The sequence below is a fragment of the Vidua macroura genome, chromosome 15 (genome assembly GCF_024509145.1).
Source record: "Vidua macroura isolate BioBank_ID:100142 chromosome 15, ASM2450914v1, whole genome shotgun sequence".
NCBI lineage: Eukaryota > Metazoa > Chordata > Aves > Passeriformes > Viduidae > Vidua > Vidua macroura.
The window spans coordinates 16,972,236-17,092,778 of NC_071585.1; the positions used below are offsets into that span (position 1 = coordinate 16,972,236).

The 120,543-nt window shown below is 52.4% G+C and overlaps 2 protein-coding genes across 3 annotated transcripts; one reads left to right on the forward strand and one right to left on the reverse strand.

The window, feature by feature from the left end:
• The first annotated feature begins 18,649 nt into the window (after positions 1-18,649).
• On the forward strand, positions 18,650-53,974 carry NEURL1B (neuralized E3 ubiquitin protein ligase 1B). Its single transcript, XM_053991499.1, has 6 exons — positions 18,650-19,034; positions 21,459-21,571; positions 44,171-44,798; positions 47,510-48,217; positions 49,416-49,541; positions 50,342-53,974. The coding sequence occupies exons 1-6, from the start codon at positions 18,650-18,652 to the stop codon at positions 50,584-50,586; spliced, it is 2,205 nt and encodes a 734-aa protein (XP_053847474.1). The 3' UTR covers positions 50,587-53,974.
• A 958-nt stretch (positions 53,975-54,932) lies between these two features.
• On the reverse strand, positions 54,933-119,816 carry SH3PXD2B (SH3 and PX domains 2B). Of its 2 annotated transcripts, XM_053991326.1 has the most exons (14): positions 119,687-119,816; positions 109,320-109,400; positions 93,913-93,988; positions 86,786-86,862; positions 80,915-81,006; positions 73,391-73,416; positions 66,910-67,044; positions 65,456-65,560; positions 64,732-64,815; positions 63,484-63,601; positions 62,179-62,405; positions 61,081-61,130; positions 60,794-60,919; positions 54,933-59,439 (listed from the first exon to the last, which is right to left on the reverse strand). In XM_053991326.1, the coding sequence occupies exons 1-14, from the start codon at positions 119,756-119,758 to the stop codon at positions 57,955-57,957; spliced, it is 2,754 nt and encodes a 917-aa protein (XP_053847301.1). In that variant the 5' UTR covers positions 119,759-119,816; the 3' UTR covers positions 54,933-57,954. The 2 variants fall into 2 exon arrangements, with proteins under 2 accessions (XP_053847301.1, XP_053847302.1); XM_053991327.1 differs by lacking the exon at positions 64,732-64,815.
• Positions 119,817-120,543: the final 727 nt, after the last annotated feature.

Sequence of the window (120,543 nt, forward strand, 5' to 3'; positions counted from 1 at the left end):
CCGGGCTCTGCTCCGTGCTGGGCACGAGTGGCCTGTCCTCCCTGGCCAGGCTGCTCACGGGGCCTGCTCCCCCTGCTTCACTGCAGCCCCGCGGCCAGAGGCGTCTTTAAAAGGAAACATTTCAGAAAGAGACGAAATATGTTTCATATATTTATTTTAATATATATTTTAATATATATTTTAATATATATTTTAATATATATTTTAATATATCTATTTTATCTTTTTCTATTTTATCTTTTTCTATTTTATATTTATATGAAACATATATTTACATTTATTCATATAAATATATGTTATATACATTTATATATTTATATAAACATATTTTATATTATATGCATTTATATATTCATATAAATATATATGTTCTATACATTTATAGATTTATAGAAACATATTATAAGCATTTATATATTCATATGAATATATATGTTCTATACATTTATATATTTATATAAACATATTTTATATTATATGCATTTATTTATTCATATAAATATATGTTATATGCATTTATATATTTATATAAACATATTCTATATTATACTCATTTATATATTCATATAAATATATGTTATATACATTTATATATTTATATAAACATATTCTATATTATACGCATTTATATATTTATATTATATTTTATATACATATATATGTACATAAACATATTCTATATTATATACATTTATAGATTTATTTACATAAATATATTTTACATTATATTTTTATATATATTTATATATTTCCTTTATATCTAGATGAAATACATTTTCTATATTTCGTAGATATATATGAAACCGATATTTTTATATATATGTGAAATATATATGAAATATATATATTTTCAAATATATATATATATGAAAAATAGATGAACTATTTGAAAAATATTTGGGAAAAAAAATTTGAAAAATAGGTGGAATATATTTTATCTATTTAATCTATAGATGAAATATATATTTATATATTTATATATATATGAAAAAATAGATGAAATATTTGAAAAATATTTGGAAAAAATATTTGAAAAATAGGTGGAATATATTTTATCTATTTTGTCTATATATGAAATATATATATATATATAAATAGATGAAATATTTGAAAAATATTAGGAAAAATATTTGAATAATAGATGGAACATATTGTATCTATTTCATATATATATATATGAAATATTTATATAAAGATATAAAATATATATAAATAATGCAATATATATGAATATATGTAAATATATTTATATTTATATATAAATATATAAATATATAAATATATTTATATATAAATATATAAATATATAAATATATAGATATTTATTATAAATATCTATCTATCTATCTATCTATCTATCTATATATATATATGAAAAAATAGATGAAATATCTGAAAACTATTTGGAAAAAAAGAGAAATATTTGAAAAATGACATCAGGCCAGGATAAATCTGACCAGCACGTGAATGCTGTGGATAGAGAACTAGGACATCCTAAGGGTGGGATTGCAAAGGCTCTCTCAGCCCAGAGTTCTGTGTATAAAATGACAGCTGTGTGTGATTTTTTTTTTGTTTTGTTTATAATTTTAAGAGTGGTTTTGGTTCGCCCCCCTATTAGCATTTCTTTAATAGGGATTCTTTCTTCCAGCCCTTTTAAAGATGAAAATGAGGCAGCGTTGGGCTGGGGCAGCTGCAGGCTGTGTCCTGCTCCCGTGTTTGTCACTGGCCACCCGGGGACAGGGAGTAGCCACGGCCTGGCCACACATTGCCCGCTCAGAGGCGCTGCTGTCCCTTCAGGGCATCACTTCGTGTCTACTGGGCACATTCGTCCTGTTTGGAGAAAAAGAAAGACTGGGTGATTTTAAAAGTTGTTATTTATTTCAGCCCACGCCGGAGCGTGCAGGGGGTGACCCCAGAGCAGCGTGGGGACAGCAGTGGCTTTTCACCCGTGGCCAGAGCTGGGGGGATGGCAGGGCAAAAAAGTGCAAAAAAGCCTCAAAGCTGCCCAGGTTCCCAGCGTGCACCCGCTGGAAATTCTTGGTTGGCCTTGCTTGGTTCTCATTAATTTAATTAACTCCGCTCCGAGTCAACTGAAACATGAACGCGTTGCCCATCACCAAAGCAGAGGTGATTTCACAACAGTGGAGTTGCTATCAGAGCACGTAAAACGCTGAGGAAAAGCCTTTTTTTTAACCCAACATTTCCGAGTTTTTCACCAAAATCTTGGTTATTTTTGTGGAGTGAATTTTTTCCTTGGCGTTGAAGGTTTGGAGAGAAAATCCACCTCATTCTCATGAATTTTTTGGCAGCGCTGGAGCAGAGAGCACGACCAGCTCCAGCAGAACCACAAAGTGCAGGCAGCAAGTGGCTCTTTGCTTTAGGGCTTTAGCAAATTCTCTCGAAGCCTGGGCTGTTTATATAGGAATATATATATTAATATAATATATATTTATATTTATTTATATATTATATTTATTTAATATATATTTATATATATTCAGATGCAATATATTTTATATATTTCCTAGGTATATATTAAATATACCTTTTAATATATTAAATATATATATATATATGAAAAACTAGATGAAATCTTCTGCTCAGACTCTGGCTCCAGCACGGGTGTGAGGAGCTCTCTGCACCCTGCTGCCGTTCAGGTCGGGCCACATTCCTGGCAGCAGCTCTGGCCCTCTGCAGCTCCTGCCTCAGCTGCGCTGGGCTGTGCTGCTTCCCCAGCACAAACCTTTCCTGCGGTGAGCTGGGTCTGAAAGTGAGACAGCAACGGGGCTGCGACAAGAGGAAAGCAGAGACACAGCCCTGGGTGCTGCACTCAGTGCCCTGCGCTGGGGACAAGGTGGGGGTCAGGCACAGCTGGCTCCTGGAGGGCTTTTCCAAATGATTCTCTGGCTCCTGGAGGGCTTTCCCAAATGATTCTGTGGCTCTCTGGCTCCTGGAGGGTTTTCCCAAATGATTCTGTGGCTCTCAGTGCCCTGGAGGGCTTTTCCAAATGATTCTCTGGGTCCTGGAGGGCTTTTCCAAATGATTCTGTGGATCTCTGGGTCCTAAAGGGTTTTCCAAAATGATTCTGTGGCTCTCAGTGCCCTGGAGGGCTTTTCCAAATGATTCTGTGGATCTCTGGGTCCTAAAGGGTTTTCCCAAATGATTCTGTGGCTCTCTGGTGGTGCCTCACTCCCCACCAAGGAGGTTTGAGACACCTCTGCTCTTCCTAGGCGAGGGGAAAATGTGTGGGTAAAACAAGAAGGATTTCATTGGTCCTTGTGGGGGTTTAAAATGCTTTCTCTGTGAAAAAAGAGACCCTGGAGTTTAGATTTGCAGCAACCTGAGCAGTTATCCAGCTGTGTTTAACATCTGCATCTCCCAAGGAACCTCTGGGTTCCTTACCCAAAGCCTGCTGTCTTTTCTGACAGTCTCAGGTGTGTTTGGGTGGTTTATTTCCTCCTTTTGATTTAGGTGACTCTGGTTTTTAAACCAGCACATCCCAGCTGGGACAGAATTCCCTCAGATTTCTGGATAAGCAGCATGTGCTGCTCTCTGTTCTGAAAGGAGAGCAGGGTCAGTGGGCCAATCCCTCATTTCCAGAATATCCACATTTAGCTGGTTTTGCCTCTGGAGAGCTGTCAAAGTCTGTTTCACACCTGAGGGTGCAGGTGCAGCTGAGCAAAACTGCAGAGGGGAGTTGGTGCTGGAGAGGAGCAGGGTGAGGCTGTGCCCAGCTCCCACGCCCTGAGGGAGGCTGTGCTCTGCTCTGAGCCCCTGCAAGGTGCTGCCTGGGCTGTGTTTACCCTCCCAGACCCTCCTGGTGGCTTTGGAGCTGTGCTGTCGCTCCCTGCAGCAGCTCTGTGAGGTCTGAGCTCCTCACTCTCCTACTCTGGTGCTGTGAGCAGCCACGCTGTCGGAGTCCAGCACATCCCTCTGGCTGCCCTGGCTGGCTCCAGACCCTGGCAGGGGGCTCAGAGACCTTGGCAAGGACTCAAAAACACCTGTGGCTTTGATTTTAGCCTGTGGGAAAAGCTGCCAAGTCTGTGTGAGGAATTACAAGCCAAAAGGGTTTGAGAAGTGTAATAGGTGAATTGACACAGGGTGGAAAAGTGGAATTTTGGGGTTTTTAGAATGGGGTTCAGGGGTACAAGATGGAGGAATTTGGGCGTATCCTGGCCTTCTTCCCCTTCGTCTTGTCCCCCATGTCTCGGTGTGATGGTGACACTTTTCTGTTGGTTTCAGGTAGACACACACTGTCTGACACAGGGGATGGGAACTGGCACATTACTGTAAATATAACACACGTAATTTCTGATATAAAATGTGAGCACCGCCCGGCAGGACAGGCAGACTGCCATGGCTTCTGTCCTGGATGGACCTCAGCAGGTCAGAGAGAGAATGTTACAGATAAGGGAAAATAAACAACCTTGAAACCTCGATCTTACACATTCCAGCCCTCTTCTTCAGCTGCTGGGCTGGGAACAGGGACTTCTACAATCTCGGGGTCATTCCAAGCAAGGCAGACCCCAACACCACTCCCCAGCCCCTCTTAACTCTCCTACTCATAGAAAAGGAGGAAGATGGAGCCAAGGGCATCTTTCTGCCCCGTGACACCACAGCAGGGCTGCAGTGCTTGACCCGAGTCCCCTGCAGCCCAGGAGGGACCAATTCCCCCCAGGGGACAAGTCCTGTCCTTCCATTTGAAACCCATTTGTAAAAGGAGGGCTCTTTTCCATTTTTTACCCCCTTTCTTCTTTTGATGCCAGTCTCTATTGTTTGAGGAATCTCGTGCTAGGAAACTGGGGCTGGGGAAAAGGAAGCTCAGAGACACAGCAGCCAAACCCTTTGCAGGAATCTGCTCTCCTCTGAAGTTTAAAGCTTGCCATTTTTCTGATGTACTGGAAATGATTGGTGTTTCCTTTGTACTCCTTCGTGGTGGCTGCTCTGATAAGCCCTGAGGGATGCTTTCCTTGGACAGATCTGGAACCTTTACAGCAAAAAAAAAAAAAAAAAAAAAAAAACCCCAAAAAAATCCAAAACAAAAACAAACCCAAAAAAAGAAAAGGAAAGTAAATCCATGTCCTGTTTTCCCCTATTCCATTTCTTGTAAATCAGGGATTTTCCTTGTTTCAGTGAAGGACTCAGGACTCTGTGTCTGTAATTTTTGGGGATGTTAAAAGGCTGCAGACCCTGCAGCACCGTCCACCCCAGGCTGCTGTGAGGGGAGAGTTCTGAATGCACTGTGTGGTCTGACCTTTGCTGTTTGGAGAGAGGCTTCTGGGACTGACACAGCTCAGAGATGGAGAGGGTTTGGAGGCTGATGTGAAGTTTGCTGGGAGCCCAGAGCCCTTTCCAGACAGAGTTCAACCCTGAGACCTTTCCAGGGCCAGGGCAGGAGAGCTGCAGCTCCAGGCTGAGCAGGACTGTGTGTGGCCCAGAAATACAGAGATGCTGCAGGTCAAACCCCACTAAAAAGGAATAAATCCCTCTGATTTTAGGAATAAACATCTTCTCCCAGGCTGGGTGAGGATGGTGAGTGGAGAAGGGACTTGGCCAAGCATGATGCAGAACTTGTGCCATGTGAAGTGATGCTGTTGTCACTCAGTCCTGTTCTTTCCTAAGGTTGGCTCCTCTCACACCCTGGGAGCTGCTCAAGGGCTGCCACTCCCTGGTTGTGCAACAGCAAACCCTGATTGTCTGTGCCAGGGGCTCCCTTGTGCCAGGGTCTCACCTGTGCCAGGGGCTCACCTGTGCCATGGTCTGACCTGTGCCAGGGTCTTCCCTGTGCCAGGATCTCACCTGTTCCATGGTCTGACCTGTGCCAGGGTCTCACCTGTGCCAGGGGCTCCCCTGTGCCAGGATCTGACCTGTGCCATGGTCTCACCTGTGCCATGGTCTGACCTGTGCCAGAGTCTCACCTGTGCCAGGGGCTCCCCTGTGCCAGGATCTCACCTGTGCCAGGGGTTCCCCTGAACCCCTGAACATTCCCTCTGAACCAGCAAGAGATTTTCCCAGTGCCTTCAGTGGGCTGCAGTCACCTCTGTGCCACCCTGTGCCACCTCTGTGCCACCTCTGTGCCACCCTGTGCCACCTCTGTGCCACCTCTGTGCCACCCTGTGCCACCTCTGTGCCACCCTGTGCCTTGGTTTCCCCTGCAGCCCAGCACCCCCCACCTCCCCGCAGTGCTCTGGGGCTGTTGGGATTTTCTGGAGCACTGAGGTGTGTGGGAATGTCATGTCAGGAACGTCCCTGCTGGGAAGGCAGAGCCTGGGCTCTCGTGGCTGTCCCTGGAGGGTGGTGGCAACTGCTGTGGGCAGCTCTGCTGGGGGAGAGGAAGAAGGGAAGGACCCTCTCTTGCTGTTTGGGGAGAGCTTAGACCAAAATATGGATTGTCCAGTCCTCCTCCACCCCTCCCCACGACTTTGAGGCCTCTTCCTGGCCGTGGTGAGGGTTTTTTGTGCTCTGCTGTGGCTGTGAGGCAGCAGCTGGGCTTGGTACCCCCCTCGTGCCTTCTCCCTCCACCGGCCGAGCTGCAGGGTGATGGCAGTGCCACCAAACCCCTCCAGGTGACCCAGAAAGCTGCCCTAGTTGGGTTAGTTTGGGTTTTTTTTCCAGCTGCCAGCAATGTGGTGGGAGCAGCTGGAGGGAGACACGGCAGCAACTGTTCATAAAAGTCCAGCTGAAGGATGGAAACACCAGCTGGCGCCTGGATAAACGTTTGCTGTGGGACGCTAGAAATGCCACCCCGCGGTGCCCGTGGCTGCTCACACGCATCATTTCCTCATCATTGCCAGGTAAAAAGGCAGGTGATGGATGGGCTGGTGTAAGCCAGCAGCACAGGGGAGGCAGCAGGCTCAGCCCTTGCCAGGCAGTGGAGAGGATGTCTTGCAAAGCGTCCTTAAATACCGAGAGGTATCGCAAGAATCGATGTCTCCTCCTTTTTACTGCACACAGATCTCTAAAAGATGCTGCTTCCTCTTTTCTTTCAATAAAACACTCCAGTGTGCACTGCGAGGATGGGGCCTCGCCTCCAGGATAGAAGGGGGTGGGATGGGGCTGTTCAAAGGGAAAGGCTGAATGCCATCCCAAAATTTCAGTTCTCTGGCACCACAGAAGAAAGGCTGCAAAGTCCTCCTGAGTTTTGGAACATCCTCATCATCTGAGAGGTCTTGGAGCCCAAACCAGCCTGGGGGTGTAATGAATTCAGCTGTCTAATGGACAGCTCTGATGTCTGTGGCTCTGTAAACATCCCCAAATCCTCGTGCTGCTGGAGTAGCTGTCTTTCAGCTGCCTCTCTCAAAGTGCCTCTCAAAGGAGGAGACAAATCCTCTATCCCTCTCCAAGTCACAGAGGAAAAACACTGAGATTCAGACCTCAACCTTATATTTGGGGAAGAAAATGGCCAATGCAGGTGTAGGAAGATTTTGTAGCTGCAGAAATTTCCCTGTCCATGACAGTGGGGTTGGAACAAAATGATCTTTTAGGTTCCTTCCAACCCAAGCCATTCCATGATTTATTGGAGTCTCTTTAAAACCATGTTGCGTCACTCAAGGGTTGTTATCTCCAGTCTGAACTGTTGAGTCTCAAGGGTGTGCTTTGGTTTTTTTAAATAAAAATATCCTGTCTTTATTTAATAGCTGAGATAGAAGGTTCAAGCCAGTATCTCTTGGGAAGACTCTAAAATTGGCAGCTAAAAAAGGAATCCCAGTAGAATTGAAGAATTACTGATGCTTTATAGGAGAATTACTGATATTTCTAGAACATGGATGTACATTTAATTTGGAGACAATCGTGCAGATGTAGCACATCTTGGCAATTGCTTTATTTTGCTGATAAGGGTGCACAGGGACGGGAGTGTCATTCACTAGGACTTGAGCTTTGCTCCTTGTGCCTCTTCCCTGTGTGGTGTCCTCGCTCAGATCCGCACCTGCCTGTTCCTGCAGTGCCCCTGTGCTCACTCAGGGCTCCACACCACTCCTGCAGGGCTTGGGATTGCTGCTTACACTGCTTTAAGGTCCCTCGTACAGGGATCCCTGCTTAGGATTCCTGCATACAGTGGTTAAGGATCCCAGGTTACACTGGTTTAACGTCCCTGCTTACACTGGTTTAATGTCCCTGATTACAGTGGTTTAGGATCCCTGCTTACACTGGTTTAGGATCCCAGGTTACACTGGTTTAACGTCCCTGCTTACACTGGTTTAATATCCCTGATTACAGTGGTTTAAGATCACAGGTTACACTGGTTTAGGATCCCTGCTTACACTGGTTTAAGGTCCCTTCCTACAGTGGTTTAGGATCCCTGATTACAGTGGTTTAGGATCCCCATTTACAGTGTTTTAGGATCCCTGCTTACAGCGGTTTAGGATCCCAGGTTACACTGGTATAATGTCCCTGCTTACACTGGTTTAACGTCCCTGATTACAGTGGTTTAAGATCCCTGGTTACACTGGTTTAGGATCCCTGCTTACAGTGGTTTAGGATCCCTGCTTACACTGGTTTAGGATCCCTGGTTACAGTGGTTTAGGGTCCCTGCTTACACTGGTTTAGGATCCCTGGTTACAGTGGAACCACCCTTGTGCTTTCTGGCATCTCCACCCCAGCCCCAGCCCCTTTCCCCTGGTGGGGACGCAGAGGACAGGCCTGGCTGCAGTTCCTGGGTGCCATTGCAGGACAGGCCTGGCTGCAGTTCCTGGGTGCCATTGCAGGACAGGCCTGGCTGCAGTTCCTGGGTGCCATCGCAGGACAGGCCTGGCTGCAGTTCCTGGGTGCCATCACAGGACAGGCCTGGCTGCAGTTCCTGGGTGCCATTGCAGGACAGGCCTGGCTGCAGTTCCTGGGTGCCAGTGGAGGACAGGCCTGGCTGCAGTTCCTGGGTGCTACCACAGGACAGGCCTGGCTGCAGTTCCTGGGTGCCATTGCAGGACAGGCCTGGCTGCAGTTCCTGGGTGCCATTGCAGGACAGGCCTGGCTGCAGTTCCTGGGTGCCATTGCAGGACAGGCCTGGCTGCAGTTCCTGGGTGCCATTGCAGGACAGGCCTGGCTGCAGTTCCTGGGTGCCATTGCAGGACAGGCCTGGCTGCAGTTCCTGGGTGCCATCACAGGACAGGCCTGGCTGCAGTTCCTGGGTGCCATTGCAGGACAGGCCTGGCTGCAGTTCCTGGGTGCCATCCGAGGGCAGGGGCAGCCTGAGAACTGCCCTGTCTCTGCCCTCCTGCCAGCCCTGCTGGGCAATAATGACCAAAGCCCCCCTTGGACTCAGCTGTGTGCGCAGCTCTGCTCCCAGGGAGCTCTTACAGCCCTTTAATCTGCTTTTACAGCCCTTCTGAGGCCTGAACCCGTGGTTCCTCCAAAGGGTTTTTATTTTTTCCGTGGTTCTTGGTGAGCACACAGCCCCAGAGTGGGAAAATCCCTGCTGAGTTTGGAGCTGGGCTGCAGACAGGCCCTGCCCCAGAGAGCTGCCTGCCCTTTAGGTGGCTGGCAAGGGATAATTTGCTTTTCGTTACACACAAGCACTTCTACAAATTCCTGAACCCAGACTTTTGGTCAAAAGGTCTGACCCAAAGCCCCTTGCAGAATTTTTTCTTTTTAATCAAAGCAGCTACTCTGATCTTTTTTTTTTTTTTTTTTTTTTTTTTCATGTCAGAAAAGCCAGCAAATCTCTAGGCTACCTGCTAGAGAAGAAAAACCAGGCACCATATGCAATGTAGCTCTTGCTCTAGCTCAAAAATGCCGAACTCTGGGAGAGAATTCGTCCCACCAAACGCCCACTAAGCACATTTTTTAAATCTGGTTTCTCAGCCTTTCGGGAAAGGAGAAGCAAAATCTTCTTGCCTGCTGGAACTGGGCCCCGTTTCATGAAATTAAATGGCTAAGGAGGAAAAAAAAAATATATCCAAGGCAAAGATGCTATTCTCAACAAAGGAAACAGTATATGCAACAGCTTCTGCAGCATTCCTGCAACATGATGTCTTTCCCTGCAGAGTCTCAGTCAGGAATTGATTGTCTAAGCAGAGAATTGCTCGATTCAGAAAGGCTTAAGGCACACTTCATGAACTGTTTGCTGAAAGGATGAATAGATGGGCATGTGTGTATATAAATCTAGAAATCATGGCTTGTTCTGCCCCGAAGAGGACAGCTGAGTTTGGGTTTTTGTCACTTGGTTTGGAGTTCTCGGGGCTGGGGATAAAGGCAGCAGTGTCCACACACGGGGTCAGGGTTGGATGCCACAGCTCCAGAAGGACAACCTGTGGCAAGGAGGAGGTGGCATTGATGGGAGAGCTGCAGCTCCCAAAGGGGTAACAGCTCTCCTGCTGCTCTGCTGGGCTCTCACTTAAGGGGAAATCTGGTGAGTGCCTCTCATTTGGGTTCTCTTTTATCCCAATTTTTTTCCGAAGTGCTGTGTGGGTTGTGGTTTGGTGGCACCACTGCTGTGAGTTGTCACTGCCACCCCAGCCCTTGCTGCCCTCCTGCTCAGGGATGCTCTGCTGTTTGGGCTGATTTGGCTGGAATTTGGGTGAATTTTGCCCCACTCTGGGGGGTTCTGGAAGAGGGGTGGGAGCTGGCACCAACCTCAGAGCTGAGAGGTGCTGCAAGGAGCTGTGCTGTGACCAGGGGATCCTCTGGGAGGTGCTGAGCAGGGAGGGGAGGGTTCAGGAGCAGGTGACCTGGGGAACTGCCACATGTGTCCCCCAGAGAGCCCTCCTGCTCCCCAGCCAGTGGCCTTTGGGCAGTAGTGGGGTGCCAGCAGCTCTGTGTGTCCCCCTCCTTGGGGCAAGCCAGAGGAGCCACAGCAGGGCCAAAGCTGAACCCCTCAGCCAAAACCTGTTTTCTGTCAGCTGAGGCTGTGCCAGGAGGGAAATCTCTTCTAGGAAAACCCCCAGAGAAAAGCTGTGAGACCACACAGGAATCCCTGCAGTGCCCAAATGTGAACCCACAGCCAAGGCTGAGGGACATCCTGAGCATCTCCTGCCAGTTTGGGCTCTCTCCATAAATCCTGTGGGTGTCCAGGCAAATATCCCGGTGGCTCTGTGTCCCTGGCTCACCCCATGGGCGTTTTTCCTCGGAGGTGACACTCTGGGGACAGTCCCTGTGTGGCCCTGGCACGGCAGGTCCAGCTGAGCAGAGCTGCAGGGTCTTGGTGGGCTCTGCTCTGCCCCTGGCCCTTCCAAAGCTGTCCCACAGCCCACCAGGCAATGGCTTTGTGCCTGGTAGCTGGCACAGGAGCAGGGGCATCGCCTGGGCACAGAGCTTCTTGCTTATAAATTAACTACAAGTCGCCAAGGGTCAGCTCCTTTTTGCTCTATTATGCATGAAAAGTTCAGGAAGGTCGAGCAAGGAGTGAAAGATGTTTTTTTCCTGGATAGTTTTCTGCCTATCCAGTAGCCCTGCGCCCTCTCTTAGGGCTTCATTTTGAGAGAATAACTCCTAAATAGAGACTTAAAAAGTTGGTCTCATTTTTAGAAGGCGACAGAGGCAGTAAATGCAGGATTCGTCTTGGTTTGGTTTTCCCATGAGCACCTAAAATGTAAAATATTATCAACTGCTGCATTTAGAAGTGGCCTTTCAGTCATTGCCCTGCCTGGGGAAATCAGTAACAGGTGAAAGAGCTCGAAGCAGGGGCAGATGAGCTCCTCTGTTTGTGTTTCTCACTTGTCATCTGCTCCCCAAAGAGCTCCCAGAGGTCAAACAATTCTGTCTGCCCGCTTTGTCTGCCACGGAGAGCTGTCCTGCTTTCCTGGGAAAAGCTGGGCTTTAGGCAGCCCCAGCCCTGCTTTTCTCCCCCAGATGCCTCCCAATTCTGACAGATTTGCCTTGGCTGCTTTTCACAGAGCTCAGGAGAAACCCTCCTGCCAGCAAATGTGGGGTTTTTGGTTTTTTTTCTTTTCATTCTTCCGCAGAGTTTTCTTCTTCCTTCTGGGGAGGATTTCTCAGTCTCCCAAAATTCGTCATGTGATGTTTGTGTCTCATGAAATGCATCCTCCTGGCTCGTGGGAATGCTGCTCCCTCTAATCCCAGAGCAGGGGCTGTGGGAATGGTGCAAGGCAGATGTCAGGAATTCAGGGATGGATTTGGGAATGGTGCAAGGCAAATCAGGAATTCAGGGATGGATTTGGGAATGGTGCAGAGGCAGATCAGGGATTCAGGGATGGATTTGGGAATGGTGCAAGGCAGATGTCAGGAATTCAGGGATGGATTTGGGAATGGTGCAGAGGCAGATCAGGGATTCAGGGATGGATTTGGGAATGGTGCAAGGCAGATCATGGATTCAAGGATTCAGGGATGGTTTTGGGAATGGTGCAGAGGCAGATATCAGGGATTCAGGGATTCAGGGATTCAGGGATGGATTTGGGAATGGGCACCAGCTCTCCTGCCTGCCCAGTGCCCCTTGGCTAAATATGGGTCAGTTTGTGTTTCCCAGAAGCACAGGGAATGCAAAGCCTGGGGGGGTCAGGGCTAGCCCTGGCAGATGCTGCACTCTGGGTTTGTTTGTTTGGATCTCCAGAGCATGCTCTGATCCCAAACTTTTCCGCTCTGGGTAAGCTGATTCCGGAATTTTAGTCCAGCCTGAAGTGGACCAGTGTCCCCTGCTCCTGCTTCACACGCACTTCCACTTCCCCTGTGGTGGCTGCTCATCACCACGTGCACACTGGGAGCCTCCCCAGGGAGAAGGGGAAGGGGAGAGGAGTTTCCCCAAGCGTTTATTTATTTATTTATTTTATCAATATTTGTCAGAAACAGTGCTCGTTTTCCAAAGAGTCCCAGTTTGCAAATCTCCAGGTTTCCTGTTAGGAATTCCTATTCCTATTTCCATCTGAAAATCCTTGTCCCCAGTTAGCTTGGGATTGGCATCCAACAGCCAGAGGCTGGATCCAGCCCTTCCCAAGATCGGCCTGTTGCACTGGAAAGTCCTTCTGCTTTCCTTCCCTTACTGAAGTAATAATTTGCTTTTACATAATGTTCTTAAAACCTCCTGGGTGAGCATTAGCTGACCCTGCTGAAGACACAGGCGTGCTCCTGCTCTGCAGACGAAGGAAGGAGGGCAGGAGGAGGGTCCCAAATTTGTGAAGGTCACACAGCAAAGCAGGAGCAGAGCTCGGACTGCAATTCCCTCCTGCTCCTTCCCTCCCGCTCCAGGCACTGGCACACAGCACTAAGAGTCCAAATTAAGAGATTATAATGCATAATCCACACTGGTGTGCCAAGAATTCTCTAAATCATATTACAGTGTCACATAAAATGATGACTCATTCGGTAACACAGCCCACAACCAGTTCCTTTATGTTAAAATTACGTGGACAAGACTGGATTTAAAAAGAAGAAGGAGAGCTTGTTGTGTGTGTAGTGAATGCTGAGTTATAGACGCTTTCATGGATGTTATTTTGGCTGATGCTGAAGGAGCATTTGTGAGCCTGTTTGTTGACAGTGGTGCTGGGGACCAGAGATGCTGACATCCCACTAACAATAATAGGAACTGCCTCTGTTTGTTTCTAAATTGGAATTTCTTCCTTCCATGGGCCCAGCCCACCCTCCGCCCCCACAGGAGGAAAGGGCACTCGTCTGGGGCTGGCAAGGGAGCATCTCCCAGCAGGGCTGGAGCTTCTGGGCCCTTGGTCCATCGTGGCCAGGAGCCCCTCTCCTCCCCACACCCATGGGAGGGTGGAGAGAAAGCACCTTCGTTTATCTCAAGCATGAATAGTGTGCAATTAGCCCAGTTACCCTTTTCCCAGGAAAAGATGCTGTCACCAAGTCTCTCCCTTGCTGCCTCTGCTCTCCTCGCTCCTTCCTGCGTCATCATCCTCGCTGCCACCCCAGCTGCTGCCCTTCCTGGCAGCCTCTGCTGCTGTTTGGGGACTGTCATTGTCCTTCCCAAAGCCACTTGGGACGTGGCTGCTGCGAGTGACACTGAGCTGTGTTTTGCTGCGCTGTGGTTTCACCATTTCCTTTTCCTCTCTCTGCCTGGGCTTTAATTCATGCAGCTGAGGAATCCGTGGCAAAATCCCTTTCTGCCAGGAATGCCCACATGCTCCTCAGCTCAGAGCTGCTCTGGCGTCTTGTCAGAGGTGGCTTCTCCATCCCCTGCGTGGCTGGCACACGTCACAGCCTGCACCCTGAACAGAGAACCCTGTCAGGGCAGGTGCTCACTGCTCCTTTGGATGTTTGACCACAAAATCCACCCATCCCTGCAGGCTTCCCTTCCCTGTCTGCACCACATCCTGTGGGTCAGCTCTGGCCCAGCAGCACTCTGCCCTATATTCCAGAAAGTGTGGTTTAATGTCCCAGTTTTGGGTAAATAAGCCAAATCTCCAGCAGGCTCTGAGGGCAAGGATCAGGAAACAGCTTCAGCCACTGCGTAGTCAAGGCCATTTCAAGAAGCTCTTTGCAAGATTTTCCTACTGTTGTGCTGGAAGCTGCTGCTTCCCTTCATTTCTTAGAGGGGAAAAAAAAAGTCAGAACCAGTTTGAGTGTGACCTGTGGAGACCCTGAGCATCCTGTGCTGGTGCTGGGAGCAGGGGAGGGAAGGAATTGCTTTCAGCAGTCGGGAGGCGTGGGTGGCAGCAGGGCTTTGTGTGGTGCTGGAGGATGCTCTGTACATGCATCCCTCCTAAACAAATTCCTCTTTAAATGTGTGTGATGGGAATTCAGGGAACAGCTTTTTTTTTCTTTTTTTTTTTCTTTTTTTTTCCACTTGTCTCCAAGTAGGAGAGAGGCTTATTAGTACTCTCCTTCCATAGGCAAGATGCGGAGGCTGGGAAGTTGTGAGACGAGTTACATTTGCTTTTATCAGGCAAATCTGCTCTCTCCTGGACAGTCCCTTCAGCCAGGAGGAGGAGGAAAGAAAGCACAAGGTGTTGGCTGGAGCTCTAGGGGGAAGCTCCTAAAACCAGGCAGCACAGCCAGGGAAATGAACTCATGTCAGGAGGAAGGAATTGTTTCCGTGGAAAGCTGCTGCTTCCATGCTGGATAAGCACCTGTTGAAGAAAATGTGTTGAACGTCACTGATGTGCATTCAGAGGAACTGCACTCTCTTGGACATGGTGCTGTTTGCAAGTTGGAAGGGCATTTTAGGCTGGGACAATCCCCTCCCATCTTTTTCCAGGGCATTTTCCATCTGCAGCCTCTGAGAATTCCCAGGGAGCTCCTGCTAAGCAGGGGAGGGAAGGGGAGGTTTCGAGGTGAGGTGTGATGGAAGGGAAGGCGATTTGGGCAGCCTCAGAGCTCCAGGCAGATGGAGCTGGAAGAGAAATGGATGCTCTGAGCATCTCCTGAGATTTAGTCACAGAAAAAGGAAAAAATCCAGAGCTGAGGGTGCAGGGTGTGAAACGGGAATGAGAGCTGGCAGCACACGGGCTGTGGAGCAGGGTTGGGCACAGCTCTGCAAGCAGGAATCCAGTCCTTGGGAACGACAGATAACTCTGGGAGCTCCCCAGGATTTCAGTGGAGCTGTGAATGAGACCGAACCGGGCGGTGTGAGAGTGAAACAGCAGAACTGCTCTTTGCTGGGAGGCAGCCGGGAGCAGGCGCTCTGCCGGCCAGGGAAGGTGATCCCACCCTGACCTGGGGTCTGCGGTGGGAGGAGACTCCCCTCGAGGGCAGGAGGGCTCCCTGCCCCACAGACAGACGGATTTCTCCGGGTTTTATCTCGCTGTTGCTGGAAGAGCCGAGTGTGTCATTATTTACTGCCATCTGTTAGAGACACGAATGGCAGCTGCTCCCAGTGATACCTTACAGCTCACAGGGCTTTCAGCCCCCAAAACTCGAGCCCCCGGGGGATTTACAAAGACAATGCAACCCATCTGATGCTGTAAGAAGAGTTCCTCATCAGGCTGGTAATAATCAGTGGAAATTTAGTTATTCCTTGTAAGCTGTTTGCATCTCTGGGAACATTACATTTATACAAATGTGTTTATATGACTGCTAATATTTCCCTCTCTGAGAGGCCTGGCCTGTGTGGGTGCTTAGAGGAGGGTTTGTGTCAGATCCCTGTCTGCAGCAAACCTCAAGTGGAATTCATCACATTTTTGATTCAGGAAGAAATTTGTCTCTCTTTTCCTTTTTTTTTTTTTGGTCCGTTTTGAAAGGCCTGGGTACACACCCCTGCACAGTGAGATTTAGAAGTGATTACAGTGAGCTGGGAAGCAGCTGTCTGACATCAGTGGGATACAGAAAGCCTCTCAAAGACTTTTTCCTTTGCATAATATTATCCTGATCATACTCCACTGATCCCACCAAGATGAATTTGTTATGGGGAGCACTAGAAAATGCAGAGGGAGAAGCAGAGTGCAGCTGAAAGTGTCCAGTCCTGCAAGCTGGATCCAGCTGGGTTTTGTGGCTGCTCCAGAGCTCTGCTCCCGAGTTTGCCCGTGGCCAGCCTGTGACCTTGTACAAATCTCCTGGGCTCTTTGTGCCTTGGTTTCATCCCTCGTGAAATGAGGATAATGTCACTCACCTTGTCTGCAAAACGGTTTGAGGTTTAGTGATGAAAATTGCTGGGAAGGAGCTTAGGTGAGGTTACTGGTTTGTATTTATGGGAGGGCAGATAGCAAAGCAAATGACAGCCCTGTGTGCAGGTCAGGCTGTGCCTGGCCAGCAAGGGGCAGACAGGGAAGGGGATTTCTTCAGAGGCATACAGAGGAAATTGCTGAAGTGTCTTTTGGTCAAGAGTTATCAAAACTCGCTGGAGCAGAAAGAATCTTAAAATGCTAATGAGCCTTCGACTGTGGAGCCTTGGTTGGGGCAGTTTCTGCTTTTCTCCAGGCTGACTTTGCAGTGCTGCTCAGTGTCCGGTCCTGGCTCTATTCTACTCTGTCTTTCTGGGGAGGGTGAAAATCCTCCTCGCTGAACCATTTCCCAGGAGTGTTGTTTCGCGTGGTGAGAAGAAGGTTATTTTAACAAACTCTCGATTTTTACAATGCCAAGAGCAGGAGCGTTGGTTGCATTCCTGCAGGCAGCCTCTTTGTCCCAAGGATGTGCATTTCCATTTTATTGTCCGCTATTTTTACCTCGTTCTGGGGGGGAGGAAGGGCTGGGACACCCTTGGGACGGGCAGTCTGTGGGCTGGTGTGGCCGGGGTGTGGCAGGAGGGACAGGGACAGGCCGGGAGGTGGCACCCAGCCCGCACATGGCACACACATGAGCAGCCCCCGGCTGTGCAGAACCGCCTGCTGCCGTCGGCTTTTGAAGGCGAATTTAAGCCCTAAAATAACAACTGCCACTCCCTGCTGAGGGAAAGCAGCCGCGATGAGGAAGCCTCCTATTCCCCGCTGCCTGGTGACACAAGGACTTTCCCCTCTGTGTCACTGCTGCCCTCCCCTTGTCCCCAAAGAGGAGCACTGGGCTCCTGCTGCCCTCTGACAGCTCCTGCACCAAAGGCAGCGGGAGACATGTGCTAACCTAAGGAGACAGCAGATGGGTGCAGGTGCTTTTAAGAACAGCTGCTGGTGTCTCACTCAATAATCCCATTTTTAACAAATCCGTATGATAGTGAAAAAATGCTGGAAATTAGGTTTTTCTGTCCTCTCTCATCTCCCAAGCCACACTTGACCTGTTCAACATGATCTAGGGATTAAAGGCTTGTTATTTTAGCTTCTCTATAATAGATCAGAGGCTGATCTCTGTCAGGCTATACTATTCCTTGGCTCTCCCCCTCTTCCCACTTTTCCTTTTGTATCCCAGGTTATGTGATAGTCCAGAGATGTGACTCCTGCTGAGGGACACTGTGGCTTTTCCCCAGCACTGTGCACCGTGTCATGACCCCAAGGTGCTGCTTGCAGAACATTTTGGAGCTCTGAGGCTCCCAATTCTAAAACTCTGGAAGCTGCCTCAGGGAGGGAAGGCTTGGCACCCTCACTTGTCAGCATCGTCACCCCTCGGGCAGCAAAATGCGGCCAGGAGGAGGGAGGGGAGGGAGCCTTGCTCTTCTCCGGTGGGGCTCCAAACGTGTTTTTCTGTCTGAGATCCGAAGGAGGGAAGCTGTGGAGCCGATATTGTCAGTGCTGAGCTGTCGGCTGTGGGCTGAGGTGTCCTTCGTCACCGCGGTACCGCCGTGCTTCAAACTAATCACGCCTTTGCCGACACAACACTCCTGCTAATTCCCTCAGTTCCCAGGTGGGGAAGCCGTGTCACCGAGATGCAAAGTGGCTTATCCAAGGTCACCCGCAAGGAAATGGCACGGAGAGGGAGGGAGCTCAGGTTTATCGGCTCCCAGTGCTGCCCAGGGCAGCTGGTGCCCTTCGGAAGGTGTTGCTGATGGACGGGTGTGGTTGTGCTACGGGAGAAAGAGGATTCTTTTCCTTTTCCCTAGGAGGGAGAGGCAAAAGGTCTGTCGGGGGCCTCTGGGGGCTCCGGGGAGAGTCGGGCCCGTGCTTGCCCAAAGCCCCGGCTGGCAGCTCCTCCGACAGGTGCCAGTGGGTGCTCCCCGGAGACCATCGGGACAGGGATGGGGGCAGAGCGGCACATCCCGGAGAGGCACCGGGACAGGGACAGGGACAGGGACAGGGACAGGGACAGGGACAGGGACAGGGATGGGGGCAGAGCGGCACATCCAGGAGAGGCACCGGGACAGGGATGGGGGCAGAGCAGCACATCCCGGACAGGCACCGGAGCAGGAGCAGGGACAGGGACAGGGACAGGGACAGGGACAGGGACAGGGATGGGGGCAGAGCGGCACATCCAGGAGAGGTACCGGGACAGGGACAGGGATAGGGATGGGGGCAGAGCGGCGCATCCCGGACAGGCACCGGGGCAGGAGCAGGGATGGGGGCAGAGCAGCGGCATCCGCGGCTCGGGCGGGGCGGCTCCGCGGGGCGGGGCGGGGGCGGGCGCGGAGCGGCGGCGGGAGGCGGGCGCTGTCCATGGCCCTGCGGAGCTCCGGGCGGCCCCGGGCTCCGCCGCGCCGCCGAGCGAGCGAGCGATGGGCAACACGGTGCACAAGACGCTGGCAGGTACCGGCGGGGGCGCGGGGCTGCGGGCGGGGGGCGCCTCCTGCCCCGGGGATGCTGCGGGCGAGCGGCGGCGGCTGTGCCGCCCCCGCCCCGGTCCGAGGCTCCCCGGGAGAAGCCGAGCGTGTCAGCAATCCCGGGAGAAGCCGAGCGTGTCAGCAATCCCCGGAGAAGCCGGGCGTTTCAGGAATTTTTCCGAGCCGCTCGCTGCCGGCGGTGCGCGGCGGGCGGGGATGCTGAGCGCGGGGCACGGCGGGGCGAAGCGGGGCTGATCCCGCAGCTGGAGCGGCGCTTCCCAGCCCTCGCACCGAGTCCTTGGAGGGGCTTTCTGGTTCATTTCCCCTCCTCGTTATGTTTTTTTTTTTTTTTAATACAACTTTTTTAATGAGGAGGGACTTTAGTTGTTCGGAGTGGCCGGACGAAAACTGCAGCGAGGTCTGAAATGTTCGGTGGGCTGCCCTGGCTCCAAAACTGCCTTTTTAGCCAATTCTGCACTTAGACAAGAGATGTACAGATTCTTTTCCTTTGCAAGTTCGTAACTGTGGGGTTTCCCCCCTCCCTCGGAGAATCTGTGCATAATAAAAGCAGTTGGTCTCTATAGAATCAACAGTGTTGAATTACTGAGCCCTTGCCAGGCTGTATCTTCAGCTACTTTGCTTTTCTTCTCTTTTCTGCTCTTGCAGAGCTCCTGCATTGCATCTTTTGTACTTCAGGCTCCCATAAATAAAAAGGGTATTATTAAACTTATTTAAAGAAGCAGGAGGACCTATTGAACACATACACGTCTGCCTGTAATCAGCCAGGGAGCTGAATATAGAAATAAAGAGAGGAATAGATTAGCATTTGGATGTGCCATATATTGTCTTTGCAAAGAGAGGGTGCCTGGGACCTTCAGGGCACAAAAGAAAGCTGCTAAGCTCGTGGTTTAGCTATGAAGCAGTGATTAGATTTCTAGTTGCATCTCCTCTCGTTCTCTATTACATTTAAATGGGACATTAACTCCTCTCACAATAAGGAAGTTTTTAATTTTTTTTCAATACTTCACCAAATGGCAAATAAAGGCATCGTGAGGAGAGCATGACCCTTGAGAAAATGTATTTTGCGGGTTGGCTTTTCAGCTGGGGGCACATGCAAAAGACCTGGGAAGGAAGAAAAAAAAAAAAAAAAAAAAAAAGGCAGGGAAACATCTTTGGGTCAGCAGAGGTTACCTCGGTCAGGCTGGAACTTCCCGAAGAAAAAATATCGGTAGCTGCTGGGCCGTGGGATCTGGCTAGAGAGCTCTGTTCCAGAAGGCTGGGAGTTGTACCAGCCCTTCTGCCTGGTGCTAGAACAGTCTCTCCTGAGCAGCCTCCACATGCTCAGCCTTCCACACGTGAATTTAAAAAAAGGGATGACATCAGCTGCACCGCAGCTCCGTGATTCAGGACTTCCTCGCGGTGCTTTCAAAAGGAGTTGTTAAAGAGGAAAAGTTTGATGGGGGGGAAAAAAAATGAAGGTTTGGTTTATGGAGACCTCCCAGCTCAAACGTTTGTTCTGGTGGCCCAGAAAATCTCAGTCGCGTCCCTCCAGGTGGAGGCTGTCTGGGAGGATTGCACCGCTGGGGATGGTCCATTTGCAAACATTTGTCAAATTGCGCAAGGCAAAGCTATGCAGGACACTCGAATGCCTTTGCTGAGGGCTGGATGATGCTGGAAATTTGTCTTTCCCCCAAATTCAGTTCGCTTTTTGCAAGAGTAATGACAGTCCAAAGGAGCTGTTAACCTGTGGCTGCAGAGGAGCTTTTGGATGTTTGCAATTTGGAAGTTTATGAACGTCTCTTGTCGGGTTGGACCCAATTCAGCAATTTTTCATATGAAATTGAATTTTGGATGGATTGTTTGTCTTTCATTATCCAAATGGCATTGCAGAGGGAAGCAGGTTTAGAACTGTTCTTGGAACAGTCCTTTTGAAAATTAGAAAGTTTTTCCGGGAGACTGAATGGTTGGATGAAGTCCTATTTATAAATGTGAGGGCTGTTTAGAATTACTCCAAGATAATCAGTCAGAATTAAGTCTTTCCTTTTCTTGGTCCAAAATGCACCTCTTTCTTCGCCCTGCCGACTGAGCAAGGCACTTTCACTCTCATTTTGACAAACAGAGGAATTGTTCTCTCTCCCATGGGCTGAAGAAACTTCTTAATAAAACCCAAACAATCGAACAGAACATCTTTAACCTGAAATTTGCTTACTCGTGTTAAATTGATTCACTGCAGAATCACTTTGGTGGTTTTGTTCACCATCAATAGCTTAAGGTAGGAAAAGCCTTTTCAATGCAATCAAATGTAGAGGGATTGTGGAAGGACCTGGCTCCCGGAAAAGCCAAACAAGCAACAATTCAGGTTTTCTACAGAAATGGCAATGCTTTTCTCAAACAGCGGAATTCAATTTTAAATCCTTTTGAAGACAGCTCATTTTTATACCTGACTTTGTCCCAAATGTGCTTGAACAAACCGTTCTTGTTGCACCTTTAAATCCTTGCCCAGCCTCATCCGTTTCTCTGCACATTTCCGTGGAACGATACAAGAGCACACGCTATCGGTGCCGGAGGGATTCGTGCAGGGAGCTTGGGAAACTCGTGTTTGCCAAGTATCCGATGGTTAGCACACAATGGGCCGAGGCTTTGTCAAATTAACAGCGAGGTTCCAAGCGGAGCGGCACCGAAATGAGTAATGAGGCTGTGGCTAATGAGAGGCAGCTCCCGGGGAGGCATTTGAAGGGAAGAGAGCTGGGATGTGTCAGATGCGCTTAACAACAGGCCTGAGGTGCTGCTGGAGGTCTCTCTTATCTGGGTGACAGCTAAATGACACCCGACACACGCGGATGCTGCCTCCGGGCTGCCCCGGAGCCCTCGGGATGCTCCGGGAGCAGCTCCCGCATCTCCTGGAGGAGCAGCTCCAGCACAGGCTGGGAATGGATGTGGCTGTTTCCCTGCTCCTCTCGAGCAGCTCCAGCACAGGCTGGGAATGGATGTGGCTGTTTCCCTGCTCCTCTCGAGCAGCTCCAGCACAGGCTGGGAATGGATGTGGCTGTCTCCCTGCTCCCCTCGAGCAGCTCCAGCACAGGCTGGGAATGGATGTGGCTGTTTCCCTGCTCCTCTCGAGCAGCTCCAGCACAGGCTGGGAATGGATGTGGCTGTTTCCCTGCTCCTCTCGAGCAGCTCCAGCACAGGCTGGGAATGGATGTGGCTGTTTCCCTGCTCCCCTCGCCTCCCTGCCCATGGCCCGAGGTGATTTGCGGGCAGGCGGGCGAGGCGAGAGGGAATTGTTGGTTCTTGAGGCACGGTGTTCTCCTGGCTCCTGCAGGTGATGGGCAGCACCTGGCCTGGCCTGGAGCTGCTGGTTCTGTGGGATTTGTGGCTCTGTGCCTGGTTTTCTGCAGGGAATCGCTCTGGAGCTGGGGTGAGAGAGGCAGGGAGCAGCACTAAGGACCCTGGTGTCGTGGATGGGGCTCCTTTCTCCATGGGGCTCCTTTCTCCAGGCACACACAGGGCTCAGAAAAGGGTTAATAACCAGTGGACCTCAGCAGGGCAGGCTTGGGAGAGGGGAAAATTCCTCTGATCCAGGGAAACCCTTGTGAGGAGCAGTGTCTGGGAGGCTGGGACATGTCCCCGTGGTGACAGGGGGAAGGTGGACAGCTGCTGGGACACAGGAGGCACTCACCACCCCAGGCACAAGTGAAGGACAGTCCACTTGGGATCCAGTTGTTGGTCCTGACCCAAATAGGGGCATTGGTATTTAACAAAGGAGCCAAATTCCCTTTTTAGAATCTGGCTGGGATCTGATTGCTGTGCTTCTCCCACAGCCTTCCTCACAACTGCGAGGAATACCAAGTATGAGTGGCATTTGTGTCTGGTAAACACGAGGGAGAATGGGGCTTGTTCTGGCAGAAGTGACTTCATTGCAAGAAATTATTTTGTATTCTTAAGGAAAAAGCTTCTAATCATTAACCTGGCCTCAACAAGGCAGAAATCCCAAGTTTAGACCTTCACCAGGCTGGTGCTCCCATCTGCCAGGCCAAACAGGGATGGTTGGAGGGTCCTGGTTACGGCAGAGCAGCAGGAATTTACAGCTTGTGGGTAAAAAAAGATATTTCTGTGTATGCCTTTTCAAAATACTGATTCAGTTCTCCTCTAAGAAATGAGGAGCAAAGTCCATGCAGTGGGAAAAGACCTCTCTGCCTTTTCCAGGGGCTAAAATCTCACTTCAAGGAGAACTTTTGTTTAGATTTGTTTTCTGATCCCTCCTCCTTCAGCTGCTAGTGATGCACTGTGGGAGGAGTTCCCGTTATTGTCAGGAGTTCAGTAAATAGTTTGATTTGGCTCCAGTCTGACTTCAAGAAAACTACAAAATACCACTTCAGGTTGTTCTGGTTTGAGTGAAAAAGGTACCTGTTCAGATCAGTTTTTGGTTTGGGTTTGGTTCAGTGCTGATCAACACGGACTGCAGGTGTTAATTCCACCCGATTTTGCCTTTTTCCTGCATCTTTTAGGCTGGGAGTTGAGGTTCTGGGAGTCTGTCACTGATTTTGATGACTCCCTGTGTGGCCTTTGAGCAAGTGGCTTTATCACAGGACTGCTTTGAATGTAAGGAAGGTAGGACACCCTGGCTCACATGGGGGTACAAGAGTTAATTAATTATGAAGCATCTCCTGGAAGAAGGTCATAGAAGTGGAAAAAAAAAAAAAAAGAAAAAAATATTAATTCACTGCTTTCTTAGCAGCCTTCTGCTCTTCCACTCTTCAAAAGGAAACCTGTGAAGCTGCTCAGCCTTCTCTGGGATTTAGGGCTGATTGTGCACTGAGGACTCTCTTTAACCACTGCACATGCCCCAAACTGTGCTGCAGCCAGCTGGCACGACTGATTCAGCCTTCGGCACCTCGGCTCTGGAGGCTGGAGGAACAACTGTGCTCCAATCCAGGCAGGCATCGCCTCCCGGGGCCGGTGTTAAATGGAGCTGTGTCATGCCCCGTGGCCCACGGGCTGTCACACACACCCAGCACAGTGCCAAGTGTGTCACTGAAGCCAGAGCTTTCCCTGCTCTCCGCTGGGTAGTGCTGGGCAGGTGCCCTCTCTCTCTATTTTTTTTTTTTTTTAATTATTTTTGCTCCAGAGGGGAATTCTTTGCTCGGAGGTCTGGCAAGCAGCACTTTCCCTCCTTTTATTTACTCTTTTTTTTTTTTTTTTTTTTTTTTTTTTTTTTTTTATTTATTTATTTATTTATTTTTTTAATTTTTTTTTTTCACTCGGATAATTGCTGCAGGCCAGGAGGACCTGTGTGTCAGCGCCTCACTCTCCTGCAGAAAATCCCACCCCAGGGTCTGTCTGTGGAGGCAAAACCCTCGGAGAACCCTCCCCGAAGGCAGAGGAAATCGTTATCATCTGACAACCTTTGGAAGTGCCTAAGGATGTTTAAGGTGTTTAACTGCAGGCAGCCAGGTTGGAATGTGCGGGCATTAATGTTTATTTGACGGGAGAAGGATGAGTCAGTGCCAGGCTTATGCCGGGTTTCTCTCTCTCCCGGCCCTGGTGAGGATCCTCCTTGCACAGTCACATTCCCTGGTTTTCAATTAGGAATGCAAATCAGCACCTCTGAGCTCCAGCGGGTTTCGCCTCCCAGCTCCTCCTCGACTTGCGGAGCTGCACTTTGGGGCAGCCGGTGTCCTGCCGCAGGGTTTGCCTTGAAAGGAAACATTTTCCTTCTCCTCAGCATCCCACTGTTTACAGAGCCTATCTGTGCGGCTTGGCAGCTAAATTAGGAGCAGGCTTTCCTAAGGTGGAGCGTGCACGTCGCCCTGATGGATGTGGTGGGTTCAGGAGAGGAGCAGGGAGGCAAATTGGCACAGCCAGGCAGAGGGACAGCCCGGGGGCTGCTGGCTGGGGGGGGCTTGGTGCGCTGCAGGATGGACCAGGCTGGATGAGATTCCCTGGAACACGTGTCAGATCCCGCCTGAATTTCCCCACGGGGAAGGTGTGTGAGATCCTCCATCTCTTCTCTTTGCATTTCTGTGGGAAATGGATTTGTACAATGGCGTGAACTATAACATCTGTATTGTCTCACCCTTCTCAAGAGACTGAAAATAGAATAAAGGTTTTTAAAACGCCTCTCAGTTACCCCATCTCTGAGTCAAAAAAGGGTATAATCCAACACATTTCCACGTTATTATCTCCTGGGTTTGTCTCCCTTCCCCTGCCCAGGGCAGTTTTTGGGAGCAGTTTGGAGTCCTGTGCCCTGCACAGCAGCCAAACCACGGCGCTGACTCACGACCTGCACCTTCCCCACTCCACAGGTGCTCTTGGGCCACTTTTGGGATTCCCTGGCACCCAAATTCTGCAGACTTATCCGGAGGGCAGAGGTGTGCTCAGCTGCCAAGGGGTGAGGAAGGGCTGTGGGGAAGGGCCTGGCTCCATGGCACATCTCGGGGAAGTTCCTCTGCAGCGACTGGAGGAAGTTCTGCTGGAGGAGGATTTCCATACTTTGTTCTGTCCTCTCATTCAGGCAGCTTCTCCACCCTTGTTTGGTGTCACCAATCTGCTGTGTCCTGGAGGGGACAGGCCCTGGGCCAGTGGTTTTTTGGTGCCCTCAGTGAGGCTCTACCACTTTTCCTTCTCCCAGCTCTTTTCCCCAGGGGCATCAGCAGGGGCAGGCCTTTCCCTGGGCTCCCTTAGATAAGATCTGTGCCTATGGGAGGACTTTTTGGGGAGGAAGGAGATGCTGTTTACTCTGTGTTCTTCCCTATCTCGGTGATGGCTGTGTTTATTTTCCCTGTGTATGATAAAAAGAATTAATCACTGGCACTGAGAAAGCTTTATTTCAACTTACCTGTGCCAGCTTTTCCCTTCAGACCTGGCTGCCCTGTTGTCTCAATTACTGAGTGCTGGAACATGAATTCCTGGTGTCTGAGCAGTTGGAGTGGGGCTTTGGGGAGGAGGGAGGGAGGAGAAAGAGATTTCTTGCTTGTTAATTTGTTTTCCCCTCTGTGTCCAGGGAGATCTCCTCCTCTGCTTTGTGTAAGCAGGGCTTGCTTTCCACCCAGGAGGTTTTTTCTCCCTGGGTTCTTTCAGACCTCTGGCAATGCAGCAGCTCAGGAATCTCCTGCTGAGAGGATCTGACCCCAATCCTTCCCCCTTTTCCAGCAAACCATGTCTTTTTTTTTCCTTTCTGCACCCTTCTGCTGTAAGGAAACCAAATCAGAAGATTAAAAAAAAAATTGATTTATTGCTTCAATTGCACAGGAAGATTCCTTAAAGACAAAACCATCCAACTGCACTTCAAAGCCTTCCCAGTGCAGCTGGGAAATCATATTTAGGATTTTTTTAAGAGCTGCTGATGCTTTGAGGGGAGAAGGATGGATGGAGTTGTGTTTGTAGGGTTGTTGGCTGGATAGTTGCATGTAACAGGTTATATTTTTGAACTTTGCTGGTTTTACTGTGGATTTTTCCATAATAATGATAATTCTGTACTTTAGGAATTCTCCTATTTTAACCATTTTCCCGTGATTGCACTCCTGATAGGAAAATATCTAATGGTTATGTGGGAGAAATAAATAGACACATAAAAGTAAAGCTCTGGTTTTTGTTGTCTGTGTGGCAACACAGGGAAAACAATCAGTCAAGAAGGAATTCCCTTGAGCAAAAGTTTTCCATCAGGTTTCCAAATGCCAGGGAATGAAGATTTTTGATTTTTGCCCTCCTCCATAACTCAAACATTGAATCCTCCAGGCCCTGCCTGGAAGAAGCCAAAGATAAAAGATAGACTATCCCATTTGGCAGCGCAAATGAAATAATTCCATTCAAGTTTCTCTCGCTCAGCTCAGAGATAACTGGCACTGTGGCAGCAGCTTTCCTGAGCCTGTTATCTCCTCTGCTCTCATCGGGACACCAGCTGCTCAGCTTGATGTCTGCTGGAATTTACGGAGTGCAGTTCAAGAGTTATCTCCTCAGCTTGAAAGCATAATTCCTAATGAGGGAAAATTGCTGTTTCTTGGGGTCTTAAACTTGACACGGTTGGATGGAGCTTTTTTTTTTCCCCCGGGAACACAAAACTCTACTCGAGATCTGCCTGGTGTAGTGTCCTGGGGGTGGCTAAAATTCTGTAAGGGGAGCAGCTCAGAGGCTGCAGTGAATTTTGGGGAGAAGACAGGACCAGGAGTTTTGGGCATGTACTCTCAGGCAGGTTAGCACCCATGCAAAGCCTCGGTGGAATACAATAAATAAGAATAGTCCTATCACTGGAGATCTTAAAGAACAAGTTATGTTTATTCGTTATTCATCAGCTAGGAATGGAATGAGTAGAGCTGGACTACCAGGGCTAAGGGTGGGTTTGATAATCCCTGTAGGCTCCTGGCAAAAAGCTGTGTCCCCTTGTGACCCCTTCAGGGGCTGTTCTGTGGTGGTCCTTTCCTCAGGACACCTGCAAAACCTCTTGATTATTTTGTCCTGCCAAGTGAAAGGGTTTCCAAGAACGAAAACAGAAATCATTTTCTAAGTGGCTCTTGCTCGTAGAGATAAAGAGCATCTTCCCCTCGCAGGTTTTTCAGAATTTGGTGGCTCTCTCCTGGAGTGGAGGTGAACTCTGCAGGGTGAAGGCAGATCTCCACGCAGGATTTGTGAGGTTTAAACAGCAATTACCGGGTGATTTGGCAGCAGAGGAGCAGCTCAAGCTGCCGATGCCATCAAAGGCAGAGGGTGAGAAGGACAGAAGCTTCACAAGGCTCAATTTCAAGGAAATCCGTCTCGGGTAAAGTTTATACAAAGTGATCTCAGCCCCTGTAGCGTGGCTTTAAATACCCGGGCCTGGAGCAGGGTTTGTGCCTGGGATTGGTGTTATCCAGGGATTTTGGAAGGGGTGGGAAGAGACACACACAGCCCCGTGCACAACCCAGACACCTCCAAACCCAAACCAACCTCCCGAGCCCGAGTGCTGCTTCCAAGGATGCCAGAGTGGCTCAGGGCAGGCTCTGTCTGATTCCAGGATGCTTTTCCCACCCTTGTGCTGGGCTGGGGGCCCGGGATGGATGCAGGAAAACTTCTCCCTGCCTTCCTCAGAGGTTGGGCTCAATAATCTCAACAGATCTTCTCCAGCCTAAACTCTGCCTCGTGCCTTCAGGCATCTGACAAGTGCTTTATGTAAGACCTTTCAGATCCGTGGAATTGTGCAGGAAGGGGGATTTTTAAAAATATATATATTTTTTTTTAATTAGAATTGCCTTCTTCCAAATTAGCTGAGTCTGCTGCTGACGTCACCCGCTGTGCCAAGGCCTGTGAGCGTGCCAAATTCCAGGGTCTGCTCCGAGATGTGGCAAGCATGGATCTGCTGGCCCTGGGCACCCTGCCTGCTGCCAGAACTTCCATGTCTAGACAAAGGATGCAGCTCACCTGCAGGGCTCAGCCATCCCCTCTGTTTGTTTTGCTAGAGCACAGTCATTAAGAGATGGATTTATATTAAAGGCTTCCAAGAAATGCCTCTGCAACCCCAATGTTTATGTAAGAGAGACCGAGAAATTCATAATTTATTGAATTTGTGTGTGTTCTGCTTGGGATTATTCATTGGAGGAACATACTAAGTGATTTTTTGTATCCTAGTAACCAACTGCGGTTGCTTTTCATGAATAATCTTTCTAGTTTAACTTGACCAGTCAAATCTAGAAAGGAAAACTCAAATTAAATTTTCAAGGCTCAGATAGCTTTTACAGGTGAGAGAGAACACATTTTTTTCTCCCTCATTTAACCACATAATGATCAGATTGACAGATGCTGCCTGGAGAGTTGGATTTTCCCAAGCAGAACAATAGTGGAAGTTTGACTCGTTATGAACTAAGCTTCAAAGATTGATTTCTTTAATATTCATAATTAACAAATTGGTTAAAATAGTCCTTTCCTCCCTCAGTCTGATGGTTTCCAGGGCAGATTTTTAATAGCAATGCAGATTATTTCCCTTTTGTGGGGAGCCCAGCGTGTGGGGTCTCCCATCAGCTCACGAGGACACTCTGATAGTTAATTAATACAATTATTTGTGAATTATTTCTCCCTGCCTTGCCAGCCCTGTGTGGAACAGCTGGAGTTTTTCACTTAATAAGAGTGTGTTCACATTTTTCTTCTTCAAATTTTATTTTGATTCAAAAGGAGCCCCTTTCCAAAGTTATGCTTTGAGGCGTTGTGTTTCTTTCAAAATGCCTCTTGCTCTTAGAAATATTAAAAGCTACTTTGAGAAGCAAAACAAAAATAAGAATTTCCTTCCCAACTCCCTGGGCGAGCTGCTTGTTTCTCCCACCCTCGTGGAGCACTCAGCTGACCATCTCCAAAGCAGAGGGCAGAGGGACATTCCTCCCTGAGAGGTCAACGCCACTTCTCATTTTAAACCAAGCTCTTTGCAAAGCATCTTTTTGTATGCATTCCTATTTCGTCAATGTTTACAGCCCAATTAACTGCACTCCTGCAAATACCAAAGTCTAGGGGCACGCTGGAGGAATCCTCTCCAAACCACGTCAAGCAGCCCTCAACCACTGGCTCAGATTTTCCTTTGGGAGGAGATTAATGGTGTGACCTCGTTACACAGCCCCAGAAGGAGGGAGAAGCTTTCCCTGTGTGCCTCTGGATTCTGACCAGGCTTTCCCCTCCCTCACTTGCCCCCTGCCTCCTTGTCTTGGGCACGTGCAGCAGTCCTGCTTTCCTCGTTTGCAGGGGGCTGAAGGTGAAGGGCAGAAATGTTGGTTAGGGCAGTGCTGAGGATGTTTCTGTGCCCATATTCCTGAATTTCTCCTTCCTGTGCAATATTCCCGCATTTCTCCTTCCTGTGCAATATTCCTGCATTTCTCTTCCTGTGCCCATTCCTGCATTTCACTTTCTGTGCCCATTCCTGCATTTCTCTTCCTGTGCAATATTCCTGCATTTCTCTTCCTGTGCCCATTCCTGCATTTCTCTTTCTGTGCAATATTCCTGCATTTCTCTTCCTGTGCCCATTCCTTCATTTCTCTTCCTGTGCCCATTCCTGCATTTCTCCTTTCTGTGCCCATTCCTGCATTTCTCTTTCTGTGCCGATATTCTTGCATTTCTCCTTTCTGTGTCCGTTCCTACATTTCTCCTTCCTGTGCCCATTCCTTCATTTCTCTTCCTGTGCCCATTCCTGCATTTCCCCTTTCAGTGCCCATTCCTGCATTTCACTTCCTGTGTCCATTCCTGCATTTCTCCTTTCTGTGCCCATTCCTGCATTTCTCCTTTCTGTGCCCATTCCTGCATTTCTCTTTCTGTGCCGATATTCTTGCATTTCTCCTTTCTGTGTCCATTCCTACATTTCTCCTTTCTGTGCCCATTCCTGCATTTCTCTTCCTGTGCCCATTCCTGCATTTCTCTTTCTGTGCCGATATTCTTGCATTTCTCCTTTCTGTGTCCATTCCTACATTTCTCCTTTCTGTGCCCATTCCTGCATTTCTCTTCCTGTGCCCATTCCTGCATTTCCCCTTTCTGTGCCCATTCCTGCATTTCTCTTCCTGTGCCCATTCCTGCATTTCCCCTTTTTGTGCCCACATTCCTTCATTTCTCTTTTCTGTGCCCATATTCCTTCATTTCCCCTTCCTGTGCCCATTCCTGCATTTCTCTTTCTGTGACCATTCCTGCATTTCTCCTTTCTGTGCCCATATTCCTGCATTTCCTTTTCCTGTGCCCATATTCCTGCATTTTGGATAATCCTGGGCTTTACAGTGGTACTGGGAGCACTGTTAAGAATCCTCAGATTCTGGAGAGGAAAATGCTGCTTGAACCTGAATCGCCAGCAGAAGTGCTCTCATCTCCTTGTAGATCTCATTTTAAGTTCCATGAGGAGGAGCTGAGGGGGCTGGGGAAGGTTCTGGAGCCCCAGGAGCAGCTGAGGGAGCTGGGAAGGGGCTCAGCCTGGAAAAAAGGAGGCTCAGGGGGGCCCTTGTGGCTCTGCAGAGCTCCTGACAGGAGGGGACAGCCGGGGAAGCATCCAGGATGAGAGGGAAAATCCTCAGGCTGGGCCAGGGCAGGCTCAGGGTGGACAGCAGCAGGAATTTCCCCATGGAAAGGGTGCTCAGGCCCTGGAACTGCCCAGGGAGGTTTGGATCCCCATCCCTGGAGTGTCCCAGGAAGGGCTGGAGGTGGCACTCGGTGCTCTGGGCTGGGGACAAGGTGGGGATGGGGCACAGCTTGGACTTGATGCGCTGGGAGGGCTTTTCCAACCAAAGTGATTCTGGGATTCTTTGCTGGTTTTCCTGCAGCTCTGTTCTGATCTGGCATTTCAAAATTCTCCGTGAGCAGTGAAAGCCAGAACGCTCAGTGTCTGGTGGATCTGGGACCAGGGAAATCCCCAGTGTGGCTCTGTTTTGGTAATTTCTGGCTCCCTGTATGTTTGGAATCCCTTTTCCAGCTCAGAATCCCGGGAGGATGATGCAAATGGGAGCCTCTGGGTGCTCTGAATTTCGAAGAACTGGAGGGACAGTGTGGAGTTGTGTTTTATTGTGGCCAGAACCACAGAGGCTGTGAGCTGTCAACACATAATTGTGCATTTTGTGTTTGGTAGTAAAATTTTGTTCTACCAAAAAAAAAAAAAAGAACAAAAAGAACTGCCCAAAGAGGAACAAATTCTTTCTCTCTTTGCAGCTTTTCAGATGTGATTTATAGGTGTGTTTTTCCAAGTCAGCCCAAACAAGGCCAGTGAATGGCTCTGAATTAGTTTGATTCTGATAATTGAAACAAGAGACATCTGGGTGGAAATGGGAGGGTTTAGACAGCTGCTTTTTTTGTTTCATGTGGGATTTCTAATAGTCCCAATTCCACAGTTACCAAGGAGTGCTGTTGGACTGTGCACTGGGGTTTAGAGGTGGAAATGATCAATGAAAAATACAAAAAAAAAAAAAGCCCCAAAATACAGCTGTAACAATAACAACAACTGGCAGCTCTGCAGTGAACTGTTTGGAAGGTATTGACCAAAGGAGTTCTGCTGAACAGCAGCCCAAGCTCCACGTGAGAAAACAGGGTGTAAATTAGGGCTTGGTTCTGCCTGGACCTGGCCATTGCAGTGCTGTTTGCTTTATAATTCACACCTTTACCCCAAGGATTCTTTCCTCTGGGGCAGGGAGAAAAAAAATACTGTTTTCATCATTTTAGACTATTCAACAATGCAAGGAATTGTGTCTCGTCTCCAGATTGTTTTTGGTTCACCTGCCTCTATCATATTTTGGCTGTGATACCACAAAGACAGAAAGAATAAAGGGAGAAAAATGCTGGTGTTGACTTAGGTGTGCTGGGTTCAAACCCCACTGGAATGAAGGTTGACACAGAGGCTTAAAAATAAACCTCTCTTGCTCAAATCCTTCTTGTGTTGAAATAATTGAAGACATTTGAGATGAAGGAAGGGGGTTGAGGTCATGGTGTGTCCAGTAATGGTATGACTGTATTTTTTTTTTTTTTTTTTTGTTTGTTTGGACAGTTTAATGTCTTGAAGTGGGCCTTGTTTCCTCTTATTAATTCCTGCAAATATCACGGAAAAGGATCTAAGAGCTGAGCCATGCAGCAGCCAAGTGTTGCACAACCACCTGCCTCTCAGATTGCCTTCACAGCTTAGCAGAGAAATCTGCATTTTTTAAAAACCTCAGCTAAGGAAAGGAGGGGTGCATCTTTTTTTAGTGGGATGTTTTCCTGTGTTCCTGGACCAGAATGCTACTCTTTCTTTTCTTTCTTTTCTTTCTTTTCTTTCTTTCTTTCTTCTTCTTCTTTCTTTCTTTCTTTCTTTCTTTCTTTCTTTCTTTCTTTCTTTCTTTCTTTCTTTCTTTCTTTCTTTCTTTCTTTCTTTCTTTCTTTCTTTCTTTCTTTCTTTCTTTCTTTCTTTCTTTCTTTCTTTCTTTCTTTCTTTCTTTCTTTCTTTCTTTCTTTCTTTCTTTCTTTCTTTCTTTCTTTCTTTCTTTCTTCTTCTTTCTTCTTTCTCTCTTTCTTCTCTTTCTCTCTCTTTCTCTCTTTCTCTCTTTCTCTCTTTCTCTCTTCTCTCCTCTTTCTCTCTTTCTCTCTTTCTTTCTTTCTTTCTCTCTCTCTTTCTCTCTCTCTCTCTTTCTCTCTTTCTCTCTTTCTCTCTTTCTTCCTCCTCTCTTTCTTTCTCTCTTTCTTTTCCCCTTTACAATTTTTTTGGATTTGTTTCTGAAGTATTTAGAAAAAAAAAGCCCCAGCTTGTTTGTCTGAATATTTACGAAAATAGCCAACAAAATATGTGATGTTATTGTACAGGTTGGACTGTTCACGAGTTGAGTGAGGTCATCAGCTCTTCAGATCACTTGGAAAAAGAGTTTGGCCAGATTGAATTTCCTTGAAATCTCCCTGCTGGGACAGTGCTGGCTTGAGGCACCAGCCCACCAGCACAGCCCCACGAGAGCTCCCAGTGCCACCAGTGCCACCAGTGCCACTGTCCCTCAGCCATTCCTCCAGGGAAACGAGCCTGGCAGAGGAGCAGAGCTGTGCTGTGCCCCTGATTTAATTATAACCAGTTATTACCGTTGTTTTGCCCTGTTTTGGATTCTTTACATATTGTTTTGGAAAAGCTTAGTGGAATCGCAGCCTTTGTATATATAAAATATAGGATGATTGAAGAGCTGGCCACTGCTTTATTTAGCTTCCTCAGCCATGCGTTCCACCCCAAGCATTTTCCCCTCCCGCTGCCAGATCACTGTTTAAATTGTGTGTAAATAGAAAAGGAACTGTGGACACAGTTAAAAAATGCTGGAAGAGGGGTTTACTGGGAGGAACACCTTCCTAGAGGCCTTTCCCCCCTTTTCATGGGGTTTTTGGCTCTCAGGGCAGATCTAAAGCCCTGTGTGGGTGCCACTGTTAAATCTGATGGCTCTCTGGTTATCCATCCCTGTTTGGACTAGAATGGCTCCACTGTTTTTTTTTTTTTTCTTTTCAGCTAAATTATTTGGATTGTAGAGGAGTTGTAATTAGGAGGAGAAAAAAAAAAAAAAAGGGACTCTTAGAACAACTGTGAAGAGAGATAAAGACAAAAGAGGCTTCTGTAAAAGTGAGGAAGCAAAAAAAAAAAAAAAAAAAATTGGTTTGTTCCTTTTATCTTGAGGGTTTTCTGGGAAAAGTTGAAGGTGGAATGAATGGCCGGCCTCTCCTTCCTGCACCTGCAGCATCCAAGTGCTGATCTCACCCTTGATACAATCCCAGAAGGGTTTGGGTTGGAAGAGACTTTAAAGACTGTCTCGTTCCACCCTCCTGCCATGAAAGGGACACCTTCACTAGCCCAGGTGCTCTTCATCTGCAGCTTTTCTCCCTCCCCAGCCCTGGAGCTGGAGGGTTCCTGTGCTCAGGGGGAAGTTTTCGGGTGTTTTCAGGGAGTGTGGAAATCGCGCTCCTGGCTGGAGCCTCACACGCCCCACCTGAGTCATCCACCGAGCGTACCAGCACAGCTCATGTCCTGGCCTTGCTCCAAACATGCTTCTGGGAGGTGGGGAAGGCGTGTGGATTGTGTACAGCCCAAATCCAGAGGGATGAAGATAAGGTAAACACAGCTTTTCGGGGTTTTTCGGAGAACAATGCATGGAAAGTGAAGCTCAATTGCCACTATCGCTCTTCAAATCTTTTTTTTTTTTTTATTTTCCCTGTGTCACAAGCTGCCCTCGTGGTGCAGTGCCTATCTGTAGGGGATGGGTGGGTTTCCTGCATCAGGGAGACAACAAAATGATTTCCCTCTTTGTGTTCCTGTCCAGAGCAGCACGTGGATGGGCTGTGGGAAGGATGTGCTGAGTCCCAGCGCTCTTTCCATGAGCGCTGCATTGAAACCAGGCACGGAGTGCAATTGCAGCTCCGAGGATATTAAAAGGAATGCATGCCATCCTTCAATTTCATTAAAAGCCATTAACATTGGAATGACATGGTCACTATTTATAAACCCCCGGTGCAGAGGACGTGCTGCAGCCAGCCAGGAGAAAAGGCTCAATGGAAACAGGGAGTTGATTTGCATTAATGGTCCTTCCGTGCTGCTCTGGCAGCAGGAGGAGGCTGAGGGCATGGACCATCTCAATGTCAGTGATTATGGCAGGCACAAGTTCTTGTAACTCTTCAACAAACCCCAGTCCTGACTGGCATTCAAAAGCCAGAATGATGCTTTTGAACCAATGTGCTGCTCTGAAAACCTGAGCTGTTTATCCTCTCTGTGGGGCAGAAGTTGTCTTGGAAGGGAGAAATGGACGGGGAGGAGCTGAGGGCAAGGAGACCAAGCCAGATTTTTTGATCTGTGAGGAATACTCTGTGATCTTTGCTGTGCAGAGGGATCAGTAGGAGCAGGGGATGGGTCTCACTCAGAGACAGCCGTGGGGTGGCCTCGAGGGGCCAGCAGCGCTCCCTGACACAGGAGGTTTTTGGGGTCTCTTGGGTTGCCCTTAGGCTGGGTCTGTACTCTCACCTGGGACCCTATTTCTGTATGAAATTAGTAAATATAAGCAGAGCCCAGCCACCCCAGAGAACATGAGGGTTTTGTTCACATCTCTGCTCCTCTCTGCCCATCTTGGGGTCTGCAGCTGTGATCATTCCTCCCAGACCAGTCTGTCCAGCCTCGAGTGTTGCACATCTTAACACCCTCTCTGCTTTCTGGTGCACACTGCCTGTTTCTAGAAAACAACGAAAACAATAAATCACAGAAATAAATGTTTTAATCCCTGACTGACAATCACCGAGCATTTAGATTTGGAAAATATTCAGTCTTCCAACCTAGTGATGATCATTTCCAGTGTAGCATTCCTCAGAAACCATTTGTGGAGTTGCTTTAAGAGCTGTCAGCTGCTCACTTCTGGCTGCTTTTGGTCACCTCCCAAAACTGCGTGAGGGACTCAGAGAAGATAAAGTGAGCTGAGCAGACCTCTGCTCTCCTCAAGCTAAGCTCCACTTTCTAAAGAAGGTAACAGCTTTGCAGGCCCATAATACATCAAGGCAGGGGTTTGCTTTGCTGGTGTAGGAACTCGAGTGTGTTGCACATGCAGCTGATTAGTGAGAGCACAGCCCAAAACCCCCACTCAGAGCTACAGCGAGAGCGGCTGACTGATCACTTCTGACAAGATGTTTTATCTTCAGCCAGTAGCCAGAAGTTCCGACGAGTTTTGCACGATGGCTTTCAAATCCCTGACATCTCTGGGCGCTGTCTGGCTCGGGAGCGCGGCTTTGGGAGCGGCACGAGCCAGGACTTGGGTGTCGAGCCCGTGGAGCAGCTCAGGAGGAGCTGTGCCATTTCCAGGGCTCCTCATCCATCATGCAGCCGCTTTCATCGCTTGCACTGAAGGACTTAAGCAGGGATTACGGCATGAACCCTGACTTTCCTCCATCCCGCCCGCTCTGTCTCTCATTAACCAGCTCGAAGAATTTGTTACTCGAGTCGCAGACTCATTGACCCACATTCCCTAATAATACAGGGAAGAGGAGATTATTTTTTCCGTGCTTAATCGCTGGCTTCTGTGTATACTTAGTGCTATTTATATGCAGGAGGGCTAAAAGCCTGCAATAGAGATGGGGCCAACTTTGCAGCAAAATTCCTGCGTGCCCAGAGTGGGAGGCACAACAGGAGAGAGGCAGAGGTGAGTGTGGGTGGATGTTCCCATCCTTGCAGACCCAGCAGGAGTTTTTTTTTTTTTTTTTTTTGGGAGAATCTCCTGCTTTTACAGCCTGATCCACCAATATTGGTTCAGCTCAGGGCTCCCCACTTTGCTCTGGAAATGCCTCTCCATCAAAGTCATGCACTGGTTTCTTGGTGGCTTATTTGATTTCTTCTACCACCAAAAGCAAAGCCAAGCAGAAGAATATTATATTTCATATATATATATATAAAAAATATACATAATGATACATTTATATATAATATATATATTATTTATATTATAATTACATATATAAATGTATACATAATGATACATTTATATAATTATATATAGAATTCTATTAATATAATATAATATAATATAATATAATATAATATAATATAATATAATATAATATAATATAATATAATATAATATAATATAATATAATATAATATAATATAATATAATATAATATAATATAATATAATATAATATATTCTCCCATGTATATTATATATATATATATATATATGAGAATATTCCTGCCTGGCTCTCCTCAGCCTCTGGGGCTCTTTAGGTTGTGGAGGATTTGCCATCAGCACTTTCCATCCTCGGAGCAGAGCTCCTGTCGTGGTTTATTTTCTGCCCTGAGCCAGCTGGTGGTTCCTGGGAGGGACACGTCAGAGTTTCAGCTGCACTCCCCATCTTCTGCCTTCAGTGCTGCTGCCATGAGGAGATGTTGGGATAACCAGGGGAGTTAAGGCTCGCTCTTGGCTTTCTTTTCAGGCCAACTGTTTTTTTTATGGGATGTGGCTGAGCTTTGGTGTGAGCTCCTCGCTGCAAGAAAAGGGTTTAAGTTGAAAGGAGCAGCAATGCTGGAGCTCTTTTCCCGAGGACACACAGGAGGTGGAGCAGCCTGGAAAATACAGTGGGAGATGGGAGGTGGAACAAGCTGGGAATTACTGCAAGGTCCTGCTGGAGCTGCCTTCGCTGGTTTGTGAAAAAGGATTTTGCCTGATGCTGTTGGCAAATAGCTCTCTGTTTTCATGGAGGTACACCTAGAAGTCCAGAATAAATATGTCATTAGCCCCTGCCTGTAAAAAAAAAAAAAAAAAAAGGATTTTAGCATTAAAAAAAAAAAAAAAAAACCAAACCCACCCACCCATAAAATGTTTGATTTGAACCATTAGAGGGTTTTCTTGTGAAGACAGGCACAAGTTGATTTTGTGAGCTAAAGTTAATCCCTGTTCTCTGCCAGGGATTTTTCTGAACTGTTCTGCAGTGAGAAATGATGTATGGCCCTGACATATTTACACTGAGAGTTGCCTCAGTGCCACAACACAGCTTCTTTTAATGAAAAAGTGACTTTTGTCTGTCTTTTCTCCTCGCCCCCTTCGCAAGCGTTTCTTCAAAAATTTCACATTTCCTGTAATTCATCACAGGCTCTTCCGTGTCGCCTTAACACCTCAATTTCTGTGTCACTCTCTTGCAAATGAACCTTTTCTGAATTCCCTGGAAGTTTCTTTCAGGTTAGAAGACATTACATCAGAACAGGCCTCCAGACTGGTTGTGCAAACCATAGGAATTTACACAGGGGGGGGGTTTATTAATTGAATTTTCCGGTGTTTGAGCCAGCAGGACATTCAGAAATGAGGCAGATTTTTTTTTGGTTGGATTTGGTAGCCCAGCTTTCCAAGTCCACACCACTGAGCATGGAATAGGCCACCCCAGTGCTTCCCACAGAGCTCCCTGACACATTTTCTGTATTTAAAAAAAAAAAAAAAAAAGAAAGAAATGTCTAGACAGCGCACTAAATTTATATGTGAGCAGATTTGTATCTCTTGTCCTCAGAAGATAGGATCGTGTCGGAGCAGAATCCTGTTTCGTGCTGCTGGGGATGTTTGGTATCTGCAGTAACAGCCTCCCCTGCCTCTCCCAGCCTCCCAGTGGCTCCAGCACTGGAGATGCTGTGCTGATGCCTCAGGTTTTGGCTTTTCTATTTTTCACATTCTGAGCTGCTTTAGTGTGCAATTCTGAGCTTCATATGAGGGGATGGTGAGCTCTGTGCACAGAGCAGGGGACAAAACAATTCCTTCTCCAGCTGGGCACCAAGAACAAATGATCCAAACCTCAGGCCCAGGAGCACAAACAGCGTGGGCTGGAGAGAGAAAAACAAGCAGGATGGGAGTGCATGGGCTAAAGCTGGAATGGGACAATGAACTGCAAGGTGCAAATGGAGCAGAGCTGATCCCAGTGAGAGCCCCCGGGAGCGCTCGTGCATTTTGGGATCATTTGGGTTCATCCTGGGTTCATTTTGTGCCATTTTGGTTCATCCTGGGTTCATTTTGTGCCATTTTGGTTCATCTTGGGTGCAGCCCTGGCTGGGCTCTTGTGCTTCCCAAGGATCCATTGAGGCTTTTAATAAATCCCTGCTTTATTCTTTAGCTCTGTCCAGCCTCTGCTCTAGCTCAGCCTTCCCAAGGCATCAGTGGGATGAGGACTTTGAGGATGTGCTTTCACTGGAGCACACTGGGATTGACTGGGATTGTTTCCACCGGCTCGCTGTCACGCCCTTCTTGTTGGGGTTTTCCTGTGACAAAGCAAACGCCGCCTGCCCCTGTCTGCAGACACCTTGTTCAGTGTGCAGCAGCAGCAGCAGCCACCCGAGTGTCCGCTGGGAGAGGAAGAGTTTCAGTGCTGCAGATAAAGCAGAGCCCATAAAGATAAGCCGTGGGTGTGCTCGGTGGATTCCCTTTCGCCGGGCACGAGGCTCCAGAGATGGATTTCAGGCTCCATGCTGCTGCCTCTCAGGAGGTTTCCAGCCTTTCTCTGAACCTTTCAGCCTTTCTCTGAACCTTTCAGCCTTTCTCTGGACCTTTCAACCTTTCTCTGGACCTTTCAGCCTTTCTCTGAACCTTTCAGCCTTTCTCTGAACCTTTCAGCCTTTCTCTGGACCTTTCAGCCTTTCTCTGGCCAAGGGCAGACCGTGCTCCCGCAGCACGGGCCGTGTCTGCTGCCAGCTGTGGATGGTCCCAGTAATTTTCCCTCTCTGTATCCACTGCACAAGCCCTGTTTGGCACCAAACTGCTCCTTGCAATCCTGTGGGTCTTTTGTCATGGATTTACTTGGGCAAGGCCCTCAGGAAAAGGCTGTGGGAGCCAGGGAATGTCTCTGGTGCAGACCATGGATTTACCGGTGACGCGTGAGCGCTCTCCTCCTCCTCCTCCTCCTGTCAGGCTGCTCTCGCTGTAGCTCTGCTCTCCTTCAACATTATTCCCTTCTCCCCCGTTTTAGGGGTATTATTCCAGCCTGGCTTGTCAGGGCAAGTGAATTCAGGATCGATCTGGCTCGAGGTCACTCCCCAGCTGAGCAGGCTCCTCCATCCCACGCCCCAGGGAGAGCAGCAGCCTCAGACAGGGCTCTGGAGCTGAATTTTGTCTGCTGCTGTCAGTGGGATTACAGTGCCACGGCAAACAAATGGGTGAAAAAAAAAATGTTTATTTTTAGAACTGGAACCATGATAAATATGTGGAATTTGTCCAGGGTCTGCCTGCTGTACCTTTTTGAAATGCAAAGTGCATGTCTGTTAAAATACCTCTCCAAAGGTCAGCATAACCTCCAGAATGGGTGTGCTGGCCTTTTGGAAAGCAGGTGAAGCTTCAGATGAGAGCACAGCCCCCCAGAACCCAAATCTGCCTCGGTGTCATCTGACACCACAAGGATGGAAATGCTGCCTTGCCAAAAGGGTTTATCCTTCAGGTTTCAGTGAGGAGCCTCAGACCATTCCTCACCCTTCAGTTCAGTTTTTCCTTCCATTTTCCTGCCTTTTATATTTGCTGGTGCGTTTGATGGATGTGCTGTGAGTGCCATGTTTGAAACGGGTGAGAATGGGGATGAAAAATGGAAAACTCCGGAATAAAAAGAGCAATGGAAGCTCAAGGCATCCCTCAGTGGGTTTGTGTCCCCTGTGATGATGCAGCCAGGCTCGCAGGGCTCAGGGATTGAAGTGTTTGAGAACCTTACATTTTCCCATCCATTTAGCTGCCCGTGAGCTGGAGGAATGGTGTTACTCTCTTTTAGACAGGGAAGTGAGGCAGAAAGACAAGAAATGAGTCGCTCCCAAGAGTTGTAGGAATCTCACAGCTGAAAAAAAAAGAGAAAAAAAAAGAGTTGGCGTAGCTCTTCACTGCCTGTCAGGCACCCTGGGTAGGGTGGCACTTGTGCCACGAGCTTGGCTGTCGTCATCCCACTTTTGGGTGGGAATGCACAGCCAGGAGAGGAGCAATTGCAGAGGGAATAAACTCGAGCCAAACTGTGGAAGCCGAGCTGCAAATTAGGGCAATTCAAAGGCACAACTGAAAGGCACAAACATCCTGTTGAGCTTGGAGTCCCAGTCAGCACCTAATGAGTAAAGCACATGGCCCAGCTCATCCCCAGGCGTGTTTCAGTGGGAAAACTCTGCCTCCCTGCCTCGGGTTGTGGCAGGCTTTATTCCACGGGCAGGTGTTCATGTGAAGGGGGGGAGCAGCGTTATAAATAAATTATCCGTTCATTTCCCTTGGCAGCGTTTCCTATTGTTTCACCACAATATGCTTTCCTGTTTTTTTTTTTTTTTTAAACAAAACAAAACAAAAAGCGCCAGACCCCGACCCCGAGTCCCCCTCTGGCAGGGTGGACCCAAAGCTGTGTTTGAAGTGGGTGCCAGTGTCCTTGCTGTGCTGTCACTCGTGCTGGTGGCACTGGCACTGCCACCTCAGTCCTCGGTGCCTTCTGAGAGGGGCATGAGGAGAACCTGCCTGGGTGCAGTGCCAGGGGCATCACATCCCTGGCAGGAGCCTTTTCTCCATCAGGGGGCTGTGGGAGGAAGGCTGGTGCTGCGCTGGCGTTGGGAACGAGGGGATTTTGGGGATAGCAGAGAGGAGAACAAAATCCTTCTTCCCTCCTTCCTCCTCCTGGCCAATGTGGGGGCATTGAGGCCACGGCTCTTGCAACAACAGGGGGGTCGTTTTTAACCATTTTAGAGACAAACAGCAGCTCAGTGGGTTATAAAATGAGGGTTTCTCTGCCTGGGGAGGCTGTTGCCCAGCCAGGCAGGGTGTGAGGTGGCCACTGAGCCCACCCAGTCCCTCAGGAGCCCCTTGGGATCTGTCCCTGGAGCCAGGTCCCGCCTGAAGGGCACAAAGGCTGTGTGAATGCACATGGAAAAAGGGGTGCTGTGTGGGGAGGCAAGGCCAGGAGAGGCTTCACCCTGCCCTGTGCTGGCTGGGTCCCTGGCTGGAACCCCCAGTCCACGCTCCCTTTGCAGCAGCTCCGTTTGTCGGGAGCGCTGACAGGCACACACACGGAGCAGCACCCACATGAGCACGGGTGGGCTGTGCTGGGAGCAGCCATTTCTGCATTTTAGCTCTTCAGCAGGCAAGGAATGAGATTTCTCCTGGAAATACACAAAGAAATGCCCCTTCCTGGGCAGCCCTGCTGCGCTGGGGCCTGGCCTGCAGTGCTGCTGGGAGCAGAGGTGCTGTGCTGGGCAGGGGGATTGAGCACCTGGGGAGGATTTTCCCTTCCCCATCTGCCCCAGGGCTCTTTTCCACAGCCTTAGCATGGAACTGGCACCCTCTCCTCACTGGCTGAGAGCAAGGATGTATTAATTTCCACTGGTGTTTGACAGGATTAACCATTGCACAGCGACTGTCACGTGCAGGACAAACCAAGAGACAAAACACCTTTTGATTGTTATTTATATCCTGCTGCAAACAGGAGCTTTTTGCCTTTGTAGCCCTTTGACTCCTGTTCCAGATGCCTGATTTGAAGGGCTAATCCTGTGCTCAGACCTTGCTGCAGCCTCTCTTCTCTTTGCTCGGTGCCTTAGTGCAGGTCCCAGCCTCTCACTGCCCTGTCTGCTCTGGTTTTGCTTGCAAAAAAAAAAAAAAAAAAAAAAAGAAATGCTGCCACCACTGCAGCCCTCCTGCCAGCTCACCCAGCTGAGCTCCCAGGATCTTCTGGTGGGTTTTTTCCAGCAGAGGGAAATGACAGAAAAATCCTTCTCTTGTCACGAAGCAAAGGCTGGGCTTACCCACAGGGAGGAAGCAGCCTGAAGGCAGGGCCTGGCAGGTGGCTGCCAAAGCTTCAAACGTGGCAAAAGTGTTCAGAAGAATTGAGAGCATGTGATGGGGTTTTATATTTAACAGGATGGCTTTGGGCATTCAGGATGTGTTCCATTTTTTGCTTTAAACATCTACAAAGCCAGGTGCAGAGACAGGAGGAGAGGTGGAGTGGGGGGGAATGGGGGAGACCAAATTCCCTGGAGCACCGTGGTGGTGGTGGGAGCCCAGGACCTGGAGCAAGTCCCCATGTGCTCAGGGATATGCAAAAGACATTGTCTCCACCTCAAGGAGCTTCTAGCTAAGGTTTAGGATTCAAAGATGAGTTTTTTTAAATTTCTGCTTCATGCCCGTCTGAACCTCACTTTAGGCCCCAAATCTGCTTTTCTTGAAGTCAGTCTCAGAATTGCTGTTGCCTTTAAATGCTGCAAGATCTCACCCATCAATTCTCCTTCTCCCATCTGTAAAACGAAGATGGCAGGATTTCTGTGCCATCTGCAGTGCTGTGAAGCTGAAAACAATCATCATTTATAAAGTGCTTTGAGCTCAGATGGGAGGTTCTGGGTAAAGGCAAGGCTGTGCAGGATGAAATGTTCCTGAATGTGCCAGTTACATCTGATATCTGAGCCAGGGGCTGTCTTGAAGGTTTAGGAGGAGCAGTCTGGTGTTGCAGAGGTGCTCCAGCTGCTGAATGTCTTGGATTGTTTGTGTTGGCCAAAAGTTCCTGTTCATTATTACAAAATCAGGGCACAGAGGAGCTCGTGGCTGCATGTCCCACCAAAATCTCCTAACACCCATGCTCACCTCGAGCATCTGTGATTTTTAACAGCCACAATCCTCAGAGCTCCTGTCTGTGGCCACCATGTGAGTTAAGAGCACGTGCACTGTGAGGAGGAAACTCGGAGCTGCAGGTGTTGAGCTTTTCTGAGGGCAATAGGAAGCATCTGAGGGGAACAAAGGATGTTCCTTCCTATCCAGCTTTGCAAGGAAGCTGCCTAACCTTGCTTGACACATTTTTGCAGAAAGCTGAGGGCCAAACTGGGACAGCAAATAGCAGGTTGTGGCTAAGCATGCTGTGTTAAGGTGAAATATTGCAGGGCTTGGAACACAAAGTCATTCTTGTGAGGAACAACTGAAGGAGCTGGGGGTGTTCAGCCTGGAGAAAAGGAGACTCAGGGGTGATCTTATCAGTCTCTACAGCTCCCTGAAGGGTGGCTGTGCTCAGGTGGGGTTGGGCTCTTTCTCCAGGCAGCACTGACAGAACCAGAGGACACAGCCTCAAGCTGCACCAAGGGAAATATAGGTTGGATGTTAAGAAAAAGTGTTTTATAAAAAGGGTGCTAAAGTTCTGGAATGGCCTGACCAGGGAGGTGGTGCAGTCACCATCCCTGGGTGTGTTTAACAAAGCCTGGATGTGGCACTGGGTGCCAGGGTTGAGCCGAGGTGTTGGGGCTGGGCTGGACTCGATGATCTTGAAGGTCTCTTCCAACCCAGTGACTCCGTGATATTTCAGGTCTTAGCAGAGTGGTGCAAACCACGCCCGGCTGAGCCAAGCCCTGCTGACAGATGTGCTTTGTCCTTTCGCAGACACGAGCCACCAGACCCGCTCGGTGTCCAGCCGGCCCTACTACAGCTTGCCCAACAGCAGCAGCCATGAGAGGCGCTCGGTGCTGGCCATCACGGAGCCGCCGCGCTTCCACTCGCAGGCCAAGGGCAAGAACGTGCGGCTGGACGCGCACTCGCGCAAGGCCACGCGCAGGAACAGCTTCTGCAACGGCGTCACCTTCACCAACCGGCCCATCCACCTCTACGAGAAGGTGCGCCTCAAGCTGGTGGCCGTGCACCACGGCTGGAGCGGGGCCCTGCGCTTCGGCTTCACCATCCACGACCCCTCGCAGATGAGCTCCGAGGAGATACCAAAGTACGCCTGCCCCGACCTCGTCACCCGCCCCGGCTACTGGGCCAAGGCTCTGCCGGAGAGGTTTGCCGTCAGGGACAATATCTTGGCCTTCTGGGTGGACCGGCACGGCAGAGTCTTCTACAGTATTAATGATGAGGAGCCAATCTTGTTTCACTGTGGTATTAAAGTTTCCGGGCCTCTTTGGGCCCTCATAGACGTCTATGGAATTACCCACGAAGTGCAAATTCTAGGTAAGTGTGTCTTTGCCGCCTGTGGGCTGCTCTTGTGGTTGCTCTTTCTGATCCTGTAGGAAAGATGCATGATCTATGTGATCATTTCCATGGGACGCTTAAGAAAATTAATTTGCTGTTGGTTTTGTACCTCCAATTAATCATTTTTTGTCTGCCAGCAGTAGGGATGCAGAAAGCAATATATTCCAGGGGTGGCAGTGATGGAAAGGCTGCACATTGTGGGAAGGGAGAAATGGAAATCTTTACCTGCAATTCCACTCAGCTTTCTCTGAGCTGGATGTGCTGCTTTGGGATGGAAAACATGGAGCAAGGTCCCAAGGACTGAGGAGACAAAAAGGACAAGTCGTGGCTTTGTCTATTCTTTCCCAGCTACCAGTTACTGCCAGTCCATTGGAAAACTACGAGTAATTGCCCAAGAGTTTCCCAGAGCCCTTCCCCAGCCCCTCTCTCTGCTCTTGGCCGGGGTCCCACCCAGGCTGGCAGTTTGAGGGTTGTGTTGGCATTGTGACCCTTCCCTGGCACAGGGACATCACTCAGACCCCTGGAATCAGGTGGAGTCTGGCTGCTTTACAGCCTCATCCTTAGGAAGGGCTGCAAGAAGGGATGAATCTGTTCCCATTAGCAAGCCCAGCTGATGGCCATGGGATGATTTTCCTTTCGTGGCTTCTACAGCACTGAAATTTCTACTGAATTCAGCGTTAGATGGAGTGTTTGAACTGGGCTGCACCACAGGGAACACTTTTAAAATCCAAGAGAGTTGCCCTTTCCCTGAGGCTCCTTGGATTGATGGAGTTTTAACAGCCAAAGCCAGCTGCACCTGCCCCAGGGGATGGTGCTGCCAGCCTGGCATGGAGCAGGCACCAGGGATAAGCTGTGGAATGGCGAGTCCAGAGGGCAGGCAGCTCCATCACACATCCTTCTGAACAGTGCCAATTATTTTACAGCCGAGAAGGCCACACATAAACAACGCTTTTCCCTGTCTGCTGTGCCTCAAATGTGTAATTAAACCGCACCAGCAGCTTGTCCTGTAATTGCAGTTGTGACACACTCCAGCCTCTGGTGCTCGTCACAGAGGAGAAGGAGTGTTTGCTGTATTGGCCAAGGCAGCTGCTTCACCAGAGCTTTCCTTTCTCCTCATAAAATTGGAGTTTGAAAAAGAAAATGCAGCTTCTTTCTGCTCCCCACCTCCAGTCCTGCCTGCAGCATCCAAGAGTTCCCAGTGAAAGACTCAGGCTGAGAGCACCTGTACTCTGCTGGGAGTATTTTTAAATTAAAATAGCAAACCCCCCCACACTGCCCCAGGAATCAGGGCCATGCTCAGCCATCTGAGGCACCAGGGGACCCAAACCCCTTGCTTGAGGATGTGCTTGTCTCTGCCTCGTCCTCCCAAAATGTTGCGAGTCGAGAGAATTGTGAAATACAGTTGTGAGGCACAAAATGCATCTTGCAGCATCATGAATCTTAGGATGGTTTGGGCTGGAAGGGATCTGAGAGATCATCTCATTCCAACTCCCTACCATGGGCAAGGACACCTTCCACTATCCCAGCTGTTCCAAGCCCTGTCCAACCTGCCCTTGGACACTGCCAGGGATGGGACATCCATCATGAAGCTTGGATGTGCCTGGCTGCTCTGTGGGAGCATTTCTTGCCACACAAGCTGTGCTGGCTGAGAAGGAGCTGCTCCAGCCATCAGCCCACCCCAGTGGCCCCTCCTTCCTGGGCTTCTCAGCGAGGCAGGTTCTGCTTTGCAGCTGCTGGGTGGATTTGGGTGTTTTTCCTTCTTTGCCAAAAGCCTGGGGATTCTCTCCTCCAGGGAGCAGGCAGTGTTGGTGCTGGGCTGCTTCATCCCTCTCCATCTCTGGGAAGACCAGGAGTCATTCACACAGACTCTTAAATTCCACGTGCTCTGACTTTGCTCAGTGCATTTAACCTTGTGAAGTGAAGAGTGAAGTGTCCAGGCTGGCCCAGCAGGGCTGGAGGTAGAAGGGAGAACACTCCCAAACTTTCCCACACCTTTACATCATCCCCCAAGCCTGGCATGGCTCAAGTGGAAACCTGAGAAATTAATTAAGGATCAACATCCTGACTTTCCCTTTGCTGTGAAAAGGGAAAACAACCTTCTGCTGTAAAAGCTTTCTAACACCTGCAGGAAGTAGCTTTTGTGACAAGCTCTCCATTCAAAACCTCTGCAGGGCTGTGAACACCCCTGAGATGTGAGGCTTGAAATGGTCACTCTGGGACACACCTGTGCCTGGACACAGGTGTAAGGCAGTGACAAGGAGTGTGGAAAGAATATCCATTCATCCTTGAGTTCCTTCAGCCATCACTTGTGGATTTGCCTTGCACAAGACCTTGGGACAACAAAATATTGAGACTTTATTTTTTTTAATAGTGTAACCTCAGGGCTATCAGATTTTTCTCCTCAGAAAGCTGTAGGACCACAGTGGTTTACAGCTTTTCCCCATTCCCCAGTGCAGGGAGCTCCCAGATCACACGAGTGCTTTGGAACACTTGTTTTCCCTTGGCTGGTGCCAGATGCAGCCGCTCCTCTGCCTGCTCCACGCGTGACTCTGCACCAGGAGCTGTTCATTAGTGGTTGACCCGTGGCTGATTTTTCCTTTTGGAGTCTGTAGGCTGCGATAACAACTGTAAGCATAAAAGCAGGCAGTTTCCTCTTGACTAAAGCCTCTGTGCCTTGGTTTCTCTCACAGACAGCATGTTTGCAGAGACCATGACCACTGCCCGGCTCAGCACCGCCCGGCTCAGCACCTGCCTTCCCCAGAGCAACCACGACTCGGCCAACTTCAACAACAACGAGCTCGAGAACAACCAAGTGGTGGCCAAAATTGCAAACCTGAACCTCAGCCGGGTGCCAGGACTTGGGACTGACAACCACATCATCCCCTGCTGCCCCGGCCGGCGGCAGCACGCCCAGGGAGTCCCGGCGTTCCTGGACACCGACCTGCGGTTCCACCCCACCCGCGGCCCCGACATCACCTTTTCCCAGGACAGGATGGTGGCCTGCACCAACTGGCAGGAGAGCAATAGGACTTTGGTGTTTTCTGACCGGCCTTTGCACATCGGGGAGAGCCTCTTTGTGGAAGTAGGACACCTGGGGCTGCCGTACTACGGGGCCCTCTCGTTCGGCATCACCTCTTGTGATCCGAGCACTTTGCGGACAAACGAGCTCCCGGCGGATCCGGACTTTCTCCTGGACCGTAAGGAGTACTGGGTGGTTTACCGGGCGTTCCCGGTCCTCAACAGCGGCGACATCCTCAGCTTCATGGTCCTGCCCAACGGAGAGGTGCACCACGGGGTCAACGGGGCCAGCCGGGGGATGCTCATGTGCGTGGACACCTCACAGTCCCTCTGGGTGTTTTTTACGATCCACGGTGTGATCAACCAGCTCAAAATCCTGGGTAAGTGCGGCCCAACGGAGCACCTGGCTGGAGAAGTTTCCTGGGCCAGAAGCAGAGCTCTGGGTTTGCACTCGCAGCGTTCACTGATGCGAGGGTGCAGCTCCTTGTGTTTGCAAACAAGAGTGACAAAAGATGGTGCCTGTCACAGAGATGTGCGCAGCCTCTGTGATTCCCCCAGGAAAGGATGAGACTTGAGAGATAAAACAAGCAGCAGGCAGGGATGGCTGTGGGGGGCAGCTTCTTTTTCAGTGGGTTTGTTTTCTGAAGGGATTCTTTACAAACAGAGATGGTTGTGGGGTGCAGCTTCTTTTTCAGTGGGTTTGTTTTCTGAAGGGATTCTTTATAAACAGAGATGGTTGTGGGGTGCAGCTTCTTTTTCAGTGGGTTTGTTTTTTGAAGGGATTCTTTATAAACAGAGATGGTTGTGGGGTGCAGCTTCTTTTTCAGTGGGTTTGTTTTTTTGAAGGGATTCTTTATAAACAGAGATGGTTGTGGGGTGCAGCTTCTTTTTCAGTGGGTTTGTTTTTTGAAGAGATTCTTTACAAACAGAGATGGTTGTGGGGGGCAGCCGTTTTCCAGTGGGTTTGCTTTTAGAAGGGATTCTTTATAAACACCCTATTCCAGCCCACAGGTGTTAAACTTCTGCCTTGGTAAGGGTGATGATTTTTGTGAGCACAGCTCTGGTTGAAGCATAGACAGTAATTGCTCCTGAGGCACTGCCACAGCTCAGGGATCAGCTGGCACTTCTGATCCATTGCTGGGGACCAGTTCCAGCCTTTCTCCTTTCCTCCTGTTAAGGATTCTGTCAGAAAAGCAGATGTTAATGACTTTGTAAAGCAGGTTTTCTTCATCCAAAGCAATGGCCTTTCCCAGCTGACAGTGTGACAGCCACAGCTGGAGCCCTCTGCTGCTGGGGAGAGTGGGACCGTGGGGAAGTGGAAAAGCAAATACTGCACAACCTGGTGCTCGCTTCACTGAAGCTGAGCAGGCATCATACAAAGGCATGATGAGGTCCAGAGCATGGGCTCACACCCAAAATCTTGCCCTGTGTCGTTACCAAGGGGCAGCATTAACTCAGCAGCTGGGCTTGCCCTGAAGTCCCTGTGCAGGTGGGGTGGGAGCAGCTCAGCCAGGCTGAGGGGCTTTGGCCGGGCTTGGGGTGTCCCTGTGTGGGCTCAGCTCTCTCCTGTGTTCCCAGGCACGGTGCAGTCCAGCCCGGGGACGGTGTCTCCCTCAGGATCCCCCGGTGGCTCCCAGTACGACAGCGACTCGGACATGGCCTTCAGCGTCAACAGGTCCTCATCAGCCTCCGAGTCCTCGCTGGGTAAGGACAGCCAGCCCTCAGCCCCGGGGGGGTTACCTCTCCTGCCAGGCCAGCAGAAGGAATGGGAAGAAAACACAGCGCTGGAAAGGTTTTCGTGGCCTGAAGAAGGGCTGTGCCTTGGTTGTATCAGCACCAGTGTGGCAGCAGGAGCAGGGCAGGGACTGTCCCCTGTGCTGGGCACTGCTGAGGCTGCACCTCCAGCCTTGTGTCCAGTTCTGGGCCACTCGAGATGAGGAAGACATTGAGGGGCTGGAGTGTGTCCAGGGAAGGGAAAGGAGCTGAGGAAGGGGCTGGAGCCTCAGGAGCAGCTGAGGGAGCTGGAAAGGGGCTCAGCCTGGAGAAAAGGGGGATCAGGGGGGGCCTTGTGGCTCTGCACAGCTCCTGACAGGAGGGGACAGCCAGGGGGGTCGGGCTCTGCTCCAGGGAACAGGGACAGGATAGGAGGAAACAGCATCTAGTTGCACAAGGAGTAGTTTAATTTAGATATAAGGAATAATCTCTTTATGGGAAGAGTGGTCAGGTGTCGAACAAGCTGCCCAGAGAAGTGGTGGAACCACCACCCCTACAAGTGTTCAGAAAATGTGTGGATGTGGCACCTGCCCCATGTGTAGAAAAGGACTAACAGGCTCTGCCCAGAGCTGTGCCTGCTGCACGTTGGAATACACTGGGATTCCTTTGGCCAAAGAACCAGGCAATGACTGAGGACAGCCTTAAAAACTGCCTCGAGTGTGTCACACAGCGCCAGCTTTGCCCCATCCCGCGTGACTACAGGACCTCATTCCCCCCTTTTCTTTTTGCAGTGACTGCCCCCAGCTCCCCTTTGAGCCCCCCCATCTCTCCTGTCTTCTCCCCTCCGGAGCCATCGAGCAGCAAGAACGGGGAGTGCACCGTGTGCTTTGACAGCGAGGTGGACACGGTGATCTACACCTGCGGACACATGTGCCTCTGCAACACCTGTGGTCTTAAGCTGAAGAAGCAGCTCAACGCCTGCTGCCCCATTTGCCGACGGGTCATCAAAGATGTGATTAAAATCTACCGCCCGTAGCGCCCGGCAGGGGCTGCAGGAAGGGGGAACGCCGCTAGCAAACCACGCCATTCCGTCCCTGCTTATGGGTTATCGTGCTGGTCAGTCGTTATCAAGTGGCTCGTTGTCTGTGTTTCCTTATTTGACTGCTAGGGCACAATTCAGGGAGCAAAGCTGAGGATCGTGTGGGGCCTCGCCGGGAGCCGAGCCAGCTGCAAAATGAGAAATTTTCCCGTGCAAAGGCTCTTTTTTCCCCCTCCTCCCGCTGCGGGGGAGGCTCGCCGTGCTGCGGGTCGGGATGGGGAGGTTGCCACTTGGGCAGTGCCGGGTGCCACTGGGCTTCCCGACCCTAAAACCCGACAGCTCTGGGCTGCTGCCAGGGGCTTGTGCTGTGGTGGAGCAAAATTGGGACGAGGCCCAGCGGGAGGGTTCAAAGTGGACAGAACTGATCTGGAAATGTCATGTAAGGAGAACCAGCTCAGGCCAAATAGCGGCACAGCCAGGTTGTCACTTGTTGGGGTTCCGTCCCCATCAACAAGCTCTGGGGACATGCAGGAGCTGGTCTGGGCTTAGGAAAAGCAGATTTTTCTTTCTGTGGCAGAACGGGGAGTTCTGGCCATGGAGGCTGAGACCCAGGGAGCTGCCCTGGGGTAGCAGTGAGGAGCATGAGCCCAGGCAGGCTGTGAGGGGCAGCTCGGGCACTGCCCTGCTGCCTTCTGAAGCCATAAACTGCAGCCTGTGGATGGCAGGAGCGTTTGGATGGGCACGCTGCAGTCCTGGCTTGGGACGCTGCAGTGACGGGGTCTGTCACCTGCAGGCACACACCCCTGCACTCTGCTCTGCCCTCCTGGCAGGTGGCACAGCTGCCGTGTCACCCTGTCCTGAGTGCCACCTGTGCCAGACCTTCCCCTGCAGCCGGTGCCACGGCAGGGCTCAGCCTTCCTCCCGCCCTTCCACGGGGATTCTTTGGAGGCTCTGGTGAGGAATTCATTTCTGACCCAGTCCCATCAGGCTCACCTTTATTTCTGGGGACTGTATATGCCGATTTTACCTGGTCTTTCTCCAGCCTTTGCAGATTTCCCAGCACAGCTCCCAGCTGCCTGCACGCTGGGTCTCGACTGTACCTGAGACCTTGTTGAGAAAAACAGGGACTATCCCACTTGGCTTTACTGAAAAGGAGAGAAAAAGGCTCCGAGGCTGAATTAGCTGGTGGGAATTAAAAGGTAAATGGGTTTTGGGTGTAATGTCAGCTGCAGGCAGCACCTGATTGTTCAGCACCAGGGCTGGTGTGAGGAGCTCAGCATCCTCCTCCCTGCTGCTCCAGCAGGAGCTGCCCTCCAGTCTCTGTCCTTTGCCCATTGCACAGCCCCAATCCTGTCCTTCAGCCCCAGCCTGGCCAGTTTCCAGCTGCTTCAGGCTCAGAAAGGGGGAATAAAGATGGAAATGGGAGGATGAGAGGAGCTGTGTCCCTGCAGCTCGGTGACCGTGTGCTACCAAGTGCGTAAGAAGAGCTTTTCAGAAAGGTGCAATTACCACGTTTTAGTCTGGAAAAAGGAAAAAATTGAATAACTCCTGTACATTTCAGGGCTTCTGGGCACAGAGGGAGCCAGAGGGATGTCTGGCTATTCCCTCTCTCCTCCAAGGCTGTGACTGCATGGTGCTGCTGCCCAGGTGGTGGCTTGGCTGGGCCAGGAGAGCTGGGTTTGGCTACTGGCCTGTGCCAGCCCTGTGCCAGCCCTGTCCCACGCTGCCATCGGGGAGGGCACAGCCAGGGAGCAGCTCATCCTCCCCCTGCAGTGGGCTGTGCTCACAGGACACCCAAACCTTTTGTGTTTTTTCCTTGGAGAGCTGATGAACGTTTTTCCTGAGTGTATCAAGGAGAGGCTGCTGTGACCTCTCAGCCATGGCCCTGCACGAGGGCCCAACAGCTTTGCAGAGCCCTTTTTGGAGACCTTTTTGGTGCCACTGGCTGTGCCACCACCCTCAGCAGAGCCACTGCACCTTTCAGTGCCACCTTTCCCTGAGGAGGAGCCAGGGCACATTCCCTGCATCTGGAGCTTTTCTGGACCTCCTGGCTGTCCTCCACCCCGGGGACCACAGGATTTGCATTCCCAGGGACCTCCCAGCCCCACGCTGGCAGATCCAGGTCCAGCTGTGTGCAGCGGGCACAGCACCAAGGGCACCACGGTGCCAGGGTGTGTCAGCACCTGCCTGGGCACTGCCAGCCATGGGAAGCCTTTCCCTGGGGAGGAATTCAAGGAAAGCTGTGCCTGGATCAGCCTGGGCCATCCCAGGGGTGCCCTTTGGTCACTGCTCACGGTGACACCAGCGGGGCAGAGCCCCCTTTGCTCGGTGCCACCTCAGGGCCTCCATCAGCAGGGTGGGTGCTCAGCCTGGGTGGGTTTTTTTTTTTTTTTTTTTTGGTGTAGCTCTGTTTTGTATTTTTAAGCCAGCAAGGAGAAACACCAAATCCACCCCAGGAGCTGTTCAGGACACTTTGCAGAGGCTGAATTTTTGCTGTAGCAGCCAAAACCAGTTTGGAGGAAGGGGCAGCACCCAGTGAGGCCAGCAAGGGAACCGAGTGGGATGGGAGAGCAGTGGACCTGTGGCCCTGCCTATCCAAGAGCAACAGGAATTTTCCAAAATAGGCCTCAAAAAAATAAAAAAAATAAAAAAAAAAAAAAATGAAAAAAAATCCAGGAAAAGGTAGCCTCTTACAGATTTCATTGTTAGTATTCGTATTGCTATTTTTTTTAAACAGTCCAATGATATATGATTTGTACAGAAGATCTGTTTGTGCCTTATAAGGGTGTCTGTGCACTTTTTATCCTTTTTAAAGCAACTTTTAAAAAGAAAGAAAGAAAAAAAAAAGATGGGGGGAGAAAACCAACACAGATCAATGGTAGTTTTATAGAATTTTGTGTTCACTGAGAATCCTGCTTTTTATATATATATATGAATATACATACATACATATATATATATATATATATATATATATATATAGGAGTGAAAAAGTGTTTATTTCCATGGGTTTTCCCCTCCTCTCCTCCTTAACCTTTGTTTGAAAATTTAAGGAAAAAGGAAGAAATGAAAGAGATGGGGGAACTCTTTTACCTCTCCCTCTTTCTGAGGCAGTTCCTCTCTTGTCCTTACCTTTATGATTCAATACTGTGACCTGTATTATCTTGTTGAAGCTGAATCAGATTTTGGACCTCTGTATTAGGCTTTTCAAGCAAAATTTTGGGGGGCCTGGGGAGGGAGGGCATCGCACGAGGGAGGGAGCTGCACCTCTACATGTCAGTGCTCTATAGTGTTCAGTGCTGTGTGTTTTCCTTTTGTCCATTTACCTGTTTTCCATGAATATGATTTTGACTTGTTTATGAAACAAATAAACCTTTGGCTTGTACAGAGTGCTCTGGAGTGCTTCAAAGAGTTTGAGCTGGGGGGGTGAGAGAGCCTTGATTTGCAAAGTGAGGAAAGACTGATCCAGAGGGGCAGAGGCTTCTAAAATAATAATAATAAAAAAGAGACTTTACAAACCTTTCCTGAGCTTTGCTTTGCTCGTGGGAGTCACTGCCCAGTGGTTGCTCACTCCCTCCATGGGCTGGGAGGCTTTGCTGGCTCATTCAAGTCCTTGGAATTTTGGGGACAAGAGTGTATTTCAGGGCTACAGAGGTGGAAGGGTTTGGTGGCCCTCACAAAGAGCCCCAAATTTCTTATTCAATCCAGCCTGGCCCCTTCCTGTGCCCTGCTGGGGCTGTGGCAGCCAGGGGTGATGCAGACACAGCAGGAGGGCTGATTTTCATTTTCATTTTTATTTTTGTCCTTTTCCTTTTCTCCTTTTCCATTTCCTGTTTCCTTCCCCTTTTCCTTTTCCTCTTTCCTTTCCCCCTTCCCTTTTCCTTTTCCTGTTTCCTTTTCCCTTTTCTCTTTCCCTTTTCTTTTACTCTTTTCCTCTTCTCTTTTCCCTTTTCTTTTTCCCTTCATGTGGAGTGGAAAAATTCTGCCCTGCCAGAGCTGAGTGTTGACACAAACCCCTCGCTCGCTCTGGGTGCAGAAGGAGCTGACAATTTATGCCAAAATGCCTTTTTAGACACTCCACTGCCTCAGTTTACCCCCAGAACTGATCCCTGGCCACCCAGAACCCCCAAACTCTGCTGCTTTGAGCCCACAGTTAAAACTTCCACACTGCACTGCCCCGTTTGGTGGGATATAAAGTCTGGGCACCAAGGGAGACACAAGGAGCTGTCAGGGTCCCCACGAGCCTCCCTGCCACAGCTGCCAGGATGGATGGACAGACAGACCCCAAACCAGCCCTGCACATGGGAGCAGCACCCCAGAATTCCACCAGCCATACACATGGGTTCACCAGGGTGCTTGAAACCAGTCAAGCAGTTTATTTTTATTTCTTAAAAAAAAAAAAAAAAAGAAAATGAAAGAAAAAAAAAAAACCAAACAACCCCAAACCCAGCAAATAAAAAAAAAAATCCATCCCTTAAAGGTGAAGGTATAGAAGGGCATGGACACAGCTACATCTACCTTCTGCTGCCCCCCACCCACCCACAGTAATGGAGATTTATACACATTACATAATATAGAGACACACGGACAAACAAACGGGCTTTGGGAGCCTGGCAGGAGCTGGGCACTGCAGGGCTGATGCCCACCCAGGATGTGCCCAGCCCGGCCTGTCCCCAAATCCCCAAATCCCAGCTCCTGGGCCCCAAGCCACGGCAGTGCCCCCCTTGGCACAGCCCCTGATCTCAGGGCTGCTCTGGGAGGCTGGGCTGTGGCTGGTGGGGGGCTGCCCCCGAGTTTGGGGTGCTTTTGGCCACCCTCCTCCTCCTCACGAGGTAGGCAGTGAGGAGCAGGGGGGAGAGGCAGCCTGGCTTGGGGCACAGGTGCCTGCAGGAGCGGGGGCACAAAGCAGAGCGGGGACAAAGCCCTGCCAGCCCCGGGGCTCCTGGCATCTTCCCCACAGGAGCTTGGGCAGCCCACGGCCCCTTGGCAGGCAGCAGGGTGGAAAAAGGGGTAAGGCTGCAGGTGTGGGCACCTCCTGAGGGGGATCCCACCGGGGCGCTCCCTCTTGGAAGCTCTTTGGGAAGAAGGGAGCGATCCTGTCCCGCGCTCAGCGAGCCAAATACAGTACTTGTGTCAGAAAATGGAGCACGACCAGTTCCGAGGCTCAGGCTGGGAGGGGAGAGGGAGCAGCCCTCATTCAGGGGCCAGGCCACACAAATAGCACAGCCCTCTCCGAGGAGAGCCAGGGCACAGAGGTCTCTGGGACAGAGCTGAGATGAAAAGGCCGCTCAGCAAAGGCAGAGCAAGGACGCGGTGCCCGGGAAAAGGACACGCAGCCCTTCCACCCTGTGTCAAGAGCAGGGATACAGGTCCAGCCCTTCCCAGACACCGTGGGAGCTGGATTTGGCTGTGGAGCAGCTCTGCTTTAACTCATCCTGTCCCCAGTCCTTTCCAAAGCAGAAGGGGTTGAGTGGAGCCAGGCAGAGCGAAGGCAGCACTGTCCCAACCCACCCCGCAGCTCTCCCGGGAGCACATCAGCACCTCCCGAGGTGCCAGCAAGGAGCTTTGCTATTGCACTGCCTTGCAAACACGGTGCTTTTTGCCAGCTCAGGTGAGTCAGCCTGATCAGGAGCTGATGTGCCACGGGAGAAAACCACAGGTGGGAGGGAGAGGAATCAGCCACACACCGGGGTGCGTGAATTCCCATGGCTAAAAATGAACTTTGGGCCTTCTGGATATGAGGATGGTCAGGACTTTATCAGATCAAACTGCCCCATTGCCCTCCCAGAATGATCCTGGGACCACTGTTTTTCTTCTGTATGCAGGCAGAGGGATCTTCACATTCCCAGGGTGGAAAATATGGACAGAGAAGGAAGTGAGCATCTGGGGGAGTGGAGAATGCTCCTTCAATTCAGCCAGCCTCAAATTAGAGGGAAAACTGTCATTATTTTCGGCAGCAAAACAATGTGGCTGCATTGCTCACACTTGCAATTAGACCAGAGAGGGCAACAGGGCTTGGTCAACACCAAACCTGCCCCTGCCTTGGCAGGGGTGTTGGACTGGATGATCTCCAGAGGTCCCTTCCAGCCCCAACAATTCTGTGACTCTGTGAAACCCACAGACATCCGGGTTTAAAGCTCTTCTGGAGAGAAATGTGGCCCTGAAGCTGCAAATAGCCAAGGACAGAAAGGAAAGAAAGCAGCACTGGGGAACAACAGCTCATCCTCCTGCTGGGATAAGCAGCACTGAGGGCAAGGCAGGAATGTCAGCATGGAAAAACCCCAGGCTCTGCTTGCCCAGAAGCCCCTCCAAGCCAACCTGGCCCACAGGGTGAAATGCAAGTACCTGGAGGAGAGGCAGGTGGGGTGACAAACAAGGCAGGCAGCCCCTGAGCACCAGCCACGCCTCAGAACTGGTGGTGATGAGGAGCTGAGCTCCCACATTCTGGATTGCACTTGATAATGTCAGCACCGAGGGAAGGACCCAGCTCCCGGCTGCTGCCCGCCAGCCCGGGGAGCTCAGTGGGTCCTGGGAAGGGGTGGTCCCCTCCTAGTCCAACAGGCAGGGCAGTCTGTGTGGGGAGGAGAGCAAAGCGTCCCTTTTCCAGGGTTTTTGGGGTCGTTCTGGTCCTCTGTGCCTTGCATAGAATTCCTCAGCTCCGGAAGCAAAACCCCTGTGATGTCTGGTCGCAGTACTGCAGGGGAGAGGCCTGAGAGCTGTCCTGGAGCAGCACAGCAGGACCTGTTAAACGAGGGTGTGTTTTTCCCTATTTTTTTCCACCAGGAGGATGTTGAAGTTAACACTTGTCATCGTAGAGCAGGGAAGGACCAAGGGATGATCCCCACGTAGGGGGAGCGTGGTGCAGCCCTTAACCAGAGACAGAGCTACAGGAACCTGTTCTCAGCAATCCTTCCTCCTTTTTGCCACATTCCTCGTGGCTCTGCTACATCCCTGGACTAAGCAACATGACCTGCAACTCTTGACCGTGACCCTGAGCTTCAGGGAAAGGCGAATCCTTCTGTGATTTCCTGCACTGGTGCCATTCCACCTGGCTGCTGCTGGATTTCTCTCCAATTCACCACAGAGGTGGCAAAATGTCACTCAAGGTCCACCTGCCCAGCACAGAGAACCACGGGAGCCAAGTCCTTTGGGGAATGTGAGGAGGAGGGTGGGTACAGGGAGCACAGGGGTGGGGAGGGGAGGCCGAGCTGCTTCCTCCAGCAGCTGCCAAGGGGCTCCAGCCGGGAGGCGTGGGATCTCAAATTATTATCTTTTCTTTTAAAGCCAGCCTTACAGAAAACTATAAATTAATCTGCTCATTAAATACTCAGGTGAGAGACCTGGGAGCCTCCGGCTGTGGAGCAGCTACGGCTTCTTCCGCAGGTAATTGGAAGGGATCCAGCCCTCCCAGCAGGGTCCCCCAGCCAGGACCTTGCAGAACCACCAGCCACTGCTGTTCTTCTCACGAACTTCAAACAAAGTCCCTTCTCTGAAGCTGTTGGTCTCCTCGTCACCTTCAAAATCCGCCACTGCCACGTAGAGAGCTTCCCTGGAGATGTCCGGGCTGCAGCCGGGGGCTGAGGTCCTCTCCTTGGCCTCCCCTCTCTCCACGGGCTTGGAGATGACCTTTGGGTTTCCGCTGCTTCTGGCTTTGGCTTCGTCTTGCATGCAGGCAGAGAGGAAGGGCTTGGCTTTGGGAGGGACCAGCATGGGCCTCCCCGGCACTGCCGAGGGCCTGGCCTCGGGAGCTTCCCGTGCCGGGGCCCTGGGCTCGGCGGGGACGCAGGCAGGAGCCCCCATCTTCTTGGGAGGGGGTGGCCTGCGAGGCGGCACCACGGGGCGCTGCGGAGGGGCGTCCCTGGCACAGGGGGGGCTTGCTGGGCCCAGGGGAGATTTGGGCAGTGCCTCTTTGGGGGCAATGTCCAGCTTGGGCAGAGCTTTGCTCTCCGTGCCCGGCCGCTCCGGAAACCTCCCGCAAGGCTCCGAGGAGACCACGGCATTGCTGAAGGAGCTTTCCCCGGCGGCGGGGTCCTGCTCCGAGGGCTTCTCTGGGCACTTGGCGGGTCTCAGCTTGCTCCGCAGGCTGCAAATGTCCAGTTTGTCATCGGCCGGGGGTGGCTCAGTCCGGGGGGACGCAGCGGGTTTTGGCCTGATCTGAGGTCTCGACTTCAAGAACGGGTTCTGGGTGATGGGCTCAGGTTTGTCCTCCACAGGCTCAGCTTTTGGCTTGGTCGGCTTCACAATGGGCCGGAGGTTTGGCTTCTTCACCTCCTTGGCCGACACCTTGTGTCCACATTCCAGTCCCATTTCGTTTTTCAGCTGGAAGAGTTTGCCCTTCTCCGGTTTGAGCTCCGGCTTCTTGCTGTCCTTCGGGGCTGCCGACTGCTTGGGTGGGATCATGGGCAAAATCATGCCTGGGGGCTTGGGGGGTGGTCTCTGCCTCTCTAGTAACTCTCCTTCCGATTTAATGATGGACTCCTTCCTGGGTGGAAGGCTGGGCTTCTCCTCCGTGTCGCGGTCCGAGATCTCCTCGTAGCCCCCGGCCAAGGACAGGTCCCCGCTGTCGGGAGCCTCCTTCCCCTTCCAGTCCTTGCCCCACCTCCCAGTGCAGTCCATGCCGTTGGGAGGAGCCTCTGGCAGAGGCCGGCAGGGCCCTGTCACCTCCTCGCTGGCACTGCCATCGGTGTCACCGAGCCGCAGCTGCGCCATCTCGTTGGGGAGGGGAGCCAGGAAATTGGGCCTGGAGGCGTTGCTGGTTTTCTTGTACTTATCAATGAAGGTGGCAGGGGCCCAGCCCTCCTTCTCCTCGATCTGGATGTACCACCAGCCACTCAGGTTCTTCTCAATAACCTGCCAGGGGGAAAGGAGACCTCAGACAGCCACTCTGCACTCAAAGGGTCTTTGAAATGACGGCAGTGTCATATGTAACATACGTTATAAAATAATTCGTGCTAAATGAAATTAAAAACCACAGCGTCTTGTGTACTAAAACCAGTGTCGGGCAACAAGCAAGCTAAGAGACAGAAATTCAAAACACCAAGAAGACACTGTCTCCAGAAATGTCTATTCCAAGGGATTTCTCATCTGACAAGACCCCAGCTGGAGACATTTCTGATAGGCATCATGAGAAGCTTGTCCCGGAGATTTTCACCTGACAGGATTCCAGCAATTTTTCACCGGTTCCAGAAAAATGAAATAATATTCTAAAGAAGAGCCCCTTCCAAAGCCCGAGAGACTGCATAAAAATGGACCCCTTAGAACTGAGCTTTGGAGACCCACGGGAACTTTGGTGCCACAGAGGCCAAGTCCTAAATCTCCCCGACGCCGATCGCCTGGCTCAGAGTCCAATCGCTTGTGGCTTTCCTTTTTTTTTTTTTTTTTTTTTTTTTCCAAATTTATACTTTGATCGTTTAATGAATTTCTTTAATTATTCAATCAGAGCAGTCATTTATAACAGCAGGGTGGCACACGGCCTTTGTGCTGCTCCAGCCAAAAGCCATGGAGTCCCAGGAGTGGCATCCTAAGGGGTGGGACACCCTGGTCCTGGCTGCCAGGGAAGGAAGGGGGCTGAGAAAAGCTGCTGAGCTGTCTGTCCCTCCTGGAGCAGGGTGCTGGGTGCTGGTGGTGGCCACAGCGTGGCACTGTTGGAGCGATCAAGCAGCAGAGATCGATCCCGTGTGGATCCCACACTGCCCAGCCCTTCTGCAGCTGGCAGCTGCTGAGTGGGACAGCCCTGAAGGAAAAATCCTCTTAGAGAGGCGTAAATCACATCCTCACACGGGGAAAGCAAAATCCCATCTGCTGGAGGGGTTCTGCCAGCAAGAAGGGCGCGCCAGGAATTTTGGAAGGGCTTTTAAGTTTACACCTGGCCTAACTAAGAGGAAAAACTCCCATCTCCAATCCCATTTGTGGCGTGGGTTTATTTTCCAATTGCTCAAACAGAGCACACACACTTGGGGGACAGGAGGCCACCAAGAATGGTGTGGGGCCAGAGTCTCTTGAGCTCCTACAGGTTTTTTATCCCACTCTCGGAGTCTGGAATGTTAACAGAGACAAAACCATGCCTGGTTTGCAGCCAGAGCACCATGGGGAGCAGATCTCCCTGGCCTGGAAGGGGAGTTCCTGCCTGAAAGGTGCCAGGGCACTGGGAGCCAGGAGTGCTGCCCTGAAGTGACAGTGTGTGAAGGGAAGGTGACAGTCTCACCTCTACTTTCATTCCTGCCTGGAAGCTGATGCCATCAGGGATGGTGGTCTGGAAGTCAGCAATGGTGTAATATTCCTCTTCCACTTGAGGGGGGACAGGAGGCTTAGGCAGGTTCAAACCACGGGGCTGTGACAGGAAAACAGAAAAGCCATCAGTGTGTTTGTACAGCAGGAGTGACACCACAGCCAGGCACGGGGACAAGATCCCAACCAGTGACCAGAGCTCCTTGCAGTGCTCCCCTCCCTCCCCTGTGCCACTGCTGCCCTCCCACACCAGCTGGCACTTACTATGGTGAGGTCTCGGCGAGGAGGTGGCCTCTGCCTCATCTTTGGTGACTCTGTGGAGGAAGAATTCCAGATGCTGTTGAGTTTCTGGCTTTTGAGCACGTGTTCATGAAAGACAAGTGAGAGACAGAACAGAAAGGCAAGGACTAAACCTGTCCCAGGGAAAGGAACCTGAAGGAGGCACCCATCAGCCCAGAACCCTGAGTGGCACAGGTCACCCAGGTCTCAAGGGTTTCCCAGCTTTCAGGTTCTCCTGGGAAATGCAGCTGAGGTGACCACGTGAAATTACTTTTGCACTGCAGGACTGGCCCAGAGAACCTGGCCTGCAGAGGGGTTAAGATCACAGAATCCCAGAATCATGGAATTGCCTGGGTTTGAAAAGACCTCAAAGCCCATCCCGTTGCACCCTCTGCCATGGCAGGGACACCTTCCACTGTCCCTGGTGTCTCCAAGCCCTGTCCAGCCTGGCCTTGGGCACTGCCAGGGATCCAGGGGCAGCCACAGCTGCTCTGGGCACCCTGTGCCAGGGCCTGCCCACCCTCACAGGGGAGAATTTCTTCCCAATATCCCACCTAACCTCTGTCAGTTTGAAGCCATTCTCCCTTGTCCTGTAAAACATCCTATCAGTCTTTCTGGCAGGCTCCCTTTAGGTGCCCCAGTTTCTGGAAGGAGAACATCTCCAGCTGACCCTGCAGCCTGGGAGGGGATCCCCAGCCTGGGAGGGGATCCCCATCCCATCTGCTGACCCTCAGCAGGTCCCTGGGCAGCACTGTCCCCGTGCCCCACTGTGTGTGCCATGGCCCATGTGAGGCTGGGTTTGGAGCCCACCTGAGGTTCTGTTTGGAGCCCACCTGAAAATCTGTTTGGAGCCCACTCAAGGCCATGTTTGGAGCCCACCTGAGGCTGGGTTTGGAGCCCACCTGAGGCTGTGTTTGGAGCCCACCTGAGGCCGGGTTTGGAGCCCACCTGAGGCTGTGTTTGGAGCCCACCTGAGGCCGGGTTTGGAGCCCACCTGAGGCTGTGTTTGGAGCCCACCTGAGGCTGTGTTTGGAGCCCACCTGAGGCCGGGTTTGGAGCCCAGCTGCCCTGCCCAGCACTTACTGCGTCGGATGTCGGCGCTGGGCAGGGGCCGGCTCTCGAACCTGCCGTCCCTCTGGCCCCCCAGCCCATCCTTGTCCCTGCTGGCCAGCAGCTGCTGCCTGGAGATGCCATCCAGATCCAGGGCACTGGAGGGAGCCGAGGAGCCCGAGCCCAGCTTTGGTGGGAGCACATCTCCATTCCCCTTCCTGAGGTAGGAGGCGGGGGCCCAGCCCTCCTGGCCCTGGTACCTGTGGGGGCAAGGACAGCAGGGTCACTGCACAGAGTCCCTGGGACACGCCAGGGACGTGAGCCCAGAGCTCAGCACACACCTTGGCTGAAGGCACTGCCAGCTCTGGGCAGCAGGAGCTTGCCAGGTTCTCCATGGCACCAGGAGAGCTCCCTCATGGCTAATGCTCCCACACAAGCTGGCCCAAGCCAGGGCCAAGGGCTGGGAATGCTGTGAAGCCCAGTTTTCACCTCAGCAATGGCACCAGTTCAGGAGTGAAGAGCTCTGGCAGGGAAAGCAGAGGGAAAAACAAGAGGGCTGCTGCTGGGATTGATGTACCTGCTCTTTGGAGAGACCTCTCCCTGCTGGAAGCCTGGATCCCTTCCCTGCTCTAAATCTGTTTAGGAGAGAAACCAGCCCCGTGACCTGATTGAAAAACCACATCCACAGTGCCCCTGCCATGCCAGACCCTCCCCGCTGGCTGGGCTGCAGCCACCTCGTTCAGATGGCACCAACTACCGAGCTTGTAATTGCCTTTCAAGCTCCTGTGGCAGCTCTGCTGTGCCTCAAACGTCAGTGGATGTGTTTCTGGGGCTGTGCAGCTGCCAAGAGCACAGGTTCAGAGTAAGGTTAAGAAAATTGCAGCGTGTGCTCCCACCCTGAGCAAGCCCGGCCGTTTGCTCGACCACAGAGAAGAGAAAATGAGCTTCCAGCAGAAAACAACCCTCAGCTGGGGATGGGCTGGAGCCTTTGGCTCAGCAAACCCTGCACACAGCAGAGCTGGCCCAGACCTGGCCGTTCCCTGCAGGAGCCTCCAACAGAGACTGGGGATCCAGCCTGCCCTGGGACATTCCCAGGTTTTCCCACCAGCAGGATGTGACACCTCACTAAAGTCTCACACCTTGGCACTGCTGGAGGACACAGCCACCTCCCAGCACAGAAATCAGGGCACTTCCAAGATTTTCAACCAAAGCTGTGCTTGAACACCAAATCTGTCAGGATGGAGAGAAATGGGTTCTGGAACTCTGCCCTCCCCAGCTCACAGACTTGCCTTGGGACTGGCCACGCCACAGCCCCAGCTGCAGTGCCTGGGACAGTACCTGATTTTCCACCAGCCCTCCAGGTTCTTCTGGATCACCACCACCACGGCCCCTTTGTCCAGGTTCATTTCATCCTGGTCTCTTGCAGTGTAGGGGTAAATAACCGTGTACTTCTCCTCTGTCGGAAAGAAAGTGAAATTTCACAGAGGAACTGTTTGATGGAAACCTGGCCTCAGCTGACAAATGGCAATGAAGTGCTTGATACAAATGCTAATTCTTGTAATTTAGGTGCAAACACAGAGATACACGACCATTCAAAGGGAAATGACAGTGAAATGTATTTGGAAATGTAAACTTTGGTGAGCTGCTCTGGCCCAAGAAGTTTCTCCTCACCCTTGGGACTAAAGACTTTTCACAACTCATCACAGAAGTGCTTCCATGCATCCATTTCAGCTCAAATTTCATTCTCAGAGTCTTTAAAGAGGAACTATCCTCTGTGAGGGAAGAGAAATCCCACAGGTATGAGGGGGCAACCCCATGCACACAGAGGTGCCCCCAAACTGCTCCAGAGCAGCAGATCTGCAGGAACGTCACCATTTAACCCCCAGGACATTGGACAAAGCCATGTGGGGAGCCTGCAGAAGAACCTCATGTCCTGTCCATGAGAACAAGGGGTGGTAAGCAGGAATATGGATGTTCTTCCCTTCAGGAGGAAGGAGAAACATCCTAAAAGCCATGCAGACATGCCAGACAAATGGGTCCGTCCATCCTCCCCTCTCCCTCAGTTTCCTCTCTGGAAGAAACACAGGGAAATAATTGCCTGTGCTTTAGGAGTGCCACAACAGGGTGAAGGCCATTTGGGGAAAAATCTGCCTCCAAAATGCACCCCTCTGGACATCCCGACATCCCCACCGTGCGGGTTTCCTGGATTTGTCTTCTGGGAGTGGCACAGCTCTGGAAGAGTCTGATTTCCCACCCCCTTCACGCAGAGGAGACCGAGCAGAGAATGTCCTGTCACATCCAGCCAGACCTTCTCCTCCTGAGCCCACCTTGAGGCACCAACCCAGGTCACTGCAGTTACAGGAACTCTGCACACGTGTGCTGAGGGAAAGCAGGAACTGCAGCTTCTGAGCCCGAAACAAGACGTGAGAAGGAAGAGCTGAGAGAGGAGAGGGATGCGCACGTGAGGGAAGGCTGAGGGGCAGGGGTGGCACGCTCTGAGGGCTGACACATGCACAGCAAACCAACATGCACACGAGGCTCCAAGCACAACACAGGGGCAGCCAAGAAAGTCTCTGTGTGCTCCACCTTGACCCCATCCAGGGGTGTACAAGTCCCCAAGAGTCCGGCGGCGGCCAAGGTGCCTGGGCAGAGACCAGTATCTCCATGGCACTGGGAACAGCACGGTGGGGAAGCAGGAGAAGGACAAGAGAGGACGTAAGGAGGTGGCACTTCAGGTCCAGGAGGAGACAGGGCTGACACGGGGAGTGGTACAGAGACTCTGCTCACCTGGAGCCCTCCCCAGGCTGAGCCCCCCTCCATCCCCAGACGAGGGGCTGAGCCAGCTACTGCTCTGCCTGGGGCACACGGAGGCACTGGGAAGGATGGGTTATCCAGGGGCACTTGGGATTTGCTCCAAGGGCAGGCTGGAAGCTTGCCTTGGCCACACTGTGTGCTCCTTGTTCTGCACGTGTTGAGGTCACATGCATTGTCCAAGGACCTGGGCTCTGCTCCTCCTCCAGGGCAGGTAAAACAGCTCCCTGGGCCGAAAGGAGGCACTGGGGTGAGCATTCCTTGGAGGTGGCACCTCTGTGGAGGAGCAGAAAGGCCAGTGGATACACCACCAGTAGCCAGCTGCCCAGTCCTGCTGCAGCACCGGGCAGGCAGGACCATTCCTGGGCTTTTGTCCCTTTCCCCAGGTTTAGTTCCTGGCTTTTGCCTCCCCCAGGTTCGTGCCCTGCCCCGCTCAGGGAGGGTGATGCAGTGTCTCCAGCAGAGGAAGCTGGGGCAGATGCCTCCAGCAGCTTCTTACCTTCGTCAGGCTGCATTGAGAACTCATCCTGGACTCCATCCTGCGCCTCCAGGCAGGTCGCTGGCACCCAGCCTTGCTCCTCCAACGTGCTCACAAACCACCAGCCTGAGGAGAAAACAGCAGGAGGCTCAGCCAAGGGCTCACACCAGCCAAAAACTCCCTCCCTCCCTCCAAACCACATGTCTGGGGGGCTGTGACCCCTTTCTTGCATCTCCACGGGAAGCTGGGGTGACCCCAAAGCAACAGAGCCAAGCACAGGAGAACTGCAGCTGAGTGACATCTAAAAGTACAATTCCCTCCCCAGGAAAACCAGGAGAGGCTCTGAGAGCTGAATGGCTCCAGCCACTGCATTTGCTTTCGGTCCTTTCTGCCCCTTCATGGTTCATTTTCCCTCAGCGTGGGTCAGCAAGCCTGGGCTAATTAGCAGAGATGGATACCCTGGGTGTGAATCAATAGCCGAGTCCTGCTGCGCTCGCCTTCTCCACGTTTGTGGAAACAGCAGAACTGAAAAGCCACGAGCAAATCCAGGATTTAAAACATCAGCTTTCCCAGTGGAAGCCCAGCCAGCTCCAGAGAGGCCACAAGCAATTCTGGGCCCCCCTGTGTGTCCAATACAAACCAACTCTTGCTGCTTGTTATTAAAAGCACAATTTGTGTCTTTAGGGGGGAAAAATAAAGACTGAGAATTGCCCTCAGAACCCCCCCAGTGAGTCATTTAGAAACACAACTAGATTGTCAGGGAGGGAATCAGCTACCTGCATGGGAGGGAAAAGCAGGCCTGACCTTTGATAAATAAATGATTTTCCACAGCTTTCGAGCTGGCTGTGCTAATCGTTTCATTTGCTTCAGGGCTGCTTTTATTTCTCTCGTTCTCAAACAGAGCTGCTGGTGCAACTGATCCTCTGGCGACCAGCTCTCCAGAGCTGTTAAAATCTATTTTCATTTAACTCCCCACAACGAGCAACTTGTGTAAGCTTCAGGGAAGAAATTCTCCACAAGCTGGGTCCACAACATGGCTCAGTCCCTTTGCAGAGGTTAAGAGCAAGTTTCAGTTTTGAAGCAAGCGAAGAGCTCGGCTGCTGCCCACAGGAATTGGGGATGCACCGAGGGGGCTTTCGTGGCCACCACCAGAGTGTCCCCCTCTGTCACTAAAACCAGCCTGCCAAGCCCAGGGATGGCTTTTGCCCTCGGGACACGCCAGCCAAGTTTTCCAGCACCAAGAAGCACCAAGTAGAGACTGACGAAGGTGGACGGCGCCGGGCGCTCAGCACGAGGGGAGATCAGCCCCGCAGCCTCGTCCACGCTCACAGAGCAGAGCTGCTTCCTGCACATCCCACCTCAGCTCACCACGCCCGTGGCATGCCTGGGGGCTGTTCTGCTTGAGGAAAGCACCGAGAGCCCAGGACTGCTCCTGTGCGGCCCCAGAAGCCTGCGCCGAGCCCAGCTCCCTGTACCTGATTCGTTCTTCTCAATGATATCCACCACCTGGCCCACGCACAGGCTGATCTCCGAGCTCTCCTGCTTCTGGTAGTCGGCCACCACGACATACTGCTCCAGCACCAGGGGCTCAGCCGAGGCACAGTCAGCTCCTGCACAGGGAGGGGGACAAAACCGACCCGTGTGCCAGGTCAGCACCGTCCCCAGGGCACGGCCGCCGCCACCGAGGGCACCCCGGGGACCCCAGCGTGAGAGGGGTGAGCCAGAGATTTGGGCAAGAGTGAGGGGGGCAGGGATCAAACCAGCAGCCAGGTGAGGTGGGGACAGCCAGGTGAGACCTGCTGCTGCCCACCGGAGCCATCCAAGCAGCCTCCACCAGCCACCACCAGCACAGGAGCTCACAGCAGCCTGCACCTGCTGCACCGGCGTTTCGGGGACCCTCCTGTGCCCATGGGCTGCCCCAAAACAGAGCCTGCAGCGGGTTCTGCTGGGCTGAGGAGCCCCAGAGCCCCGCTGGGAGGTGTTTGTAGGGCAGGGCAGCATCCCCTGTCCTCACAGCCCCGCTGTGTTCAGCCCCTCGGTCTGCGCTGCTCCCTGCCCAGCTCCTCCTGCTGCACATCCCGGTCTCCTGGCAAAAAAGGGGGGAAAATACCCCCAGGAGGGGCAGGGGGGGCAGAACACAGCGGGAACAGAGCGCTCCTGCGGCCAGGAAGAGGAGAGACGGGATAAGCCGGGATCGCCGGCGAACGGAGCTGGACCGGCGGCAGGTGGCACTGCGGGATAACCGGGAGAACCGCGGGATAACCGGGACACCGGGAGAACTGCGAGACAACCGGGAGAACTGCGGGACAACCGGGACACCGGGAGAACTGTGGGACAACCGGGACACCGGGAGCACTGCGGGACAGCCGGGAGAACCGTGGGATAACCGGGACACTGGGAGCACTGCGGGACAACCGGGAGAACTGCGGGACAACCGGGAGAACTGCGGGACAACTGGGACACCGGGAGAACCGTGGGACAACCGGGACACCGGGAGAACTGCGGGATCACCAGGAAAACTGTGGGACAACCGGGACACCGGAAGCACTGCGGGATCACCGGGACACTGGGAGCACTGCGGGATCACTGGGAGAACTGCGGGATCACCAGGAATACTGTGGGATAACTGGGAATACTGTGGGATAACTGGGACACCGGGAGAACTGCGGGACAACCAGGACACCGGGAGCACTGTGGGATCACCGGGAGCACTTTGGTATCACCGGGATACCAGGAGCACTGTGGGGTCACCGGGACACCGGGATACACCACATCATCAACCAGGCACGGGGCACTCAGGTGCCCAGAGCACCACAGCACTTCCCTGTCTGCCTCCAGAAACCTCCAAGAAGCACAAAAGTCTCAAAAAAACCCCTTGTCCAAGACTCCCCTGCGCCAGGATGAGAAAAGGTGAAGGTACAGGCAAGGATCATGACACAGTTTTTACAGCCCCTGGTGGGATGAAGTGCAGGGAGCCCCAGGAGCAAAGGGAAAGGGGAGGCCACCAGGACAGAGACTGGGAAGGAATCAATGCGCCAATTGTGAAAAAGAACTTTAGAAAGGGATTGTTAAGGGTGTCAGGATGTGCTGTTGTACCTGGAGCCCTTGCTGGATCCAAAATCGTGTTTCCTTTCCTAGCAGACAGGGGAACTTCTCAGTCTGATTCAAATATTCAAATGTTCTTTTGCTAAGGGGGAAAGATGAGCAGGTGCATTTTATTCAGTGAATGTGAATGTGTGTGTGAGGTCATTGGAGGCCCTGGTATGGGTTCCTTGAGGTCATTTGGGGTTCTTTGAGGTCATTTGGGATTACTTGAGGTCATTTGGGGTTCCTTGAGGTCACTTGGGGTTCCTTGAAGTCATTGGAGTCCCTGAGAGGGGTTGTTTTAGTTCATTTGGGGTTACTGGAGGTCATTGGAGTATTTTTTAATTGATCCAGGGGTTACTTGAGGGCATCTGAGGCCCTGATGGGGGTTACTTGAGGTCACAGGGGTTACTTGAGGTCATTGGAGTATTTTTAAATTGATCTTTTAAATTGATCTCTAATGCCCCAGAGATTTGGACTTCTCAACTGGAAGAAAAGGATGGGAGACCTTGGCTGTCAGGAGCCATCTACAAGGAGTACTGGGCTAATACGAACTCTCATTGTCTACTTTACTCCCTGTATTTACTTGCCACACCTGGTGCAGAGACCAGGAAAAGTCAGGAGGGGATGTTTCAAATGTTCCAGGTTGAAAAGTAGAGTTTGAAAAGACTAATTGAGAGATAAGAGGAGGGATTGAGAGGGAAGATGTGTGCTAAGGTGCCATCCTCATCCTGAAGGACAAGATCTAGCAGGTCCTCAGGATTCCCAGGATGTTCTGCTGCCTCCTGGAGAAGTTCTCCTGTCACAACCTCTCCCATCTGCTTCTGAGAATGCCAGACCACAACCAAGATTTAAATGAATCACGTGTCTGCAGGGCAGTGTTATTTAAAGGAAAAGGAAGGAAACTGTCTGTGTCCATAAACAGCACCCTGCAGAGCTCCAGGTGAGCTGGCCAAGTGCAGAGGATCTGTTCCTGCTCATGAAAGCTTCCTCCACACCAAAACCCAAAGGTGGGGCAGCAGACAGAGTTAAAAACAGCCCTCCAAAGTGAATGGTGGATGCTGGGACTGTCTCTTCTAGCAGCTCAATTAAAGGTTTGTGCTTAAAGCGACCTGAGGATCTACCCAGCCCCTGAGAGAAGAATAACAACTGCAGGAAGAGATAAGTACTCCCCTTTCTGCCTCCCTGGCTGTAATTACACCTGTGCCTCTGAGGCTATTTGTAGTTTCAGCAGCCAGTTCTGGATCCTCCAATGTACCCACTAAACCAGCAAGAGAAGTGGCAAACCGAGCTTGGAGGAAGAGGTAGGCGTTAATTCCGGGAGCATCTTCACCTGGCCTAATCATCCTCAACCACAAAAACACACCCTGGAGTGAGCAAAGCATGCTGAGCACGGCCAGACCCGGGCTCCTCAAAATAGCAACGGTGTAAAGCTGCCCAGGGAGGTGGGAGACAGCTCCAAAGCTCTGGGCTGGGCAGGGGAGGAGGAATTTGTCCCCCGGGAGAGCAGTTTGCAGCCAGCTCAGGCAGGAGCACAGACTGTGCATCCTCAGCTGGGACAATGACACAAATGTGGCCTAGAGAAGGGGAATCCATCGAGTCAAGGGACCACTGAGGCCCCTGGGCTGGGCTTGCAGAAGTGATGCTGGCCCTGGATGCAGGAGAGGCACTCAGCACATCCCAGAGCCAACCCCAGGGCTGCTCAGAGCAGTGACCTCACCCTCGGCCAGCCCAAAAATCCATGGGGGTTTTGTTTGGCCAGAAACTTGGCCTTTCACCCAAGGGTTGAGATGTACAAACCCAGCAGGAAATCTCACAGATTTGGGGCTGCTTGTGATGTTTCCAGCCTTTCCAGTTTCTGGCTTTGCAAGTGCCAAAAGTGAGGAATTTCTGACAGAGCTTGGACCTTGGTGCTCCCAGAGGGAAACAAAGAGCTCAGCACTGAATTAGGGGCACAGGTATTTGGGTTTGGAGCCTGTTGTACACTCCAGCCTTGGCCTAATGCATCTGCCAAAAATGTCATTCTTTGGATCAAGTTCCTTCCTCCTCTGCCTGTGTGGATCAGATCCAGAGCTCAGGACAGCCCCTCTTCTCCCAGACCTCAGGGGTTTGGGGTGATCAGTTCTGCAAGGGGGAATGGACCTTCCTCCTGCTCTCACGTGCAATGGGCACTGAAGGCTGTGCTGAATTCTTTGCAAACCCTCTCACCTCCCCAGGGATTCTTCCAGAATCTGGAAAAACAATCACATGGAAATGCCATTCACCAGTGGGGTTTCAGACAGCTCCCCTGAGGCTCCTTCACTGCCTCTCCTCAGACCCAGCACTGCAGTTTGGGCTCTCTCTGCCCCTGCAGGGACACTCCTCAGCACAGCAAAAGGGACGTGGGCACACAAGGAAGCAGCTACAACCAAACTGGCAAAGGGGCATTTGAGGTCTCTGCCAGCCTCCCTGGGCAGCTCCACCCAAAGATAAACTCTGCAGGCAGCTCCAGGCTCGCCTGCACCAACCCGTGGCTCTCCATCTGTGCAACTGTGAGAGGCAGAGAACAGAAACGCTCCAACACTCAGGGGACTGATGGGATGACTACTTTTAGACACCTAAATCAGTGGCCAAGGCAGAGCCCCAAAGGCTGGGGATAATCCACCCCCTGCAAGCTGCAGGCTGTGCAGAGCCCACGCCTCAGGCTCAGGCAGGTGGGATTACAAATGCTGGGGGAAAAAAAAGCTAAGCAAAGAAAGCAGATTTTATTCCCAGTGCTCACACACACCGGGCCCTCCTCGAAACTCCAAATGTCACCTGAGTCTCGTGGTCACCACAGGAGCAGCACTTTAACCCACTCTGCACCCCAGTGTTTGCTCAAATCCCATTTCCAAACCCGCTTGCTGCTGCCAGGACCTCAGAGCTCTTTCCAACACTACTCAAGAGCAGTTCACCCCCTCTCTAGCAATTGGGAAATTGCTTTTTGGACAATCCTCGTGATTTTTGTTTGTTAGCAGCTGTTGGATGACCCCTCCTCAGGGACATCCTGGATTGAAGGAGTATTTTTGGTGCCTTGCTGCACATTTGCTACCTCAAAGCAGGCCTGGCTTGAGAACCCAATGAACCAGCAGGGATTTCCTCAAGGTGTAGAAGGAGCTGGGGTGACAGCAGCTGAACCAAATTCTGTTTCTGCTGCCAGGAAATGCAAGACAGTGAGATGAATCTCTGAACACGTCTGGCACGAGGCATCAACCCTGTGTAAGGTTACTGAGAGCAAACACCTTTCCCTGGTGGCTGCTGGCAGGGGCAGAACAGCACATCCTGCCCTGCCAGAGCAGGCTCTGCCTTGGATGTCATCCAAACTCTTCCTTCTCAGTGGAGAACTCCTGCTTCTCTAACAAGCAGCATCCTTGAATTGAATTTTGCCCTCATTGAACTGAGTTATGCAGCAGGAATGTTTTTCCTCTTCTCAACCCTAGAGAGGCCTCCCCTTCTCTTGCCCCCAGCACTTCAGAACAGAGCCAGGCTGTGCCGGCTCATGAGAGTTTAAAATGACCATCCCAACGTCCTGCTTGGACAGAGAGCAGTCAGAGATCGAGCAGAAAATGCTGTCCAAGGTTTTGACAGGTTAAAACCCTGCGAGCCCCACAGGAGAGCACTCAGCCCGTGAGAACAGATCAAAACCAGGAGCCACCAACAGCACCAGAGCTTCCCATCTGCATCCTAGCACCAGTGAAGACAGGGGGACACCATCAGCTCCTGAAGGAGGGATGACCTGCAGCTCCACTGGAAAAGGAAGTGGAATCCTTGAGTCCCTCCTGTGCCTCTCCTCTCTCCTGCAAGAGGAACCCGCTCACTACGAGGGAGTTTGCTCACACAGGCGATGGCAGTGCCAGTTCTCTGGCCAAAACCCTTTCCACCACTGATTTCAGCAGGATCTCCACGCAGCCAAGGCTCAGACCTTCCTTCCTAAAGAGCCTCACATGTTTCTGTACCTTCTGCAGCTCCAGGAGCTGAAAGATGCCTCCTTAACCCACAGATCAAAGCCTCTTCTGCTCCTCCCTCCTGCTCTTTTTGGGAAGCTCAAAAACCCCTAAACCACACCAGCAAGGGGGTCTTTCAGAGATGTCCCTCTCTCTTGAGGAGCAAGGGTAGAGCATCCCAGACCCAAGCACCTTCCCAAGGCTCCCAGCTGGTGCCACGGTGAAGGAGAACACCCTGCAGCACCGGGAGGCCTTCAGCCCCTCCCTGCCCCTCGGGGCAGCTCAGACATTCCTCTGCACTCCTGAAATTCTGCATTCCCACCCCTGCAGACCTTCAGCAGGGCCTGGGGCACGTCCCCTGCACGCGGAGCTGCGCCGAGAGCCAAGCCCCAGCCCCTGTTGCCACCGCCCCGTGTCCACCAGCCACCACAGAAAGCCACAGGGGACGTGACAGCTTCTGGCAAGGGTGACAAGCTTCTTGCCCCCCCCACCCCAGCTGAGCAGGTGTCCCCCAGAGAAAGGCAGAGCAGAGCAAGGGCAGGAGCAGCTGTTAGTACCTCTCTGCAGGAAAGAGGCCGTTCTCTGGATAATCCCTGATGAGGAACAAAAGGATGGGAGACAAGGCATGAGGCAGGGAGGGGATGGACTGGGGGTCCAGCAGTGCTGACAACGCCTCCAGGGCAGTGCTGAGAGCTGTGGGCTCCTTGGGGAGCACCACAGAGGCTCGGGGAATGCGGGATGGGGGCCTGGAGGCTGCAGTGAGGTGCCAGTGGATGGAGGGGGGCACTGCTGGGGAGCAGAGCAGGGGCTGGGTTGTTGTGGGGCTGGGACCTCGCCCCACAGCAGGAGAGCTGGCCTGTGGCTGGAAGGAGGAGCTGGTGTAACCAGCAGAGAGGAAAGGAGTCCTTACCAGACCTCTTCTTTCCAATGGGCTCCCTGAAAGAGAGAAGGAAGAGTGTCAGCAGAGCAAGGGGACAGTTGGGGTGTTGGCCGAGTGACAAACCCACCCAGGAATGCACACAGTGCTGCCACTGACCTCCCTCAACCAGCCATTGTCTCCATGGGCATCACCCACCTGCAAACAGCCCCTGCCCCCCTCCTTTCATTTCATAATTTAACGTTTTGTCCTTCCCAGGGTGAGCTTGGGTGCTGGCCTGGCCTTGCAGCTTCCACCGAGCCACTTGGTACCACCTCGGGCACTCATCCGCGGAAGTCTCAATAGAATGAAATAAAATGCAGCCAAGGTGGAGTGGAAACAAGCAGGACATTGTTACAGGAACTGGAGCCTGTTGAGTTCAGAGACCACAGACTGTGCAGAGACCTGAGCACCACGTCCCAGTGCAGACACCAGCAGGGGAATCCATGGGACACAGCATCCCAAAGATTTCCCAGTAGAGGCAGAGCTAAATCAGAGTTAATTAATAAGCCCCATTAAGATTGCCCCAGTTCAGAGGTACCACAGGGAAGGGAGGCAAAGCCAGGCCAGATGAGCAGGCTGGAGATCAGCAGGTGGGAATGGCACCCTCGTGCTGATGGGAAGAACTGGAGTTTTTGCCCTGCCTTCTGCTAAAGCCATCACTGTAACTCATCCCCTGCTTCCCTTCTCTGGCTGCTCCGTCTGAGTGAGGGGGCAAGGAAGGAGCTGCAATTCCACTTTGCTGCTGGGATGTTCCTGGCAGGGACACAAAGAGCTGCAGGTCTGAAGAGCAGCAGCCCCAGCCCAAGCACCTCAGAGGGGACAGGAGCTCAGACAAGACAGGAAACAGCAATAAACTCCTGGCAGCATCTCCTCCTCCTCCTCGGATCCCTGAGGAGCAGAGAAGGGCAGCAGCAGGGCTCACGTGCATGGCTCTCTGGAAACTCATGGCTCCAGAAGGGAAGGAAAAACCACTCTGCCTTCCACTGCAAATCTCATTTAGCTCCAGCCCCCCAGCAGCCACGGCCCAGTTACAGAGCACCAATGCACAGCTGTGACAGGGGGACACCAACCAGCCCCACAGAGGTGGAAAAACCCAGGAATGCTTCTCCAGCTGCTTCCCAGAACTCTGAAGGCAAGGGTTGCTGTGTGACTGGAGCCTCACTTAAAGCTCTGAGCCAACACCACAGTCTCAGTGGGCTCAGCCCAGTGTCCTTCAAGAACCTCATAATCCCCTGAAAGGAAACTCTGACACATGGAGAACTCTTAGCGCATTCAATAATCCCCATGCCATGGGTTTTTTTTTTTAGGAAAAGAGAGTCAGGTTTCTCAAACATCTTCTCTAGGCAGCATCCCTGAGGATCCAGGGGTGGGAAGGAGTGAGGTGGGGAGCACAGAGGTTGAGCAAAGTGAGCAGGCTTTAAAAATAAATTAAAAACAAATACAAAGAGGCTGCTTTTCAACAACCTGTAAGACAACTGTTAAACGACTCACTGCAGGATGCTGGGGACACTGAAATTCTTCATGGACTTACAGGGTCATAATTCAGGCAAGAAATGTTAATTAAAAGTCATTAATTATAAAGCCAGGTCTAAAGAAGAGTTGTTACAAGCTGGCTTGAGTTTGTAAACTTTTTCCTAAGGCACACTTGGTGGCTGCTGGTCCCAGAGCTGCAGGGAGGTGGCCCTGAGGTTGTCACACAGAAAAACCCACCCTGCAGTGGGACTCACGGGAGAAAAGTGCCCCCAAATGTGGCTTTGGGGACCTCAGCACTGCCTCTGCTGCCACAGCTAGCTTGTGGAATAGGTGAAGGACTGGAAACCCAACACAAGGAAAACAGCTCCAGCTGCTGCAAACCCACACAGGAGCCACATCAAACGGGACGGATCTGAGGTCAGCATTCCAAGAAAACATCTCCCTCATATAAAAAAAAAACCCTCTCTTGTAAAAAAAAACCTCCTGCTGCAATACAGTAATGCCACGAAAATAGCTGTCAGGAGGGGGTTCATCTCCTAAGCATTCAGCAAGCTTGGAGATGTTTGCAAAATTTATGGAGGCAAGGAACAGGGTACAAGAGAGCCCTTGTTGGGGAGAAGTGATGTTTAGCAAATGCTCCAGCAGCACTGAAAGGAGCCCCTGTCCCCACACTCCAGGGCCACTGCAGAGCTGGCCAAGCTGAGCCCTCAGGCTCAGAACCTGCCCTGGAAGCTCAGGAAACCCAGTGCTCTGCCCAGGGAGCTGGCACAAAGCAGAAGTTTGGTATTTCTGTCTGCTGTCATCCAGGACAGCCAGCTCTCAGCAGAAAGGGAAGGGGGAGGCTGTTTTGGAGCTGGGATCCAGCCTGAACTCCTGGTGAATGTGCACGTGGGGATCAGCAGAAATGCAAAACAACTTTGTGTACAAGCTGTGATCTGTCTGCGGAGCAGGACACGACCCCAGAGCTACAAAGCTACAAGCCAGCAAGAATCCAAAGCTACAAGCCAGCAAAAATCCTTATCCAAACCAACATCCACCAACTCATGGGTCTCTGGTCCACCAGCAAAAGCTCCTGGAGTGGCTTCCTGCAGCCCCTGCATCCTACAGCAGGGACAAAGTTCAAAGCAACAACTTTTTAAAGTGTTTGATACATGACGGGCTGCTCAGCTCCCCAAAAAACCCAGTGAAAGATGCTTTTAATTGAAGAGGTTTCTCATGGCCGGGGGACAGCCCATCCCCAGGTGTGGGAACAGCAGCACGACAGCCCCTTCCCCACCACATCCCACTTGTAACTGTGGGCAGTGAATAAATAATCACTTGGTAATATTAATAACTAGTTACTTGGCAGTATTAATTGCTAATAACTTAATTAATTGGTAATAACTTGGTAATATTAATAACCAGTTAATTGTTAATAACTTATGAATTAGCTATTAGGGCCTTGCTTCTCTACAGAGTTAACCTGGGCTCCCTCATGTCCCAGAGCTGAAATTCAGCTGGAGGAGAGAGCAGCTGAATGCCCTGACTCAGCAGTGGCTCCGTGCCCAGCCCCTCAGACTTCCCCAGCCTTATTCCAGCACCTCTGCTGTGGTTAAAAACAGCTCTGAGCTGCAAAGGGCTGGGTGGGAGGTGAGGGGGTGCACACTGCAACCTCCCACCTCAGCAGCCCAGCATCCCGTGCTGGTCAGACCTGCTGAGAGATGTGGGGAGCAGGAATTTGATGACTTCTGTTCTTTGAAGCTGCAGGGCTTCCATCCAACACTGAGGAGAAAAATCCCACATCCCCCAGATTGCTAACTTCCCAGACATTTCTTTTCTTTTTCCATAACCATTTCTCTTCTCCCCCTTCCCTCACTGCTCTTCACAAATTCCTCTGGATTCAGCCTCATTCTGCCCCACACTGGGCAGCCCTATGAGTTGGAAGCAGTGGAGTAATTCCAGTCCAGAGCTTGCTGGACAGGGATCCACATCACAAAAGCTGTCACTGCCAGCAGAAACCCTGCCACCTCCCGCTGCTCTCCTGCTTGATGTGGTCTCTCCAGTACACAGAAAACTTGGGGAACAGGAAAGAGGGGATGGAGGGAGGGCTTCACCTCCCTCTTCCACCCACCAAATGCTGGAGACTCCTGTCTCAACCGCACTGCTGGCTGTGACATCCTGCCCAGCTGGGAGCAGTGGTGGAAGGAGGAGGAATAAAGTCAGAGTTTGACCCTTTTCCTCTCCCTGGGACAGGCTGGGGCTTGGAGAGCAGGGGGGAGGTTGGGAAGGGCTGAGGACCTGCTCGTGTTGTTCAGCACAGGGCTGCTGAAGGGAGCTGCACTGCAGGAAAAGCAGGAGAGCCCTGGCTCAGCCCGGGGAGAGCTCCAGCTCCAGGGAAAACAACACCACGGGGGCCTGGAGAGAAATGCTTGGGCTGTCCAACCTCCTCTTTCCATTCCCAAACACTGCCAGAACCAAGGACTGAATTCACCCTTTGCAGTTAAAGCAGAGCTCCACAGACTGCAGTTAAAGCAGAATTCCATGATTTGCAGTTAAACCAGAATTCCACAAACTGCAGTTAAACCAGAGCTCCATAAACTGCAGTTAAAGCAGAATTCCATGAACTGCAGTTAAACCAGAATTGCATGATTTGCAGTTAAATTAGAGTTGCACAGACTGCAGTTAAACCAGAATTCTACAAGCTGCAGTTAAAGCAGAATTCCACAAACTGCAGTTAAACCAGAATTCCATGAACTGCAGTTAAACCAGAATTCTACAAGCTGCAGTTAAAGCAGAATTCCACAAACTGCAGTTAAACCAGAATTCCAAGGACTGCAGTTAAAGCAGAATTGCATGAACTGCATTTCAAGCAGAGCTCCAAGGACTGCAGCCAGCTGTGGCCCCTGGCAGGGTTTGACATCCAGGGGTGCAGTGAGTTGGGTGGAGCCTCACCTGCACCCCAGAGAGAACAGCACCCACAGGCACGTCCCCTTCACGGCCACCAGCTGCCACCCTCGTGGGCAGGGGTGACCAGAGGTGTCTGCCAGGGAAGCCAAGGAAGGGACAGGGAGCAGGAAGGCTCCCATGAGAGTGGCTGACCAGTCCTTTTTTCCCTCCCTCATTCCCACCTTTCAGCCACAATATTTTCCTTTTTTTTTTTTTTTCCCGTTTTTTTTTTTTTTTTTTTTCTTTCCCCCACTCTGTTGATGGCCTGGCTCCCTTTCAAATTCCCAGAGCAGAGGATTTCTGTGCTGGATGAAGGATGACATCCGGCCCAACCCCAGACACGCCATCACGTCTGATCCAGCCCAGCCGTCTATCACAGCTCCCATCTCCTTAGTGCTGAGCTGGCAGCCTGCCAGGCCTTGGGAATGGGCTCCCAGTCCCTCCAGAGGAGACAGTCAAGGACTTGTATTAATTAGCATTTTGAATTGTAGCTAATAAATACCCCTCTGGCATTCGGAATGGGATGGGGGACGCAACGGGGATGTCCTTGAGATGCTGTAGGGTTTGGCTGCTGGAGGCAAAGGGACAAGGGACACCCACTGGGTCCCTCTGTGTGCTGCAAGCTTGGATCTCCTCCTGGAGAGGAGCAGGCAGGGAAGCAGCACATTCCCCATGGAGAGGAGGAGAAAGGGAAGCAGCACATTCCCCATGGAGAGGAGGAGAAAGGGAAGCAGCACATTCCCCATGGAGAGGAGGAGAAAGGGAAGCAGCACATTCCCCATGGAAAGGAAGAGAAAGGGAAGCAGCACATTCCCCATGGAGAGGAGGAGAAAGGGAAGCAGCACATTCCCCATGGAAAGGAAGAGAAAGGGAAGCAGCACATTCCCCATGGAGAGGAGGAGAAAGGGAAGCAGCACATTCCCCATGGAGAGGAGGAGAAAGGGAAGCAGCACATTCCCCATGGAGAGGAGGAGAAAGGGAAGCAGCACATTCCCCATGGAGAGGGGCAGGGAGGAGAAGCAGCACGACCAGCACTGGATTCAGCATCACCTGCTTGCCCACCCAGCCCTGCAATGGCCAAAACTCACAAACGCACAGAATTCTGCACCCTGTGGATTGTCCCACCACAAGAACATGTCTGGGGTGGGCTCCAGGCAGTGCCTTGTCTCTCAGACCCAGAGCGGGGAGGTGACAGGGGACTGGCCCTGATGGCTGCAAGGACAGAGGGCTGGGAGCTCCAGCTGCAAGCACAGCAGCTCACAGGGCTGCCCCACTCAGCACCCAAAGGTCTCCCCCCACACCTGACGCTCTGGCCACAGTGCCCACCCTGCCTCGTTCCTGGCTCAGCCTAGAAGACAAAATAAAGGTGAGGAGAGCGGGTGTGAGACTGAAGCTGCCCTTCCACCCCCCGTGCTGAAGGTCCCTCAGCTGCAGGCAGGTCCAAGACTTGATTCTCACTGCAGAGCAGCTCCTCCCCCTCATGCAGGGCTCAAAGATCTGTGCACAGACAGTGCCCCACATCCCAAAACAGCCTCACCCTATGATACGTCCCTCTGATGTCCTTGCAAGCTCATCTTGTCCTGGTGTCCCTTGCTTGCCCTTGAGCTGAGCATTCCCTGAGGGATGACCTTCCCTGAGGGATGACCTTCCCTGAGAGATGACCCATGGGGCAGCAGGTTAAGTGGTGAGCAATAGCTGGGCAGGACAGATGAGAGCATCAGCGACAGCAAGCAATTAGTTAATGGGCTCTGGGGCTCTCAGACCAATCTCATCAGTGACCACGAGCTGCAGGAGAAATGATGGCAGGCCAAGCCAATAGAAACAGGAGCCAAAGGAGGAAAGCAGGGATGGGGGAAGGGGGAGTTAAGAGAGGGAATGAAAATAATCAAAAACCCAGGGAGAAGATGTAGTCCACACAAGCACGATACTGAGATGGAGACCTGACAGGCTCAGGGGAGAAAAAAAAAAAAAAATCCCCTTATCTACCTCCACACCCTTCCAAAAGAGAATGGTGTCAAATCAATTTATTGCCTTTCCCCTCACAATCAATTCAGGCCTCCTCCACTGCTCAGGAGCCGTGTCACATGCAGCAGGGAAAGGGAGAGCAGCAGAGCAGGACACGGAGGCGGCTGCTCAGATTTATGCTGCTCGTGATTAGTAGGAGATGGGTGGCTCCTGGCCAGAGCAGCTCACAGTCACAAGACTTAGAACCACACCGAGTTGCATAAGGCACACAAGATTCCCTGCAAACCCTCCTGGGTTTGCGTGGAGAGGCTCTGGAGTGTTGTTATGCATGGGGCTCGTGGATATGGCTGAGGGGAAATGCCCTTCCAACGAGGCAGAGGTTGGTGCAAATGTGTGAAGTGAGGCTCTTCAGGCTGATCGTGTTCCTGAGAGTGGTGTTTGCAAGTAGAAAGAGGCTCAGGAAGAGACCAACACTTCATGGGGTCCCAGAGAAGTGTTTCCACTTCCCCACTGGAGAAAGGTGTCCACCCTGAGCTGCAGAGCCTCTCCACCAAAGTCTCCAAATCCCAGACCTGTGACCCACAAGGGAATTGCTCATGAACACCTGAGTCAGCAGGTATCAGCAAGTCCAAGGCAGTTCGTGTCTCATCACATCCCAGTTTGTGTCTCATCACATTCCAGTTTGTCCCACCACCATCCCAGTTTGTCTCACTACCATTCCAGTTTGTGTCTCACCACATCCCAGTTTGTCCCACCACCATCCCAGTTTGTGTCTCCCCACAATTCCAGTTTGTCTCACCACAATTCAGTTTGTATCTCATCACCATCCCAGTTCATGTCCCACCGCCATCCCAGTTTGTCTCTCCCCACCATCCCAGTTTCTCTCCCCACCATCCCAGTTCATGTCTCACCACCATCCCAGTTTGTGTCTGATCATATCCCAGTTTGTCTCTCCCCACCATCCCAGTTTCTCTCCCTACCATCCCAGTTTCTCTCCCCACCATCCCAGTTTCTCTCCCCACCATCCCAGTTTGTCTCTCCCCACCATCCCAGTTTGTCTCTCCCCACCATCCCAGTTTCTCTCCCCACCATCCCAGTTTGTCTCTCCCCACCATCCCAGTTTCTCTCCCCACCACCCCTGCAGTGGCTCACTCTTTGGGGGGGGTCAGGTCGTCGGGCCGTGTCTCGAAGAACTGCAGCACCTCCTCGCACTGGGAGATGTAGGGAGGCAGCTGGATCAGAGCCTGAGGAGCAAACACAGACACGGTGATGGAAACACCCAAACTGTGCACGGAGCCCAGGGAGGACTCCTGGGAGGCAGGGACCTGGGACATGAGTGGCACCCAAGGGGTGCCAGGGTCTCTGAAATCCCAACAGTGTGACAGTCTTTGTTCCCCTAGCCCGGTAGCTGAAGAAGGAGTCTGGAATGTGTGAAGATGAGTTTTCAAGGTTGTTTCTTTCTCCTTATCTATAATATTTTCTCTCTGACCTGCTGTGGTCTGCCTAGTACAGAAGCCATGGCAGTCTGCCCCGAGTCCTGGGCAGCTCCTACCTTATATACTCAAAACTAGGTGTGTATGTTTACAATTTATTACCAATTCCCATCATCTGTGTTAGACTGTGAATCTCTACTTTAAACCAATAGAAAAGTGCCACCATCACACCAAGACATGGGGAACAAGGAGAAGGAGAAAAAGGCTAGGACATGCCCAGATTCCTCCATCTTGTACCCCTGAATTACATTCTAAAAAACCCCAAAATTCTACTTTTCCACCCTGTGTTAGTTCAAATATCACACTTCTCAAACCCTTGTGACTTGTAACTCCTCATACAGAGTTGACAGCTTTCCACTGGCTAAAATCAAAGCCACAGCTGTTTTTGACTTCATGCCAGGGTCTCTGAGACCCCTGCCAGGGTCTGGAGCCAGCCAGGGCAGCCAGAGGGATGTGCTGGACTCTGACAGAGGGGTTCCCAGCACAGGCTGGAGAGAACCACAGCAAACCCAGAGAGCCCCACTTCCACCCACCACCCCACCCTGCTGCAGTTCAGACTAAAGGAAAATAAGCAGAGACTGCCCAGGCCCTGCTTAGCCAGCTCCAGCCTTTTGGGCAGATGTTGTGTCAGAGGCTGAGAGCCCCAGGGTGTCCATCCAGCCTCCCAGCTCAGTTTGCCAGCCTGGAGCAGCCATCCTTGGGAAAGGCTGGGCAGTTTACACGTGGCAGACTCTCAGTGCCACCCCAGCACATCCTAAAAATGCTCCCCTGGGCAATGGCAGCTTGGGCAGGGGCAGGGAGAGAAGCAAGGGAGGCAAAAGCACAGACAGCAGGGCTGGGAGGCTGCTCTGCTGCTGTGGAATGGCAGGAGATGTAAAATTCCCTCTGCTTCTTTCCCTTCAAGGAATCTATTGTAAAAAAGCTGCAACAGTAGGACCTGCAGGGTGAGAGTGCCTGGCTGGGAGGCCAATGGAAAAAGGGAGTATTTGAAATCAGGGAGCAGAGCTGCAGCTTGCCTTGGAGCAGATTTATAACCAGTTTTCTGTGCAATTCCTCCTCCCCTCTGTTTGCTGTCCCAGCAGTCTCGTGACAGCAGTGTGGGCAAAGCAAACCTCCCCTCATTTCTCTGCTGGAGACAAAACCACAGCTGCAGAGCCCCGGGGTGACCACAGAGATCAGATGTGGCTCCTTATTGCCCCAAGTGCTGGCCCCAAAACCCTTCCAGCACCGAGCAGCCAGTCCCTCAGTGCCAGCACAGCAGACCACTAATCATGGGCCAGACTGAACAGGATCATGTGAGACACAGCAGAGAGAAAACCACTCCCTGCATAGCTTTTGGGCCATTCAAATATCAGGTTTTGCATGGATGCCATTCCCATGTGGTACCACTGCCCAGCTCCAGCATCCCGTGATCTAAGTGATTTCCCCCGTGCCAAAATCCCTGGGATTTTGTGGCCTGGAGAAGGCCCAGTGCCCTCTAAAAGGAGGGGATGATCCCAGAGAGCACCCTGTGCTGGGAGGAGGAGACACAAGGCCCACAGCTCATTCCCCAGGACGTTTTGAAGGAAGCCCACCTAGAGGTGCCTCTGCCGAGCCAAGCAGGCCACCCTGCTGTCCTGCTGGCCACAGCAGCTGTGGCCACTACATCGGAAACAGTGGCACAAGCAGCCTGATGTCTGTCCCCCACCTCTGGCCCTGCCACCCACAGCAGTGACCTGGGCAGGGCCAGCAGGACACAGCTTTGGTGTCGGAGCCACAGCAAAGTCACCTTTCCCATCCTGCTGCCTGCAGGCCTGAGGAGAAAGGACCAAAGAACGAGGATCCCTGTTGGATTCAAATCCATTCTGCAGGCAGTGAGAAAGGATTTTCTTTCCTTTCTCAGAGCAGCAGTATTCTCAGTGGGCCACCCACTCTCTTTGGGGTAGAGCATCACCACTCCTTCATCAACCCCCTCTAGCACTTTCCCAAAATCCCTTAGACAGGAGGAAGGCAGAGCCCACACCACGAGAAGGGCCAGCAGATGTGGAACACCAAGAGAATAAACTGGAGAAATGGGAAGGCATTTCAGGCCTCTGCTCCCTCTCCTTGCCAATCCCATGGTTGTTTGGAGTCTCACTGAGTAACTCATTGCTCTTACCAGCTTGCTCCGATCCCTTTGCTGCTTTTCCTGCACTTTATCTTCAATTGCCACGTTTTTCAGTACAACAGGAGCTGGAACAGAGCCCTTCAGCAGGAACAGTGCCCTGTGAAAGCAGTGGTGCCCCCCCCTTGCTCCACTTCCCTGCTTCCACCCCAGATCTCACCCATCCTCTTTGCAGGGCGGTCCCAGAGAACGAAGACGCCCAACTTCCCTCAGAGGAGATGGCAATAAAGCAGAAACTTCCTCACACAGCTCCCTCCTGCTAATCCCTTGCTCATTTTCCATCTCTGCAGCCCCTGGTGAGTCCCACACCCAGCTCAGCTCAGCTGCTTTCCGGGTAAGCAGCAGCAGCTCAAGGCCAGGAGGGAGAGCTGGGAACTCCTGGGTGATGCATTAACGGGAGGAGGAGAGCACAGCTCCCTAAGTGGGTCGTATAACATCAGCCATTACCTTCCTCTTGTTAAGTCAGATGGGTTCATTATATTTTATGCCACTAATGGCATGGCTCTGAAAGAGGCAGCTGCAGCATTTTATCACTGAGGGACGTTTTCTTCCCCAAAATGGAATTTACGGCCGCGCCTGTCTGTGCAGCTGACACAGCTCAGTGGCTCGGGAGACAAGGGCCAAGCACCCTCAGCTCCCCCCAGGACAGCTCAGAGCACACCTTGTTCCACACCTCCATCACTCTGCCCTCAGCTGCTGTCCTGGCCCGCAGCAATTCTCATCTGCAGCCCCTCTGCAGAGCTGTCAGGATGCATTTCCCAATCCATCCCCATCCCTGGAGTTGTTATTCCAGCCACGGGCCTGGCTGAGCCCCAAACCCCACAGCCTCCCCCCCACCACGCAAAGGCACTGCCACACCTCCCTCACCTAAGGGATGGCATGGGTATTTTACCATTTCCCCATCTTCTCCCGTGGGTTTTGCAGCTTTTGCATAAATTTCCAACAAAATTCAGACTGGATTTCGGAGGCACCAGTCCTACCATGGCTGCTGCAAGTACTAATGCACATCTTTGGCATGACGAGATGTGACACACTGGATTTGCGTGAAAATAGTTTGTCGTGGACTTCAGTATTTTGTTTCTCCTGCCAAAAAAAAAATCTGCCCTAAAATCATAATTTCCCTTACACTTCAGCCCAGTTTTATATCCTTCAAGAGTATGGAGCAAATTGTCTCAGCCTTCTCTCTGTTCCAATAATTTTCTGAGGTACAAGTCATCTTACCCTGTTTTTGTAAGCAGTAACTGGAGTCTGCATCCCAGTCTGGAGCCACCCCACCATCCTACAGCCTCAAGTGCTGTCTGCTACATCACACAGGAGGCCTTTTCCCAAAAGATGGGAAAGGAAAGGCTCCGTGAGGAGCTGAGTCCTTCAAACCAAGTCCTGCACGCAAACCATTTCACTCCAAACCTGTGGTGATGGACACAGCCAGGTCCTTTCCAGCCCTTCCAGAGCTGGTTCTGCTTTGCAGCTGGAGAAGGGACAGGAGGAAGGCAAAGCCCAGCAGCAGGGTGCAAACTGGAGTGGGGTTGGGCACCTCTGACCCCTGCGAGGCCAGACCTCCAAGCCCCCAGCATGAATCATGAGGAGAGAAAAGCTAAACCATGGGTGGGTTTTAATCAAAAAAAGAGATTGATTAGAGCACTCTCTGTGCTCTTGATGCCTTCAGTTTGAGCTTTCGTGTTTTCCACACTCTGCACTGCATTGGTACAGAGCTCTGAACTTCATGTCAAGTGTCAGCAGCTCTCCTCACAGCTCAGGCACACACAACAATCCTTTTCCAGCCCAGAACCAAGGACACCGCTGCAGCTTCAGCCCCAAAAAGTGCAAACAGCAGGGAATGGAGGAGAGCAACCTGGGAGGATGGGACTGCAGCACCTGGAGCTGGAATTGGACACTGAACCCCAACAGGGAAATGGACCCAAACTTATAAAAGTGTCAAAACTGGTGAGCAGGAGTCCATGTGGGGTGGAGCCACGGCCGGGCTCTTGCACTGCCCAGGGTGTGTCCTGTGAAGGCCTTTCCATAAATCCCAACTTTATTGCTGTGACTCTGCCCAGCCTCTGCTCCAGGCAGCCTCTGAAGGCATCAGGGCAGCGCTGGCACACCATGAGATGCTGCCAGTCCATCAGGATGGAGCTGGGCCAAGCTGGGATTATCCTTGGTGGGAGTCCAAGGATAGGGAGCTGGTTTAGCCTGGAGAAAAGGAGGCTCAGGGGTGACCTTACCACTCTCTACAGCTCCTGAAAGGTGGCTGTGCTCAGGAGGGGTTGGGCTCTTTCTCCAGGCAGCACTGACAGAACCAGAGGACACAGCCTCAAGCTGCACCACAGGAAATACAGGTTGGATATTAGGAAAAAGTTTTTTACAGAAAGGTGATAAAGTTCTGGAATGGCTGCCCAGGGAGGTGGTGGAGTCACCATCCCTGGGTGTGTTTAAAACAACACTGGATGTGTTTAAACCAAGACAGGGTGCCAGGGTTTAGTTGAGGTGCTGGGGCTGGGTTGGACTCGATGATCTTGAAAGTCTCTTCCAACCCAGTGATTCTGTGAATCTGTGTGATTCTGTTTGTGACTCTGTGAATTCTGTGTAACTCTGTGTGTGATTCTGTGACTCTGTGTGTGATTCTGTGAATTCTGTGTGTGATGCTGTGTGTGATTCTGTGAATTCTGTGACTCTGTGTGATTCTGTGACTCCGTGTGTGACTCTGTGACTCTGTGTGTGACTCTGTCACTCTGAGTGTGACTCTGTGACCCTGTGACTCTGAGTGTGACCCTGTGACTCTGTGTGTGACCCTGTGACTCTGAGTGTGACTCCGTGACTCTGAGTGTGACTCTGTGACTTTGTGTGTGACCGTGTGACTCTGAGTGTGACTCTGTCACTCTGTGTGTGACTCTGTGTGTGACCCTGTGACTCTGAGTGTGACTCTGTCACTCTGTGTGTGTCTGTGTGTGACTCTGTGTGTGACTCTGAGTGTGACTCTGTGTGTGACCCTGTGACTCTGTGTGTGACCCTGTGACTCTGAGTGTGACTCTGTGTGACTCTGTGTGTGACTCTGTGTGTGACCCTGTGACTCTGTGACTCTGAGTGTGACTCTGTCACTCTGTGTGTGTCTGTGCGTGACTCTGAGTGTGACTCTGAGTGTGACTCTGAGTGTGACTCTGAGTGTGACTCGGTGTGTGACCCTGTGACTCTGTGTGTGACCCTGTGTGTGACCCTGTGACTCTGTGTGTGCTCTGTCACTCTGTGTGTGTCTGTGTGTGACTCTGTGTGTGACCCTGTGACCCTGTGACTCTGAGTGTGCTCTGTCACTCTGTGTGTGACTCTGTCACTCTGTTTGTGACTCTGAGTGTCACTCTGTGTGTGACCCTGGAGTGGAAGCCCCCTTACCTTGCAGTACTCATCAATGGGGATCAGGCGTTTGACCGCCACGTCGCGGATGTGGCTCCGGCGGAAGAGGATCTTCCCTGAAACACGAGAGGAGACAAGGGCAGCTCAGCACCTTCGGGATCTCTCTGCCAGGACCTTTTCCCTGCACCCCCTCTTGTTCCCAGCAGCACCATACCCATAAAAGCCCATTTCCTCATATGGATTACACACCTCATCAGAATCAGGCACAGTTCCAGTGGCAAGGACATTCCAGGAGAGAGCAGAGGAAAGAGCTCCCAGCAAACTGCATCCCCCTGCTCTCTCAGCAGTGTGGCAATGATGAGGAGCAGCCCCCACCAAAGCACACCTCTCTGTTTGCTGGTGTGCAAGTCTAGGGTGGACAAAATCCCTGGCAAACGCTGGCAGGACATCCCCTGTCCCATTGCCCAGGGTGTCCAGGTCCAGTGTGGGCAGCAGCCAGGCCAGAGGGTTTTTCCCTGTGCAGCTCCTGGTGCTGGAAGCCACAGTGTCTGCAGCTCTGAGTCAGACCTATAGAATTTTCCTTCCTGTCTGGGCTTTATTTTTGTTCTCCATTAATGGGATCCTCTTGCCACTCCGTTTCCTCCCCTCTGGCTTAGGGCACAGGCCTCCTTCCTTTGAAGCCTAATGAGTCCTAAATGCTTCAAGCTGCTCTCTCAGAGAACAGCTTCTCTGGCTTAAGGAGACAAAAGCCATTAGCAGACAGTGAAACAGATCCCTGATCAAAAGGGTTGGTGCTGGCAGGATTCCAGACCGCTTCCCAAAGCTCCAGGAACTGGCACTGCTCTGCAACACAATCACCTGGAAAACTGTGGTTTGGAGGGGTGGGTGGCAGTGAAGTTCCCTCAAGTTCCTCCTGGCATCTCCAATACCACAGGAAAGTCTTTTTTTTTGTGCCTGTTTGACTTTTCAATCCCATCCCTGAACCCAAGGAGAGCAACAACCCCTTCATTTCTCAAAGGGGTCACCACAGGGCAACCCAGAAGCCAAACTCCCCTCACTCCAGCCCTACAAACCACATGAGAGCAGGGAAAAAGCACTTGGGGAGTCACATCGTGGCTTTGTCCCTTTGTCCCTGGAATTCCTGAAGCCAGGGGCTGGATACTACTAAGAACAGGACACAGGAAAATGGTCACATGATTCTGACAATTTTAAATCCAGGGCTGAGTCATTGATCAGAATTTTAAGTCCAGGGCTGGGTGATTTATCCCAGTTTGAAACCCAGGGCTGGGTCACCCCCTGTGCCTCTCCCTGACTTGGCCAGGAGCTGGATCACGGGTGACTTGTGCAAGCTGCCAATGCATTTTTGAAGCAGAGATGAACTAAAGCCAAGCCAACTTCAGCTTGCAAAGAGCACGAGCAAGAACCTTCTGGAGGAGCCAGATCTCCTGCCAGGCTCAGTTAGTGCTTTGGAACAGGATTGAATCCACTCAGAGGCAGCTCCATCCTTGCCCTGCAGTGGAAGGGATGGGGTCAGGCCAGCTCAGCCCAGGATTGCTCCTCATTTCTGGGCCCTTGGCAGCAGGGCTGGGACACTGATGGTGGAAATGCTCTGCTCTGCAGTGCAGTCCCCAGAGCATGCCAAGAAGAGCCAAATCTGGCAGCCTTTGTGACAGAGTGAGAACAAAACTCCCCTCTATTCAATCTTCTCCTATTTTGAGGGTTAATAGCCTGGGAACAGGGAATTTGTCTGCAAAGACTGGGAACAGCACCCAGGCTGGAGCTCCATCCCTTGCCCTGAGCAATTCTTTCCCATCTGACAAGAGAATGATCAAGTTTTGCCTTTGCATCAGCAATCCCAGTGTGTTTGCTGCCGAGGACTCTGCTTGAATGATGATTGCTAGAAAGATGAATGGATCACACCAGTTCTGTTGGCAGGGGTAAGGAATGGCTGTGTTGGTTCTAGGTCTGCCAAAATGAAATCACTGAGGGTGGGTAGGTTATAAATGGCTGAAATAATAAGCTCTGGGTGTGGGAATATTGAAATGTTTAACAAACATATGCTAGTGAGTAATAATAATGAAAAGAATACAGTTTGGGGGAATAAATTCATCACAAGTGATCTTAAATTAGCCCAGGCATGGAGCATATGAACCAGCAGGAAACCCAGCTCCTCTCTCTATTTGCTCTAGATCTGGTATTTTTCAACAAGGAAGTTTATTTTCTATAAAAAAGCTGACTTTAATCAAAATGCCTAATTAACATAATTGCAGCCCCTTCAGTGCTGCCAAATCCAGCAATGGAAACCCTTGAGTTGAGAGGCAGGAGAGAGCAGGAAACCACTTCCCTCCTGGAAGGGAAAGGTGGGCAACTTGCAGGGTCAGGGAGATGCAGCATTTCCCTGGGCATGTTTTCCTTGGCCCAGGCCTAAATCTGGGAATAGCAGAGCTGTCCAGTGGGGACATGGACAGAGACATGGACACTGAGGGGTGCAGAGAGCACAGGAATGATGCTGCAGCTCCAGGGGATGGCTCCCACCCCCTCATTCCCAGCACTCTGATTTTTTTGGCTGCTTCCAGGACCTGTAAGGATCCTCAGGCAGGTTCTGGAAGTGTCCAAGGCGTGGCTTGGAGCTACCTGGGATAATGGATGTGCCCTGCCCATGGCAGGGGTGGGATGAGGTGACCTTTAAGGTCCCTTCCAACCCAAACCATCCCATGGCCCCGCGATTCCCAACTCATTTCTGCCCTCCCAGCACTGCTCCTGCCTCAGGATGGGGAACACCAAGGACAAGACAGGTGAAGGGAGGCAGCTCTGCTGGTAATGGGGTTTGCCATCAGCTGCAAAGGCCAGTGCTGCTGCAGGCTCCATTAGCCCAGCTTCCCTCTCTTGTCACGATGCCAGGACTCAGAAATAATTAGATTTTCTTATTTACATAGATAATGCTATGCATGAGCAATGAGGCTCCATCCCTGCTGGCACCAGGAGTTCCCTCCAGCAGGAAGTGTGGTAAAATACACTGTCCTTTACACAAACAAACAAAGCTGAGAGAACATTCATCACCCAGGAATGTGTCAAACAAGTTGATTTTGGAAAAAAGACTGAGATAAGGCTCTGACACACAATGGCTGCCCTGGCTGTGCAAGCACCCACGCTCCAGGATGTGCTGCCTGCTCCTTCTGCACTTAAAAAATTAATCCCTACAAAGGAAAAAAGAAGCTCTGCTGAAGGGGATTCTGTCTGGCCATGAAAATTCCTCTGGTGCCAGAAAGGATCTGTTCCTCAGGAGTGGAAGAACCAAACTCCTCTGTGGGTAATCAAGGCTGATTTGCTTTATCTGATTGATTTGCTTGCATCTGATTGACCCAGAGCAAAAATTGATGGAGCAGCTCCCAAAGAGGGGGTGGGGGACTGGAAAAAAAAAAATGCAGCCTGGCCCCCACTGCCTCAGGCCTTCATTGGGATTGAGAAGTGTCAGGAAAGCTTGGGGAAAATTGGCTGATAAGGAATTTGGGTCTCCAGCAGTGTGAGACAGAGCAGGCAGGCCACAGGAGGGGTTAATCTCTCCAAACAAACAAAACCAGGGAAACAGGGCTCTGCAAATCGTTCCCTCCTGTGGGAATTCTCCAGGCAGAGCTGGGGTTATACTGGGAGCAAGGAGCTGGGAAAAAAAAAAGAAAAAAAAAAAAAGAAAAGAAAAAAAAACCCAAAAAAACAAAACAGGCAGAGGGACCTTAAGTAGCGAAATTGTGGGGCCAAAGGCTGGATCTGCAGCAAGCTGAGAACCCCAAACACATCCCCCTGGCCATCCCAGCTGTGAACCAAGGCAGGGATTCCAAGGGTGGAAAAGCAGCTGTGCCTCCTGCTTTACCCCAAAGGAGTCCCCTCACTCTGCCCCCTCGGAAAGAATTCACTTCTCTGCACCTTTCAAATCACATCCAGACTTTCCCCAGTACGGGTTCCAAACTCACTTCAGAAAAAAGGCAGCCCTGAATGTACACATAATTAATCCCAGCCCCTGGAGCAGCCAGTTATTCCTGGGATGGGGGATCAGCCATGGGAGATGGTGTTTCCAGGAGTCCTACACTTAGAATCTGCTCTGTGCAGGGGTTCAGACTGCCCTCCCAACCTGCTACAGCAGAGATCCCATCTTGTTAGAGCACAAAATAACAATTAGGACCCTTGCCCCACCTCCAGCTCACAGGAAGATGCAACAGGACTGAGCAAAGTCAGGTACCATAGCTGGAAAATGGAGGAGTTTTCCCCCACTGCCTTCACGAAGGTTTTGTGGGAGCTGAAGCACCCTCATGGTTATTCTGGGAGAAAAACCCCAAGTTTGTGGGTGGCACTGATGCCCACAGCCAGCAGCCTGGTGGGCTGGGAAGGGAGCAGAAAGAAAGCCTAATTCTGCTTTGAAAAATCACCTCCCCAAACCTCCTTTCTCCTGCTCCCTTCTCGGGACTTCACTCCTGTCCCAAGCAGCTAAATCTTCCTAAAAAGCAATTTTACAGCCAAAGTGAGCTCAGCCTCAGGCAACCCCTCCTTGCCGAGGCTCACGTTTCCAGCGAGGCAGGAAAGCTGGCCAGGATCTGCTCCAGGCCATGGGGCTTGGAAGGCTCCACGTTCCTTAGAAAAGCTGTTTCCTGAAGGATCTGGCACAGCCCTCCCCAGCTGAGCTCATTTGTTTTCTCTGCTCCTTCTTTCCTGGGGTCTCCACGCCGTCATGTCCCGGCCAGGCAGGGGGGAAGCCTGGTGTGGATGTCCCAGCTGGGCACCAGCAGGGCTCTGCTCCTCTGCAGCTGCCCCAGAGCTGTGCCAAGGGGCACAGCTGGTGCCAGGCACGGGCTGGGTGCTGCCACAGCTGCTCCAGCACCACAAAAAGCTCTGCCAGGGGCTCAAGGCCAGCTCAGAGAGCTCAAAGAGCACTTCAAATTCCCCTCTGAGCTTTCCAGGCACAGAGCAGGAGCACTGCCAGGAAAATCCAAACCCCACCACGCTCTGCTGTGGGGTGAAGGTGGTGCCAACAGCCAGAAAGGGACAAGCCCTGGCCCCAAAGCTCAAGTGCAGCTGCTCTGCTTTGGAGGACCCAGCTCTGTGGCTCCACGAGAGCTGAGTGGGCTGAAGGACTTGCACTTACAAAAGCCCCTTCTGATAGCATCAAAGACCTGCTTCGAGAGGCCAGAGTCTCCAGAAATTTCCCATAAAAAGTCAAATCCTCCAAGCAGGCACTCACAAAATGAGGCAACACAAAGCCAGCAGAGTTCCTGTGGGCTGGGTGTTGTAATGTGGGGCAGTCCTGGAGCTCTTTCCCATTCCAGGAAACCAGCCTGACACACAAACCCCCTGGCACCTCCTCAGGTCGTGGTGCTGACCCTCAGCTTGGGACACTTTGGGGTTTGGTAAGGAAGCCAGAGTTGCAGGAGGTGTTTTTGAGAGCTGCTGATGCTGCTCTGCAAGGGGCTTCCCAGAAAGCAGAGGGCTTGCAGGAAACCACAGCAGCCCAAACTCCCCTGGTAATGAAATTCAGATGCTCCAAATGGGATTGGGAACAAACTCCAGTATTCCCAGAAGATGGAGACAATCAAAACCCCAGCAAGTCAGGGGAGATAGAACCACGTTTTTGTCCCAGGCTGCTTGACTGAGCTCACCTGGATGGCAGCTCTGGGCTGAGAGAGACAAAGCTGGGGGTCAGCTGTGACAAAACTCGTTGTCATCCCAAACTGGGAAGGCAAAGAACTGCTCCAGAAAGGAATCAGGCTCCAGTACAGCCAGCAAATATTGAAAGAGCCTTCCCCAGGTGAAATCCTCTTTCAGAAGCAGAGCTTGCCCACCCTGTCTCTGGGGAGGTTCTGGTTCTGAGCTGCTCCAGGGAAAGCCAGCAGCTCCTGACTGCTCCAGGAGCCTGGAGGGCAAAGGCACCACGATTCCCACCTCCAGGAGCACAACTTCCCCGAAGCACAGCGCTCCTGGAGCTGGCCCAGCCTTTATTTTCCAGCAATTTCCACCCCCTTTCTTTCCCACAGTGGAAATCCCAGTGACACGTTTCTGAGCGAAGGGAAACTGTTCCAACACCAAGGAGAAACAAATATCAGTGAGTGCGAGCAGCAGAGCTCTGACCAGGCTTCCCTCCCAGAACTGCAGCGTTTTGGTGGGAATTTTCTGCAAGTGCAGCATGGCCAATGCACAAATCCAATTTTTCCAAGTGATGCCCTTTGCCAGTTTGGCTTCCATCTCTCCCTGCTGGCAGGAGCACTTGTACAGCAAGAGCATTTCTGCTGTAACTCCAGGTGAGCTTTGCTTTTGCTGATGCTACAATGCCAGGACAAGCCAGAATCAGAAACCCAGACCGGATTCTCTTGCTCAGAAAGGGGTGGAAATTTTTTTTTTTTTTTTTCCACGCCACTCAGAGAAAAGCAAAGCCCACAAAGGCCTTTATGTTTCTAGAAGAGCCGGGAGGCAGAGCACAGCACAAAGGGCTGCACTAAACAGATCTGACAGCCACTGGAAGTGATTATGGTGCCGTGACATTCCTAAATATCCTCATTAGCTGCTCAGGGCTGGGGGTAAAGACAACTCTGTGGTCAAAGAGACTCCCCACAGGCTGCTTATTTTCCCAAGGCATGTTAGGGCTCTTTTTTCCCCCCCACAGCAGGAATCCCCCACACCACAAAGTGCCACGGATTATCACATCTGCTCCCTGGGCATAAAACCACTGGTGCTGGACATGTCACAGAAACCCTGTCTTTGGGCAGTCCCTCCCAAACACCACGGCAGGAAGCCAAGGCTGCCAATCAGCTGGGATTCCATTGCTCTTTCCTTCCCTCTGGATGTCCCCTGGAGCTGCATGGCATGGGGAAAGCACTTTTGGGAAGCCTCACACCACCCTCAGCCCTGTGCCTGTGGGGTTCTCAGTCTTCCACTCAACAATCCTGGAGGTTCAGAGAAATCCTGAGGGGTTTAGCACCCACTGGGCACACTGCTAACAAATCCAGAGGTTTTAAAGGACACACTGCAGGCCAAGAACTCGCTGTTGCTCAGATGCTGCAGCAGATAAGAGCTAAAATACGTGTATGCCCCCCCACGTGTGTGTGCTCCCAGTCCCACAGACTGGGAAAGAGCTCCTGCCGTGCCAAAACCAGCAGGGATTTTGCTGGAGCCCCCTGTCCTACCTGGCAGAAAGGGGATGATCCTTTGCTTGGGGTCCTTCTGGCCTCCTTCCATGGGGAACTTGTCCAGCATCTGCATCTAGGAAAGGAAATGCAAGAGAGGTGAGCAAAGTCAGGGATTCACTGGCAGGACACAAAGCCACTCTGCCCAGGAGGGGACGAAGCAGGAGAGGGGACAGAACATGCCCAGAGACATCCAACATCCAAATAATTCCCTCCATTTTCCTTTGGGAGGAAGAGGAGGGAGATGCAAACTCTCCTTTGGTTTCCCCAGGGCATGGATCTGAAGTGTCCCCCAGGATTTCTGCAGCTGCCTGGTGTCCCCAGGGTCCTGAAATGGGTCTGACTGTCCCTGTTGGAGCTCCCTGCCTACAGGATTCACATTTATGGAAGCCCAGGAAAGTGTCCTGAGAAAACCTGCCCAGGAAGTGTCCTGAGCACCTGGAAAGTCTGACCAGCCCTCTGCAGCCCTGCACATGCAGCAGTTACACTTTTTTTTCCCTTGGATCTCAACCACTGGGATCAATTATTATTGAGGTTTGGTGCAGAGGGGATGGCTGGAAGGAGGTATTTTCCCCTGCATTTTGAGAAGACATTAAAAACTCCCCCAAGACTCCCAAAGACAACAGGAAAACCAGAAAGAGCTCTCAGAGTGAAAATAAGAGAGCTCAGAACCTGGGTGGCGCTGAGCACAGCTGGGAGGAGTTTGTGAGGAAAAAAAATGTCCCCAAACCTGACACCAGCCAGGGACTGTGGTGACATTCCAGCAGCCCCAGCGAGGACTTGGCTCCCCAGGCAAGGCAAGATCTCTTCCCTCAGTCCATGAACATCCAGGCTGTGCCGTGGCTGTTGGAAGCACTCCTGCTGTGCTGTGGGGCAGAGGTGCCCTGGCCCTGCTCCTCCTGCAGGGGAGAGCTCAGGAGAGCTTGTGGCTGGAGAGGGCTGAGGAGAACAAGGCACAGACACTGCACATCTGATTGTGCTTAAACCCTGGAGGGGCTGGGGGAAACCCTGGAGGCACTGGGGGCAATCCTGGAGGTGCTGGGGGCAATCCTGGAGGTGCTGGGGGCAATCCTGGAGGTGCTGGGGGCAGTCCTGGAGGTGCTGGGGGCAAACTGGAAGCACTGGGGGCAATCTGGAGGCACTGGGGGCAATCCTGGAGGCACTGGGGGAAATCCTGGAGGTGCTGGGGGCAAACTGGAAGCACTGGGGGCATTTCTGGAGGCACTGGGGGCAATCTGGAAGCACTGGAAGCATTTCTGGAGGCACTGGGATCAATCTGGAAGCACTGGGAGCATTTCTGGAGGCACTGGGGGCAATCTGGAGGCACTGGGATCAATCTGGAAGCACTGGAAGCATTTCTGGAGGCACTGGGATCAATCTGGAAGCACTGGGAGCATTTCTGGAGGCACTGGGGGCAATCTGGAGGCACTGGGATCAATCTGGAAGCACTGGAAGCATTTCTGGAGGCACTGGGATCAATCTGGAAGCACTGGAAGCATTTCTGGAGGCACTGGGATCAATCTGGAAGCACTGGGAGCATTTGTGGAGGCACTGGGGGCTCTCCCTGCCCCTGCTGGCAGAGCTCTGTGAGCCTCCAAGGCACGGATGGAGCAGGCTGTGCTCTCCCAGCAGCACGTGCCTGGGCTGTGCCTCTGGCCACATCCCTTCCCAGCCTTGTGATCCCACCAAATCCATCCAGAACTCCAGCCTAGCCCATCTCCATCTCCTTCTGCTGCACTGCAAAGCTGCTGCTCAGCGTGGGGACCCTTCTCTTTGCTCCAGCCCAGTGGCACCAGCACCACCCCAGTCAGACCAGACCTGCCTGGGCTGGCACCATTCAGCCTGGAAGGAACAAATTGCTCTTTTTTTTTTCCTGCTGGAAGGAGGAAAAGGGATTGCAGAGTGCCTGGAGCAGCCTCTGGCACTCACAGGAAGGGGAGAAGGTGGGGAAGGAGAGGGCAGGGGGTGATCCCATGGATCCCAGCCACGTCACACAGCTCTGGAGGAGGCAGCAGCAAACACCAGCTCATCAGTGCTCCTGGGCATGAGCCTGTGGGAAGGACAGCCGAAAACCTCACTCCAAGGAAAACAAGCCCAGAGCTGGCTGTGGGCAGGGGAGGCAGCTTGGGATAAAAATCCAGGAGCACGGAGCCACAGAAAGGCAGCCTGGGGCTGGGGGCTCCTCCAGAGCAGCACACACCCAAAAAGCACAGAAGAGAGAGTGGAAAAGAGCAGCTCCAGACCCAGGGGATGCCACCAGAGACAAGGAAGAGGCAGCTGGCAGGGCTCCAGGCTCCGGGGTTCCCTGTGTCCTCCCTGCCCTGCAGATTTTGCAGGATTGTCACGCTGCTCCTGCCAAGGAAAGCCAAGGAAAGCAGCTCCAGCTCTGGGAAAGGGATGGGAAAAGGGTGAAAGTGCAGCAACCCCACAAACCCCGGGAGAGGGACACAGGGATGGGCACCAGAGGGTGGTGTGCAAATTCCAGTGCCAAATTTTCTAGGTAGAGCACCCTTTCCCCAGGCACGCAGGCAGCAGAGCTGGGGGAGGGAGGAGGTTTGTGGCATGGGGAGACTCCCACGAACCCTCTCTGCAGCAAAGGTTCCCCTCCAAGCCCCAAACAGCACTGCTCACACCCCATTCCCAGAGGGGGCCAGCCAAGACCCCCGGGGAGGGGGGCAGACAGGGCAGCAGAGATGCAGACAGACACAAAACACAGGAGAGCACAGAGGGGCCAAGTCCTGCTCTCAGCAATGCACCCAGCCAGCTCAGGGAGAAAAATGAAGGGGAAAAAAAAAAAACAACCCAGCAACAATTAATCTATTGTTTCTCCCTTCCAAGATTATTTTTAAGTATTTCTGACAGAGAAGGAAAAAGAAAAAGGCTGGGGTGGATGAAGTCTGAAGAATTCTGGTGTCTGTTATGACAGGGGAAGCTGTTGTATCCCAATTTTATGGACCCCTCTGCAGCAGGGAGAGGGATCACAGCTTCCCAGAGCCTGGAGGCAGGACTGGGGCACGGAAACTCCAGGGGGGGACCCAGCCCAGGCCTCCCACACCAGCACAGGGCACATCTATCCACATCTATCTCCACCACCACCAGCTAATCTTATCAGCTGGCTGTTTTCCTTAGCCAGGAATGTCTGGGCAGTGAGTCTGGAGTGAGGCAGACTGTGAGAACTCCCTGAGCTGTCCATTAACGGGGAAATGCAGGGAAAATAAACCAGGAGAACACCCCCAGGGATGGGCAGCCTTGGAAAAGCAGCTTGGTACCAACAGCCCTCACTCAGGCTGGCAGAGAGCTGCTTCACCGACAGGAAACCCTGTAAGATAATATCCTAATTAGACCAATTAAGAGAGCTGCAGGGGATCCCAGGGAGAGGGGAATGCCCTTGCTCAGCAGGATTGCTGGCAGGCAGAGGGCTTTGCCCAAAAAGGAGCTGATGGTGCAGTGCCAGAGGGTTTTACACCATGCAAAGGGTGACCCCAGAGATCTGGCTGCTGCAGGAGAGGGCCCCAGGTGTCCCAGTCTGCGAGCAGGACGTGGCACTTCCCAGCTGGAAAAAGCTTGGAGAAATTGCTGCCAAAAAAACCCCAGCCTCGGGCCAAGTGCCAGCAGGTAATTTGGTGTGCCAAGCTTTGCTGCTCCTCTCATGTCCACAATGCAGTGGAAGAGTTTTTCCTCATCAAGAGGATTTGCTGAATGAGACGAGAGGAACGGGCAGGAGCTGATGCCCAGGAAGTTCCACCTGAACATAGGGAAGAATTTCTTCCCTGGTCAGTGAACAGAGACCTGAGAGGGGATGGAATCTCCTCGCTGGGGACATTCCAGAGCTCTCCAGACACAGTCCTGTGCCCCGTGCTCAGGGATGGCCCTGCTGGAGCAGGGAGGTGGCACCAGTGACCCTCTGTGGTCACAATCCATCCTGGCATTCCGGGATTTGCTCTGCTCTGGCAGAGGTTCAGCCTAAAACCACGCTGCTCCTCTGTGGTCCAGCAAGAGAGAGCTGCCCTAACCCCTGCAATCCAGAGCAGAGGAGCCAGCTCCTGACGCCACTCGAAGGGAAGACGGGGGAAAAAAAAAGGAGTTCAACAAAAGGCTTCCCAGTCTGGTGGCAGAGCCACAAGAGACTCTTTGTGAGCAGGAGCAGCACCAGCAGAGATGAGGCTGCTCTCATCCCACCCTCCCCAGCTCCCCCAGCCCGTCCCTGGCGGGCAGGGAATGCCCCAGGCATGTGGGGTGAGCCCTGCAGTGCCCCTCCTGACCCCCAGCTGCCCATCAGCCAGGCAAGCAGAGTCCTGCTCCAAACTGGGCTCACCAGTGTCCCACTGGGGAAGGGACACAGGTCCTGCCAGGGGGGAGCACCCGGCCCCGTGGGGACAGGACGAGGGTCACAGCTCCAGGCTGGGAACCAGGGACTTCTCAAAGTGCTCCTGCAGATCAAAGCACTGGAATCAGCTGCTTTGGGAAACCTCTGCCAAGCAATAGTCTGGGCAAGAGACATCTGGCAGCAGCTCACAGGCCCCTGGTGTTTAGTCTCTTTGAGATCCTGCAAGAGGCACTTTCCCTGCATCCTCAAGGGCTGTCTGAACAAACAGGGGGTGAAAAAAAAAAAAAAAAACAACAAACCACAGCAGCCCAGAAGACAGAGGGATTAACAAGCAGCAAGCTGAGATCCCAAATGTCTTGAATGAGACGAGAGAAATGGGCAGGAAGTGATGCCCAGGCAGTTCCACCTGAACACAGGGAAGAACTTCTTCCCTGGTCAGTGCCCAGCCCTGGACTGACACGGATGTGGGTCCTGGGGAAGGGCTCCAGTGGTGCCACACCATTCCCATTCCACGGGCAAGGGGAGCTGGGTGTTCACAGCAGCAGGAGCTGCCACGGCTGAGCAGGGTGAGGAGCCCCAGAGCACTTCAGCATCACCAGGAGGGGCAAGCCCGACCTCCCCAGCACTAGGAAATGGCATCACACAGGCTGCCTTGTGAAAACCTCATGGAAAACCTGAAGCATTGCTCAGCAATCGACAAAAAATGAATTAACTGAGGTCGGAAGGGAAAAAAAAAAAAAAAAAAAAAAGGCCACACAAATCGTCAGCAGCTGCCACTGCAGGAGAGATTTCCTGTGAGGTCACAGGCAGCATCAGGCACACACTGGTGCCTGGGAGCAGCTCCTGGCATGGGGAGCACGGGGGTGGGCAGCACACACCCTCCACCCCTGGGGACCCCGGGACGGAGCCTCCACAGCTCCGTGTCACCCCATAAACCACGAGGGACACACCCAGGGAGCTGGCTGGGCTCTGCCTGCACCGGGGGGCTCTGGGCACGTGGCAGCTTCACATCTCCAGCTTTGGGCTGAGGTCAGCTGAGTCCAAAAAGCAGCTGGGCAAAAAGCTTCCACTGCCCAGGGCAGAGCTCTCCTGCCTGAGATTCCGCAGAGCCCCAGACTGCTTGGGGCTGGAAGGAACCTCGAAGTTCATCCAGTGCCACCCCTGCAGGGCAGGGACACCTCCCACTGTCCCAGGGTGCTGCAGCCTGGCCTTGGGCACTGCCAGGGATCCAGCACGAATGGGGTTACACACAAGAGTTGAAGCAGCTGAATTTGAGCCTTCAGCCCAAGGCAGGGAAAGATCTCACCTCCATCCACCTCCTTCTCCCCCTTCCTGGCTCTCCAGGAATTCCAAGCTGATTTCCTGCCACTTTGGGGCGGGGGATCAGCCCCAGAAGGGTCTCAAATCCTCTTTTTAACACCCAAACTCCTCGCTGAGGGAGGCATTCCTCAAAATCTGCCACGAAAACAGATTTTCTTCCTCTCCAGAAATGCCAAGTACCAGCCCATGGTTGATGGTAAAGGATCAGCCTGCAGAGGAAAATGGGAGCACAAGGAATTCTCCACAAGTTGCACAACTGCACCTGGTGTATTGAAAAATACCTGGTTTGGCTAATTTGACGTGGTGAAAAATGACATCCAAGTGAAACCCTCAATGTTCAGTCAAGGGCAGTATTAAAACAATAAATTCACCTCCCTTAATTACACCTCCAAGATCTGATTTCCACGCTGCCAGGTGAAGACAGCAACAAACCTCGTTTATAATTCACTACTCAGTGACTCACCCCTCCTGCAAGGGCCTCAAAGTGTGGTCCCAGCAAGGCAGAAAGGCTCAGGGAGCTGGAACTGGGAGGTGGAATTCACAGGGAACTGCTGGATGTCCCCATGCCACTGGAGACATTTTTTTTTTTTTTTTAGGTAGGTTATTGCTCACTCTGCAATCCCAGAAAAGAGCAGAACATGGAAGTCACCACAACAGGGGGTAGAGCAGCACCCTGGGGGTGGGAAGATGAGCAGAAGGAAAACCCTGGAGCCAGCATGGCACCACGGAGCCCTGCAGCATCCACCCACGTGGCCACCACATCACGTTTTCCCCTCTCCATTTTCTGGCTGCAAGGTCCCCTCCCCACTGGAAGCTGTGAGTCACAGGGGAAGGGCAGATCCTGAGCTCTTCCCCTCTTCCAGCTGAGGGATCCAGCCCTTCCTCACACCCAGGAGAAGTCTGTGCTGCACCCAGTGATGGGATTGAGGAGACAGGCAAGCCCCAGGGCACGCTGGATAATGGGAAAAACACGCAAGGGAAGCGAGGAAAAAGGAGCATCACTTATTGGATGGAGCAAAAGAAGAGGTTAAATTGTTCCCCTGTGCCCAGGCCCCACAGGAGATCCCTGCAGAGGTTCACAGCCCTTTGCCAGGGGACCCCAAACTGCCAGAAATCCCTCACCAAAAGCACAGGAGCAGTGATTTACAGCAGCCTGGCAGCCCCGTGAGAGCCTCTGAAAGGGATGGGAAAGGAGTGAGGAATCGGGAGCATGGGGAAACACCTTGTCCCTTCAGCTTCATCACCTTCCCCTGCAAGGGCAGGACAAGCCCAGCTCTCATTTCTGTCTCCCACTCCCCATCCAAGTGCACAGATCCACTTCTTGGCTGCCCAGGGTGTGTGGGAGGTGCTCAGAGCAGTCTGTGCTGTACCAGGAGGATTTAACAATAGAAGCAGGTCCTGGCCATTTCACTGAGACACAGCACTCCTTCACACTGATTTACTGCTCCCCGTCCTCAGCTTCTCCCCAGGCAGCATCAATCAGCTTGAAACTGGTTCATTTTGGATCCAGGGCTGCTGCCACATGATATAAATTGCAGGTCTTTCCACCAGCAAAGTGGCTGTGCTGGATTGATCAAAAGCACACGGAGACGCTGGGTCTCACATCAGCCCAGACCCACAAAACCTCACCAAGCCCCCAGGGCACAGGCAGGCACCCCCCCAGGGACAGACTCCATGGCAGGGGGCAGCAGAGGGGCCACCAGGGCCCTGGCAGGAAGGAGGAGCTGAATTCCCAGAGCTTTTCCAAGGATAAGTAGCTGGGGAGGGGAAGGGCATCAGCTCAGCCCTGGCTCAGGGAGAGAGGAACCAGGAAAACCTTTAACCACTGCAATATCCAAAGACTTCCCCCAAAAAATCCACACTGGATTGTCAGCACAAGCCCCAAGGGATGGGACTTTTATCCCTCCCATCTTTTTGGCTCCTTTCTCTCAGGCTCCCCCCCGGATCAGACCCTGCCATGCTTCCCCTGGGATGTGCTCCCCGCAGGGCTGGGAGCGCTGTCCCTGCCAAGTTTCCAGAGGGAAGGAGAGCAGGGGTGCCAGGAGGGATGAATGAACAGAGGAGAGGCTCAGGAGCCAGCCCTCCTTTGCCTTGGCTGAGCTGGGAACCAGGCTCCATCCGAAGGGAACAGGCGGAGATGGACTCACAACACACCGGGCTGCACACTGCGACAGGGAGAGGAGCCTGGGACAAACCAAGAGCCAAGGAGAGCTGGTCCCAGCCTGGAATGAGCCATGGAGAGCTGGTCCCAGCCTGGAATGAGCCATGGAGAGCTGGTCCCAGCCTGGAATGAGCCATGGAGAGCTGGTCCCAGCCTGGAATGAGCCATGGAGCCATGGAGAGCTGCTCCCAGCCTGGAATGAGCCATGGAGAGCTGGTCCCAGCCTGGAATGAGCCATGAAGTGATGTTCCCAGCCTGCAATAAGCCAAGAGCTAAGGAGTGCTGTTCCCAGCCTGGAATAAGTCAGGAACCATGGAGAGCTGTTCCCAGCCTGGAATGAGCCATGGAGACATGGAGAGCTGGTCCCAGCCTGGAATGAGCCATGGAGAGCTGCTCCCAGCCTGGAATAAGTCAGGAACCATGGAGAGCTGTTCCCAGCCTGGAATGAGCCATGGAGAGCTGTTCCCAGCCTGGAATGAGCCATGGAGAGCTGTTCCCAGCCTGGAATGAGCCATGGAGCCATGGAGAGCCGTTCCCAGCCTGGAATGAGCCATGGAGAGCTGTTCCCAGCCTGGAATGAGCCATGGAGCGCTGCTCCCAGCCTGGAATAAGTCAGGAACCATGGAGAGCTGTTCCCAGCCTGGAATAAGCCATGGAATTCCCGGCACTGCTCCAGGAACTGAAGATGGTTTCTCCTGCCCAGCACTGCTGCGTGCCCTGGCTGTGTGCTGGCCTGGGAATGCTCACCCAGCACCACTCCAGGGAATCCGGGCTGCTGATCCCCAGGGGCAGGCACAGCCTCGCCTGCCAGGCAAGGAGGGGGTGCCAGCTGAGCCCACGCTAAGTCCCTGACCCGCCTGGCGCTGGCACGCTCGGGAATGCGCTGGCTGCTGCTGCCAAGGGCTGGAACGCTATAAATGGGAGACATTTGGAGAGAGAAAACATTAGGGAGCCAACTTTTAACTAGGCTGAAGTGCATTGGACTGTGCATGTTCTTTGTGGAGGGAGAGAGGAGGAGAGTGATGAAGGTCTTTGATGCACTGCTGGAAAAATACCGGCTGTTCCTTCTGCAAACAGAAGGAGCCCTTATTTAATGGAAAGTGTTCCTCCTCCTCCTGAGTTCCAGGATGGGAATTCACTATTCCTACACTTCTGCAAGTGGTGTTTGAGCCCGTGGCTCTGGGTGCAGTCTGGGCACAGAGGACAAAGCAGTTGCTGGTGCTTTGTAGCAGGAGCCTGGCTGGAGGAAGCCGTGGGTTTTTCCCTGTCCTCAGTCACGCAGGGCCTGCCTTTCCTGATCCAACTGCCTGAGAGCGAGATCCTGCTGATTTATTTTTGTGGGAGGGTGAAACCACAAAGTTCATTGCACACACAACTGCTCAGAATTCTGCTGAACTCCATAAACCCTGAAGGGAAAAAAGAAATCCCCAAAGTGTTGAAATAAGATTCCTGTTACGAAAGAACTATTGAGAGAGCCCTGTTTACCATCCCTGGACACACAAAACCCTGCAGCTCCTGCAGCCACAGCCTGGCTGAGCTGTCTCAGGGCTTTGCCATCAAAGAGGCCGCCCAGATCAGGCATGACCCAGGAGAGGGGTGAATCCAGGCTGGCATTCCCACCTGCTGGAGCCCTGTGCTGCTGCGGGCACGTTACTCAGCAGGGCTGCTCTTTGCTCTCCACATCAGCAGGATTAAGATAACACTCACTTCACCTCTGAGAACTCCTGCCAGGAGCCTGGCTTAAATGATGGAGGAGGAGGGAAAAGTGGAGGAGGAAGGGAAGGAGACAGAGGAAGGCAAGCTCTGAGCTCACAGTAATGGAAGCAAGAGGCTCATTTTAATTTTTCAGGCCTCCAACTGCCTGAAACAAGCGGATGAGAACAATTCCTCTTTGTGTGCCAGCTCCAGTCTTCAGAGCCCATTCAATGTGGTGGATTACTCAGAACCTCTCTGACTCCCCGAGACACAGACTTTCCCCTCTCCCTGCCTCTGCCTGGCGCCTGTGTGCACACAACAGGTGAGGAACCCCCTCCAGAAGGACCAGGCTCTGTTCCACGTGGAGATGGCAGGCACAGGCCACTGCCTGCTGCCAATTTTCTCATGGAAGTAGGCACCACTTCAACAGACTATTTATTTTTCGGTGTTCCACACAAAGCTGTTGGCCCCAGGGCGGCAGGACTCTCTCCAAGATGACACAGCTCCAGGTGGGTCAAAGCTGAAATTTTCCAGCAAAGAACCTGAAGGAGTTGTTAAACATATTGGACAAACAAGAGAACTGGGAAACACACTGGATGCACAGACAGACAGGAATGGGAGGGAGACCCAGAGCCAATTTTAATGCTGTTTCAAATTCTCAGTTTTTCTGTCCCTGAATTGTGCAGAGAGCACGTTTAGCCCAGCCTATGTCATGTCTCCAGCCCTGGCCTCAAAACTAAAGCTCTGTGCAGAGAAGCAGCCACAGAGCATCACCCTCTGCTGCAGCTCCAGCTGGGACAAGACTGAAGGATTTGACAGCAAGGGGAAAAGCCTTGGGGCAACCTCTCCCAAAGAGGGGCAGCCCTGAAACATGCCAGGGGGCAGCCAGGGGGGTCGGGCTCTGCTCCCAGGGAAGAGGAACAGGAGGAAAGAGAATGGTCTTGAGGCTCAGGGTGGACATCAGCAGGAATTTCCCCATGGAAAGGGTGCTCAGGCCCTGGAACTGCCCAGGGAGGTTTGGATCCCCATCCCTGGAGTGTCCCAGGAAGGGCTGGAGGTGGCACTCAGAGCTCTGGGCTGGGGACAAGGTGGGGATGGGGCACAGCTTGGATTTGATGGTATCAGAGATTTTTTTTCCAACCTCAATAATTCTGGGATTCCGAGGACGTGGCTGCAGCCAAAAGGCAGAAGATGCTGAGGACATGGAGTAGGGCTCCATGTGGAGAGCACAGGGGCTGGCAATAGCAGGAAGGGTGTAAAAGGGCTGGGTTTGGGATGTTTTAGGAGTGCAGCACGACAGCAGTGGCTCTCCATCACATGAAGAGCTGAAGTGACTGCCAGCCGTGCCTGGTGAACTCAGAATGACAAACGGGGGAAAAAATGTTTCTTTCTGGGGGTTTCCACAAGAAACCACAAGAGACCAGCCAGAATCTGTTCCCTAACCAGCAGTGCCACTCCTTGCAGCCAGCGGTTTCAAGAGGATCCTTCTAAGGAACTCGTCAGGCTCCTCCCACGGGGAGCATCCCACAGGGCAGCCCTCAGTCACTGCACGGCTTCTCCACCTCTGGCAGGGCTGGCAGCATCTCCCAGGCAGGACCAGACCCTGCTCCTCTCCCTGTGCCCACCACAGAAGCCACTCCCATGCCTGATCACCTTCCATGCCAGCTGACATTCCCAGCATCCCTGCAAGCACCAATCCCATTCCCTTTATTTCTTAGGAACAGCATCCATCTGCTGCCAGCAGCTCACATCTGGAATAGTGAGTGTTGTGAAAGAGCCTCAGTCCTATTGGAAGGAAATCATTCCTCCAGCCAAGGGATTTATGCAGAACCGAGTTTAGCATTTGGAGTTACAAATTTACTACAAATCCTACAGTTACACCGGGTTTTAAACTTCAGGATTACAATTTTATCTTCCTTCATTCCTAAAAAGCTGCCCTCGTGTAAATTGCCACGTGACAGAAAATACTCCCAGAGAAAACGAGGAGGAGAGGTAGAGGATCTGCAGAGCAAACCCCTCCTGAGCTGCTCAGCTCCCTGAGCTCCTGCAGGGAGCACGAGGTGGAGCTGATCCTCAGCTTAAGAACTCTCCCCCTGATTTCAGCACCTGGAATGGTGACCCCAGAGCAGGAAAAGGCACGAGCTGAGCACTTCCCAAGGGATCAGATCTGCCTGAACTGCTGGCTTGGCTCAGCTGAGGGGTGAGCACTGGTCACCAGCCCCCAGAGAGAGGTGACAGCCTCCTGTGGGACACTGAATGGCCCTGGTGTGGCACAAGGAATGGCAACAGGCAAGCTGGCAGAAAGAGGAGGTCCTGCCACCCTTGGAAGAGAAAGGCAGGGTGGTGGTGCTTGGAAAGGCTGCTGCAGCCACGAGCTGGAAACCTGGAATTCTGCAGGACAGGGCCAGGCTTGGCTACCAAGGACAGCAAAGGGAAGGGCTCTGCAAGGCCACAGGACTCGGGCAAAGCCTCAAATGCTCCTGGCTGGAAGCTGTGGCATCACTGGGACCAGCAAGGTGGCTTTTGACAGTGCTCATCCCAGCATGGGGAACGCAGCTGCTCCAGGGCAAAGGAATTGTGCAAAGGAATTGTCCCTGAATTGTGCAGCAAGCACGTTTAGCCCAGCCTGTGTTGTGTCTCCAGCCCTGGCCTCAAAATTAAAGTTCTGTGCAGAGAAGCAGCCACAGAGCATCACCCTCTGCTGCAGCTCCAGCTGGGACAAGACTGAAGGATTTGACAGGAAGGAACAACCTCTCCCAAAGAAGGGCAGCCCTGAAACATGCCAGGGGGCAGCCAGGGGGGTCGGGCTCTGCTCCCAGGAACAGGGACAGGAGGAAAGAGAACGGTCTTGAGGCTCAGGGTGGACAGCAGCAGGAATTTCCCCATGGAAAGGGTGCTCAGGCCTTGGAACTGCCCAGGGAGGTTTGGATCCCCATCCCTGGAGGTGTCACCCGGAGGTGACAAGGTGGGGATGGGGCAGAGCCAGGACTCTGATCTTGGAGCTCTTTTCCAAGCTCAAGGATTCTGTGGAGTCAGACTCCAGCAGACTTCAGGCTTCACTCCTGGTTCAGTTTGTGTTTGGAGTGTCCTTCCTGCCTGCCTGGGGAGGGGAGGACACTTTGCCCCGTGGCTCTGCTGTCAGCACTTATCGTGCTCGTGTTTTCCTTGGCCCTGCTCCTGAAATAATCGTTTAGCCACAATGGAAGGTGACAAATGATTCAGCTGTGGCCCCTCTGGGAATATCAGGAGAAACTCCCCAGCCACTCACACGGAGCTGCAGCATCTCCTCAGCCCAGGCTCAGCCCCACCAAGCTCCTCTTCCCACTTGGATCCAGAAGCGTCCACGTCCCTGCCAAGGAACAGCCACTGACAGCCAAGGAGGGTGCACCAACCTTTTCCCTGCTCTTGCAAAAACAAACCCTGCTCAGCCTCTGACAGGAGCATGGAAAGTGCAGCCAGAGCCACTGGGAACACTGATATTAAATGAACAAATATCCCGACCCAAACATGCATGTACTGGGATTGCTCAAGGCTGTGAGCGTGAATAAATCTGGATGGATTTTCCCTGGATAACATGAAAGACAGATTCTTGACACAGAGCTCACCTGCGACTCAAATTTCCAATTCTTCCTCCAGCACATCAAAAAGATCATCAGAACTGGACCTGGGAAAAATATTTTCCCCGCTTGCTGCTTTCAGAAGCAGCTGAACCGTTTTGGTCCCACACTAATTTTGTCGGGGGCTGTGTGGAATTTTCCTTTTTTTTTTTTAAATAACCAGAGGAATGAATAATTTCCAGCATGGAAAACTTCTGCCTGAAGAGCTAAAATTGGCACAGAATCATCCAAGAGTCACACAAGAAAGGCCTCCAGCAATGGCACCAGTCAGTGCTACCAAACCTACCTAAAGCATTTTTTTCCACTGTGCTCAGAGGATCTGTTTCACTCCTCGCCTCTCAATCCAATTTCCACTGTCCTGCACCACAAGTTTAAATTAAGGACACCAGGAAGCATGTGTGATAAGGGGGAAGGAAGGGAAAAACCACAGCTTCTTTCATTCTTTCAACACAGCCAAAAAGGAGTGGTTGTTATAATTATTTTTACTTTTTTTTTTTTTAAGAAAAAGCTGCAGGGAACGGAGAAGGGCAGAGATGTTTGCTTTAAACTTTCCCACCTCCACCACGATACATATCTACATGAATTTATAAAGTATCTCTGCTTCTAAAGGTGCTTTGCAGAGTGTCTGGCTCCAGTGGTGACGTTTCCCACCTCAGGAGCGTGCACAGCTCCAGCCAGGATGGAGGGGAGGGAGCACAGCCAGGATTCCCCACATCCCAGCCCAGGGAACCCAGCTGGAGGCACAGACACCCCAAAAACCGTGCCCCCCTTGCAGCAGACAGCAGAATGAGCTTGGCCAGCAGCGTGGAGCACCATGAAGACGAGATGCTGCAGAGAAGGAAGCACGAGTTCCATTTCCTTCCAGCCCTGGCTGCTGCCCAACAGCTGTTCCTTATTTATTTACTTTAATATTTCCTTGGTTACACAAGCAGCTGCTCACAGCTTAACCCCTGCCTGCACCAGCACTGCCTGGGCCACCCTCCCTGGGGCTGGGGCTGTGTGACAGCAGCACAGGGCAGGGCAGGGACACCCAGGGTGCTGCCAGAGCTGTCACCTCGGCGTGCTCACAGCCACAGGGCTGCTGCAGGTGTCCCTGCTGGGCAGGGGACAGGCCAGCACTGCTGTGAGCAGCATCTGCCCCCATCCCAGACTTTGCAGGAGCCAGCTGAACCTGGGAAAGCCATCTCCATTCCCAGGGGCTCGCTCTGCTGGCCAGGCTGGAATTTCAGCCGTGTATTTGTGTCTGCGTGCAGAGGTCCCAGCTTTCTCCTTCCCCTCTGGAATCCAGCCCACGGTGATGCTCAGCCTCACATGAGAGGGTTCTGGGGGCTGAGGGTGCCCAGCTCCTCCCCTGGTGCCACAAACAGCCCAGGAAGGGCATTCCAGTGGCCCCTCTGGCAGATGCTGCCAGCCCAGAGATCCCTTTGTGCATTTTCTTTTCTCCTCTGCACAGAGCCTGTTCCAGAGCACAGTTTGTGTTCTGGCTCATAAAGCCCAGCCAGACCCCTTGGCTCATCTCCACCAAGGAGGAGGTGGAAAACACCCTTTGCCTGCTCACCCAGAGCACTGCCTTGGGTTTCCTGCAGCCCAGCCTGTCCCAATTGCCTTTCCAGCCTCCTCTCTCCCACTTCCATTTTCCTCCTGGCTCCCTCCTGCACCAGGAGGGAATTAAATCAGAATAATGGGATGGCCTGGGCTGGAAGGGACCTTACAGATCATTTAGTTCCAACACCCCGCCATGGGCAGGGACATCTTCTACCACAGCAGCTTGCCCAGAGCTCCATCCAACCTCTTCTTGAACACTTCCAGGCATCCAGGGACCCACAGCTTCTCTGGGCGCCCTGTGCCAGGGCCTCCCCACCCTCACAGGGAGGGATTTTTTCCTGGTATCTGATCTTAACCCACTCTCTCAGTCTGAAGCCATTCCCCCTTGTCCTGTCTCTTCATGCTTCTGTAAAAAGTTCCTGTCCATCTTTCCCTTCAGGTACCAAAGCAGCTGCTGCCAGCTGCCCTCTGGGCTGCCAGGGGGAGCGGGCACTTCCCAAAGCCCTGCCCCAGGGAATCAAATCCTTCCCAGTGGCAGCCCTGCTTTGCTGTGACAGCAGCTGGGAAAGCCGCAGGAATGGAGTTTGGACCTAACTCTAACAAAATCCTCCCCAAAAGCAAACACCCCCTCCCCCCAATAACAACCCCAGCAATTGCACAGATCAAGCAGGAGCCAAGAGCCCAAGTGAGCTCAGCCTCTCATCCCCCCCAGGCAGAGCCCAGGGTGCCCAGGTTTCCCTACCTGCAGGTCGAAGAACTTGCTGTACCGCCGGTAAATGACCTCTGTGGCTCCATTGGACCAGGTGACCTTGATGATGTACACCTGGAGGGAACAGAGGCAGAAATCAGCACCCAAAAAAACCCCCACCACAACCCAAAGAGCTGCCAGCGCAGCCCCCACTGCTGGGTGACAACCAGGGGAACACTTCAGATCAACTCAGCAACACCACAACATAGGTAAGCCTAAATTACTGACCCTCACTGCTGCAGCTTAACCAAATGTTTATTTCTGGTGGTGAACTGAGCTCTGTGGCCCTGGAGAGGGGCACAGCTTGAATGTGAAGTGTGTAAGAACACAGCACAAATCCCTCCAGACACAGGAGTTAATAACTAAACCCCATTTAGAGCTGCAGCACCAAATCTGATGCTGGGATCCACCTGCACCAGCCTGGCTGCTGCAACTGGGACTGCAACAGCTCAAACCCCCCAGGGTCAGAAACTCCACCTGTTCGGGTTTGGGTTTCTTGCCCTTGCTGGGGTGGAAATCAGCGTGCTGATCCTTGAAATGCCACCCCATCAGCCCCAGTCACTGCAGGTTATTCACAGAGCCCATGACCAGGCTTTAACCGGGGATGAACGCAAAGCAAAACACCAAACCCAGCCCGTTTCATCATTAATTCTTCTGTGAAGGACAACAAGCACATCGCAGGATGAGGCAATTCCTGATCTAATGTCCTCTGGTGTGTTTCACAGAAAGCAGAGATAACCCTTGGTTAGGTGCCAGTGTAACACCCAAGTGATACAAATCTCAAATTGGTAACAGATTGACTGAGCAGAACCGAGGGTGTTTTTTTCCCTCCTAACTCAAGTCCTTATTTCCACCAGAAATTCAAGTTATCAGTTCCTTGAAGAAGGACCAAAACGTTCAGAAGCCCAGGTGAAGGGAACTTCTGCTAGCAAAATCAAGCATCAAGGCTCTTAAAAGCTGATGTTTTGTTATTTAGAATCCCTCAGGAGCTTCACAAGGTTTTCCCCACTGAGACACCCATTTTTCCAGATTCTGGAATGTGACCAACATCCAAACTCAAACACCAGGATAGCACAACACTCAGCTATTTGAGTTTATCAAACCCTTCTCAAATCCTGTACTGAAAATCTACCTCAAACCTCACCCTGCTGCTCAGAGGGCTGACACAGCCTGAGCCACCACGGTGAGGACACTCCCGAGGGGTGACAAACTCTTCCCAGTGGAATCACTCCCAAACTGAGGCAGAAAATGAGGCAGCAAGAGGGATGAAGTTCATATTGCTGAAATGCAGAACTTGCCTGCTTTCAAACCAGTAATTCAAGGTCCACTTTTGTTGATTTGGGGTTGGATGGGACCTTAAAGATCATCCAGTGGCACCCTCTGCCATGGCAGGGACACTTTCCACTGTCCCAGGGTGATCAAACACCTGGCCTTGGGCACTGCCAGGGATCCAGGGGCAGCCACAGCTGCTTTGGGCACCCTGTGCCAGGACATCCCCACCCAATATGCCATCTAAACCCAGTCTGGAGCCATTCCCTGCTCTGCTTTCATTCCCAAACTCTTATTTTGAGATGCACGGCCCCCATTTCCTCGCACAAGGAACACAGATGGATTCTCCAAGACAACATCTGCTCCAGCTGTGGAGGCCTGGAAGGACCACACCGTGCTCCAAGGGAGGCAAGCACCCCTCCAGCAAACCAGGGGTTAACCTGGTGTTAGCACAGGTTCAAACTCCTTTGCCCTCTCCCCAGGACTTGCTGCTGGGCCAGCATGAGCTCATGTGGGCTGGGAGCTCAGCTGATAGCCCAGCTTTCTCAGCAGTCCCCAGCACTCCTCGGGGTTATATCACCGCTGGCTGCCTGCCTGCACAGAGCCTTCCACTGGGGCAGCAGGAGGAGCCAACTTTCCTTCACTGTTTATTCCTACCCTGCCTTTATTTGGAGTCAACAGCTTATTAGACTGGGATTTTAATCAGGATGTGGATATGCTCGAGCCAAAGTCATTCAGAGCTCTTCAGGGTAATGAAGCCACGAGGTCTGAGGGCACACCAGGCTTCCCTGCAGCTGAGGGAAGCAGCATTTCTGCTAAGTGATGAGCTCACGGCTGTTTTGCTGAAATGCAGCTCTCCCAGGGGTCAGGAAGAAGAGGTTCTTGCACATCCCTTTCCAACAGCAGAAAGGTCTCCAGGGGTATCTCCTCAACCTGCTTAGGGAAAGCAGAGAAGATGGGGGAACCCACAGGAACAGAAGCTCCTCAGCATCTGTAAAACCTGGGCACAGCCACCTTCCTCTCTCCTGGTGGATATTCCTCGTCCTTCCAACAGCCCCATCCCACATCTTGGTCTCTCCCCAGTATCTAATCCAGTCCCTGCTGTCTCAGAAATTTAAAAAAAAAAAACAAAAAAACAAACCCAGAAAACACAACTCTGGTGCTCCCCTCACCTAACAACAAGTGCAGGTTTGGAGAGGTTTGAACAGTGCACTCAGCCACCCAGTGAATGTTTCCACAGAGCTAAAGCTCCCACAGACCCAAAAATCCCTTCCTCAGGTGCTTTTGGAAGACAATTTCAATGACCAAGGCAGCTTTAAAACCACTGCACTTGGACTGAAGTTTCCCCTCCTGGCCTGGCACTGCACCGTGTCCTGCCAGGAGCAGCCACCATGAAGCAGCAACCCAAATCACCCAAATTTTGTCCCAGTAGGAGCCCCCCCCATCAGCTGCCCCCTCAGCCCCCAGCTGCTCTGAGAAGAGGCTTTTTCCCAGCCCGTGTGTGGGTGAGGACATGTGGAAGCAGTTATTCCATGGGTCTTTTTCTACAGGCCTTCAAAGAAATCCCACTGAGAAAGCACCTGCAGGGCTTTTCCATGGGGAGGAGAAGAGAGGGGGGTCCCCCAGGGCTGCAGCTGGGCTGTGCACCCACAGGGATGGCACTTGGACCCTCTCCAGGGATTCCTGAGGGATGGGGGAGCTGAGGGGACAGCAGGGAGGGGGTGGCCAGATCCAGGGGGGTTTGGGCTGGGCCTCTGGCCAAAACCAACAGCTGAGCTGTCCAAATCCCAAATATCCAAATATCTGCAGCCCTTCCCAGGCCAGCTGTGGGGTCTGCACCAGGGAAGGGAAGGAGCTGAGTCAGTGAAACCCAGGAATGGTGGCTGCCCTTCCTCCTTCCCTCTGGAAAGGACAGCCTGCCCTCCTCCCAGCCCTGGGAGCCTCACTCCTGGCAGCTACAGAAGGCACAGGGACAATTTTTGAGCTGCAGGTGGATCTTGTTTAATGCCAGGTCAGAGGAGCATTGCTCATGAACACCAAACCCTGCTCCCATCCCTTGGAGGACAGGAATGGAACAGATCCTTCACAAAAAATGGAAACTTGCAGACGCAAAAGGCTGAGTACAACAGGCTCCACTGGAATTGGGCTCCCAAACTCCTTGGGATCCCTACAGCACAAGGAAATGGTCACAAACCAGCTGCTTCAAAGTTACCCTTTGAGCAGTGTGACATCAGGACCACCAGCCACTGCCCAAGGCTCTCCTTGGTCACACTAAATGCCCCAAATGGAAATATCATCTGGAAAAAGGCCCAGGGGATCCTGCAGCCTTCCCAGTGAGCTTGGATCACCCTGTCACTGCTGCCCCCTCCCCAGCACCTCTCTCAGAGGGAGAACGGGTGGAAAATGGGGCTGAAAACCTTTGGAAGGGAACTGTCAGAAAAATGACAGTTTGCTGCAAGAAATGCAAATGGCACCTGGCCAAGCACACCAGAGCTGTCAGAGGGAGCCCGGGGGAACACTCACAGCAGGAGAGAGCCAGAGGGAGATCCAGGACATCCTCCTGGGCAGGAGGGCACCCCGGGCAGGGAGAGAGCTCCTGGGAGGCTGCAGGAGCCAGCTCAGACACATCCAGAGCCATGGGAGTCACGGGGACGGGGGGGATGAGAAGCCAGTGCGAATCTGAAAAGGGCAGCCAGAGATTTCAGGGTTTTTTTTTTTTTTTTTTTTTCCTTTCTTTTCCTCTTGAAGAAATGAAGCAGCACGCCCTGGGAGCAGTCAGCCACCAGAAGTGTTTTTGCAGGGGCTGCTGGAAATCCCTGGTGCTGCACCCAGCAGTGGCTCCTGGTGACTTCCACTGCCCAGAGGGACCCAGGGCACCAGAGCCATTCCCAAATCCTCAATCCTGCCCTCCCCAAGGAGGTATAAAATCCCACACAACAGCACGGGGAGAGAGAGAGGAGCTGATTCAAACTGCTGACTCCAGGCAAGGAAATTAAGACCAGATACTGAAAAAAAAAAAAAATAAAATAACAGAACCAGTTTCCCGTTCTTGAACACGAGGCTGTGTGACCTCGCAGAAGAATCACTTCTGGACTCCCTGCATAAACACACCAGGACGAGCTGGGAAGCAGCCTGGACTGCTTAAATGTGAGTAGGAAAAAGGCAGAGTGAAGGTGAGGAAAACCTGCAGTTTCGGCTTCTGTCCTCCTACAGGAATTTTGCAAAGTTTTTCATGGAGATTTGCACAACATCCTGGCTGGGGGGGACACACATAAACCCCCCAAAAAAGGATGTGGGAGAGGGCAGCTGCCTGGGAACTCTGCCTGGCACCCAGCTGAGCCAGGCTGCAAGTCCACCCCAAGCTCAGCAGCATGCAGAATCCATGTGGAGCCCAGGAGCAGCTCAGCCATCCCAACATCAGCTCTCCTGGCACGGCTCAGCCTTCCCCGGGTGGCTCTGAAGGATCCCAGAGCTTCCCTGGCATCCCTGTGCCCAGAGCTCCTCCACACAGACACGGGCAGGGTGGAGAGCAGCCCCATGGTGACTTGGGAAGACACCTCCATGGCAAGGCAGGGACACCAGAGAAGGTCCCCAGGCTCCAGCAGAGCTCCTGCAGCAGCTCCAGACATAACAGCCTCCAGCAGGGGCAGAGCTGTCTGCAGAGCTGTTTCCAAAGGCTTGGAGCCTGTGTGGTCTCGGGTCCAGGGAGACTCTGCACAATAAACCTCTCTGTGGAAAACTCCACATATTTAAAGCATCTTTCACCAGCAAAGAGGAAAAGCATCAGTCAAAAGCATCAGACTTTTGATTTCACCCACACTACACCGACCCTGAAACGAGGGGAGATGTGAGAGCCTCACCCTCCTCTTGGAAACCCAAAGGGGCAGAGAAACCAAAGGAGCTGAGCAACCCAGCCAAGCCAGAGTGGGTTTAATATAGAAAAGGGAGTGGGAAATTGTAAGAGGAAAAGAGAGAAAAAAAAAAAAAAAAGAAAAAAAAAAGAGGGAGGTGGCTGGAAACAAAGAAAGTTCTTGGCACCAAGCTGCTGTGCTTGGCCCCTCTCCATCAGCCCTCGCTGCCGCAGGCCTGCGGGGCTGGGGAGGGGAGGTGGGGGCTCTGTGCCACGGGATGCCAAAGCTTGGAGCAGGAGAGGGAGAGCCAAGCCCCAGCTCCGTGGGCAGACGGCTTGTGACCCCCCCTCACTCCTGCTTTGTGGCTGGGGAACTGGGAGGAGGGTCACGCTGCCTTGGAGAAGGTATTCCAGCTGCAGGGCACCAGGGATGCTGCCCTGGGCCCTGTGGCAGAGCTGCAGGGAGCTGGGTAACAGCAATGGAGGCAGCACCAGGGCAGGCAGACCCTCACAGCAGCCCAGGCAGGCCGAGCACACAGCCAGCACTGCAGAGCAGCCGCCTCCCCTCGCTCCAGTCCTGCCCTCTGAGTTTTTGACCCGCACCCTCTTCCCCCCACGCTGCTGTGCAGCCTGGCAGGGCACAGCACAGCCCCAGCACGCTGCCAGCATGAGGGCAAGGGTGCACCCACAAGGCTGGGAGCCCCAAGGACAGCCCAGCAAAGCCTGCTCGGAGCCCTCAGCCACGCAGCACGTGCAGCAGCCAGCCTGCCCCAGTTCACACCGAAGGTCACACGGATGGATTCTCCTGTTTCCCGTTTCCCACTGCGACAGGCACGGCTGGAAGACAGAGATACCCTCCAAAGCAAAGCTGTGGGGGATCAAGGTCAGAGAGCTGGGGGCAGGCAGAGGCCAGGGATGGCCCCAGAGCTGCAGCTCGCTGCTGGAATCGAGCGTGAGCATCAGCTTCCCCCACGGAGCTGCTCCTGCCTCAGTGGCCAAGGATTGGGCCCTTCCAAGCTTTTCGACAGCTTTGAGAAGCATGACTGGGGAAGAAAAACAAAGGAGAGTTTGAGTCTGAGCGCTGGTTTTCACCCACAGAGCTAAGGGTGCTCCATGCTCAGCTCTGCTGAGAGGTGAGCAGGAAAGCCTGGTGAGCTCTCCAGAGCAGAGCAGGGCCAGGCACGAGGACAAGGCAAAATTCCTACCAAATTCCCTGCCCGTGGCCTGCCTCGCTGGGACAGCATCATCCAGCTGACAGGAAATGGGACGAGACAAGGCACAACCACAGGATACGGCAGCAGAACACCACGGAGGATGCTGAGAAAGCCCTCAAACCTTTAGAGGCCACCAGGAGTCAGACTGCAGCTTCCCCTGGCTGTCTCTCACTCCTAGTTTGGTTATCTGGGGACACTGCACTGCATAGATTTCACACTACTCATGCCAACCTCCTCCGGCTGCCCACAGGACATTCCCACCATTCCAAGGGCATGGTCACCCTTCCCAGGGAGACAGCACGGGGAGGAGTCATCCCCTGTCTCCCTTTTGAAGCCAAACAACCAGAATGATCCACAAGGGCAGAAACAACTCCCCAAAATCCACGGGAATAGCTCAGCTGTACAAGGTGACACCGTGCCAGGGGCCACGGAGCTCTGCTCCAGCTGGGAGCACAGAACGCAGTCCATGGGGCACGTGCTCCTCAGAAATACCTTCAGCTCATAAATATAAAGCACTGAAGAACCAGGGAAGGTGTGGATTGGCAGCTCTGCCCTCTTGCCATTCAAACTCTCCACAGTCAGTTCCAGATAAGCACAGTGGGGCTGGGCTACACGAGGAATGAAACCACAAACGGCCTCACCACCCCCAGGAGCAGAGAAGACACCTACACCATCACATCACAAATTCCACATCAAAAATGTAACAACACCCTCACTTTTTGAACGCGGTTCTCCTCAAATTTGTTTTAAAATGCCTGTAGATCCCATTAGCCAGATTCCACCACGCACTGTTAATTACTTTCACAACCCAGCTGCCACTAATGAGGTCTTCACCTTGTTTCAAGCTTTGCCATCTTGTTCACTGAGTTTGCAAAATAAATGTATGCTGCACACTTTGTTTAAATTTCCCATTTTCAGGGGTACATGGAGGCTGGGAATGGAAGTCCTGTGAGAACACAATCCAGCTTTCCCAAAAATCTAACCCACCCAAACAGCACGCTGTTGAATGGATATATATCATTTTGGATGGTGCTCCAGAACAACTTTTTAAACCTATATAACTACAGAAATGTTCCTGCTAGGCAGAAATGGAGATGGGATTCAATTCAATAGCATTGCTATTAACACATAGAAAACACACACATTGCAGCTGTAACAAAATGAAACATCCTGAAGCTTGCCCAAGGGAAAGAAAACCAAATCTGGATTTAGTAGGAAAAAGCTTTATTTTAGGGCTTCTACTCGAGAATAACAAACACAATACTATAAAAAGGCCTCGCATGAAGTCCTTTGAAGGAAAATTCAGTCTGTTTCTACTATGGCTTTGTTTTGGGTCTTTTCTGAATAAACATTCATTTATCAGAGGCTTGGCCAGACCAGAGAAACGACAGTCTGCTCTTCTGTCTCTCACAATGATTATTTTTAGACTTTACTCTTGGACTTTGCCTGCTCAGATTTGCAGGATGGCCCCCGAGCCCTCGCTGGCAGCATCCCTGAGCTGTGATCACTTCACACAGGAGTGTGTGGGAAATGGTACTGAAGATGAAAAATACTGAAAATGTCACCTCAGCCACTGCCTGGAGGATGGAGTCCCTTTTTTTTTCACTTGGAAAATGGGCTGCCATGAGCCAGAGCATCCTGCAACAAACACGTGCACAAGGATCATTCCTCAATGCCCCTGCCAGGTATTGCCCATGGAAAAAAAAAGCTTAAAAACACAAGTGGAGCTTGAGGGCACAGGGTCGCCAGCTGAGCCCTAACACTCAGCTCAGCACCCAGCTACCCAAACCCTGCCCAGCGCCTTGCTGGGTGCTTGCCCTGCAGTTTGGGGAAATATTGTGCCTCCTGCTGCAAAACAACCAACTTTTTGTCTCAGGCAACACAATTCTCGTTGTATCAATTACCCAGGTGAAAAGCAAACCACAGCAGCCTGAATAGAGCCAGCCCTCCCCACTGCAGGTGCAACAAGGACTTTGAAGCACTGGCTTTTCTGGGAGAGTGGAATTCATAAACTTTGTGCTGTGGCAACACAATCACACCTTTGTCCAGCAAAGAGAAACCTCTGGCTGATGCAGAGCAGCCCGAGCAGGGCAGGTCATCACAGAGGCAAGAGGAGGAAAAGGCAGCGTGGTCCTCCAGCCTCCCCAGGGACAGGAGTGCTGCCTCAGGGCTGGGCAGAGCACACCCGTGTGATGGGAGAGGGCAGAGGGCAAAGGTGTGACACGGACACTTCGTGGTCGCCTCGGATTCGCGCTGTGCCAGCAGCCACTGTCTACAAATGATTCAGCCATGATTTGCTGCCTCTCCCTCTCTTTGCAGGAAGAAAAAGGGAAAAAAAAAAAAAAAGGTTTGGTTTCATATAATTAACTGGCTTTGTGAATCTGCGCGGTTCTATTGATTCCTCCAGCAAGGCGAGCGCTCCCATTCACTCCAGCGCTGCTCGGGGGTGGCAGCTGCCGGCCCCTCCCTGGGCTCAGCCCTCTGCGAGCCACGCTGGCTCCCGCTGCTGGATTGCGGCGCAAGCCAAGTCCGGGGAAAGGCTGGAGGCACAGGGATCGGCTGAGGAGGCCGAGCGGCCGGGCTGCCGCGGACCGAGCAGCCGCCTCTCCCAGCGCTCCCGGAGCTCCTGCTCCGTGTCCCCACCCACCGCCCCGCCATCCAGCTCTCTCCGCAGAAAACATCGCTGTCCCAGTTTCGCAGCCTCGCGGGGATTATTTGTGCCATGCCCAACTCCACCCGACTCTCCGTGACGAGCGGGGACAGCGCGCAAAGCGGATTGTGCGCGGCAGCGGGGCGCGCGTCCCTGCCGCGGGGACACCGCTCCCGAGGGGCACGGGAGGGGCCGAAGGGACAGCGGAGGAGCTCGCACGGGCCATCCCAGCCCGGCCTCCTTACGGGAGCCGGCGGCGAAGCCCCGCGTCCGCCAAGACAAACAGCAGCGCACAAAGCTCCGCACGTACGCGCTGCTCCGGAGCGGGGGCACGGCTCAGCCGCGGTGAGTAAGGCTGCGATGGACACGGCAGGAAAACCGCACATCTGGAGCCGGCGCCAGGCTCGGCCAGGGCTGCTGAAGCTCCTGGCAGGGCAGCAGGAAGAAGGGGCGATAAGGGGGGTGGGTGGCAGCGGCCACGCCACATCCCTGATGCAAGGAGCGACCCCTCTGCCCTCGCCTCCTGGAGCTGGCTGCCCTCGGCTTTCCTCCAGTTGTTGCTCAACGCCACAAACCAGCCGAGGGGACCTGGAGAAGCCCTTGATCTCCCAAGAGCTCTGAAAGCTTGGCTCTTCTGACAACTGACTCCAGCCAGAGCAAACACCACATCTGCACGGCCCAAATGTGCCACGAACAGTGTGTCACTGGGTCACCCTGGGCTACGGCAAAACCGGAGGGAAGAACATTTCGGTCTTTGTTTTACGGCTGTTGCCAGGATTCACCCACAAGCTCTCCACGGGTGCTTGGAAACACACCAAAGTTTAAATTATTTAAAAAAAAATTAAAAATTTAAAAAAAAAAAAAAAAAACAAACCAAAAAAAACACCTTCAAAAACAGACAAACCCACAACAGTTTGGAAGATGCCCCGGAGCACGCAGGAAGGCTGGGCAGGATGCAGGGGACACGAGGGATCCTTCCTAGGGACCGAGCACTATCCAGGGAGCAGAAAGCAGGAGCCGGGGGGGTCCCTTTGCCCCGGGACTCTGCGACCAACAGGTCCCGCGGCCCCGGCGCCAAGCTGCAGAAGCGGGGACGCTTCCCCGCGGTGCCCGCGGCCGCTGCCCGGTGCGCGCAACCCCCGCCCGCATCCCCCGGGCATCCCCCGCGGGGCCGGGGGCAGCGGCGGGGCAGCCCCACGCTGGCAGGGGGCACCGCGGGACCCCCTCGGGATACCCGCGAGAGGCACCCCCGGCAGCGCTGCCGCCCTCTTTCTCCTCCTCCTCCTCCTCCTCCGTCCTCCCTTCCCGGAGCTCCGCGCGGGAGCGGGGCCGGCAGCGCCCGGCCTTTGTTCGCCCAGGGCCGGGCTCGGGCACTCACATAGTGCTTGTTGGGGATGCGCCGCTTCTGCACGTCCAGCACCTTCACCTCGGCGATGCTCCGCCTGGGCATCGCCGCTGCCGTGCCCCTCGGGGAGCGGGGACGCTCTGGCGCTCGCCGCCGGGACCGGAGGCTGCAGCGCGGCCGAGCCTCCCCGCGCCGCCCGCTCCGGGGGCGGGAGGCGGCCCCGGCCCGGCCCGGCCTATCCCGGCCGGCGGGGCGGCCCCACCGCCGCCCGCTTAAAGGGCCGGCCGGCCCCGAGCCTCGCCCGGTGCGCCCGCTCCGTGCCCGAGCCCGGCGCTGCGGCGGGGAGATGTTCCGGGGGGCGCGGTGTCCCTCCCGGGGAGGGGTCGCGGTTTGCGCCCCTCACCTGTGCGTGCGCTCCTCAGCCCGCGGTGGTTCTGCTCTTGTCCCAGCAGCGCCCGCGGGTTGGCCGGCGGCAGCCGCATCCCTGCGGGAGGCAGGACATGAGCGGGGAAAGGCCCGTCCTGGTCAGGCCAGCAGAGCTGGGACAAGCCGCATACCTGCGTGGAGAGGCTGCTGGGAAGGGCGTGTAGCGACAGGAGCAGGGGAATGGCTCCAAACTGAGAGCGGGTTAAGATTAGGTATCAGGAAGGAATTCTTTACCCTGAGCGTGCTGAGGCCCGGCACAGGTCCAGGGAAGTTCCATCCCTGGCAGTTTCCAAAGCCAGGTTGGACAGGGCTTGGAGCACACCTGGGATAGTGGAAGGTGTCGCTGCCCATGGAGCAGGATGATCTTTAAGGTCCCTTCCAGCCCAAACCAGTGCATGATTCTATCCCTGTAGCCAGGAGCTGACCCACTGCACCCACCTCTCCTCCTGGCAGCCCCCCCTCTG

Coding starts and splice junctions, on each gene's coding strand:
- SH3PXD2B (XM_053991326.1), bottom strand. CDS start 119,758: ATGCCCAGGCGGAGCATCGCCGAGGTGAAGGTGCTGGACGTGCAGAAG. Junction 86,863..93,912: donor GATCATCCCCTTTCTGCCAG/GTAGGACAGGGG, acceptor CTCGTGTTTCAG/GGAAGATCCTCTTCCGCCGG. Junction 59,440..60,793: donor AGGCAGGAATGAAAGTAGAG/GTGAGACTGTCA, acceptor TCCCCCTGGCAG/GTTATTGAGAAGAACCTGAG.
- NEURL1B (XM_053991499.1), top strand. CDS start 18,650: ATGGGGGCAGAGCGGCACATCCAGGAGAGGTACCGGGACAGGGACAGG. Junction 21,572..44,170: donor TGTTTGCCAAGTATCCGATG/GTTAGCACACAA, acceptor AGGTCTTAGCAG/AGTGGTGCAAACCACGCCCG. Junction 48,218..49,415: donor CAACCAGCTCAAAATCCTGG/GTAAGTGCGGCC, acceptor CTGTGTTCCCAG/GCACGGTGCAGTCCAGCCCG.